General features: G+C 39.5%; 2 protein-coding genes and 1 long non-coding RNA gene across 3 annotated transcripts; 2 read left to right on the forward strand and 1 right to left on the reverse strand.

Annotated features, from left to right (window-relative positions):
- Positions 1-4,789: 4,789 nt before the first annotated feature.
- On the reverse strand, positions 4,790-9,646 carry LOC141564187 (uncharacterized). Its single transcript, XR_012488586.1, has 3 exons — positions 9,071-9,646; positions 7,332-7,391; positions 4,790-6,144 (listed from the first exon to the last, which is right to left on the reverse strand). It is a non-coding gene; the product is annotated as an uncharacterized LOC141564187 (long non-coding RNA).
- GPR157 (G protein-coupled receptor 157) lies at positions 8,481-55,156 on the forward strand. The gene is made up of 4 exons (XM_074306351.1): positions 8,481-9,423; positions 35,592-35,805; positions 52,041-52,235; positions 53,928-55,156. Exons 1-4 carry the CDS (start codon positions 9,029-9,031, stop codon positions 54,117-54,119), a joined length of 996 nt encoding a protein of 331 aa, XP_074162452.1. The 5' UTR covers positions 8,481-9,028; the 3' UTR covers positions 54,120-55,156.
- Positions 55,157-107,207: 52,051 nt separating this feature from the next.
- On the forward strand, positions 107,208-129,241 carry SLC2A5 (solute carrier family 2 member 5). Its single transcript, XM_074306352.1, has 12 exons — positions 107,208-107,353; positions 115,400-115,498; positions 116,713-116,873; positions 117,942-118,066; positions 121,853-122,005; positions 122,547-122,672; positions 123,348-123,535; positions 123,826-123,936; positions 126,027-126,128; positions 126,780-126,855; positions 127,282-127,409; positions 128,513-129,241. Exons 1-12 carry the CDS (start codon positions 107,321-107,323, stop codon positions 128,711-128,713), a joined length of 1,503 nt encoding a protein of 500 aa, XP_074162453.1. The 5' UTR covers positions 107,208-107,320; the 3' UTR covers positions 128,714-129,241.
- The last annotated feature ends 14,938 nt before the right edge of the window (positions 129,242-144,179 follow it).

Genomic DNA, 144,179 nt, shown 5'->3' on the forward strand with positions numbered 1-144,179 from the left:
TTTTGTCATATCTCTGTGTCACTGATTATGTGATTGATATAATATCTACCAAACAAATCCTCTGACAATTTCTGTCAAAATAGGTATCTTCTCTGCAATTTGGGCATCAACATTTCACTGCCTCCAGTGGTTCTTTCCATTTATATTAAATGATTATGTTTTCCTGGTTCCGCTTATTTCCCTTTGATTCATGTAAATATTCCCAGGTTTCTCCATAGTAGTGATTTTTATAATTTCTTACAGAAAATGAATGCAGCTTACCACTGCCTTCATGTATCACAGCTGGTTTAGCTATTCCCCACGTGGCTAAACATGGGCTATTTAGGTAGATCAGTGGATAGAGCAATAGACCCAGAATTAGAAGGATCCTCAAATCACAAGATTTAGCAAGTATTAGGTACACAGTAGGTGCTAGATAAATACTTCCTATCCCCTCTGTGATGTGGGGGAGGGGCCTTTCTCCTTTAGGTAAGCCCCTCCTAGGGCTTCCTTTTTGGGGGAGGGGCCCAGACTGGCCAATTTTCCTTCTCAGTCCTGGTCTTTTGACTTAACAGAGTAAATCCCCTCCTACCCCACTTCAGCTGTCATTATTGTTGCTTTAGAATGGAAGCACCTTGAGGAGAGGGGCTGTCTGAGCCTAGAACATTACAAAGGCCTATCTGGTGGGCCCAAGCCTAACTCTGGCTCTGTTCTCTCCTCCCTAAAGTGAGCCGCTTGCTCTGGATAACCGGGGAGCCCCTCCCCACTTCAGCTCTCAATCTGTGCTCTTAAGGCTGTCAGACCAAAGATACTGTTGTTATCTAGGGGACAGTGACATCTAGTGGCTGTTACGTCACATGCACGAAACGTTTCTCACCTGATGCTGTCAATGTGGACTAAGAACTGGTGGAAAACAGCTGGTCCAAATATAATGAATTCCACACTGATGTGCTTTAAGAGGCAGTATGAAATGGTCAAAAGACACCTAGCCTTGAAACTAGAACCGGCTCCCGCCACCTTCTGGCTGTGACCCTCTGAATACACTTAATTTCCCAGAGCTTTAGGCCACACAGATTATGATTTGCAGAGTAGGTGCTGACCTGCACTAAGAGAAGGGCCTTTGTCACCCTGGAGTTCCATATACCAACAAAATCACAAGTTCAGTTCTAGGCCCTACAAAGTGTCAGGCTCTGTCCTAGGTGCTGAGGATGCAAATAATGAAAGAGCCCCAGCCCTCAAGGAGCTTTGCAGAGTAGGTGCTGACCTGCACTAAGAGAAGGGCCTTTGTCACCCTGGAGTTCCATATACCAACAAAATCACAAGTTCAGTTCTAGGCCCTACAATGTGTCAGGCTCTGTCCTAGGTGCTGAGGATGCAAATAATGAAAGAGCTCCAGCCCTCAAGGAGCTTACAACCTATAATCCCTTTGGATCATATGTTGGTTATAATGGCTCTTTCATTTGCTACATGGCTCTTTGGCATTTAACACAGAGAACTCTGAGGCTTGCAAAGCCATACTATTTTATTTGAGCCTCACTACAGTTTTATGAAGGAAGTGCTACTGGTTTTATTCTCTGCATTGTACAAAAGAGCAGCTGGGGCTCATAGAAATCACAGTAAGTGTCAGACGCAGGATTTGAACTCAGGATTCCCTGTAAGACCAGCACACTTCCCACTATGCCATACAGATGAGTATTTTTAACTTCAGAAATCCCTTCTTCTCTAGATCCTAACCCAAAATAGCATGAGCTTGCCAGAAACTTGATGTAGGTTCTGCTTAGTACTAGGCGTGTTCACTAAAATGCAAGTTAAGTCAGCAGGGACTGTGCATTATTTATCTTTTCATTTCCTGCCTCTTGGAGGGTGCCTTGCACATAAAAAGCACTTACTAAAAGGTTTTAGAATTGGATTTATTGAATGTAATTTAGAGCATCTGCAAAAAATCATTCCTTTGTAAAGTTAGTTAGTGTGGACCTTAGAATTCTTCTAACCCAAGTGTCTCACTTTACAGATAAGGAAACTGAGGCTTACAGAGAAGAAGGAACTGGCCTAAGATCTCACAGGCCGTTAAATCCCAAAGCTAAGGATTCAAACTGAGATCCAAGGGCTATAAACCCAATACTCTTTTCATTGTATCATTTTGAGAAAATGCAGAGAAAAAAATTCATACTTTCTATTCTGATTCATTTAATTATATATACATGTCAGAATATATATACATGTATGTCTATCAGTATAGATATAGATATAGATGGATATACACATATGTATATCCATCTATATCTGTAGTTGTTGTCAAGTTCTGAAATAAACCAAAGTCATGAGTTGAGGAATAAAGCATTTTCAATTGAGATAACAGGGTGTTAAATGCCTCTACCTTGGGAGATGTCCCATTAGTGAAGAACACAGTGGATTTCCCAACACACAGACCCATGAAAAGTCTTTATGTTTTTAGGAGGAGAGGGGGAGAAGGTAGTTTGACATAGCAAAGCCTGATGATGAGGCCCTAGTGGCTCTTGGCAATCTGGGTAAGGAAAACCCCTTACGTTTTTGCCCTTCATACTATCAATCCCAACCAAAGAGGTCAAGGATATTAAAAGCTAATATCCAGCTTGAGCTGGATTCCTCTACAAGGCAGAATCTCAGGGTGGGACTCGGGTGTAGTTCATCTCTACCAGTAGATTTTATCTTAAATTTAGGAGTGGAAGGACTCTACTGGAATTCATAACATTGCTAGGGTAATGAAGGGATGGTGTCTGTTAACATTATATTTTGTATTAATTTGTTTTGTCTTTAATAGTGCTGGTTTCAAGTAAGGAAGGCCAAAGTTAGAGCCCTCTTTCTATGACTGCAGGCAAATCACTAAACAAATGTAAGCCACAGGTGACAACATGATTATGTTACAAACAGTTGTTGTCTGAGTTGGTGGAGGGAGTTCCCACAGCTCCAAATTCACAGCTGCTTCACATATTTAAATATTATTTTTGACACAGCAAACACATTCCAACAAACACCCAGACTGGTCCCTGCCCTCTTCTCTCTTGTTAAATGTCAGTTAAAGCATAATACAACATCTCTGTGTGATCCTTTGAGGAGGAAGTCAATAGCAAAAACTCCATCCCTTCCAACTCTGGCAGACATTTCTCTGAAATGATTACAGAGTGCCAAATCTTAACTAGCTATCAAGATAGATCTGCAAAACCTGGTTTTCTTTGAAGAGGGCTAAGAAAGTATTTGCAAACTGACTAGAAAGCATCATCTATAGTTTCTCTGAAGGGGAAGGCTAGAAAGAAAGACCCTTTTACAGGGTTTTCTTGTCAGGGCCACAACTTGGAAAATCTGAAATCAGAGGGCCTGTGTACTAGCTGTATGATCTAAGGCAAGTCCTCTTGGTCTTAGTTTCCTCATTTGTAAAATGTTGGGCTTTAACTAATACAACTTGAAAATCCCTTCCAGATAAAGGAGGGAAAGGGACCCACATGTACAAAAATGTTTGTGGCAGTCCTTTTTGTAGTGGCTAGAAACTGGAAACTGAGTGGATGCCCATCAGTTGGAGAATGACTAAATGAAATGTGGTATACAAATGTTATGGAATATTATTGTTCTCTAAGAAATGACCAACAGGATGATTTCAGAGAGGCTTGGAGAGACTTCCATCAACTGATGCTGCGTGAAATGAGCAGGACCAGGAGATCATTATATATGGCAACAACAAAATTACACAATGATCAATTCTGATGGATGTGGCTCTCTTCAACAGAGATGATTCAAACCAGTGCCAATTGTTCAGTAATGAAGTTCTCCCAGAAAGAGAACTATGGGAAATGAGTGTGGACCACAACATAGCATTTCCACTCTTTCTGTTAGTTTGCTTGCATTCTTGTTTTACTTCTCAGGTTTTTTGTGTGTTTTTTTTTTTTTTTACTTTCTAGATACAATTTATCTTGTGCAGCAAGATAACTGTATAAATATGTATACATATATTGAATTTAACATATACTTTAACATACTTTACATGTATTAAACTACCTGCCATCTAGGGGAGGGGGTGGGGCAAGGAGGGGAAAAGTTGGAACAGAAGGTTTTGCAAGGGTTGAAAAATTACCCATGCATAAAAAGCTATAATAATTTAAAAAAAAAAAAAAAAGAAAAGAAAGAAAAGAAAGAAAGAAAGTCCCTTCCAGATCTAAATCTATGAGCCTACACCTCTCAGGACTTACTTTTTTTATCTATCAAGTCAGGGAGTTGGAGGTCCATGAATTTTAGGAAATATTTTGATAACTGTTTTATTTTAATTGGTTTCCTTTGTAATCCATATCTTTTATTTTAGATATTTAGAAACATGATTCCAAGAAGGGGTCAATAAAAAAAGATCCATGATAAAAAAAAAAAAAAACAACAACAACAACAACAACAAAACCCTCTCTGGCCCAGATGACTTCTAAAAATTCTTTCTTGCTCTGTTATCATCTCTGAATTATGCTAAGCATAATTCTACTTCTGGGTGAAGAAACACATGATCCATCACTGGGCTAATGAAAGAAGGAAGCTAGTTCCAGAACTGAAGAAATCGGGTTCTTTCTTACCCTTCCCATCATAGATAACAGCCCAGCTGTGGCTCCAATCAGCCCCAGGGCTTGCTGAGGTCCATGAGAGAGTTTTCTCTCTCCTCCTCCGGAGAGGACGTCTGTTTATTTCACAACAAAACGCAAACAAGTTCTTTCAGAAAATTTGTTCCAGTTGAGCAGTTGTCCCAATTTGACTAGAGAGAACTTGCAATCTTGCACCAAGTACTGAGTTAGACACTAGAGAAAGTTTAATTTTTATTTAGAATTGGGAAGGGGAAAATGGAGGGTAGTGTTGGGACATCACAGGGACACATATATAATAATGCAGAGTCATTTTGAGAAGACTGAGGGAATCCCAGCAGGATCTTGTGTTAATGATAGATAGCTGGTGAACTGAGGAAATGATGGACATTGTGGTGAAGTAGATAGAGTGCTGAGCCTGGAGTCAGGATGTTTAATGGTTACATGTAATAGAAAAGCTCTGGACCTCAGTTTCCACATCTATTAAAAATGTAACCTGTGTGACTTTGAGCTCTCACTTCACTTCTGTTTCCTCTTAGCTTTCCCAACTGTCAAATGAGAACAATAATTATTATTATTAACACACAGGGTTGTTGTGAGAGGAAGGAAAGCCCATGAGAAATATACTTTACATATATGAGAAATATACATTACATATACTTTTCCTATTGCCTAGGAGCATGAGAGAATACATGACTTGTCCAAGGTCATCCCACTAGGAAGTGTCAGAAGCCTGGATTGAACACTGGTTCTCCTAACTCTGAAATCAGCTCTCTACCCCCAATATCACACTGTGGGGATCTCTTTGTAGTAGTACTAATGAATCAAGGCAAAACACCCAAAGAGGAAAATTGGACAAACCAGCTTCTCATTCCACCATTTTCCCCAGCCGCAGGGGAAGTCTTCATGGTTTATGTTTAAGAAAACACTGGAGTGGCCCTGTGAGAACAGGATGAGGGTCAGAGGTAGACTCAAAAATTGGAGAAGTCGCCAGGGAAATTTGTAGAATGCAGGACACTGTCCCTGATTGGACACTATCCCAATTGTGTTCCCAATGTTGTTGAGAACAGAGCTCTTTGTGAAGACTGGTACTGGGAGTGTGTAATTGTGTTTGTGTGTGTGTATATGTGTGTGCACAACACCCAAATGGGATGGATGCACATCCCATTTGCCACCAAGGTGGTGATATTAACAGGTTATGCCCTTGACTGTCCAGTCTGAAATGGAAGGACAGCTGAAAGGTGGGGCGCCTTTTTGTCATCAGCTGCTTTTGACATAAGACAGCAGAAGTAAGAGTGGAGTCTGTCGGGCACCAGAAAAATCCATCTGGCTTCCTGGGAATTCCCCCTAGAATGATGGAGTGCTAAGACTGTGAAAGAAGAGGTAGAAAGAATGTAGCTATTTAGATGGAATCCGACTTCAAAGGAAGCTGGAACTCCTGGAATGGCTGGGACTCTCTGGTGTCCCAGAGATCTTTTCCACATTCAATTTCATTCCGATCAAATGGGTCTAGTCGCTAGCAGTTCCCCAAACAGGACAATGCACTCCCTCTCCTGGGGTCTTTGCCTGAGTGGTCCTGGGTGCATTAGGAAAATCAGGCAGTTGGAATCTGCTTTGTGATCCAAGCTCTATTTAACTCACCTGGTGATTCATGACTGCACTCCAGCTTCAGTTTCCTCCTCTGAAAAATGAGGATGTTAGAAGCAGCTTCTAAGGTCCGTGTTTGGCTTTCAACCTGTGATCCTGACTGTACATCACCACACCCACTTTTAACTGAGACTCCTCAGCTTCCTCCAAAGCTCTTTTCAGGTGCTTCCTATAGGTTTCTTTTGATTGCATTTATTAACGAGCCCCCCACTCTTTGAAATGACTTTGTCTATTCTTTGCTTGAGAGTCTTTGTAACTTAGTGGATAAACAGCCCAAAGCCCAAGATTTGTGGTTCATCCCACCTCTGACATACACACAGGTTGTGTGACCCTGAGAAGTTTTCTCTAAGATGATAGCCCAGATTCCCTAAATCAATGAAACCAAAGACCCAGGCCTTCTTCCTCTATTATTCATATCTTTATGTACATGTTGAGTGTTGTCCCTTTCCACTCCCCATACTGTAAATTTCTCGGGGACAAGGACTGGTTAATTTTATTCCCAGTTGCCTCTCTATTCCTCTTTCCTGGACCACAGAAGATGAGAATAAATATTTTCTGAATTGAATTTCTGTGTGTGGAGTGTTTGTTGGGATCACTCCAGAGGGTGGCCTTTTCACCAGAGGAAATATGAATGGGATCTGAGGCCTGGATTCTGCGTATGGAAATCCTGGTCGTTTGCCCAAGATGCTTTGCTAGACAGAGTCTATCCATCATGGTTAAAGGAAACCTGTGGCTGTTCTGAGGCCACTTAATTCATAACTATCGCCAACGATATGTTGCTGGCCCTAACGTCACGGTGCCCTAACAATGGAAACCTGAATGTCCAGTATTTTTGCCTATAAAAATCAATAGTTGATTATTAGTTTCTTAAATTTCTTTGTAGGCTTTTAAAGTGAGAGAAGGTAATGATAAAACTTATGTGTTTCTTCCTATTTTTAAGAAGCAAGTATCCTACAGGCCCCTAGGTCAATAGGGTTCATTCGTCTTCTTAACTGGGCATGTCAAAGTGATTTCCAGCCCTTGTCAAAAAAAAAATTTGAGAGGAGGGAGGTACTCATCATATTATTGGATGTAATCCACCAGTCAGAGTCAGGCAGCCTAGAGTTCAAATCTCACCTCAGAAACTGTGTAGACTCAAGCAAACTCTCTTCCTCTTTGGGTCTCAGTTTCTTCCTCCTAAAATGAATCGACCAGATAGTGTTTAAAGGTGATTCAGACAGTCTTTAAAGGTGTTCTAAATCTAGGATCTTATTCTTATCTCTATATGGGGCATTCGCATTGTGGGCGAACCCTCCAACAATAAAGATCTGGAATCCTTTTTAAGTGATGACCTAGAGAGCCGCCTGAGGCCCCTGAGAGGTCCACGGTGGGCTAATGTCGGAAGCAGTTCTTGAACTCAGATCTTCAATCCGTCTCTCATTTAATAAGAGGGGAAAATACCTTCTGGTCGGAAGCGACAGTAATTTAAGGTGGGGGGGAGAAAGGGGCAGCTAGGTGGTGCAGTGGATAGAGCACCAGCCTTGAATTCAGGAGGAGCCGAGTTCGAATTTGGTCTCAGACACTTAACACTGCCTGCCTATGTGACCCTGGGCAAGTCACTTAACCCCAGCCTCAGGGGGGGGGGGGAAAGAGGGGGGAAAAAGCACCAAAAGAAAAATCAAATGAGCTCAACTGGTAAGTCGCTCGCAGGGCCTGGCCTAGTGGAGACGGCACCTAATGAGCTTGTTCCCCTCCCCCTTAAAGAAGTGGTCTCTGTCCCATCCGAGCCCAGGCGGGGTTGTCAGGGAAGAATTCTGTAAAACGAGGTGATGGATGATGGTCCGAGTTGCACTGGCTTCCACCCAGAGTGAGAGGGGGAGCTCCAGCCGCAGATGGGTGCGGGGCTGTCGGGCTCAGGAGGGGGGGGTCCTTAGGGGAATTCCAACCCATTCTAAGTGACTTGAACAGAAAGCACCTGCTTCTTGTTTCTCTGACCAACAAAGGACTAGGGGATCACAGCCAAGGCTTCCCTGCGGAGGGAAAAAAGGGAAAAGAAAGCGAAAGAATTCGTGTCCGAAATGTTAAGCCTTTTCAGAAAGGTTACGGGGGTCTTTTTATGGGGGGGGTCCTGGAGAAGACTGTGGGGGCTCGGGAGATGGCGGTTGATTATCCTCGGGACGCAGCAGCTGGAGCCAGCTGAGCCGGCCGGGCCGGGCCGGGCCGGGGGCGGGGAGGGGCCGGACAGGGGGCGGGGCCGGGCCACGATTGGGGCGGGGTCGAGCCGAGCTCTGGAGAGTCTGGGGCAAAGCCCGGGCCGCTGCTCCGGCTCACATGACGCCGCTGCCCCGCGGCGAGAGGGGGCGAACTGGCGGGTCCGGGTGCAAGGCTCCGGGACGGGAGCAGCTGGAGCAGCCGTCCCTCGGGACCCCCCAAGCAGCGCCCTCGGCTCCGGCCGCAGGCCACCCCGCCACCGCCGCCAGTGGGAACTTTCTGGGGCTGAAGTTGCCGGGTCCCTCTCCCGCTGCTTCCGCGCTGCCTCCCCCAGACTTCTCCCTCTCCGGGCTTGCGTCCTCCTCGTCGGGCCTCTTTGTTCAGCACCCCTTCTCCCTCGCGTCCCCCCTCTTCTCCAGCCCTTTCCACTTTTCCCTCTCTCCCCGAGACGTCCTAGCCCTTCCCCTGCACTTCCCAGTCTCACTTCTTTCCCTTCTTCGCCCGGCCCCACGACAGCATCTTTCCTGGGCCCCCCTCTCTCCTCCCTCTGAGACTTCCACGGTCTCCGCTCCTTCCCCGCCCTGGCTGGCCCAGGTTCCCTTCGCGCCTCCCTCTCCCTGGCCATGCTGCACCCCCCGAAGCCGGCGCCCTCCACCCTGGTCTACCCTTCGGAGAAGATCGTGGTCCTGCTGTCCTGCGTCCTGTCCTTCCTGGGCTCCAGCCTCCTCATAGGCACCCACGCCCTGTGGCCGGACCTGAGGAGCCGAGCCCGGCAGCTGCTCCTTTTTCTGTCCCTGGCCGACCTGCTGTCCGCCGCCTCCTACTTCTACGGGGTCCTCCAGGACTTCCAGGACACCACGTGGGACTGCGTGGTGCAGGGAGCCCTCTCCACCTTCGCCAACACCAGCTCCTTCTTCTGGACCGTCGCCATCGCCATCTATCTGTACCTCACCATCGTCCGCAGCGGCCAGGGCCCCTGGGCTGGGACGCGGCTCCTTTACTGCTTCCACATCATCAGGTGGGTCACGCTCCGGGACTGCTCGCCCAGAGAGCACCCCGCTGCCCTCCGCTGCCTCCCTGCCCGGGCTTTCAGGGGGTTGCGTGTTTGGTTTTTACAAAGTTGTCCCTCCAGGGTAAGCTCCTGGTGGACAGTCCCAGCTTCCCTCTAGTTAGGACACACTTGTAGCTTCAGGATTAACTGGGGGACACGGGAGGAGACACAGTCTTCACCTAGCGTAACTGACTGCGTTCAATGTTTCCAGCCTGTATTAGGGAGGAAAGAGTAGGCGTGTTCTCTCGGCTTGAAAGGACAAGTTGAAACAGAAGGAGGCTTACTTACCGGAAATAAACCTTCCAAGCAGATCCTCTCCCACCCTAGGGTGGCTGGATGAGACTGATGATACATGGATAAGACAGACGATAGGTGCATAGATAGATAAGTGGGTAGAGACGGACACAGATGATAGGCAGGTGGATAGATAGATAAATGCAGAGAGACAGATGATATAGATAGATAGATGGATAGATTGACAGATGGATAGATAGATAAATATATAGAGACAGGTGATAGATATAGACAAATTGGATAGGTGGATAGATAGATAAGTGGCAGACACAGGTGATAGGTAGGTAGATAGATAAATGCAGAAAAACAAACAGATGATAGATATAGATAGATGGATGGATAGATAGATAGATGCACTGAGACAGATGATAGATGGATGACAGACAGATAGGTGGATAGATAGATAAGTGGATAGAGATAGACACAGATGATAGACAGGTGGATAGATAGATAAATGCAGAGAGACAGGCGATAGATATAGACAAATTGGATAGGTGGATAGATGAATAGATAGATGGATAGATAGATAAGTGGCTAGAAACAGACAGACACCGGTGATAGGTGGGTAGATAAATGCAGAAAGACAAACAGATGATAGATATAGATAGATGGATGGATAGATAGATAGATGCATTGAGACAGATGATAGATGGATGACAGACGGATAGGTGGATACACTGATGATAGATAAATGGGTAGAGATAGACACAGATGATAGACAGGTGGATAGATAGATAAATGCAGAGAGACAGATGATATAGATAGATAGATGGATAGATTGACGGATGGATAGATAGATAATTACATAGAGACAGGCAATAGATATAGACATATTGGATAGGTGGATAGATGAATAGATAGATGGATGGATTGACGGATGGATAGATAGACAAATACATAGAGACAGGTGACAGATATAGACATATTGGATAGTTGGATAGATGAATAGATAGATGGATAGATAAATAAGTGGCTAGAAACAGACAGACACAGGTGATAGGTGGATAGATAAATGCAGAAAGACAAACAGATGATAGATATAGATAGATGGATAGATAGATAGATGCATTGAGACAGATGATAGATGGATGACAGACAGATAGGTGGATAGATAGATAAATGGGTAGAGATAAACAGATGATAGACAGGTGGATAGATAAATGCAGAGAGACAAATAGATGATAGATATAGATAGATGGATAGATTGACAGATGGATGGATAGATAGATGCATTGAGGCAGACAGATGATAAATATAGATAGATGGCTAGATTGAAGGATAGGTGGATAAATGGATAGATAAATGGACAGAGAGACACAGATGATAGGTGGATAGATGGATAGACGGGTGACTAGAGATACATAAGTGAGTAGAGACAAACATGATAGGGATAGATAAGTGGATAGAGACAGAGAGACATGTGAGAGAGAGAGATGGATACCTGATTGATTGATAGATGATATAGAGAGAGCATTTATTAAGGTCATTTGTTGTACCAAGTACTTTGTCAAGCAGAATGAGCAGCTAAGGGAGTTAATTGGATTAGAAAGAAGGTTCAAGCAAAGGCCATAGGCACACTTATAGGATAAATAGATTTTGAGCTACAAAGGACCTGAGTGGCCAATAGGGTCCAGCCCCTCATTTTCCAAAAAAGGCTTCAGAACTCTGAGGTGCCTTCCCTCTCTTAGATCTTGTGATTGGCTCAGTGTTGCACCTCCAAAAGCAGGTCACCTAATGAGCATAACCAAGGTTAGGTTGTCTGAAACATTAGTAGCATAGCCTGCCCTGACTTTTTCCATTTTAGGTGGGAAGAGGAAACAAGGGTGAGATTCTAGCTTTTGTAAGTTGAGTGGTTGCCTTCTTAATGATTTGTCCAGCTTGACTTTGTAGATGTGCTCCTCCCTTAAAGACCTTGAAAGAAAAGTAGGATAGGGTTAGTGCTAGAAGAGACCTTACTATCATCAAGTCCACCTCCTGCTTTTTACAGATGTGGAAACCAAGGAGCATAAAGGGGACCCCGTACCCCTGATGCTTCTGCTACCTCTGACTATCTGAGCAAGAAGACACTTCAGTGTCTTCTGCTAGAAAATGAGCCAGCAAAGTAGATAGCTTCTGAGTTCCCTTACAACTCTAGATCTGTGAAATTATGACTTCCCCAAGATTACATTTGTTAAAAGTGGAAAAGCTGGCATTTGAATCCAAGTCTCATTTCAAAATAAAGTGCTTTCTTGATTTCCTCCTGTTTTTCTCCTCTCTTCCTCCTCCTTCCTCCTTCTCCTCTCTTTTTCTCTTTCTGTTTCTCTCTCTCCCTTCCCCCCTCTCTCTGTCTCTGTCTCTCTCTCTTTTCCCCCTCCTTCCCTCCCTCCCTCCCTTCCTCCCTTTCTTCTTCTCCATCCTCTCTTTCTCTCTTTGCTCTGTCTCCCTCTATTCCCTCTCTTTTTTCTCTCTCCCTTCTTCTTTTTCTTCTCCTCTTCCTCTTCCTTTTTCTTTTCCTTCTCTCTGTCTCTGCCCTCACACTCCCTACTGAAAAATGGTTGACTTCTCACTAGTGACTCAGCTGAGTTGATTTTGTAAAGGGTTCATCACAGTAACTGGTTCAAAGGTACTTAACACATGCTGGTTCCTTTCCCCTTATTCTCAGCTTATCCAGCATGGTAGTCCCCTCCAGGGAAGGATTTATGGATGGAGGAGGGAGGGTTTAGCTGGGGGGTCCTGTTACCAGAGCTGGGAAACACATTGTATTTCTTTGATGTCTGACTTTTCCATTACTATCCTGTGCTACTCATCTCAATCAATCTAAGGAATCCATCAACCACCTGTGAAGGGAAAGGAACGTTGCTAATCTGTGCAAAAACAGTTGTTTTCAAGGCCAATGTCCCTGGGCAACAGAGTGAGGTATCCCAGTTCTCTCATTGCTTACCAGCTCTGAGTCTTTCTTCATCCATAAAATGGGAGAATAATCTCTGTACATCACTGGGCTGTTATAGAGAAAAATACTCTTGTCACTTTAAATCTCTACTGAAATATGAAATGGGAGTAGTGAGTATCAATCAGGCTGTCCAATCCATTGTTTATTACTAAATTTGGGGGAGATGAAGACAAAAAAATACAAAAATGATGCAATCTCTTCCATCAGAGAGCTTATATTTTCTCATATGAAACAACACGAATGTTTGAGAAATTTTTGAAGGACAACATATTGTCAGGTATCAAGGGTCTGAGTTTATACAGTTAGGAAAATCTAGATTGGAATCCATCCAGGGATGGGCTGGAGCCAGTTCAAACCAGGATGATTTCAATGTGAGCCTCTATATCTCAGAAATCAGCAAATTCTATAAATCAGATCTTGATTTAATGTTTTGTCCTTATCTGGATTTAAGAAAGTGATGGAGAAAATGTTAATAATGCAGATTAGACATAAAATACCTACTTTTTTACTTTTGGAAAGCTAGTTGTTAAACATTTGCCCTCACACCTCTGAATCCAAGACTTGACCTGTTAACCTTGGGACTTTGGTAACTCACTTAACCTTTGACTCCGAAGCAACTCCCCAAATCTTATGTAAACTTGTTTCATAAAAATGTTTTGTTTTTATACAGCCAATTAACTTTAAGGAGGATATGTGTTAAGGGTAGAATTGATCAAAGGAGGAATAGCAGGAAGTCCTTCATTAAGGTGGGAGATACTGCTATGAAAGACCCATGGAAGAACAGGAAAAAGAAACACAAGGGCAGGCAGTTGGTACAGTGTAAAGAATTCTGGGTGTTTAGGAATCGGGTTTGAATTATGAGTGATTTTTTTATATAGTTTTCTCATCATAAAATGAGATCTGAACATGGATAATCCCCAAGGCTTTTTCTAGTCCTAAATCTATAATCCTATGAAGCTGCTGGCCTGATATAGCTCCAGGAAGTCTTGAATTCAAACCCTATCTCATACACTTACTATCTGTGTGACTTTGGGCAAGTCACTTAACTAGTTCACCTCAGATCACTATCTATAAAATGAGGAAATAATAGTGTTTACCTTCTAGGGTTATTAGAATAAAATAAGGTGTTTGTACAAATGCTTTGTAAACGTTGCTATAGAAATGCTGGCTATTATTATTATTTCCAGTCTGGGAAAAATATCCTGTAGTCAGTTGGTAGGTAAATCACAGTGCTGGAAGCAGGAAATATGTTCCCTGGACACTTCTGTTCCTTTATTTTTTCTTTATTCCAATCACAATAGTCTTTCAGGGACTATCTTGTCTCACAATATCCTTCATTCAACAAATATTTGTTGGTAATTTACTAGTATTTTTGAGCACCTACTATATGCCAGGCATATACAATAAATGAAATAATACCTATGTAAAGAGTTTACATTCTAAAGTAGATAAGAAACTGTTTGAAGAGAGGCAGTATGTACTAAAAACTTCTAAGGGTAGTAGGGAAAATTTCCCCTTGGGTTCTGATTTGAGGGTACCTACCTATAAAGGAGTGCAGGATTCTAAAAGACAGAGGTGAAGAGGATCTGTATACTGCATGCAAGAGCATGGAGTCATGAAATGTGATTCTGAGAGAAGGAAGTAAGCTAGCCTGGCTACTAGGGAAATGTCAATAGTCAAGAAATATTTATTAAAGGGGAAGTTAGTTGGTGTAGTGGATAGAATACCAGCCCTGAAGTCAGGAGGACCTGAGTTCAAATGTGGCCTCAGACACTTAACATTTCCTGACTGTGTGACCTTGAAGTCACTTAACTCCAATTATTTCAGAAGAAAGGAAAGAAGGAAGGAAATGAAAGAAGGAGAAAAGGAAAGGAAGGGAAGAAAGAAGAAAAGGAAAGGAAAGGAAGAAGAAAAGAAAATGAAAGGAAAGGAAAAGAAGAAGAAAAGGAAAGGAAAGGAAGAAGAAAAGAAAAGGAAAGAAAGAAGAAAAGAAATACTTATTATGTGCCAGACATTTTGGTAATAATTGGGGAATACAGATGTGGGGTAGAAAAAACTTTTATAATTTAATGGAAAAAGGCAATGTACAGAAGAAAGCTGAAGGGATAGGGAGGCAGTGAGAGAAGGTGAAGAATATATTTATGAGGGTATAGTAGAAAAGAGAAGTCCAGAATGAGAGAGATGTCTCTCCTGTGCCCCTTCCTTAAAAGAAAGTTTAAGGTTCTACCCCCCAGGTAGAGGCTTAGGAGATCTTAATGAGGACCAAGGCTAATTGGATCTTGCAAGATGAGATTTTCCAATGGAGAGGTTCCTTCCTGGGAGCATGGTAGAGAAGTCCTAAATGAATGCAGCCAGGTAGAAAATGAAATGTTTGAGAAGATGAGTGTGTGAAAAGAAGGGAAGTAACATAAGGGGGGAAGAAAGAACGTGCTGGGAGGTTGTAACTGTAATATAAACTGTAATAAATATAATAATACAATAACTGTAATATAAATAATATAAAGGAAATCCTCCTTGAGAGACTTCAGAATTCTGATGAACAAAGTGAACGATCAGCACTCCATCAGAGGACTGATGACCAAATATGCTCCCATTGTTTTTCAGACAATGGAATAAGATATTCATTTTCTAACTTAACCAATATGTTCATTTGTTTTGCTTGACCAGACTTATTTGTTACCATGTAAATGGATTATTCTTAGGGTTTAGAGGAATTTAGTGGAGAGTGATAGGGATTTTTTTTCTTTTAACAAAAGGAAAATCAACAAAAAATTAAATATACAGAAGAAAAAAAAAAAAAAGACCAGGAGACAAATGGTAATTACTACGATGTTAAATTTGACATATACCTTTTGTTTTAGGGGGAAAAAAACCCAGAAGTTTATGGTTTTATGAATGATACTCTTTTTATTTCTTCTTGCCTTACTAAAATATTCATATTAGGTGATGGTTGTTAAGTTTATAGTTTAAAAAAAATTAAAAAACAAAAAAATAAGCAAAGTAGACTGGAGCTAGATTGTGAAAGGCTTTACACTTTATCCTTGGCATAAAGGGGGCCCTTGAAGGTTATGTAGAGAGACTTGATCAGACTTGTATGTCAGAATCCCTTTGACAGCTGTTCAGAGCATGATGGATAGGCTCCAGAAGTAGAGACCTATTAGGTGGCCACTGTGATAGTTCTCAGAAATGCTGTTGTCAGCATCACATTTATAATTATGGTTTTTTTTTACATCTGTGCTTGGATTTAAGTTAAGCTCTCTATGTTCCAAAGGGACCTCAAAGTTGTTCTTATTTTTTCTTTCCTCTATCCATAAGCTTCTAAGAAGTGAGGTTAATAGGAAGCTGAAAGGAAGACTAACCGCTTTTGTCTTGACAGAAGAGTTTCCATCTGCCTCTGAGGCTGCAGTGCCCACTAAAGCCTGTCACATTTGCCCCAGGTTAGGATCCCCAGACTTGACACTTAGATCAGATCATCCATCTTCAAGATATCCCAATAATCCTTTGGTGGTCGTCTGCTGTCTTAGTCCTTGCTGAGCTGAGCTTGGAGCTTGAAGGTGAAGCTTTGGATGACTGGTATTTTCTTCTTTTCTCATCACCACAGTTAAGTGCTCCAAGGAGCTTTTTTGCTCCTAATGATTAGGCCCTTTTTGTCCCAAACTTGAGACTCTCCAGGAGAGGAAATAAGACTTGATTAAGACATAGCTTCCAGCCCAACAGCTGTCTGAGGCTAAAGACAAGATGACAATATCTTATGTTAAGTTTTCTGGTATTTTTAAGCTTCCCAAGCAACACAGGAAGAAGCCCTGGGAAGGATAGATGTGACATTGTTATTCTTCTTGTATAAGTTAAAAAAAAAAAAAACAACCAAAGTTCCATTGAAAGAATACCTACAATAGAGTTAGAGGCTTGGTCTTAATGCCCTTCCTAACCTGGCGGCTCCTTACCCTTTTGGTCTTACACATACTCTGTGATTCACCCATACTGACCTTCTTGGTCTCTCTTTTCTCTGCCTGTTCCTCAAACCTGGGATACCCTCTCTCCTCATCTCCACCCCCTGGCTTCTTTCAAGTCCCAGCTAACATCCCACCTTGTACAGGAAGATCCCCTTTAATCTTAGTGCCATTCCCCTTTAGTATCTTTAATTTTTTTCCTATTTATGGGTTTGTTAGTACATAATTGTTTGTATGTCATTTCCCTCAATAAGCTCTGCGCTCCTTGTGGAGGTGATGTGATCTATGATGTGGAATTTGGCACCAAATGGTGGCAGGCACTAAAAGTTGGGTTCGGTTCTGTGAAAAATTCACATTGATTGCCTGTCATCTAGGGGAGGGGGTAGAGGGAGGGAGGGGAAAAATTCAGAAAAGAAGTGAGTACAAGAGATGATGTTGTAAAAAAAATTACCCATGTATATGTACTGTCAAAAAAATTATAATTATAAAATTAATTTTAAAAATAAAAGAAAAAAAAAGAAAAATTCACATTGGCCATTCTCTTTGGCAAAAAATAGTTTAGGGAAGAGATTACAGTCAAAATGAAGGAATATAATAGAACTGGGGATGGTAAATATGAAATAGAGTGGGGAGCATGAAAGACAAGTTCCTCAGGGGAACTCACGATTACCCAGTAGAAAGGCAGCACCCATGAGGCTGGGCCATGCCCTTAGGTGACAGTCCTGAATTCTTAGCACCCTAAGAATTAGTTAGCTGTAAGGAGGAGAAATGGGGTTGGGAAGTAGACTGGAGTTAAGGAAGATAGCATGTGGCATGAGGCAGAGTGCCATGGCCATGGAATGCCCCACAAGGAAATTTTATAGGGAAAATTTAATCTCAGGGACATAACTGGGATTTTTGACAGGGCCTGGCAAAGTGAGACTGCTCCAGACCTCTAGAGGGTGGCCCCTCTTGGTCCAAAACACCATTCAGGATCTCAACAGGACAACTATCTTTTACCTTTCTTTGAGTCTCCAGTGCTTAGCAGTGCCTGACACTTAAGTGCTTGTTGACTGGCTGACTAGGCTGAATGATCTTGCATTCTTTTCAGCTTTAAATCAAAGGTCCTAAGGTTTAGGAACTCTGTTCATCTGATTTCTCACTTAACCTCTACCCTTTCCCTACCTCCCCCATGCTTCCAGACATAAGGCAGTTTGGTCCCAAGGGGGAGAGAATAAGTATTTATATCATATATGTGCCAGGCACTTTGCAACTTACTTTACAGATATTATCTCATTTGATCAAGGGCTCTCAATGGCCCAAGCTTTAGCTTCAATCCCTTGAAAATCAATGGTAATTCACAATTTAACATTTTAAAGTGTGCTATTGCCAGAGAGGTAACTTATTTTTCTTTTCTTTCTTTTTTTTTTTTTTAAATTATAGCTTTTTATTGACAAAACATATACATGGGAAATTTTTCAACATTGACCCTTGCAAAAACTTCTGTTCTAACTTTTCCCCTCCTTCTCCCCACCTCCTCCCCTAGATAGCAGGCAGTCCCATACATATTAAACATGTTAAAGTATATGTAACTTATTTTTCTACATTTGTTTCCCTCATGCCCAGATTGGGCTGGGTTCAGAAACTCTTATTTCCCTGATCTGACTATTGCATGCATCACAATTGACTCATGGACCAAAAAAAGTAGGTGTGAGAATAGGGCCCCACCTTTGAAAATAGAACCCCTGCACATTAATCACTCCCTTTAGCCTCCTTTCCATCCAGTTTTAATTCAAACACTAAACTTTCCAATTCCTTGAACTTCCAGAAAAGTAAGGTCGGGGGAATTCTTGGATGGTAATAATTATACTAACAGGATTGTTTCAAGCTATAGGTTATTGAAAAAGGGAAGATAGAATTTTAAGGTTCGCAAAACTCTTTAAATATATCATCTCATTTGAGTTCTGAACACCCTATGAGTTAGGGCTGCTATCATCATTCCTATTTTATGGTTAAGGAGCCTCACAGAGGGATCAAATGACTTGTCCAAATGACTTCTGAGCAAGTAAGTAGCTGGTAAGTAACTTTAACCTTAGGTTTTTCTGACTCCAAGTCACCTTAGGACAATTTCATCACAGATTTAGAACTAGAAGGAATCTTAGGAGCTGTCTACTACAACCCATTAGAGAGGAGGAAGACGGAGCCACAGGTTGGTTAAATGACTTGTTTTTAAATCACTCAAATAGGAGTAAGTAACAGGTGCCTTTGACTCCAGGGGCTCTCTACTCACCATACCATGCTGCTTCTCATCATTGTCATTAGTCACAAATATTATTAAGTACCGACTCTGTCTAGGATGGTGTGATAAGCACTAGACAGGGAGAGAAGGCTTGGTCTCAGACTTCAAAGAGTTTCATTTTGACTTGAGTGACTCAGTACAAGTGTATTGGAGTCACCTCTGGGTTTTTTCTGGCATTGTCTTGGGAGGTTGGGCTACAGACATCCAATCCCTGCCCTCGAGGAGGTTATATTCTACTGAGTTATTCTGATCTATATCCCTTTTTTTATTATAGCTTTTTATTGACAAGATCTATGCATGGGTAATTTTTCATCATTGACCCTTGCAAAAACCTCTATTCCAACTTTTCTCCTCCTTCCCTCCACCCCCTCCCCTAGATGGCAAGTAGTTCGATACATTTTAAATATGTTAAAGTATATGTTAAATACAATATATGTGTACATATTTATATAGTTATCTTGTTGCACAAGAAAAATCAAATTTAGAAAGAAAGGAAAAATAATCTGGGAAGAAAAACAAAAATGCAAGCAAACAATAATAGAAAGAGTGGAAATGCTATGCTGTGGTCCACACTCATTTCCCAGTGTTCTTTTGCTGGATTCTGTTCATCACTGATCATTTGGAACTGATTTGGATCCTCGCATTGTTGAAGAGAACCACTTCCAACTGCTCTGTATCCCAATGGCTCTGGAGGGGAAAGTGAGGCAGGTGACCTTATCCAGCCCTCTCTCACTTCAATCCAATTCACTTGCGTATTACAGTATCACCTCCCAGATGACATGTTCCTCTTCAAAAATGGAGGATAAGCTACAAGAAGAAAAGTGACTTCTTTTCTGTCTTTCCCTCCTCCTGCTTTTCTTGCTTTTGATGGACTTTGGGATGAAATCATTAAAATGTCTGACTTGCCAGGTAGCAGGGGGTGAGAAGGAATAGCAATGGACCTGTGACATCACCTATTAAATATACACTTTTCATTTCGACATTAAAGCATCCAGGGAGATCCGCCGCAAGAGATTTGTTTCTAACTCTCTGGTAAGGCCATCGGAACAAAATACAAATTAAAAAAAAAACCAAACCCTGGTTTCAAGTGCTGTTGATATTTTTCCTCAGCAGGGACTCTCGAGGAATTTTTCCTGCTTGGGAGAATCTTTTAGAGGAATGAACAAAAAAAAAGAAAGAAAGAAAGGGGGAGGGAGAATATTCTACTGGCTTCCCTTTTCCCACTGAGAGATAAGCATATTGTCCAGCTTATCTGTTCAGTCTGATTAGAAACACACAAAACCCACTCTGCAGACTTGTACACTAAGTGACCTCTGCTTTCAACTGAGTTTGGCTGGGAAAATATATGCTATAATAAGTATTTTACGCTAGGGTTCCTTGTCAGCCCTTGGTTCCTTGATGTCTTGGAAAAGAGGACAGGAGAATTAAGGAAAAACCTGCTCAACAGGTTCCCTTCCCCATTGACATAGAGTCTCTCCTAGTCCATGGGTTGGTTGTTAAGAACTCCCCCCCACCGGGTCTTCTCTATAAGAGTGATAACATAATAATTGCTATTTCCATGATGCTTTTAGCTTTGTTTTCTGGAAAAGGGCCTCATTTGAAAGTCACAGTTACCCTGGGAAGTGGGATTCTGAAAAGGAGGCCCAGAGAGGTAGTGACTTTCTCAGGTTGCAGAAGTAATAAGTCAGGATTGGATTTGGAAGCTGTGACTTTGAGTTTGGTAGTCTCTCCTCTGGACCCCGCTGTCCTAGGCCACAGTTTCCTCATCTATGAAATGAGAAGGGGTGTAGACCATTAAATCCATCTTTGTTTATGAGTGCCTCAAGAGTGGCAACTCTCCTTTACCTTTTTTTTCTTTTTGTATCCCCAGTGCTTAGCACAGTACTGGGCAAACAGTAGGTTCTGCATAAATGTTTATTGATTAACTGGCTAGGTAGCCTCGGATCATCCTTCCATCTCCAACTCTGCTATCCTACTACTCTCCCAGACAGATGAGAATCAATATTATTGGAAGTCCCTGTTTCCTTTGTACCCCATCTGATAGTTTAGAAATGTTCCCTTTCACTAGATCCTTATTCTAAAACCTAAAATTAAAGCTCACCTATTCTACTTCTCAGCACACTACTTGGGACACAGTAGTTGCTTAATAAATGCATCATCTCCAAGGGTGTAATCTGTCGTAGCTGTTGTTCAGTCCTTTCAGTCATGTTCAAATTTTCCCGACTGCATGTGGGTTTGCCATTTCCTTTTCTAGCTCATTTTCTAGATGAGGAAACTGAGACAAAGGGGATGAAGGGTCCAGGGTCACACAGCTAGTGAGTGTCTGAGGCTGGATTTGAACTCAGCAATATGAGCTGTCCTGACTCCAGCTCTGGCTCTCCATCCTTTCTGGGGGTATCTAGCTGCCCAGTTTCCTCTGGGGGTTGTATGAAGATACTCCTTGCACTAGAAAGTGTGGATAATATATTGTCGTTGTTAATCTTTGTATCTCTGCCCCAGAAATGGCTCCAGATTGCTTCTCGGGTAGCATGTTATTACTATGAGCCCCCGGTCTTTGTCTGCCTGTGGCTGAAGGACATAGTAATGCTATTTGACCATTTCCTATTGGAGGAAATGCTGAGTTCAGCAAAGTTCCCATCTCTGAGTAAGGACTTTTTTCCTTGAAATCAGCTTCCCACAGGCCAGTTGGGTAGTGAGGGGTGGGAGGCAGCTCCCCGTCACCAGCAAAAGATGAGTTAACACTTAAAAAAAAAAGCAAATATTAGCGCACACAAAAACACTCTCCCAGTGTCCCCAAAATAAACTGTTCTTCTGTTTGAACGGTTCGATGGGGAGCAAGGTTCAAGTGTATTCATTTGTGAGCTGGCTTTTTAGCTGACATGCTTTGCTGTTTGTCATTTACTGGTGGTATTGCGGGGAATCAGCTGGAAATGGGACTGTTTCTTTCAGTGTCCAAGATTGAATTAACAGCTTGCTCGGGTCTGTCCTATTGGGCTTCTGAGGTTCCTGCCAACTTTAAGCTTCTCTGATTCTGAACAATTTGGCTACTGAATTAGCATTTTCCCAAAATGCCCCAAACTCATGGCTGCCTTTTATCATGTCTAAATATACCGCTTGCCCCAAATGGAATCCTCCTTCGTTATCAAAAAGAGTTAAGCAAAAATAAATATTGCATTGACCTCATTGCACGCTGCATGCTGCTGTGCCTCTCTGGAGCCATTTTTGTTTTATCAGTTACTCATAGTTTAGTGATCTATTTTAATGATCTAGTCATTTCCACAGTGACCTTTGTGCTCTGCTTCCTCTGTCCTTCCTCCATTTTTAGAAGTTTTGGGATGCTTCTCTGATTTCCTCATGTAGATTTCCTTCTGCACAATAATATTCCGTTCACATTCAGATAACACAGTTGGGTGTTTTCCCCAAAATTTAGTTTTCCAGATTTTTAGACCCATAGTCTTTGAGGTGAGGATGGGACAAAATTAAAAGTTGGGTTAAGATCATGGAGCATTCAAGATCATGGAGTCCAACATGGCCATTTTATAGATAAGGAAACTGAGACCCAGAGACAAGAAGTCATGAAACTCAGCAATGTAAGTGTACGGGAAGAGTGTAAAGTTCACCAGAAACCTGGATTGGAATCCTACTTCTCATTCTTACTAACTAGCTAACTAACCATAGACTAGATAGAATTGAAAAGCACCTTAAAGGTCATCCTGTTCAACTCTCCTCCTTTTATAACTGAGGAAATTGAGACCTAAACAAGTGACTCACTTAAGGTCATACAACTAATTAGAGGCAGGGTGGAGAGTTGAACTCAAATCTCGAGGTTCCAAGTTGAGCTCGCTGCCGGCTGCACTAACCTTTCACGTTTTGGATCCTCGGTTAGCTTATGAAATCCAGTCCAGTTTGGGTCAGGCTGTGAAAGAAGGATCCTGAGGTCTTTGGAGAAAAGTGCCCCAACGGGTGGGGCAGGCCCTGCTTGTCACTCTCATCTGGCAGGCCTCTAATTTTCTTATCCACTGCCCTGCCCATCTCTGAAGAGAGAGAGTAACTGTGAGAAATCTCCTTTGTCTCCCATAAATCCCTGTCTAAGGGTGAGTTGTAAAAATGAAGGAGAGAACTCGCCCTCTGCCATTGCTGGGGAAGCTGAAAGCTGTTCAGGACCTGAGGACATCAGGGTGGAGGCTCCTGCCCCTCTGCCCTTTACTGTGTGTGACAGGAGTCATTAGCATCCCTGGGGGAAATCTCCACCAGAGAAGTGAAAATACCAACTTGTAGCTTAGCCAGGGCCTCAGAGGCAGAATGTGTTTTGTTTTTAATTTATTAAATTATTTATTTTTAATTGAAGCTTTTTATTTTCAAGGATATTTATTGGCAAGGATAACTTTTCAACATTGAACCTTGCAAAACCTTGTGTTCAGTTTTCCTCCCTTTCCCCAACCCCCTCCCCTAGAGGGCAAAATAATCCAATATATGTTAAACATGGTGAAAATATATATAAATCCAACATATGCATACACATTTATGCAATCATCTTGCTGCACAAGAAAAATCAGATCAAAAAGGAAGGAAAATGAGAAAGAAAAAATGCAAACAAATAACAAAAAGAGTAAAAATGCTAAGTTGCTGTTGCCATGTACAATGATCTCCTGGTTCTACTCATTTCACTCAGCATCAGTTCCTCCAGCTGATCATTTCTTACGGAACAATAATATTCCACATTCATATACCTTAACTTACTCAGCCATTCTCCAATTGATGGGCATCCACTCAGTTTCCAGTTTCTGGCCACTACAAAAGAGCTGCCAAAACATTCTTGCACATACAGGTCCCTTTCCCTTCTTTAAGATCTCTGGGATATAAACCCAGTAGAAACACTGCTGGGTCAAAGGATATGCACAGTTTGGTACACTTTGGGTATAGGGCCAAATTGCTCTCCAGAATGGTTTGATCAGTTCACAACTCCACCAACAATGCATCAGTATCCCAGTTTTCCCAAATCCCCTCCAACATTTGTCATTATCTTTTCCTGTCATCTTAGTCTATCTGAGAGGTATATAGTAGTGCTATAGAGTTATCTTAATTTGCATTTCTCTGAGGCAAAATTTGAATCCAGCTTCTCAGATAAGATATCAGTGTATCTGTGGCAGTTATTTTGGAGAGGCAGCCCCCTAGGAGTTAAAAGGTCTGGATTTGAATCCTTAAAAGCCACATGGCCTTGGGCCTTTTTCTGTGCCTCAGTTTCCTCCATTGATAAAATGGGGACAAAAATACTACACCTAATTGACTCTTAAGAGCTGTGATATCAGGGGCAACTAGGTGGCGCAGTGGATAGGGCACCAGCCCTGAATTTAGGAGGACCCAAGTTCAAATATGATCTCAGACACTTAACACTTCCTAGCTGTGTGACCCTGGGCAAGTCACTTAACCCCAGCCTCAGAAAAAAAAAAGAAAAAAGAGCTGTGATATCATAGTCCCTCCTCCCTTTGTCCTTTCTTCCCTCCTTTTTTCCTCCCTTCCTTCCTTCTTCCTTTCCCCTGGGAAGACTGAGGCCCACATTGGTATAGTCAGGGCCTTTAGAGGCCCAGCCCCTTCATTTTAGAAGCAACATTAAACCTGCCCAGGGAAGGGGAGTATGTGTCCAGCAGCACACAGGCAGAAGTGGAAGACTCTGATATCTTTTTCAACTTTATAAATCCTTGCTTGTAAGAGTATTGCGATCTGCTCACACCCACTCCCGCCCTTTGGGCAATCCTATGGCCTTTGTTCTTTAGAGCTTTGGGCACCTTGACTCCCAGCTATGCAGCAATCTGAGAATATTGGTGTTGAAAGAGAGAAGCCTTTACTTCTGAGGGGGTTGTTCAAAGAATTATGGATCACTTCCCAGAAGCAAGCTGGCTGGATGTCCTTCCTCCTGCCCCCTGCGGGTTGTGGGATACCAGCTTGGTGTCCATTTTCAGTGTCTGACAAGGTGTGTGTGCAGGTAGGCAGGCTCTGGAAGTTGTCTCTCTGCCTTCGGGGGAATTTATTAAAAAATTACTTTTTTATAAATAAAAATTTAAAAATTCTTCCTGCTTGGAAGGTAGGGGATTCCTGCTGAGGCATGTTGGAAGAGGAGGGGAATCTTGGACAGTCTGAGAAAAAATGAGCAGTGCATTCTTGGGGGGTCCTAAGGGAGCCAAGAGACTATCTAGTCAATTAGCCTTAATTTTCAGAAAGGGAAACAGGCTCAGGAGTGAAAGGTCACATACATTTTGATGCCAGGATTATAGAATGAAAGAGGCAGCAGAGGAAAAGTAATTTATTTTATTTTTAATTTATTTTGTTTTGTTTTTTTGCTGAGGCAATTGGAGTTAAGTGACTTGTCCAGGGTCACACAGTTGAGCTTTGAACTCAGGTTCTCCTGACTTCAGGGCTGGTGCTCTACCCACTGCACCACTTAGCTACCCCATAATTCACACACACAAAGCCCCCCACACACATTGGACATCTGAGGGAACTGGAGCTTGGAGGTGATTTGGTTAAAGTTACACGGTTAGTCAGTGAGTGGCAGAGGTGAGATCTGAAGAATGTCCCCGACCTTAAATGCCCAACTCTCTGGGAGCCAGAGCGTGGAGGTGGACGTGCCCCAGTGGGGCTCTGAGAAGTCAGCCCTGACTGTGCCAGGATCCAGCCTGACAAGACACAGGCTCCTGAAGTGTCCCCGCCTTGGGGAAACATTCGCCCCAAGCTGTGAGATTTAACTTGACCAACAAGTACTTGTCAGATGTCCTCCAGCGGCCTGGCTGCTCACTGCTCTAAAAAACCAGGTTGTTTATCCAGGACAAGCTGAAATCCCAGGATGCTCTTGGCTCTGAGGCCTGCAGGAGAACTACTGGCCCCTCCTGGGCCTCCAGGATGGGAGGCTTGGCCAGCCTCTGCTCTCTCCAGCCCTTCCCCTCCAACTGCTGAATCTCCAGCCCAGGACTGACCTGATCACTCCTCTAGTCCAGAAGCCTTAGAGCTTCCTGTTGTGTCTGGGATGAGATACACACTCCTCTGTTTGGCGTTCCCTTGGCCAGTCTGCCCTGGCTGGCCCTTCCAGACTTAACTACACCTTTCTTCCATATCTTAGTGCTAGCCACCCCAACCTCCTTGCCTCTTCTTGCAAGATATTCTGCATGGGCCTCCAAGCACAGGGTTCACTCTTTCCCCCCTCACTCTCTGATAGATCTAGCTTCCTTCCAGGTTAGAGAGGCCTTTGGGGGCAGGTGGTTCAGTGGATAGAGCACCTGCCTTCAGGTGTGATCTCAAACATTTACTAGCTGTGTGACCCTGGGCAAGTCATTTCACTTTATTTGCTTTCTCATCTCTAAATTGAGCTGGAGAAGGAAATGGCAACGTGCTCCAGTATCTCTGCCAAGAAAGTCACAAATGGGGTCACAGAGACTCAGAAATGACTGAATAATGAAGAAGCTGTTCATGATCCCCGAGCTCAGTGTGTCCCCCCCAAAAGTTACTTTGTACCTTCTCTTACCTAGATTTTTATATGTCAGTTCATGTGTCTTTATTTGTGTTGTTACACCTAGCATTGTGCCTGGCACATAATTAGAACTTAATAAATGCTTTTTGATCTATTCTGTTTCCCCTACCTTCTCCCTCAGTAGACTGGAAACAGCTTGAGGGCAGGCTCTGTTGTTTTTTTTTTTTTTTTTTTTTTTTTTCTCAGTTCTCCCCATCTCTAGAATGGACATAATGGCACAAGGCTATTTATAAGGCTCAAATGAGATCCTGGGAATAAAACGCTTTACAAATCTGATAGAGCCATTTATTCGTTGTTGTAGTTGAATCATTACAGCTATGTGATGGCCACTCTTGGTGAACCCCATTTGGGATTTTCTTGGCAAAAATACTGAAGCAGTTTGTCATTTTCTTTTCTATCTCATTTTGCAGATGAGAAAACTGAGGCATACAGGGTTAAGTGACTTGCCCAGGGTCACACAGCTAATAGTCCAAGGCCAAGATTTGTGTGGTCCTCATGACTCCAGGGATGATGTTCTATCTAATGCACCACCTAGCTGCCCTCAAAGCACCATATAAATGTTGATGATGGTGACCATGATCCTAGTCTTTGTAATCCCAGTACCTGCCACCTAGTGGCAATTACTGATTATGAAATTGTATGACCACTTGTTGGAAATGTAAAGACAGAAGGAAGGAAGAAAGAAAAGAAGAAAAGGAACAAAGAAAGAAAAGAAAGAAGAAAGGAAGGAAAAAAGAAAAGAAAGGAATTAAAAGAAATGAAAGAAGTAATGTAAGAAAACAGGAAAGGAAGTAAAGAAGAAAGGGAAAGAGAAAGGAAGAAAAAGGAAGGAAGTAAAGAAAGGAAAAAAGAAAAAAGTAAAGAAGAAAGGGAAAGAGAAAGAAAGAAAAAGGAAGGAACTAAAGAAAGGGAAAAAAAGAAGAAAAGGAAGAAAACAAGAAGGAAAGAAGAGAAAAAGAAAGAACGGGAAGGAAGGGGGGAAAGGAAGGAGAGAAGAAAGGAAGAAAAAGAAATTTTATTAAACACCTACTATATACCAGGCACTGTGCTAAATGCTTTATAAATATTACCCCATTTGATTCCCATAAGAACCCTGGGAAGCAGGTGCTGTTATCATTCCCATTTTACTGATGAGGAAACAGACATTCAGAGTGATTCAGTGACTGGCCCAGGTCACACAGCTGGTGAGTGTAGGAGTCCAGATTTGCTCCCACATTTGCCACTGGATGATCTTTTATACTGCCTGTATCTTGCATATGGAGTTTGGAGGGGGGCCGATCTTCCTTATTAGAGCATACTCTTTTTGTGGGCAGGATCTCTGTTTTTCCTTTCACTGGGGCATCTTTATTGCTCAGTCAGCGTTTGTTGACTCTGACTCCCAAACCCAGCCCTGCCACTGGTCTGCCATGCTGGACTGTGTCTACTTGCCCTCTTTGCCCCTTATCCTTTCTCCATCTGAATTTTCACAAACTCTTTAGAAAACTCGCTCCTCTAATTCATCAGACTTCTGAAATCATCAGATTTTATGAAGGAAGCAACGAGGGACCCAGCAGATAGCAGAATCAGAATCAGAAAGGTTCGAGTTCAAATTCTGCATCTGTCACAATTGACCCCAGATGATTCATTTAACCTATTTGTGCCTCAGTTTCCTACTTTGTAAACTAGTCCCAGTAATAATACCTGTTTCTCCGAGTTGTTGGGAGGATAAAATAAGGTAATATTTATAAAAAGTTTTGTAAACCTTAAAATGCCATAAAATGCCAGCTGTTATTATTATTAATGTTAAATTTGAAGGTAACGGGATGATTTTTTTGCCCCTAGACTTAATTCCATTTAACAAAAGTCATTAAAAAAAAACTGTGTTTCCTCTTTGGAAAACTTTCTCCTTCTGGTTCTAAAGCCATGACTCTGTGTCCTCCCCCCACGAGGGGATCACTCCCTCCACTTCTCCCACATCCTGTGCCTCTTTCCCTCCCAGGGAACAATGAGGGCTTATTGTTCCCAGGGATGAAATCTGCAAAAGGAGAGCAGTGTGGCCGCCTTAGGATTAGCCAAGCATGTTCCTTCCCCTCCCCTCCCTGCTCCCACAGCATCCTTGTAAATGTGCTTCTTTGTGCAGCATTTGTGGGTTTCAGTAGCTCTGGGTTGGGGCAGATTTTCTGAGATGTCCAAAGTGTGCAAGATCCTCTAGAGGAAGATGATTCCCGTTTCCATCCTTCTGATAGCGACTAGCAGTCCTAGAAATGAGTACAGTGTAGGGGTGTGTGGGGGGGGGGGAATTAGGGATCATCTGAAAAGGGATAGCCTGTACTCCAAAGGTGGGATAAGGGTGTAAAGTTAAGATTTGGAGGGTCCTTGAACATGGATAGGGCAAAATTGCATCTTTATTTCAGCCTGATTACTTTCATATTTGATTTTATGTATTTAAAAATGTTATTATTGTGAGAAGAGGTCCAGAGGCTTTACCAGATTGCCAAAGGTGGGGTCTGATCCAAAGAGACTGAAGTCAGTCAACCCTAACCCTGGCCAACTTGCTTAACTTTTGCCTCAGTTTCCTTGTCTGTAAAATGGGGATAATATCACCTGCCTTCAAGATTGTTGTGAAGATCAAATGAAATGAGATATTTGTGCCCTTGCCTGCCATGTAATAGGCAGTATATAAATGCTAGTTGTTGTTATTATTATTTGCAGTGACTTGTGTTAAGCATCTGCTGTTTACTTAAGGGGATAGAAAGACAAAAAAGAAAATCCCAGATTTTAAGGAGCTTATTTTCTCCTGACAAAAGAAGGTTTGTACACAGAGAAGTATAAACATGTACACAAAGGAATGAACCAAGAAAGTGGGAGTGAGGGACAGAGGATTTGAATCCCAGCTCTGGAACATACCCTTTGGTCAGAGCCTTAACTGCTCTGGGCCTCAGTTTCCTCATCAATAGGAGGCTTCCATGGGCTCAACCAGATCTATAGTCCCCTCCCCAGACCTATTTCCTCAGGATGTTAAGTTAAGGACAGATGACCTCAGAGGTCTATGGTTAGCTCTGAACCTGTGATCCTATTATTCAAATTAACCAACACTTATTAAGCACCTACTATGTACCAGGCACTGTGCTAAGAGCTCAGGATATCAGAAATGGCACACGGGCATAAACACACACACACACACACACACACACACACACACACATACACACATACACACACATACACACCCAGTCCCCTCTGTCTAGGAGTTCACAGTCTGAATTTTACTTTATAAAGTAATTTCAAGAAAGAAAGATCACTTTGACCCCAGGGAAATCAGAAAAGGGTTTTGTAGGGGGTGATGCCCAGAATACTAAACCTTCTGAGGGGAGGAGAAGAAATAGGGAGGGAGGAAGTGGAAGACAGAAACAGAGAGAAAGGAGAAAAAATAGATGGGAGGAAGGGAAGTAGAGAAAAGATGGGAGAAATTGAGAGAGACAGAGACAGAGAGGGGAAAGAAACAGAGAAAAGATGGACGAAATCAAGAGGGAGAGACAGAGACAGAGAGAAAAGTCGATTGGAGGAGATGGAAACAGAAAAGATGGGAGAAATTGAAAGGAAGAGACAGAAAAAGAAGAGGAAAATAGATGGGAGAGGAGAGAAGTAGAGAAAATAGGAGAGAAAAAGAGGAGGAAGGAAGAGAAATAGACAGGAAAGAGATAGACAAGAGGCAGAGAGAGTCAGAGAAGAAGGAAACGAAGCAGCAGCAGCAGAAAAAGATGATGAAGATGAAGGAGGAAGAGGAGGGGGACAGAGTAAAGGTGGAGAAAGAGAGGTGGGGAGAGAAAGAAGGGAATGTTTGACTGGAGCTATGAGGGCTTGGGTTATGCTAACATACTCTTCCAGAATGAATGGATGAAAAAAAAAAAAAAAAAACATTTATTAGACACCTACTATAATAATAGTAACAATAACAATAATAATAATAACAATGTGTCCGGCATACTGCACTAAGCACCATAGTTATGAATTCAAGCTATACATATTCTTTTTTTTTTTAAATATTTTCCCTAGTTACATTTAAAACAATTTTTTTACATTAGTTTTTAAAACTTTGAGTTCTAGATTTTCTCCCTTATCCCCACTTCCAGCTCCCTTTAAGAAAGCACACATAGGGATGTGGGAAAACTGGGACACTGATGCATTGTTGGTGGAGTTGTGAAAGAATCCAACCATTCTGGAGAACAATCTGGAATTATGCCCAAAAAGTTATCAAACTGTGCATACCCTTTGATCCAGCAGTGCTACTACTGGGCTTATATCCCAAGGAAATACTAAAGAAGGGAAAGGGACCTGTATGTGCCAAAATGTTTGTGGCAGCCCTTTTTGTAGTGGCCAGAAACTGGAAACTGGGTGGATGTCCATCAATTGGAGAATGGTTGGGTAAATTATGGTATATGAATGTTATGGAATATTATTGCTCTGTAAGAAATGACCAGCAGGATGAATACAGAGAGGCCTGGAGAGACTTACATCAACTGATGCTGAGTGAAATGAGCAGGACCAGGAGATCGTTATACACTGCAACAATAATACTGTATGAAGATGTAGTCTGATGGAAGTGGATATCTTCGGCAAGGAGAAGATCTAATTCAGTTCCAATTGATCAGTGATGAACCAGCTACACCCAGAGAAGGAACACTGGGAAATGAGTGTAAACTGTTTGCATTTTTGTTTTTCTTCCCAGGTTATTTTTACCTTCTGAATCCAATTCTTCCTGTGCAACAAAAGAACCTGTACGGTTCTGCACATATAAATTGTATCTATAATATAATATAATATATTTAACATGTATGAGACTGCCTGCCATCTAGAAGAAGGGGTGGAGGGAAAGAGAGGAAGTGAGTGCAAGGGATAATGTTGTAAAAAATTACCCATGCATATGTACTGTCAAAAAAAAAGTTATAATTATAAAATTAATAAAAAGAGGGAAAAAGCTAATTTCCTCATCTATAAAATTAGGACATTGGACCAAATTATTTTAAGAAAGAAAGAAAGAAAGAAAGAAAGAAAGAAAGAAAGAAAGAAAGAAAGAAAGAAAGAAAGAAAGAAAGAAAGAAAGAAAGAAAGAAAGAAAGAAAGAAAGAAAGAAAGAAGGAACGCATAAAGTTATGCAAAAAACATTTCCCTAAAAATCATGTTGTAGAAGAAAACATAGATCTCCTTCCCTTTAAAAAGCCCTCAAGAAAAATAAAGTAAAAAAAGAGAAAACTTCAATCTGTATTCAGACACAATCAGTTCTTTCTCTATGTATGGATAGGATTTTTCATAAGTTCTTCAAAGAAGTCATGGATCATTGTATTGTTGAAAATAGCAAAGCTGGGACAGCCAAATGGCACAGTGGATGGAATATCAGCCCTCAAAACTAGCTTCAGATACAACATTAGATGTGTGACCCTAGGCAAGTCACTTAATCCCAATTGGCTTACAAAAACAAAAAAAAACAAAAAACAAAACAATCCTAATAATAATAAAAGAGAATAACAGTCATTCACAGCTGATCATAGCAGATCATTGTTGTTACTTTGTACACAGTATGTTTCATTTTGCTTGAATTCATGGAGGACTTTCCAGGTTTTTCTGAGAGCATCCTGCTCATCATTTCCCATAGAACAATAATGTCCCATCATACTCACATATGACAATTTATTCTTGTCATTCCCCACTTGACGGGCCACTCCTCAGTTTCCAATTTTTTGCTGTGAGAAGAGAGCTGATATAAATATTTTTGCACATATAGGTCCTTATCCATTTTTTAAAAATCTCTTTTGGGATTCATGCCTAGTAATGACATTGTTAGATTAAAGAATATGTGCATATTCTTAAAGGAGGAAAAGGACTGGAGCAAGAATTGGAAAGTAAAGCAAGAAGAATGCAGGTCAGGAGAGGGCAGTTATCTTGGAGATGGCCAGGCAGTTGCATAGTGGGCTCGGGACCAGGTAAGACAAGCTAGATGGTCTCACCACATGAAACCCAGGGATTCGGAGCCAGTGATTCAAGTTTGGGCTGGAGAAGTCTAGAGTGAGTTCAAAATCTAGCTTACCCAACCTATCTGAATCTCATCTGTAAATTTAGGAATTTGTACTAGAGAGGTGACCTGTGGGGCACCTTCCAGCTTTAAATCTAGGACCCAACAATTTCCATCTCTTCTCTATGTAATGCCGGAGAAACTGAGGCAAGGTAGAGATTAGAGAGTATTTAATATTTTATTTGAAAGGGAGAGATTTACTGAGACCAAATGGATCCATGATTTGGTTCCAGGGCTGAAAGAGACTATTTTTCAAGATATCCAAAAATCCAGCAGACAATGTGAGTTCTCAATGACATATATACATGTGGCTCAGACATTGGGGGGTAGGCTGAGGCCGGGGCAGAGTCAGTGTGCTGAGAGCAGAATGGAACTCTGACAGGGTGGGGTGAGTCACCAGAGATGGGGATGACATAATGGGGGAGGCACCCTGGAGATGGGGAGAGGCATCTTGATAAGATATTCTAATATTCTAATAGCTTGGGATGGGGAGAGGCATTCTGATATTCTAAAACATAAGATCTTTTATCCTTATCAAGTATTCTGATTAAGAGGGAGGGGTGGTTTTGCTGGACTGAGCAGAACAATTATAAACTGAGGCAGGACAATTAGGGAAACTGAGTCAGGACAATAAAAGAGAACTGTGGCATAACATCTACATCTCAAGCCTTTGGTGGGCTTGGAATCACTGGACCTATAATCTGATCCTTGCTCTAGCTATTTGCTTCCTGTGTGACCTTGGGCCAGACACTCAGGTTCTCGGAGGTGGGAAGAAAAGGGGGAGCTATCCTAAATAGCCTCTGATGATTGTTTTCAAATCATTTGCCCAAAACTGAGCTTATTATGTATTTAATGAAATAACATAAAATGTTTTTAAAAGAAAGTATTTAAAATCTAAAATAAATGTTAAAAATTTAAAACAAGTAAAAAAAATTTTTTTTGAAAGCAAACAAGCTGAGCTTATCTTTCTCATGCCCAATTCTTTTCTCTTCCCAGTTTTTCTATTATTGAGTTTACTGATTCTTATTGTTTTGTTTTGCTTTTTTTTTTTTTAAGAATTATTACTGGCCAATTGATAAATGGTCAAAGAATATGAACAGACAATTCTCAGATGAAGAAATTGAAACTATTTCTAGCCATATGAAACGATGCTCCAAGTCATTATTAATCAGAGAAATGCAAATTAAGACAACTCTGAGATACTACTATATACCTGTCAGATTGGCTAGAATGACAGGGAAAGATAATGCAGAATGTTGGAGGGGATGTGGGGAAACAGGGACACTGATACATCGTTGGTGGCATTGTGAATACATCCAACCATTCTGGAGAGCAATTTGGAACTATGCCCAAAGGGCTATCAAACTGTGCACACCTTTTGATCCAGCAGTGCTACTACTGGGCTTATATCCCAAAGAGATCTTAAAGGAAGGAAAGGGACCCACATGTGCAAAAATGTTTGTGGGGCCAGAAACTGGAAAATGAATGGATGCCCATCAATTGGAGATTGGCTGAATAAATTGTGGTATATTAATATTATGGAATATTATTGTTCTGTAAGAAATGGCCAACAGGATGATTTCTTAAAGGTCTGGAGAGACTTACAGGAACTGATGCTGAGTGAAATGAGCAGGACCAGGAGATCATTGTATATTTCAACAACAATACTGTATGATGATCAGTTCTGATGGACGTGGCCATTCTCAACAATGAGAGGAACCAAATCCAATAGAGCAGTAACGAACTGAACCAGCTACACCCAGCGAAAAAACTCTGGGAGATGACTATGAACCACTACATAGAATCCCCAATCACTCTATTTTTGTCCACCTGCATTTTGGATCCTTCATAGGCTAATTGTACACTATCTCAAAGTCCGATTCTTTTTGTACAGTAAAACAACTGTTTGGACATGCATATAGATATTGTATTTAATTTATACTTTAACATATTTAACATGTATTGGTCAACCTGCCATCTGGGGGGCAGGGAGGGAAGGAGGGGAAAAATGAGAACAAAAGGTTTGGCAATTGTCAATGTTGTAAAATTACCTATGCATATATCTGGTAAATAAAAACTAGTATTATTTTAAAAGAAAAGAAAAGAAAAGAAAAGAATTATTACTGGTTCCTATTACTTTCCAAATACCACCAGACTCCCAGTGGAATCTCAAAAATTCAGTATCATCCTGGATTCTTCATTCAACTCACCCTGCCTCTCCAATCTGGAGTCCCATCTTGTCTTTTCCACCTTCACTACTCCTCTCTTTGCCCCCCTCCTTTCATCATTCAGACAACCTTTGCCCTTGTGCAGACCCTTATCTCCTCACCTGGATTATTGATCTCCTTGCCTCAGGTCTCTCCCCACACCAATCCAGACTCCATGAAAGTGCCAAGCTGACTTTCCTAAGGAACGGTTCCTGCCATGTCTCCCTTTTTACTTAAGAGGTTCCCCTTTCCTTCCAGGAGCTAATAAAAATTCCAATTGGTATTTAGGACTCTTTAACCTGGCCTTTATTATGTGTGCATGTATCACCTCGTTATATGCATGTTGTCTCCAACATTAGAATGTAACCTTCTTAGATTTTTTTTTTTGCTGAGGTGATTGGGGTTAAATGACCTGCCCAGGGTCTCACAGCTAGGAAGTGTTAAGTGTCTGAGGTCAGATTTGAACTCAGGTCCTCCTGACTTCAGGGTTGGTGCTCTATCCATCTACTGTACCACCCAGCTGCCCTAGAACATAACCTTCTTGAAGGCAGGCATTGGTCTTGCCTTCCTTTGTATCGCCAGTATTTAGCACAGGGGATAGCACAATGAGTGCTTGGGTTTTTTTTTTTTTGTTGTTTGTTTGTTTTGTTTTTTTTGTTTTGTTTTAGGCTGGGGTTAAGTGACTTGCCTAGGGTCACAGCTAGGACATGTTAAGTGTCTGAGACCAGATTTGAACTCAGGTCCTCCTGAATTCAAGGCTGGTGCTCTATCCACTGCGCCCCCTAGCTGCCCCTCAAGGAGTGCTTGTTGACTGACTGAGTGACTTGAAGCCCTAAGTCAATGGTCAATGGTCCTGGCTTGCCTCCAATCCCTTACGTGCATTCGTTCCTATGTTTTCTTCCAAAGCTGGGGCATCCCACTGGCGATCACTGCAGCTGCTGTTGCTCTGAAGAAGATCGGCTATGACGCCTCCGACGTGTCCGTGGGCTGGTGCTGGATCAACATTGAGGTCGAAGACCGGTTGCTGTGGATGCTGCTGGCGGGAAAAGTCTGGGAGCTGCTGGCGTACCTGGTGCTCCCCATTCTCTACATCCTCATCAGGAAGCACATCAGCAGGGCGGTAGGTCCCTTGCACTGTCACTGAGCATCACTGATCAGGTGTACATATATTGGCTAAGATCATGTGTACTGGCTTGGTCTCTAGGGTTCAGTCTACCTGCTGTAGAAGGTGGCCATCTTGGATGGGATGTGTGGCTGTGGTTTTACAGGATGAAGGGATTGCAAAAGGTATTGGTAGTAAAGGCTGCAGTGAAGTCAAAAGTCAGTAGAATCCCACTGGGATGTCTGGGAAAGGCAAGTGAAATCCATTAACAGACAAAATTTATTATACTTACTGTTTTTTGTGAATTTTTTTTCTTTGTCTTTAGCATTTAGCACAGTGACTGGCTTACAGTAAGAGTTTAATAAATGCATCTCTTAGTCATCTGCTATTTTTGTTTTTTCTTTGTCCCCTTAGCAGTCACACACAGTGATTGGCTTACAGTAAGTGTTTAATAAATGAATTTCTTAGTCATCTGCTATTTTTGCTTTTTCTTTGTCCCCTTAGCACTCACACAAAGTGACTGGCTTACAGTGAGTGTTTAATAAATGCATTTTTTTTTTAGACATCTGCTATTTTTGCTTTTTCTTTGTCCCTTTATCACTCAGCACAGTGCTTGGCATACAATAAGTACTTAATAAATGCATTTCTTAGTCACAAGTTAGAAATGCTTTCTCTTTGTCTCTGGCATTTAGTACAGTGCCTAGTCTATGGAATAATTCATTACTAAGTGCTTGCTGATTGTCTCAGACACAAGAGATAGAGTAACAAAAATTGAACATCTCTCTATTGTTGTTCTGAAAAGGGAAATAACATATGCACATAGGAGTGAATTTGACAAGCAGATGGGGATAGGAAGGAGTGAAACAAGACAAGGCTCATTTCAGATCAACATACATTAAGCACCTACTGTATATATAAGGCCATGAGGAGCAGGAGTTATAAAAATGGAAAGACAGCCCAACCCCTCTTCAAAGAGCTTACAGTCTACTGAGAGAATGTGATAATAATATGTCCAGTTCATTGCAGACCTCAAAGCTCACTACAAATGGTGATTTATTGGTCTTGTTGTGACATGTCTGTAGACAAGTATGGTACAGTGTGGCTCGTGAAGAGCCACGAGAGAGTGAGACATCCCAGAGTTCTTCAGGAAGGAGATAGTACTTTCCTTAGGAGAGCTCCGGGCAGGCTTCCTTCACAAGGAAGCAACATCTGACTTGAGGCTAAAAGGAAAAAGATTTCAACAAGCAGAGACGAAACAAGGGTGTGTTCTAGGCCTGGGCGAGTGCCTCTGCGAGTGCCAGGTCGGTGGCGGGAGATGGCAGGGTGATATCAGAGAGTGATTATGAGGAATCTTGTTTGACTGGTTGAGAGTGTGAAGAGAAGTTATGTGAAATGAGGTGGAAAGGGAGAGCAGAGCCACACTATGTGGCTTTAAATGTCCAATTAAAGAGTTCTGTGTATTAACCTATAGGCAGTAGGGAGCTATAGAAGGTTTTTGAGCTAGAGAATGATTGGAGTATTAATTAGTAAGACTTACAGGAAGAAAAGACTGGTGAGGAAAGATTAGATAGGAAAAAATGTAAGATCTTCTGGGAAATACCTCCCAGGATTCAGCTCTAAAACTTTATAAGTGGTTGGTTTAAAAAAAAATTTTTTTTTCTATCATTAATCATGTTCCCTAGAAGATCTGTGAGCTTTTTTTTTTTTTTTTTTTAAAGCCATTGTGTTTTTCCAACCCCCCAGCCTTGCAATCCTGATGTCTGAATCTCAAATCCAGTTAAGCTCAAGCTGTGATAAGTGGAGGTTAAGACTCTGGCCTCTGTTCCCACAAGTTTACAAGCAATTGAACAAAGGTTTCCAAACCTGAAAGCTTATGAAATAATTTCCTGTAAGAGGCCCAACAAATCCTGGTGACTTGAGTTTGGAGTTCAGAATCCAATGGGAGGGGCAGCCAGGTGGTGCAATGGATAGAGCACTGGCCCCCGGAGTCGGGAAGATCTGAGTTTAAATATGGTCTCAAGACACTCACTAGTTATGTGATCCTGGGCAAGTCACTTAACCCCAATTGTCCCTCCCCCCAAATCCAACGAGTTTCCTACATCTATTTTAAATGTGGATGTTCTGCTTAATAAATTAATGGGGGATAAGAAACTAGGAGCAATAGGGCATTCACTGGAAACAGAATTGGGATTTCCCAACCCCAAAGAAAGTCTTCCAGGCTAGAGCAATGAGCTGAAGATTCAAATGTGAAATTTAATAGGGAGAAAGAATGTGAAGTCCTACATTAAAATAAAAAAAAAAAAAAATCAACGGAAAGATGTCAATGCACAGACTCAGTTAAATATTTAATAAGCACCTACTATGTGGAGGGCAGTTAGGTGGTGCCCTTGTGCCCAGAACACAGGCTTGAAGTCAGGTAGACTGATCTTCCTGAGTTTAGATCCAGCCTCAGACATTTGCTAACTGTGTGACCCTGGGCAAGTCACTTTATCCTGTTTGCCTCAGTTTCCTCATCTTTAAAACAAGCTGGAGAAGGAAATGGCAAACCACTCCCATATCTTTGATAAGAAAACCCCACAATGGCAATCAGACATGACTGAAAGAACTTGACATTAACAAGGACAAGGACTGTAATATTCCTATTGTCCATCAGGAGCCCTCTCTCTCTTAAGAAGCCTAGGATAAGGAGGAGAGGGAGAGAGACAGACAAAAGAGGAGAGGAAAGAGACACAGAATCAGTGATGGTGAGAAGAGATATACACACACAGAGACAGAGGGAGGGAGAGAAAGAGGGAGACAGAGTCAGAGACAGAATAAGGAGAGACAGAGGCAGAGAAAGATGAGAAGAAAGAAGAGGGAGAAAGAGAAGAGAGATAGAGAAGGAGAGAGACAGACAGAGAGAAGCAAGAAATTGAGAGAGGAGGAGAGGAGAGAAGAGAGAAGCACAAAAACCCTTTCTGGAAGGCTTCATTAAAATGATGACACTTGAACTAAACCTTGAAAGAAAAAAAAAGGATCTGAAAAGCAGAGGTGAGAAGAGGAGGCCTCCCAGTTTCCAGACCACCCCTCAGCACTTTGGCCCACTATCTGAGGCACTACCCTGCACTCTAGGGGATAGGGTCTCCCTTGGGGACTCTCGCTCTCTCTGTGCCAGTGGGATCAAACTGACATAGAAAAGGGAGCCACTAAACAATACGTAATGATTTCTGCCAGCTGCCTATTGACTTCTAAACAACATTTTTAACATGTCCTGTTTTCTGTGGTATCTTTATTTTGACAAATATTTCCCAATTATATTTCAATCTGGTTTGGGAGCCCCTGGGAGCTTTGCAGCTGGCAACATTGTGAGTGTTGGACAGCTCTTCCTATACCATTGAAACCACAGGCCAGTGCCAATGGTCTTGTGATGGAGAGAACCACCTGCAGCCAAAGAGAGTCTTATGAGGACTGAGTGTGGATCACAGCATAGCATTTTCACTCTTTTTGTTGTTGTTGTTTGCATTTTGTTTTCTCATTTTTTTCCTTTTTGATCTGATATTTCTTGTGCAGCATGATAAATGTGGAAATATATATAGAAGAATTGCACATGTTTAACATATATTGGATTATTTGCCGTCTAGAGAGAGGGCAGGAAAAAGGGAAGGAGAAAAATTTGGAACACAAGGTTCAATGTTGAAAACTATCTTTGTATGTATTTGGAAAATCAAAAGCTATTATCCAAAAAGGGAAAAAAAAAAAAAAAAAAAAAAAAGCTTCATCTGCAAAAAAAGAAAGCAATCATAGGCCAGCCAATGTTCCTTAATTACAATGAGGTCTTTATGTGCATGGTCCCAAGAATGAGGGTAAGAAAGGTCTCACTGCTTTACCATAGTCAGACCTCTGTACCTAGTTTTGGGGCAATCCAGGAGTTATGTCGATGGGCTAGAGTACATGAAGAGGACAAGAGGTCTGGGCTTGAAGTTAAAAAGAATTGGCTTCAGCCCCCATCCCTGATCTGTACTAGCTGCATGATCCTGGGTAACTCACCTCACTTCTATGACCCTCAATTATCTGTTTAAAAAAAAAAGGGGGGAATAAAACCAGCAGAGCCACTACTGAGTCTATATTCCAAGGAAATCTTAAAGGAGGAGAAAGGTTCCCCATGGGGAAAATGTTTGTAACAGTTCTTTTTGTGGTAGCAAAGAATTGGAAAATGAGCAGATGCCCACCAACTAGGGAACAAGTTGTAGTACATGAAGGTAATGGAATATTATTGTTCTGAAAAATGATGAACAAGCTGAGTTTAGAAAGGCCTGGGAAGATTTACATGAACTGATGCTGTGAGAAACGAGCAGAACCAGGAATACATTGTACACAATAACAGCAGAATGGGCCATGATCAATTAAGAAAGGGTTGGTTCTTCTCAGTGGTTCAGTGTCCAAAGCAATCCCAACAGACTTTGGACAGAAAATGCCATCTGCAGCCAGAAAAAGAACCAGGGAGACTGATTGTGAATCAACATGCTATGTTCACTTCTTTTTGCTGTTTTTGTATCTCTCCCATGTTTTTTTTTTCCCTTTTACTCTGATTTTTCTCTACCAACATGATTCATAAAGTAAGGTACATTAAAAATAAATCAATTTAGAAATTTTATTTTCTTATAAAATAGGGGGGCAGAAAAAGGGAAAAAGGGGGAATAAAAATAGCTTCAGTGTCTGATGGTTGTCAAACTTAAATGACATAATCATGGGATTATAGTATTATATTTATTAGACCTGAAAGGGGCCTCAGAGGCTACCTTATTTCACAGATAAGGAAACTGAAGCATGTAATGAATGCCTTTTGCAGAATTTAAAATGTTATGTAAATGTCAGTTGTGAAGAGGAAAAGGAGGAGGAGGAGAATTGAAGAAGAAAAAGAAATTGGAGAAAGAGAAGGAGGAGGAGGAGGAAGTGGGGATGGTTAGGGTAGATAAGAGAAGGCTTGGTGAGAACATAACTGTCTTCGAGCATGGGACGTTCTGTCATATGGGAGTGGGATTCCACTTGGTTTGCTTGGTGCTAGAGAGCAGAAATAGTAGCAACAGGTACAAATTGAAGATAGAAAATCCTCATTCAAACCAGGAGGCAATTCCTAACAACTGGCCCAGATTTGAATGGATTGTCTGGAGAGGTAGTTCAGTTCTCTGCCCAGGAGAAGACTGAACGATCGTGTATCAGCCAGGAACACTGTCCCAGAACCCTTGTTTCAGGTCAGAGTTGGGCCAGGTGACCTCTGAGATCTTGCCAGTTCTGTGGTTCTGAATACTCCAAGCTCAGCAGTCCTGTCTAAAGGAGAGGCCCGAGACTGTGCAGCTGTCAGTGGCCATCAGGAAGTTTGATCTGGGCCCAGTATTTCAGCCCAAAGTGTTCTGGGCTGTGCCCTGCTCCCTTTGAAAATTAAGACCCTTCGTTCTGCTTGTACATGGAAGTTGAGCTCACCTCACCAGGCCTTTTCTGCTGACGGCCAGGCACTAGCTTGCTTCAAGGGACACCTGGGATACAAGCCATTTATTCTATTTTTCTCCCTCTCCTAAATCTTTTCTTCTTAAAAAGAAACGGATTATAAAAAGATGATTGATATCATGAAGGTCTGAGTTCAAGGATCACCACTGGCTCATACTGGTTCTGTGGCCTTAGATACTGACCGAGGCCACTCTCTGGGAAAGAGTCAAAGCTGTCCATTAATATTATAAAAATATCTCAGAAAGACTTAAGAATTTCAATCAACACTTTAGGATCAACCATGATTCCAGAGGATCCCTGATAAAGAGCTTTGTAGAATGAGTTTGGAAGCATGGCCAATTTGGGAGATTTGTTTTGCTTAATTATTTTCATGTATTACAAGAGTTTTGACTTTTATTATTATTATTATTTTTTTTTTTTTATTTTTTTTTTGCTGAGGCAGTTGGGGTTAAGTGACTTGCTCAGGGTCACACAGCTGGCAAGTATTAAGTGTCTGAGATCGGATTTGAACTCGGGTCCTCCTGACTCTAGGATTGGTGCTCTATCCACTGCACCACCTACCTGCCCCTGGATTTATTTTTAATAGCATTTTATTTTTCCAAATACATGCAATGGTAGTTTTCACCATTCACCCTTGCAAAACTTTATGCTCCAAATTTTTCTCCCTCTCTTTTCCCTCCCCAAGATAGTAACTAATATGGATTATACATGAGCAATTCTTCTAAACATTTCCATGTTTGTCATTTGCACCCCAAAAAATCAGATTAAATGGCAAAAAAAAACTGAAAAAAGAAAAAAAAAGAACAAGCAAACAAAGAAACAACAACATCAACAATAAAAAGGTGAAAACACTATACTTTGATCCACATTCATTCCCCATAGCTCTCTCTCTGGATGCAGATGGCACTTCCCATCCTAAGTCTATTGGAATTGCCTTGAATTACCTCAATATTGAAAAGAATCACATCCATCACAATTGATCATCACATAATCTTGTTATTATGTACAATGTTCTCTTGATTCTGCTCACTTCACTTAACATCAGTTCATAAGTCTTTTCCAGGCTTTTCTGAAATTAGCCTCCTCGTCATTTCTTATAGAATAATAATATTCAATTATGTTCATATACCATAACTTATTTAGCCATTCCCCAATTTATGGGCATCTGCTCAATTTCCAATCCCTTGCCACAACAAAAAGGGCTGCTGTAAACATTTTTTTGCACATGTAAGCCCTTTTCCCTCTTTTATGATCCCTTTGGGACAAAGATTCAGAAGAGACATTACTGGATCAAAGGGTAAGTGCAGTTTTATAACCCTTTGGGAATAGTTTTTGGCTTTATTTTTATTTTTCTAATATCTCCAGGAGGAAATATATATATTTAAGTGCTTGTTTATTTGTTTGTTTGTTTTAAATAAAAATCTTAAAAAAAAAAAAAAAAAAAAGTAATTGTCATGGGCAGTTTTATCTATCCTTAAGAGTGGATATACCAAAAAAAAAAAAAAAAAATCCCAAGAATAGGACAAATCTAACCTTCTCCTTTACCAACCTACTCTGGGTCCCTATTGTGGCAAAGAGGGGATGGGGAATTCTCAAAGGCTGTGCCGACTGAGTGCATGCTCTCAAAACAAAAGTAGGGTCTTGAATGTGAACTTGGCAGTGGGATTGTGTTATGTATCTACAAGCTTGGCTGATTTTGGAGAGGTTTGTCAGTGCTGCCCAGAGGGTGGAAAGTTTTTCTAACCAAATGAACTGGAAATCTGTGATCCCATAATTTTCACGTTACCATGGCTGAAAAATCAACAGAAACATAGGCTCGTAGACATGAAATAAGAGGGGACTTTAATGCTCTTTAAGACCCTGGCACTCCCATTTTATAACTGAGAAAACTGAGGTCCCATAAAGAGGTACTGACTCCCCCAAGGTTAGGTGGGAAGAAGAGCCAGGATTCAAACTCAGGTCTTTCTACTACTAATCTCTTTCCTCTACACCATGGCTCCATGACCTCCTAGAGAGGACTAGCATTGGAGTCATGATTTATCTGGGTTCAGGCCTCCCCCTGATAAATACAAACCATGTAATCTTGGGTATGTCACTTGATATAAGTCTGTTTCTTCATTCATAAAGTGGGGATGTGTATGAAATAGAAAGTTGGGTCTGGAGTCATAAAGACCTAAGTTCAAATTCAGTATCAAACACTTATTAGTTATGTGATCCTGGGAAAATTACTTCTGCTTGCCTCAGTGTCCTCATCTATAAAATAGAGATAAGAGCATCCACCTCCCAGGGTTGTTGTGAAGAGATAATGAGATAATAGTTGTAAAGTACTTTGCAAACCTTAAAGCCTATATAAAATTTAGTTATTGTTGCTATTATTATTATTCTATCTAGTGGGCAAGTCAGTTAATTTATTATGCAGTTGTTTTCAGTTGCATCTGACTCTTTGAAATCCCATTTGGGGTTTTCTTAGCAGAGATACTGGAGTGTTTTGCCATTTCCTTTTCCAGCCCATTTTACATATGAGGAAACTGAGGAACACAGGATGAAGTGACTTGCCTAGAGTCACACAGCTAGTAAGTGAATGTGACCATATTTTAACTCATGAAGGTGAGTTTTTTTGACTCCAGGACTCTTGCACTCTGTCCATGGCTCCATCTAGCTGACTTTCCCCAATATTTAATTAACAGCCATTTATTTAAACACCCTTTAGTTACTAGACACTGTTTCAGGTGCTAAGAATAAAAACAACAGACAGAGAAACAGGGAGACAGACAAACAGGCTGAGAGAGAATCTGCAGGAATATTTCGGTGTCCTGAAAACTGTAAAACTCAAAGGTGGAAATAAATGGCCACATTGCATCATCAGGAGAAGGCATTTGTACACAGAAGTTCCCACACTGGTGAAACTATAGAACTGCAGTCCTATATACTAACTATGTATGTGTGTATATTTGTATAACTATATATGAAGTGGGAATCATGAAAACTATTATTTAGGGAAATGATCTCCGTCAATGAAGAAATCCACTCTAAATTCATTGATTTATTGCCTAGTGAAGAAGGCTTTTTTCTCAAAACTTTTGAATATGGTGTTTCCTTCTTCTCTTTTGGGGCTATCTGGTGTCCTTGTCCACAGCTTCCTGTTAAGCTCAGAGAGCTATTTACAAACTTTGTTTCAGGAGCTCTGATTGCTTTAATCAGGATATCTTCCATTTGGGAAGCAATTGCCATAAAGGGACTAAAATACCATATTTGAAATCAAGATTTGAGTTCTTTAGTACTTTTTAGCTGTGTTAATTATAGGCAAATCACTTGCTTCTCTGAACTGACAACATATTTTTGAAAGCACTGAAGAATTTTTTTCCATCTGTAAAATGGGAATAATTAATGGCACCTACTTATAGGAGTGAAGTGTGAGGATTAAATGAAATAACATACATAAATTGCTTTGTAAACATTAGAGTGCCATACATGTGTCCATTGTGCACTATTCATTATTGTTATCTCATTGACTTGGAAGTTCCTTACTTCCTATATAGTTCTCAATCTATCCATAGATATCCATCCTACATTTTAGTTGTGGTACTCATATCTTTCCATAAGGTCACCATGAAGGTTCCGCCCAACGTGAGGAGGACTTTCTCAGTTTCTCCAAAAGTTGTGAAGAACTGGATTCTGACTTCCTTTCCAAGCAGAGACAAATGGCTGCCAATGACAACCTCTCTTAAAGCCTTATGAACATGGATGACGGATGACTGTGAACAAATAATAAAGAAGAGAGAAGCAGTGGAAGCTCAAGTTAGTCTAAAAAAGAGTGTGGCAAAAATTACAGTTGAATAAAGTAATCCTGAGGACATTTAAGGATGAAAATGATGGGAGAGCAACAACTTTTCCAAGAAGGAAAATAGGATTGCCAACTACTTTTACTACCAAGAAGAGTGGAACTACTATACATGGACTCTACCTTTACTGGAAGAAGTACTTTCTGGTAGAAACGGCCCTGAAAAGTGGGGAAAATAACTGGAATAGGAAAAGTTTATATAGAAAAGATCTATGCTGAAGAAGACACAACTGTGAAGGTACTGAGGGACTGAAGAGAAAAAAATACCAATAGCATGGGGAAGATATTTCTGACATAGTTAATGCCACAAAAAAGGAGGGATAACCAAGAAAACACTAACTAGCTCTATATTTTACTCACCCAACTATGTAAAATCATTATGCTTGCCATACATATACAAACAGAAACACCCTCAGGGAGATCATTAATAGGGGACAAGCAAACTTTTGGAAACCATGTTCAGTGATGGGTCACAGCTTTACCATTTCACAATTGACCAAAAGGTATAGAAAATATGAACTCCTTTTGTGCCTGATGTTTGATTATGAAAAAATCTTTGATTCAGTAGAGAAAAATACTTTCTTAAATGTTCTTTTCCAATATTATCTATGTCGGTGTCATAGACCAAGAAGTTGCCACTTAGAGTTTCATAATGAAGAGGTCTTCCCTACAGTTAGTAAAGTCCTCTAGAGAATCCTCTTGGTGAAACCTTGAAGAAGAGGTCTGAAATTACTCAAAAAAAAATCTCTTCACACTGGAAAATCCACATGATTGAAGAGTGTCTATTGCCTAGATAGTGGATTATTAATTAGTTCCAAAAGATTAGAGAACTATTTTCCTCTTTTTCCATTCTTACAAAATCTTTAAGAATGATCTACATATGTATTTTTTGATAGATTTATCTAATTCTGAGAGGGGGAGATCAAGGTCCCCCATTAGTATAGTTTTGCTACAATTTCTTCCTGTAATTGACTTAATTTCTCTAAAAATCTGGATGCTGTACCATTTGGTACAAAAAATTTTGTCTTGATACTTCATTGTCTATGGTATCCTTTAACAAGTTTCCTTCCTGATCTCTTTTAATTAAATTTATTTTTGCTTTTGCTTTATCTGAGATCAGAATTCTACCCCTGATTTTTTCTTTGCTTCAGCTTAAGTGTAGTAAATTCTGCGCCAGCCTTTTACCTTTATTATGTATGTATCTCTATATCAAATGTGTTTCTTGTAAATAACATATTGTAGGATTCTGGAATCCACTCAGCTATCCATTTCAGTTTTATGGGAGAGTTAATCCCATTCACATTCACAGCTATGATTACTGTGTCTTTTTTCCTCCATCCTATTTTCTACTCAGTATATACTTTGGTTCTCTCTTTCCACCTTGTCCCTACTTATTAGTGTTTTGTTTCTGATCCATTCTGCCCTTAAACTGCCCTCCATTCTAACATCCCTCCTCTCTCCTCTTAGCCCTTTCTCCTAATGTTTCTGCTTACCCTTCTATCTAGTCCTTCCCTTTCCTTTCCCTTTCTCCTTCTACTTCCCTATAGGAAATGATAAATTTCTAAATTCTGGGCAGCTAGGTGGTGCAGTGGATAGAGCACCAGCCTTGAATTCAGGAGGCCCAAGTTCAAATCTGGTCTCAGACACTTAACACTTCCTAGCTGTGTGACTCTGGGCAAGTCACTTAACCCCAGCCTCAGGAAAAAAAAAAAAAAATTCTAAATTCAATGGGGTGTATATATTATTCCCTCTTTGAGCCAAAACTGATGAGATTAAGCTTCAGACAATGCTCATCCTTTTCCCTTCTTCCCCTCTATTGAAATAGGTCTTTTGTGTCTCTTCAAATGACATAATTTATCCCATTTTACCTCTCCTTTCCTTTTTCTATCCTTTAATGTCTTTAATATCATTACATCAGAATCAATTTACATCCACAGCCTCTGTCTATTTATGTTCCCCTCTAACTGCCCTAATAAAAGATAGAGTTCTCAAGAGTTATAGGTATCATTTCTTCCATCTAGAGTTATTAACAGTTAAACTTTACATAAATTTTTTTTCGTGTTTACCTTTCTATGCTTCTCTTGAGTCCTGTTTGAAGATCAAGTGTTCTGTTTAGTTCTGATCTTTTCCATAGAAATAATTGAAACTCTCTTACTTTATTAAAGATCCATCTCTTCCTCTGAAAGATGATGTTCAATCTCTGGGTAGTTGATTCTTGGTTGTAACCCCAGGTTCTTTGCCTTTTGGAATATGGTATTCAGTTGTGACTCCTTGATACAGGAATTCTTTTCTTGGCAGCTTGCAGTACTTTTTCCTTGAAATAATAATTCTGGAGTTCTACAACATTTTTTTTTTTTTGAGGGGGGGGGATCTCTTTCTAGAGATGATCAATGGATTCTTTCAATGACTATTTTGCCTTCTGGTTCTAGTATATCAGAACAGTTTTCCTTGATGATCTCTTGAAGAATGTTCTCCAGCCTGGGTTTTTTGTTGTTGTTGTTGTTGTTGTCTTCAGACAGACCAAAAAATTTTAAATTGTCTCTCCTGGATCTATTATCCAGGTTGATTGTTTTTCCAACGAGGTATTTTATATTTTTTCCTTGTTTTTTTTTTCATTCTTTTTCATTTTTTTTGACTGATTCTTGATGTTTCATAAAGTTATTAGCTTCTATTTGCCCAGTTCTAGTTTATAACATATAATTTTATTAGTTAGCTTCTGTATCTCTTTTTCCATTTGATTAACATTGTTTTCTTCAGTGGAATTTTTTTTTTTTTTTTTTTTTGCATTTGGCCAATTGTATTTTTTAAAGGGATTGCTTTCTTCAGTCAAATTCTTTCCTTTCTTTTACATGTTGTTGACTCTTTTGTATACCTCTCATTTCTAAACCAATTTTTCTTTTACCTCTCTTATTTCCTTTTTTAAATCCTTTATGAGCATTCCCAAGTAGTCTCTTTAGACTTGAGACCAATTTATATCACCCTTTGAGATTTGCCATGTGAACATCTTGTTCTCCTTTGAGATTTGCCATATAAGCATCTTGTTCTCTTCTGAGTTGGTGTTTTGGTCTTCCCTGTCACCATAATAACTTTTTATGGTTCCTCATTTTCTTCCTCTCTCTCTCTCCCTCCCTTCCTCCCCACCCCCCCTCTCTCTTCCTATTTTGTGACTTTAAGGTTAAATCCTGGTCCTGGGTCTATACTAAGCTTCTTGTGCAGATCTGAATCTTGGCTTTGAGCACAGGGGCCCTCTGGGTTTGGTGTCTTGTTCACAATAAGGGGTAATCCTACCTACTTTCTCCAGATAACACCCTAGTTTTCCTGGCTGTCAATTTGCCTTCTGTGCTGGGACTGGATGCTTTTCCACTGGTCTGCTCTGCTACTGAGCCAGAACTGAGAGTCTCAGTTGCTGATCTGCTGTGATTAAGACCATCTCACTGGCTTTCCTGGATACTCTCTGAATTAAGCTGAACATCCCTTTCACCCCAGTAAAACTGAATATACACCTGATTTTTAAAAAATATTTAAACATATATTGTTATAATATATATAAAATATATCTATATATATTTTTTAAAATCAATAATGAAAACAGAGCAAATTTTTTACAAACTGTCTTCAGTCATATAATTTGCAATTGACTGACAAGTTCAGAGAATACAAGATCACCCTATATTTATTATTTACTGATGGTTAAAAGAAACATTTTACTCAGTTGAGTCAAGTTAAGGCTGTTATTGGAACCAAATGAAATAATATGTGGAAAAGTGATTTGCAAATTTTATAAAACATATGTAAAGCATATTAGCCATCGTGGCTAATAATAATGATAATAAATGCAAGCATGTAATAACAACAAAGATCACCTATTTCAGTTGTGTCTGACTCTTCATAATTCCATTTGGGGCTTTCTTGGCAAAGATATTGGGATGGTTTGCTGTTTCCTTTAACTCATTTTACAGATTAGGAAATTGAGGGAAATAGGGTAAAGTGACTTATCCAGGGTCACAAAACTAAGAAGCATCTGAGACCCTATTTGAATCCAGATCTTCCTGACTGCATATCCAGCATTTTATCTACTGAACTATCTAGCTCTTCCCCAACCATAATAACAGCTAATGTTGAAAGATTTACAAAGTACTTTGCATATATTATCTCATTTGATCCTCACAAAAACCCTGGGAAGTATCTCTAAGTTACAGATGAGGAAACTGAGGCAAGAAGTGATTAAGTGACTTGCCTGAGAAGTGTTTGAGACCAGATTTGAACTTGAATCTTCCTGATTCCAGGCCCAGAATTCTATCCATTGCATAAACTAGCTGTCTTGCATCATAGTTGGATGCAAACCCAGCTATAGATGACATATATTTGTATGTGCTTATTTGCATATATATTATTCTTTCTGTTCTCGTCCATTGATAGAACATATGGTAGTATAAGCACTATTTAATTTCTGTCATTATAGCCCTGTGTTTAATATAGTGCCTAATAAATAGTAATCAATAGTAAAAAAAAAAAAAAAAAAAAAAATGCTTGACCCTCTAGAGTCAAGTCCAGTATAAAATGTAAGCTCCTAGAGACAGCATTTGTTTCATTTTCCCCACTCCTTACCAAGGGCTTGGCACAGTGTAGATACTTCTGAAATATTTGCTGCTTTCAATAGAGTCAAGTACAGATTCTTTTCCATCAATGGGGCTCCCATATTTTAAGCTCATACAAGATTCAGTCACAGTTAATGACATGAGAGAACTTCACTCAGCAATTTATTCGTTATCAATATCGTGACACTCAAAACAAAAAGAAATCTGCTCCCCAAAGGTGGCTCCATCATCACCGTGAAGCTCTGGCACTGAGTCCAAAGGGAATGGGGATGTCCCCAAGATGGTGAGGTCTTCCCATAATTCTTGTTTGTGAATGACCTTGTGCTGGTTTTCCAGGAAATAGTATAAAAATTTTATAATTCAGGAATTATATGATGGGAGAAACATGGAGAGCTAAGAATAGCTCTCAGCTTAGCAGAGTTTATAGAGAAATGTGTCTGATATGTTTTATTGGAGCCTCAGTAGGTCTTTTTGAAGTCATGTGATCAGAACTATCTGAGGATGAGAGGCACTAGTGTGCTTCAGTCTGGCCTCTCATAGGAAATACCCACCTGGAAACCATGGGAATAGTCAGCAGAACAATCCATAGGCAGATCTTCATTTGAATCAATGCTATAACTCTGGGGGAAGTTCAAACCACAAAACTCCTACCCCTACAAGGTAGGGGGAAGAGGGCTGAGGTATTAAAAGGCTTGTTTGGTATCACACAGCCAGGTATGTGGCAGATGCTGGGTCTTCCTGACTGAGCTAGGGCAAAGCGCTTACAAACAAAGGTCCTGGGCACAAGAATATGTTTTGCATGGGAATCTAGTGCATTCTGAAGATCTGCCCAGGTCATTTGTTCTGATTCCTCAGTTGGAGCTCCTTTGTTGAGGGTGAGCTCCTTTGCAGAGGAGAAAATGATTTTCATCCCCTGAGAATGGCTGAGCTGAGATAGCTGTCAAGAGAGCCAGGGATAGGGTTAAAGTTAGGGTCCTAGATTTAGAAGCAAAAAGAAGTCATCTAGTTCAAACAGAGATCTTCTAATTATAGAGAGAGGAAGTAGACTTAAATCCAGACTTTGCAGAGGTCTTAATAGGTCCAAGTTAGAATGGGTCCTAACTTCCTCTCAAGTGATGTGATTTGCCTTAGTCGAAGAGTCTCAAAATCAAGATTTGAACTCGGGTCCTCTGACTGCAGATGCAGCTGTACCAAGCTGCCTCCTCTCAGTAGCTGATCTAGGAATCAATCAAAAGACATTAAGTATCTACTATGTGCTAATTAATAAGACCCAGGCTGGAGGTACTAGATAATTGGCTCCAAAGCTTTAACATGTTTTGATTTTTACTCGTCTGTTGATTGGTTCATGCAGCCTGGCAGCCTATCCTTCCCACAGGGGATCCCCATATTGGTGCTAGACTTGATTTAGACATCTGCTTGGCTTAACCTTAGAGAAGCTCAGGACTCTAGGACTGAAGCAATCTAGTCCAGCCTTTCCCAGGAGCTAAGGGGACTGCAGTCTGTCACCATCCTGCCTGGTTCTACCCAAGTCTTCAGTGATTTCCTATGTGCCAGATCCTGAGAATAGAAAAACAAAACAAAACAAAAAGAAAAGAGTCCTAGCTTTCAGAGAGCTTATGTTCTCTCCTCCCCTCCAGCTAACTTCCAACAGGTTCCAAGCTAACAGGTACATCTTTTTTTTTAATTTTAAAATATTTCAAAATTATTTTATTTTTCTAATTACATGTGAAAATAGTTTTCAACATTCATTTTTAAAAGATTTTTGAGTTACAATTTTGCTTCTCTCTTCTTCCCTCATCTCCCCCTTTCCCAAGACATCAAGAAATATGGAATAGGTTAAACATGTACAATCATTTTAAACATATTTTTATATTAGTCATAATAGATGCATCTTGATTGTTTTCCTCCATGGCTGTTGGTGGGGGCTGTCCCTCGGTTCCTTGTTCCTTAAGGTTGGGGCTTGGCAAATGGTATTCCACAGATATGGCTGCTTTTCCACCTACCCCAATTTTCTAGGGGGCCAGTGGGGAAGGCCACCAGATGCCTTATGCACTATATGAAAGTGAAAGTATTATTAGAAATTTCTCTTGTTTCTCTTTAATTCAATTTGGCAAGTCTTGATCGAGTGATGGGCACTAAAACTACAAGCACCAAAAATGAAACAGCCCTGATTTCAAAGAGTTTCCGTTCTTATATGTATACGGTTAAGTAAATATCAAATTTGTGCCATCTCATTTTAAGAGAGAGAAGATGATAACATGGGTATTGGGGTACGGGAGAGCGGGAAGAGTCTTTGTAACCAGGAACATGCTTCTCTTTGCTGCCCACAGCATGCTGCACTCTCCGAGTACCGACCCCTCTTGGCTGAGACTCACGCTTGTCAGCACCGGACCTCGGTAGCCGATAAGAAGCTCATTCTCATCCCTCTCATCTTCATCTGCTTGCGGGTCTGGAGTACGGTTCGATTTATCCTGACTCTCTGTAACTCCCCTGCTGTACAGACCCCTGTGCTGGTGGTCTTACACGTAAGTTGGGGGTCTTGCCTCTGATATGTTGACTGAACAAGTTCCTCTCTTCCCTCCTTTTCTCTCCTTTCTGTCTCTTCCTCTTTTCCTCCTTCTTTTCTCCCTCACTCCCCCTCTAGCAATCACTTAGATTCCAACTGAGGCATGGAGTATAGATCTACCACTAATTGATCACCATTAATTGATCTACTAAACATCTACTATTCTATACCTATACCTGTTCTGAAGCTGTACTCAGAGGAGTATAAAATGAGGGACTACAAAAATGAGGGAGGCAGATCTTTCTCTCAAACAGAGCTACATTCGACTGGGGAAGGAAAGATAAACCAGTATGTATCTGATAATCGAAGGAAAAAGTGGCAAAATTTGGGGAATAATAGGTATAAAAGTAGAACACTGAGCAAGGAGTCAGGAATATCCGAGTTTGAATCTTGCCCCAGATACTTCCCAGTTGTATGGCTCTAAACAGGTCATTTAACCTCTATTTGTCTTAATTTCTTCATCTATAAAAGGGGGTATTAATGCCATCTACTTTTCAGGGTTGTTTACAGGGATCAAATGAAATAAAATGCAAACTTCTTCCCAAAGTTTAGAGAGCAATAGAATTGTGAGCTGTTATTATCATTGGTAGCTAGTATCATTAAATGACATGTGTAATGTAAGTGTACCCAAAATAAATGCAGGATAATTTGGGCAGCTGGAGGAGGGGAAGGATCAGGAAAACTTTCTCCTAGAAAGTGGTACTTCAGCTGGCCTTTGAAGGAAAGGAGGGATTCTAAGACATGGCAGTCAGGAGAGAGAGCATTTCAGGAACCAAACAGCCTGGGCAAAGTTGCAGAAGTGGAATGTCATGTATAAAGGACAATGACAAGGAAACTTTGGCTGGACAGTGAGTTGCTCAAGGGAAAATAATGAATAATAAGCATACAAAGGTAGGACCTGGGCCTAGGAAGGCCTAATGACCTTGGGCAAATTACTCAGTTTACTCATCTGTAAAACAGGAATAATAACAGCACCTCCTTTACTGGGTTGCTATGAGGATGAAATGAAAGGACTTATCTAAAGTGCTTTGCAGACCTTAAAGATACAGAAATATTAGTGGTGGTGATAATGATGATGATGGTGATGAAGATATATGCTGGTGAGAGGAAGAGCTTGTTTTTAGAGAGGATTAATCTAATCTTCAGATATTTCTGAATTAGAAATCCCTGGGGAAATCATTGTAAACAGATTTAGGGCTATTCAGGGACTAGGGGGTTGAAGATGGAAAGGACCATAGGATTCCTCAGAGGCCATTTAGTTCAACCCTTTCACTTTGCAGGGCTGTCATGGTGCAGTAGGCAGAGCAACAGACCTGAAGTCAGAAGGTTCTGAGTTCAAATATGGCCTCAGACATTTATTAGCTATATGACTCTGGACAACTCACTTTACTCTGTTTGCTTTGGTTTCTTCGTCTATTAAATGAGCCGGAAAATGGCAAATCATTCCAGTATCTCTGCCCAGAAAACCCAATTCAAAAGCAAAACAACAATAACCAGCTCATTTTTACAGTTAGAGGGCCCAGGAACAGCCAACTTTCTGTGAGGTGGGGAGGTGGGGGGAAGGAAAGAACAAACAGGTCTTGGTCTTTCCACATCTAGAAGGGCACCTTCCAACCTTCAGGTGAATACTTTTCCTCTTCTGCCCTGGCAGGGAATCGGGAACACATTCCAAGGAGGTGCCAACTGCATCATGTTCGTTCTCTGTACCCAAGCCGTCCGAGTCCGGCTCTTCTCTCTCTGCTGCTGCTGCTGCCAACGCTTGTCACCTTCTCTGGAGGATCCTGACAGCAATTACAGGGACCCCTTGCCCTCAAGAACAGGAGAGTCCCAGCATTCTAAATAGGCACCAGCTAGCCCGCCATCACCTGAGTTTCTGGCCCTGGCCCTCTTCTTGCCTTAATCTTTGGGTGGCTTCTGGTTTCCAGGAACACCCCTCCCCCTTGAGCAGTGAATCCCTGCTGGGGGAGGTGACTTTGGGCAGAGGATTGGGTTGCACATTGAGTGTGTTTTTGCTGCTCATAGGTCATCCGTCTGTGTTCCCGAGCATGGGGGTGGAGGCTGTATGCTCCAGTTCCACTGTGTCCTGGGACTCTTGGGCAATGCTTTCCCATGTGACCTGCCCCATGGGAGGTCAGAGAGTTTTTGCCTGCCGAATACAGACTGGAGCACACACAGAGCTCAGTAGGTGGAGAAGAGGAAGCCAAATCTCAGGGTCTCGCCAGTCTGATATTCTGTATTAGTGCTCTTAAAGGGTCGCACAGGGTTTATTCATCTTTCTGAAGCTGTGTGCTTTCCTCTGTCTGAGAGCATGGTGGGGGAGAAGTTGGTGGTATATGGAGTCCCCCCCCCCAATCAGATAATATCGACCTTCCACTCTATGCCAGGAAACTTGGAAGAAACCTAATTTTCTCAGTCTCAATTTACACAAAGTGTTCACCATTCTAGGAATTAGCAGGGAGATTTCTAGGAAGCTTCTGGGTGACTAATTGCAGCAAAACCCAAGCTGAGAATGTCTGATAAGGAACATTCCAACTGATAGCAGGAGTTGTTTGCTACCATAACCTGCACTGATAATCCCCTTGGGGGTCAGGGGGTAGGGATCTTCTCTGGGTCTCTAAGAGACCCCTGAATCTCCTGATGCACTTAGCACCCTCTATGGGTTACTTCTGGCACCTGTACTTGCTTCACACCCCTGTTTACTGATCAGAGCTAGACAAAGAAGAGGTGTTTGACTCTTTTCATGTCAGGAACTCCTGTGGCAGCTTGGGAAAGCTTATGGACCTCTTTTCCAGCAAATGTTTTCTAAGTAATTGCAGGCAATGCTAAAGTTCAATAAGAGGTTAAGTACAAATAAAGATGTGATTTTTTTTTTCCTTCTCCAAATTCATAGACATCTCCCCAATACACTGCCAAAATTTATCCACAGACTGGAGTCTGGCTTAAGGAGCCCTTGTCTAGAGGCCTCATCATCCCTTTTTATGAGAATAGTATTACAAGAAAATACTTGGGGGCAGCTAGGTGGTGCAGGGGATAGAGCACCAGCCTTGAATTCAGGAGGACCTGAGTTCAAATCTGGTCTCAGACACTTAACATTTCCTAGATGTGTGACCCTGGGCAAGTCACTTAACCCCAACTGCCTCAGGGGGGGAAAAAAAAGAAAATACTTGAAAAGTAAAGTGACTTTTTTGTGGGCAATGGAGATCTAGTTCATTAAGCCTTCTTATGTATGTATTTTGTTTTGTTTGCTAACTCATACTGTTTGTTTGTTTGTTTTTTTTTTTGGTGGAAAAAGACATCCAGAAGGCAGAGGAATGAATGACCTGCTAATTCTCTGTGTCCTTTCCTCCCATCTCCTAATAAATACTGCAGGATGTGGAGGGACAGGCAAGCTGAAAGTTGAAGATAGAGTTGCTGGCTTGGCGCATTTGGGGAGGAAGTGATGACATGGGCCCCAGGGCCAGCCTCTGAAGTTTCTGGGGACAAAAAGATCTGGAATAAGCTTCTCTGGATGTTACCACTTAACTCAACTTCCTCTTCTTTTTTTTTTTTTTTTTTTTTTAAATTCCGGAAAATAATTACTTCCCACCTTCCCCTCCACCAACTGCTATGGCCTCTTTTCACTCTCTCTCTCCCAGTTATCTTAACGGAAATCCAGTTTTCCGACATCGTGGCCACCAAGCAGCCAGCTTGGGCCTAAGTCTGTACTACCTTCCCAGAGAAATGGGATCAACTCCAGCAAATACCAGGTTGGGCGACGTTCTGTTCTGTGGGACATGGCTAATAATAGCTTGTCAAAGTTTGTAAAGCACTCTGTGTTCATGGTCTCATTTGCTCCTATGATTTAATTGCTATTATTACCCCCTGTTTTTCAGATGGGATAGCTGAGGCTTAGAGAGAAGTGACTTGCATAGGGTCATAAAGAGTTGACGTGGGATTTCTGACTCTAAAACTGCTTGGATATTCTAGCTGGATGCTGCTGGGAGGGAAGGGATTGTGGGACTGGCAACTTCCCACAGGGAAGCAGGCTGGCAAAGGGAACCTGAAGACTTGTCGTCTGTGGTTTCTTACTCAGGTGACTGGGCACTACAGAAAGGAAGCTGAAACGTTACTGCTCCCCTTCCTGACACTCAGAATTAAAACCATAGTCTCACTTAATTTTGATTCCTGTTTTGCTGATAAGGACCTTTTTTCAGAAAGAGGAGGAGACCTGTGAGTTGAGAAAAATAATGATATTTTTGGTTCCTTTTGTAAACAGTTCCCTTTATGAAAGTGAACAGGGATTTGAATTTTTACCTTTGGCAGGGAAGGAAAAAAAAAAAAAGAAACCAAAATCCTAAATTTATTTAAAAAAAAATTTATTAAATAACTTTATGTGCCAGATACTGTGCTAAGTACATTACAAATATTAGCGTAGGGCAGCTAGAAGATCGCAGTGGTTAGAGCACCAGCCCTGAATTCAGGACCTGAGTTCAAATGAAGGCTCAGACACTTAACATTTCCATGCTGTACAACTCTAAGGAAGTAACTTTTTGCCTATTTGCTGCAGCAAAAAAAAAAAAAAAAAAATTAACTCATTTAATCTTCACCAAAAAGTCTCGGTAGGTAGATACTATTATTACCTCCATTTTACAGATGAGGAAAATGAGGCAGAGGAGAAAACCAAGGTCATGCTGGGAAGTGTCTGAAGCAGGATTTGAACTCTTACTGACTCTAGTTCTGTGTGCTATGGTGCCACCTAGTGGCGTATATGACCTCTGCACTCTCAGAGTTCTAAATGTGGGATCCCGTAGGTTTTGTTTTGTGAGGCAATTGGGTCACACAGCTAGGAAATGTTATGTGTCTGGGGTCCAATTTGAAATCCTGACTCCAGTGCTCTACCTATTGCATCATCTGGCTACCCCCCCCAGCCTGTAGAATTCTTAATCTCTGCAAAATGAGAGACATCCTGACTTAGTGTGGATAGGAGAGCTCTTCCCTCTGACATTTGCCAGGCTTGTTATTTTAATCTCTCCGTGCCTCAGTTTCCTCTTCTGTAAAATGGGCAGATGATTGGACTAAATAGATACTAAGGTACCTTCTAGCTCTACTCTGTAAGAAATCTGTGTAGAAATCTCTGTTCTTGTGACATTCATCTTGTTTGGAGAAATAGAAAGTCAGGAAGTCCTGATTTCGAATCCTGCCTCAGATGCTGTGTGATCCTGAGTGACTTCACTTCTGTTTCCCTCAGTTTCCTCATCTATAAAATGGATATAAAATAATCACATCTATCTCTCAGAATTATTGTAAGGACTGAGATAATTTTATTTTTTTTTTTAATTCTTTTTTCTTTTCTTTTCTTTTTTTTTTTTTTTTTTTTTTTGGCTGAGGTAATTGGGGTTAAGTGACTTGCCCAGGGTCACTCAGCTAGGAAGTGTTAACTGTTTGTTACATTTGAACTCAGGTCCTCCTGACTTTAGGGCAGATGCTCTATCATACACTGCGCCACCTAGCTGCCCAGAGATGATAATTTTTAAAACTCTTTGGCGGGTAGTAAGTGCTATAAAAATCTAAGCTATTATTTTTATTGTTACGATTATCTTCCATTTTTCTCAAAAGATAAGACTTTGAAAAGAATCTTGCAGATGGAGTCAGAGGCTCAGGAGCCTCCCTCAAAGAGCCAATCCCCCTGGGGAAGAAGGGAGGGAGATTTTATCCTCACCTATCCTTTCTCTCGTTGCAGCTCCTTCCCAGAGGTCCTCAGCAATTGCTCATTGGACCCCCTCCCCCTTTAGTGCCCTTTGTTCCAGATCCCTTTTCCCACCAAACCCACAGTTAGAATTCTTTTTCTCCAGGTGTCCATGCTGGTGTCAATTGCCAAGCCCAGGGCAGACTGGCAGGAAATCTCAGCCCTGGCCCTACCCTTGGTGCTGCGCTGTAGGCAAGCTGGGAGGACAGCAGTTGTTCAGAATCTGCCCTGTGGCCCTTTTCCCTTGGCGAATATAATAGCATTTAATTTAAAATATAATTCTCTTTTAAGCAAAATTAAAAAAAAAAAAAAAACCAACCACAAATTTCTAGAATAAATAATATGCCTTTACTACTTGCACTAGTGCCCCAGGTTCTGGGTGGGGTCTGCACCTTGGAGTTACCCTTCTTCCTTTCCTGAGGTCAGAACAGCCATGAAGAGTACCCTGATGTCCCCAGTGCTATGGGGCTAAGCTTTGGGCCACCCCTCCCCCTCCAAGTGAATTTTACTGTCTTCTCCAAAGTGCTCTTAATTGTGTTCAGATGGAACACAAATTTTGGAGGGTATTTCGGGATCTTTCTTGGGATGTTAGTCTGATCCTTTCTCATTTTCTAACCCAATTTCCTATTTCTTTGTGGGGAATGGTTTTTGTAAAGAAATGATTTTTATTTCAGCATGGACAGAGTCCTCTTGTCCACTACAGGGAAAAAATACATTTTTATAAAGTCCTTGTTGTAACTTAATAAATTGCTATGTGTTCATGGGAGTTTTTGTATGTATAGAGAACATTCCCAAGGCTTGCTGTATTTATTGGTGAAACAGCCACACTGATTCCAGGTATGAAGGGAGATCAGGAAACACAGAGAATTGGGGGTTTGGAAGCAGATTTCAGGGAGGAATTTAGTTCTCCGTGTAGCTGCTACAGAGAGCAACCCACCACTGAGTAGTCTCTTACTCACTTCAAGCCTGTGAAAGTTAGAGAGAATAAAGGGAAGGGAAGGAGAAGGAAGAAAAAAACTAACTTCATTTTACAGAAAAGGGAAACTGAGGACTCAGCGGTAAACTGACTTTTTTAACGGATTCAAACCTAGATCCTTTCCCCTAAAGAAGAGATGTTAAGCACCAAACTAAAATATAATTGGGAAATATTTAACAAAATAAATAAAAATATAATAGATAATACTGACCCATCTGGGTTTTACAAAGTGGATCTCTACTTAAAGTGATTTTTACTTAATATGAATTTGCCCTTGCTCACCCACTTCGCTTAGCCTACAGAGTTGTTGAACTGTGTCTTGACTCTTTGTGACCCCTTTTGGGATTTTTTTTTTGGCAGAGATAGTGGAATAATTTGTCATTTCCTTCTCTAGCTCATTTTATAGCCTATAAACCAAAGGTATATCCAAAAAATACTTTTATGCAAGACTTAAGATGGACTTAAATGTAGACATGTTAAATGCTATACCATGATAATAAGCAAAACTATGAAATGAAAGTTAAAGTTAACGATAAAATATGCTGTAAAGTTAACCTAGGTTACAGTCTGTTGCCCCTTCCTCATCCAGAGCACATCAATTTTATTAGTGGCAGTTGCCTGTGCAACTTTTTTTTTTTTTTTTTTTTTTTTTTTTTTTTTTTTTTAAGAAGCCATTGAGAGATGTTGGGAAAGCATCTTTCTTTATTTCTCAAACAATAATATCCTCATCTAGTCTTTGAATTTTTAAAAATCTTGAAGTATTTGGAGCTATCTTTTCAATACAAGGAAAAAAATTAACTCAAATGATGAAATGTTTTTCTACCATTTTGTTGTGGACCTTTATTGATTTAAGAACACCACATGTTAACATTATCTGTGTTCTATTGTTTGTTTTTATTTTGTTCATTTTGTTGTTTGTTTATTAGCTTTATTTTGTTAAGTATTTCCCAATTACATTTGCAGAGGGTTCTGATACAAGCCTTTTCTTCCTTCTCCTTCCTTTCCCTTTGTTCTCTCTAATTTGCTCAGATTGGAAGTGAATGAAAAGACTACTCAATGCTATATTCCTCAATGATGGCAGATAAGTGGAGAATTGGATAGCTCCCTAGTCCTGAAATCAGAAGTAGTCAAGTTCAAATCCAGCCTCTGACACTTACTAGCTGAGTGATCCTGGGCAAGTCACTTTACCCTGTTTGCCTCAGTTTCCTGATTTGTAAAATAGGGATAATAGTCCCTTTCTCACAGGATTTTTTTAAGGATAAAATAAAACATTTGAAGACCTTTATGAAAACATAATCATACAGTTAGTCCCTTTCTCACAGGATTTTTTTAAGGATAAAATAAAACATTTGAAAACCTTTAAATGATATATTAATATTAGCTGTTATTACCATTACTATCATTGTCAGAATAGGTGATTATTCTGTTCCTGACTTGATGCCCCACTCTGCTCTCCAGCTGCTTACCATATTAATGTAGAAGCTAATGTGGACTCTAGATGGGCTTAGCCTACTGAAACTCAGAACTAAGCACGAGATCCATCACCCCCAGCTCCTCCTTCTGGGATTACGAGGCTATCCAGCCTAAACTCAGTCTTCTTGCCACCCCTACTTTCTGCCATATTCTTCCCCCCCCCTCATCTCCCCAAAATGAAGCTGTTTTGGTAAGTTCTGTTCGCAGAATCATAGATTTACAGTTTATTTTACAAGAAAAGACACTGGGATCTGGGGTTCTGTGACTAAATTTAAATCCATGTCCTCTGCAGTCTGAATTTGCCCTTTCCACTCTTCTGTGTTCCAAGCAAGGGAAACAAAGGCTTAACCATACGAGATGGGACAACAGAAAGCTCTTCCCATGGGGTGTGCAGCATTATTTGTGGGGACATGGGGCTCAAGTGCTCAGCCCCTCTGCTGGGAGCTCTTCCCAGGTGTCTCCATAGAGCACATGTGGTACAGATGTGGAACCAGCACAGCTTTCTCTCCAGAGAACATCAGAGCTGGATAGGGCCTTTCCACAGAAGGGTCACAGACATGTGGCTTCCACAAGACCACTCACATCCACATAAGAGCAAGCAAATGCACACATACCCATACACACAACCAGCTTGGCTTGTTTCTCCTGAATAAAGTGATCACTGGTCCCACACTGTGAGCAGTGCAGGAGAGATGGGAGCAAAGATGGAGCCCCACAGAATTTTGGGGAGAGCTCACACTGCACTTGGGTCTCTCCTGGCTCCCAGTCTAGTTCTGTCTCCACTATATAAAACTATTTCTCCTCATATTGCTTTCTCCTTAAGTTTCGTTTTGGGTTACTAAAACCATTTTGGGTACCTCATAGGTTTATGGGCAACTAAGGGGTACCACACTGCATAGAGCATTGGGCCTGGCAAGACTCATCTTGCTGAGTTCAAATCCAGCCTCAGACACTTCCTTAGACCCTGGGCAAGGCCCTTTGCCTCTGTTTCCCCATCTGTAAAAATAAACTGCAGAAGGAAATGGCCAACCACTCCAGTATCTCTGCTAAGCAACCTCCAAGTGGGATCTTGAAAAGTTAGACAGATAGACTTTAAAAATCAATGACTTAAAAACTTGTGATTCATTCATTTGTGGGTGGCAGATTCAGGACTTAATTTCAGACCTTCCTGACTGCAGATCCAGCTCTATCCAATATACTCTACTGAGGATGCCAGAACAAAAGAGTCCCATAAAAAAAGAGTGCCAGATGTGGCAAGATAGATCTGAGTTCAAGTCCTGCTGCTACTTATTATTTAATGAACTTAGGAAAATCATTTGACTTCTCTGGATCCGAGTTTCTTCTTCTGTAAAATGAATGATGTTTTAAAACCCCTCCTAGCTATAAATCCTATTCAATTCTCTGAACATTTACTAATATTTATTAATTTATTATTACAGACACATTAGTCAATCAGCCAGCACTGATTAAGTAGTTACTATGTGCCGTGCTAAATAGGCACTAAGGTTATAAAATAAAATAGTTCCTATCCCCAAGGAGCCTACAAAACATCAAGTGTTGTTGTTCGTCCTTCATTTTGGGGGAGGATCAGTGATATCATAGGGTGATGTCTTGACTCATGCATGAATTAGATTTAATTGATCCACCTCACTCTCTTATAGAATTATCAGAATTCAGGGACAGGACAAAAGTCCTGGAAAAGTGCCCAAGATGCAGGGCATGACTTTGAACTCTTGGATGTCCCCGCAAGGTCAAAGTGCTCCACGGTGCCCGCTTCAGCCTCCTTCAAACAAACCATTCTCATGTGCCCATTCTGCCAGGGGATGTCCTCACCTGCTCAGGACAGGCACCCCCCTAACTCACCTATAGGTTGGAGGTGTGTCAGTTACCCTCGACCTGGTTTTTAGCCTGTATACTGGTAGAGTTTTACCAGAGTATGGCTGGCCACTGTGCATGTTGCAGCTTCTTGGACCTCAGTCTCTTGTTCTGTGTGTTTGCACAGGTTATTGCTCATCCCTGAAACGTATGGGGAGGTACAAGGTACAGGGTGTCCCAAAACTCTCTGTGCAGTTTTAAACTTTGATAGCTTGTACACAATATGTATGCTCAAGGGTATGAAGGGCAGTTTGTTGGGTGTAGAACAGGAGATTCTAGAGGTCAGGAAGAGCAGCATGAGAACACACAAGGTTTGGGGCTGTCACTGATGGGTTTGAGGAAGCAGAAAATGGAAGGTACCTCAGAGGAGTTCCTTGGGCCTAGGCAGCTTCCTGGGTGGAACCACAGGGCTGCAGACTGGCAGACTTGGCAGAAGCAGGCCTAATGTGTCTTCAGTTATCACTGCCAAGCAAGTGGAGAAAAGCTTTGGCAAAGATGATGCCCAGTCACTGGTCCTTCCTAATGGTCAGGGAAGGGAATGTCCTGGAGCTTGGCTGGGTATGGGAAGGCTGAGGCATGTCTAAAGCACTCACCCTCAAGGCCCAGGGCTCCTTCCAAAGTTGAAGGAGGCCCAAAAAGGCCTTTGTTCTGGGGCCAGTGACCAGTGTAGATTAGGAGGGGCAGCAGGGCAGATGTCCAACAGATGTGCCTTCTGAGCTCAGGGCATGGGGAAGCTGAGGGAAATCTTGAACTTTACATCTGCACAGAGAAGATCCACTCCAGCAAAATCATTCCTTCTTTGAGTTTATATAAATACTTTTAAAAGTCCTTTATCACCATCTGAGACACTGCATTCTTGGCTTTCATAAAAATCTGTTGTTATTGTACATACTCCCTCTCTCCCTCCTTTCATTTCTTTCTATCCCTTTCCCTCTCTCTTTTCCTTTTCCCCTTTCCCTTTCTCCCCTATTTTTCTCTTCTCTTGCCCCTCTTTCCTTCCTTCCTTCCTCCCCCCCCCATCTCTCTCTCTCTCTCTTTCTCTCTCTCTCTCTCTCTCTCTCTCCCCCCCCTCGGTTTTTTTCTTTTTCTTTGTCTCTGTCTCTCTCTGTGTCTCTGTCTCTGTCCCTCTCCTTTGGTCTTTTTCTTTTTCTCTACCTCTTTCTCTCTCTCTCCCTCCCTCCCTTTTCTCCTTCTTCCTTTCCTCTCCCTCTGTCTCATCTCCCTCCTCTCCTCTTTCTCTTCTCTCTTCCCCTCCTCACCCTCTCCTTTTTTTCCCTGTCCCTTCCCCCACTTCAAAAAAGAAATTAAAGTTGAATTAACTAGTAGAGAAAAAATAGCTTGTCCAAAAAAGAAACCCTTCTTATGAAAGAAGAATAAGCCATCTATTACTTGGGCCCAGGAACAATGGTTAAGAGCAGCAGACTGGCTAATGCAGACCCAAAAATCTTCCTAGCCACTAAGAGCAGAGGGTTGTGGGTTCTAGAGCTTGGAGTCCAAGCTGTCTCACAGTGGAAGCTCTGCAGAAGTGGAGTCCTCAGGCTGGAAGCTTAGTAAGGAAAGACAAGACAACCACTAGAGGACACTGTTGTAAAGAGAATCCTTCTGAGATCTGGGGGGACTCCAAGGTCAGAAATTCAGTAAAAATGGGCAGCAACCATTTGTGGGGAATTCAGTGTTTATTGAACTGAATGGAAGAGAGGTTTCTGATGAAAGGGAGGAAATAGTCACTAAGCACTTTGTAAGTTAATTTGTATTGTGCTATGTTATATTACCTTATAGTCTATACCATACTACACATCTTCTTAACTACATTATATTATACTATATACTATATATATACTATATTATAGTATATATATACTACATTATTCTATACTATATTTTATGATATTAATCAATTATATTAATTAACATAATAATAAAATATAATTTTTTACTATACTATTTAGTATACTATACTATAGTACTATACTATACTACATTATATTATATTTAGTATACTATGTTATACTACATTGTGCTATGTTATACTACCATACTATATTTTACTATACCAAAGAATACTATATTATACTATACTGTGTTATACCACATTATACATTATATTATACTATCCTACATTATACTGTACTATATTGTACAACATTATACTATACTATACTACATCATATTATATTATAATATACTACATTATACTACATTGTACTATGCTATACTACATTATATTTTGTAGTATACATTATACTATATTATACCACACTATACTACACTATATTATATACTACATTGTACTATACTATACTACATTATACTTTGTAGTATACATTATACTATATTATACCACACTATACTACATTGTACTATGCTATATTATACTACCATATTATATTTTATTATATTATGCTACTATATAATACTGTATTATATTATACTATACTATTTCATGCCATATCATATTATTTCATTGGAGCCTCACAAAAACCTTGCCAGGATAGGTGCTGTTAATATTGCCATTTTACAATTGAGGAAACTGAGGCCGACAGATTAAGTCTAAATGTCTGTGACTAGATTTGAACTTAGATCTTGCTGCATGCCACGCACTGTGACACTGGCTGAGGGTACAAAGGAAGGCAAAGACAGTCCCTGCTCTCTTGGAGCAAGACGACAGGCAACACAACCAGTAAATTGGAGGTAAATGCAGAGGGAAAGCACCAGCATTAAGGAGGCCTGGGAAAGGCTCTTGCAGAAGGTAGGATTTTAGCTGGGACTTAAAGGAAGATGGAGGTGAGGGAAGAGAACATTTCAGTCATGGCGGATAGACAATGAAGCTGCAGAGAGTCAGAGAGCCTTCTCTGAGGAGCAGTCTAAAGGTCAGTGTCCCTGATGCAGAATGCAGAGTGGGAGTGGGAGGGTGGGGAATGAAGTGTGACAAGACTGGAAAGGGAGGAGGAAAGGACTTTAAAAACTTCCAAAGACCCAGCTAAAATCTCATTTTCTGCTGCCTTCCCTAAGCCCTCTGAATTCTAGCGCTTTCCCTCTATTTTCCTTTCCTATATTGTTTGTTTGTACACATCTGTTTGCATGTTGTCTCATTCATTACCTACTTGATACCTTTCATTGTTCATTCATTCAATTATATCCAACTCTTTGTGACCCCATGGCCCCTCCCATGCCAGGCCCTTCTATCCTCCACTATCTTTCAAAGTCTGTTCAAGCTCAGGTTCTCTGCTTCCATGACACCATCTCTGCATCTCATCCTTTGTTGTCCCTTTTCCTTTTGCCTTCAATATTTCCCAACATCAAGGACTTCCCAACTTCAGTATTTGATCTTCCAGTAAATAGCCTGAATTCATTTCTTTAAGTTTTGATTAGTTTGATCTTGCTGGCCAGGAACTCTCAGAAGTCTCCAGAATCACAATTCAGGGGCAGCTAGGTGATGCACCTGGTGATAGAGCACCAGCCCTGAATTCAGAAGGACCCAAGTTCAAATCTGGTCTCAGACACTTAACACTTCCCAGCTGTGTGACCCTGGGCAAGTCACTTAACCTCAGCCTCAGAAAAAAAAAAAAAGAACCACAATTCAGTCAGTTCTATGGTGCTCATTTTTCCTTATAGTACAATTCTCACAACCATATGTTGCTACTGGAAAAACCACAGCTTTAACTATATGGACCTTTGACAGCAAAGTGATATCTCTGCTTTTTAATAGACTGTCCAGATGAGCCAGAGATTTCCTTTCAGGGAGCAATGTCTTTTAATTTCGTAGCTGCAGTTTCCATTTGCAATGATCTTTCAGCCCAAGAATATAAAATCTGACACTGCTTTCATTTCCTCTCCCACTGTTTGCCAGGAAGTAATGGAACCGTTGTCAAGATCTCAGTTTTTTGGATGTTAATCTTCAAACCAGCTTTTAAGCTCTCCCCTTTTACCCTCTCCTCTTTTACCCTTATCAAGAAGCTTCTTAATTCCTCTTCACTTTCTGCCCTTAGAGTGTATTATTTGTATTATTTGCATATCTGAGATATTGGTATTTCTCCTGGAAATCTTAATTCTGGCTTTGGATTCATCAGTCTGGCATTTTCCAGCATGTATTCTATACATATAAGTTAAATATATAAGTTAATATAATTAAGCTAAATAATTAAAGTGACAATATACAGCCTTCATATTCACTTCCCAAACTTAAACCAAGCAGTTGTTCAATGTTTCCTTCTAACTGTTGCTTCTTGGCCCACATATAGTTTCCTCAGGAGGCAAGTTAAGATGTTTGGGAACTCCCATCTCCTTGAGGACTTGGCCCATTTTGTTGTGATCCACACAGCTAAAGGCTTTAGCGTAGTTAATGAAGCAGAACTAAACGATCTCCTGGAACTCCTTTGCTTTTTCCATAATCCAACAAATGTTGGCAATGTGCTCTCTAATTCCTCTGCCTCTTTGATAACCAGCCTAATTTTGTGAGAAATCTCAGATCACACAACGCTGAATCCTCGCTTGCACAATCTTAAACATAACTTTGTTGGCGTGTAAAATGAATGAAAAATTGTTCAATAATTTGAACATTTTATGGTATTGTCCTTTTATAGGATTAGGACATGAATGGATCTTTTCCAATCAAGTAACCACTGTTGAGTTTCCCAAATTTGCTGGCATATTGAGTGCAACACTTTAGCAGCAAAATCTTTCAGGGTTTTAAATAGCTTCACTGGAATTTCACCATCTCCATTAGCCTTATTGTTAGCATTGTTTCCTAAGGACTTAACTCCCCAGGATGTCTCACTCTAGATCAGTAATTACTCCATCATGCTTATCAGTAATGTTAAATTCTTTCTTGCCCAGTTCTTTTGTGTATTCTGATCACCTCTTCTTAATCTTTTCTAGGAGAGTTAAATCTATTGTTTTGCCTTTTTCATGACCATTGTTTGTGGAGGGTCATAGATAGTGGGACACCCTGGTGCGAGGTATAAGACCTTTTAGTCCAGTAAAAAGAACCCTGCTATTGTGGCTGGTTTGGCTCCCCATCCCCCCTAAGTTTATCTCAACCCTGAGAAGTCAGGGGGTGTGACAAGCTGTGTTGTAATTAAAGCAGTTATATTATTCTTTTTTATTAATTTTATAATTCTAAATTTTTTTTACAGTATATATGCATGAGTAATTTTTTTTTATAACATTATCCCTTGTATTCATTTTTCCAAATTTTCCCCTCCCTCCCTCTACTCCCTCCCCTAGATGACAGGCAATCCCATACATTTTACATGTGTTACAGTATAACCTAGATACAATATATGTGTGTAAATCTCATTTTCTTGTTGTACAGTAAGAATTGGATTCCAAAGATATAAGTAACCTGGGTAGATAGACAGTAGTGCTCACAATTTACACTCATTTCCCAGTGTTCCTTCTCTGGATGTAGCTGTTTCTGTCTATCATTGATCAACTGGAAGTGAGTTGGATCTTCTTTATGTTGAAGATACCCACTTCCATCAGAATACATCCTCATACAGTATCGTTGTTGAAGTGTATAGTGCCAAGCAAGTGTGTGACTCAGTACACATTTAGTCTAAGACCAGCCTTTTGACCAGGAAGTAGGGAACCAGGAGGAGAGACAATCTAAAATTGGGAAAAATGGGTCCTGGTCCAATTTTGGCTAGATTTTTTAGACGAATGCTGGGTATTCTTATGTCCTCATTATGTAAACGGAATCAGTCTCAAATTAAGAGACTACTAGCCTCAAATAATTAATAATATTTAGTAAGTGTCAGGTATTTATTGAGACAAAAAGGCAAAACCACAGTTTCTGTCCCTTGGGAGCTTAAACTATGAAAAAGGGAAGAAATTAGGAAACACAGTATGTATATAACTGATTGGTTTAAGATTGGAAAAGGAACACAGAAGATTACATGTTGTCACTTTATCTGTTAGGATTACTAGGTGAGAACTCAGGTTGTCTGGATAGTGACAAGGTGAGAATTCACCTAGTAATCCTAACATTTATCTATTTAACTTATATGCAAAACACATCATGGAAAATGCTAGGCTGAATAAATTCAAAGCCAAAATTAAAGTTGCCAGGAGAAATATCAACAATCTCAAATATGTAGAGAATATCACTCTATGGCAGAGAGTTATGAGGGTAAAAGAGGAGAGTATAAAAGCTGGCTTGAAGTTTAACATCCAAAAAACTAAGATCTTGGGAACTGGTCCCATCACTTCCTGGCAAAAAGAAGAAAAAGAAATGGAAGCTGTATCAAATTTTATATTCTTGGGCTCAAAGATCCCTGCAGATGGTTACTACAACATGAAATTAAAGGACACTTGCTCCTTGGAAGGAAAGTGGTATCATCTGGACAGCTTACTAAAAAGTAGAGACATCACTCTGCCAATAAAGATCCATATAATCAAATCTACGTTTTCCCACTAGCAATTACAGCTGAGAGAATTGGATTACAAGAAAAGGTAACACCACAGAATTGGGGTGCTGGAAAAGACTTTTGAGAGTCCCTTGGTTAGCAAGGAGATCAAATCAGTCAATATTTAAAGAAATTAATTTAGGCTATTCACTGAAAGGTCAAATACTGAAGCTGAATACTGGCCTATAATGAGAAGAAGGGACTTATTGGAAAAGACTTTGATATTGGGAAAGATTAAAGGCAAAAAGGAAAGGGGGACAGAGGAGGATGAGAGGGATAGATAGTATTATGGAATCAATGAACATGAACTTGGATTTTGAGAGACAATGGAGGAATGGAAATATGTTTAAAAGGACTGCACACATTTAACTTATATCAGATTGCTTGCTGTTTTGGGGAGGGAAGAGTTAAAGGAGGGAGGGAGGAAAAATTTGGAACACAAAGTCTTAAAAAATAAATGTTGAAGATTATCTTCACATGTATTTGAAAAAATAAAATACTACTGACAAATAGTAGAAGATAGAAGGGCATGTGTGTTATGGTCCACAAGCTCACAAAGAGAGTCAGAAAGCACTGAACAATGACATGATAATAAAGCAAACCTTGAATTTGCCCAAGACTGTCACACTGAAAACTTAGCAAATGATTTATGTTGATACAAATTGGCTCCAAATTGGATTTTTAAAAAAGATAATGGTGGGGCTAGATGGTATACTAAATAGAACATTAGTTCTGGAATCAGGAGGACCTGAACTCAAATTTGGTCCCAGGTACTTAACACTTCCTAGTTGTGTAGTCACTTAACTCCAATTGTTTTGTTTTGTTTTTTTTAATATCATTGGTGCAGCTAGGTGGCACAGTAATTAGAGCACCAGCCCTGAAGACAGGAAGACCTGAGTTCTAGTCTGGCCTCAGACATTTAACACTACCTAGCTGTGTGAGTGACCTTGGGCAAGTCACTTAATGCCAATTGCCCCAGCCAAAAAAAAAAAATTATTAATAAAAAATAATGGTGGAGTAGATAGAGAACATTGGAACCTTTGAATTCCACCTCTGACACATGTTGTATGACATTGGGCAAAACACTAAACTCTGGGTGCCTCAGTTTCCTCATCTGTCAAATAAGCTGGAGAAGGAAATGGCTGGATTTCCATCCAGCATCTTTGCCAAGAAAATACCAAGCAGGGTCACCAAGAGTCAGACATGACTGAACAACAGCAATAACCAAATGAAGGAGTTGGTCAACATGGTCTAAAATCTATGATCTATGAACAATACCAAGGGGAAGGTCCAATGTTATATAGGACAGACACATGGTATAAGTCTCTAGTCAGAAAAAAAAATTCTTAAAATTAATTAAAATATCTTCCATTCTAATTCCAAGCTCTTTCCCATTTGCAAAATGCTTTACATATATGATTTTTCTTGATTTTCACAATCTTGGGAGGGAGGTACCATTTCCTCTTCCCCTCCATTTTGCAGCTGAGGATACTGAGGCAGACAAAAGTCAAGTGACTTGACCAGTGTAACACAGTTAGTGGGTGTCTAAAGCTGAATTTGAACTCATTTCTTCCTGATTCCAGCTCAATGCTCTCTCCATGTACAATCTAGCTGTCCAAAGACTCAGGACTAATTGGAATAGATCATAGAAACAATCTAGAACAACTGCAGCAACCTATAATGAAGAAACTGAGACCAGAAAAGGGGAAGGGTTAGCCCAGATCACATACCTCATTAGATCTGAATTTAGTCCCTCAGTCTCTTAGTTCTCACTTGTACTTCTAATCTGTATTAAATGGAGTTAATTGCACCCAAATAGAAATTTGGCCACATTTGGAGTAAGCTAACATCTCAGCTGGGGAATTCTGAAAAGGAAAGAAAAGGCAAAAAGCTGGATGAGGTAGTGTGGGTAGTGATAGAGCTCAGGCATCAGGAAGGTCCCATTTCAAATCCTCCCTTACCAGCGCTGTCATCCTCAGGAAATCACTTCTCTAAATCTCAATCTGCTCTTTTGTAAAATGGGATGGTTGAACTTAATGACTCCTGAGATCTGCTTCAGATCTAATAACCCTTATTAACATTCCTTATGAATGTGAAGGAGAGATGATGAATAGATTTAAGGGATTAGGTCTGCTAAATGAAATGCCTAAAAAACTATGGACAGAGGTTGACAATATTGTAACAGGAAGTAGCAACAAAAAAAAAAAAAAAAAAAAACATTTCAAAGAAAAAGACAGACAAAAAAACAACATGGTTGCCTGATGACGCTTTATAAACAGTTGAAGAAAGTAGCAAAGGGAAAGGAGAAAGGGAAAGTTATACCCAACTGAATGGAAGGGAACAGCAAGGAGATATAAGGTTTTCTTAAATGAGCAATTCAAAGAAATAAAAGAAAACAATAGGATGGGGAACACAGATATCTTCAAGAAAATTGGAGATATCAAGTGAATGTTTCATATAAAAATTGTCCGGATCTGCTCACTAAAGGATTTTGGTACTAGCCCGAATCCTGATTATGGGTGAGATGTGAAAGGGGCGGAAGTCTTGAAGATGGTCAACCAGAAGTCCATTTATTAAAAAATTTCTCAGCCTTATATACCCTAATACACTTACATAACTATAGCACACTGCATATGTGCTAACTATAGGATACTCCATGTGGGACCACATAAACAACTTGCTATCATATGCAGATGTTTCCTTGCTGCTTTAATATAACTCTGCTTTGGATAAATTTAGAGAGGTTTGGAGAGATTTACATGAACTGATGCTGAGTGAAATGAGCAGAACTAGGTGGGGTTTAGCCCACCAGGAAAGGCAGCTCTGAAAACCAGAGATGTTAACACTTAAAAACAAAGTACAGTCTGGAGACCCTAAGTTTTACCTCTGCCTAGAGAGAAAGTTCCTTTCTCTTTCACTCTAGAAAAGATCCCAGGAAGATAAGGGAAGTGGCACCTAGATTGAGTCGATCCTAACTGTTCCCTCCAGAGGTTAGACCCCCTCAGCTGAGGATTTCGGAGCTGTGCCTCCTGGTGCCTCCTGGTGCCAGGCTCTTCTCCCTGCTCTCCCTGAAAGTCCAGCAAGATCCAAGATGTGTACGAGCAAAGTTCCCAGCCATACTGAAGCTCTAGCTCCAGGGCTGAGTATGGGACCTAAATGGCTCCATTCTCTGCCTTCATTCATCCTATCCCAGTATATTTCCAGTAGAAAGGAGGCTGAATTTGGAATCTCAAACTCTGGGTTCAAATTCTACCCCTGGCTCTTAGCTATTTGACCTTAAATAGGCCATATAACTTGCCTCAGTTTTCAAACCATTAAAATAAAATGGGTGGTCTGAAGTCCCTTCCAGTTATAGAGCAAAGTTTGTACACCTTTCTTTACCCCCAAACAGTATGACTTCCTTTCCCCACCTCACTTAAAACTTACCAGCCAGTTCTGATCTATTATTCACCAGTCTTTTTTTTTCTGTTCCCTTTATGGGAAGTACCATATCTCCTGTCTCCAGGCCAGCTTAGGCCCACATGCATGGATTGTGCTCTGTTTTTCTGATAATACAATCATGTTCATTTCAAAATGGATTCTACTTTTTGGTTTACTGTAGAAACTGAAAATTGAAGAAAACTTTTTTCTATAGGGCAGTTAGATGGTTTAGTGGGTAGAGCACCTGCCCTGAAGTCAGGAGGACTTGGATTCAAATCTGGACTCCAACCTCAGATACTCACTAGCTATATGCTCCTGGACAAAGCACTTAACCCCAATTCATACACATACACACACACACACACACACACACACACACACACACACACACACACAAAAGAAAAAGAAAAAAAATGATTTCTAACCTTCTGCCAAGTTTAATTCAAGTGAATTCTCAGCTTATGCTCCCAGTCCCCTTTGTTCTCTTTCTTGGAAATGGATGTGAGTGATGTAGACACCAAATGTTGGCAGGTAGTAAAAGTTGGGGTTCAGTCGTGTGAAGAATTCACAATGTTCATTCTCTTTGGCAACAGGTAGGGAAGAGGTTACAGACAAATGAAGGGATACAATAGACATAGGGAATGGTAAATACGAAATAGAGTTGGGAAAGCGTAGAAAGACAAGTTCATCAGGAAAACTCATGACTACCCAGTAGAAAGAGAGCACCCCATGAGGTTGGGGCATGTCCTTAGCTGGTAGACTAAATCCTGAAAGGAACTTAGCTCCCTAAAAGAGTTAACTAGCTTTAAGGAGGGGAACCCCCAGTTATGATGGGGTTAGGAGAGAACACATGGTTTGGAGAAGGGGGAAGGGTAAAGACATCCCTGGATAGGGTGCCAGGGCTGACTAACCCAAAGAAAGGCTTGTTGAATGAGATCATACCTCGCTTAGGTTTGCCTCGATCTTTACAGAGCAATAATGGGCCAGCCTTTATCTCTCAGGTAACCCAAGCTGTAGCCAAAGCCCTTAAAATCACTTATCATCTCCACTCCACCTGGCAGCCTTGGGGAAGATGGAGAAAATGAACCATACCCTCAATACCCTCAAGTCCTCACTAAATTCTGCTTGGAGACTCTGAGGACTGGATAAGAAATCTCCCATTAGGACTTTTTAGGGTTAGAATTACCCCTCAAGAGACTATCAAGATAAGCTCTTGTATGGGAGGCTTTTTTCTAACCATTGATATCCTTGTTGACTCAGAAGAACATCTGGTCACTCTGTTTGCTACACAGCTTGGTGCAGTTCAGAAGGCCCTTTCCAAATATGCAAATGAGCATCTCCCTAAACCCACAGATGTTCCTGTTCAGGTTGACTCCCCTGTAAATCCCAGGGAAATGGTGTATTTAAACACCTGGAAGCCCCAGGGAACTGACCCCCTAAGTGTAAAGTGGAAAGGCCCACATAAGGTCATTCTAACCACTCCAACTGCAGTTAAACTGGAAGGGTCCCCCAGCTGGACTCATATTTCTGGGATTAAAAATGCTGCTTCTGTTTCAGACTACCACAGTGTATTCCTGTGAACCCATAGAGGACCTGACTTTTCTCTTTCACAAGACTTCTGGAAAAATGCTGGAGAAAGATGGTTCTCACGCTAGATCTCCTTACTTCCTCATTATGAGGACTCTACTCCTGATACCTTCCAGCTTTTCTGGTCTTACTCTGTAGGCCCTCAACAATGGGGTGACAACTTCCTGTTCAGACTAGGGAACTCTGCGGGGAATGGGGGTGTCCAGGATTGCTGGGTGTGCCATCACCACCCCCAAGGTGGCCCACAGATGCGGCCTAATGCATTCTTTGCAAAGGTTCCATTCCCACAGGCCACCAGCTCCTCAGTAGACACCATCCCTTTTGTACTGGCCAACCCCCAGGGGAATTACTCTGACCCAACTGTTCCCTGCTTTCTGGCTGGGAAGGATCTCATATCTACCCATCACCACACCACAGAGACAGTGGTTGTCACCGTGCCCCCTAATGGCCATGTTCAAATCCCTGATGTGGGGATATTGACCTGTACCATCAATACTGTGGGTGCCAGCGAGTATGACTCCTCTCAAGCCTGCCTCAATTTCACCTCGGCGACTTGCACTAGCTGCAAAGGTGGGACACAGGCCAGGTGCACTTATGATGATGCACCCCCCAAAAAAAAGTTGACTATAGGAAACCCATTCAGGAATTATCCTGGCAAGCTCACCCACAGTGCTTCTACAACACCTTCTTGGAAGCTCCTTCATAACCTCCTCAAAACTAACATTTCAATTGATTGGATGTGATTCTATCACAATCATCCGTGGGGACAAGTTTCTATCCATCACTGATCAACTGGAATTGAGTTGGAACTTCTTTATGTTGAAGATTTCCACTTCCATCAGAATACATCCTCATACAGCATTGTTGTTGAAGTGTATAGTGATCTTCTGGTTCTGCTCATTTCACTCAGCAACAGTTGATTTAAGTCTCTCCAGGCCTCTCTGTATTCCTCCTGCTGGTCATTTCTTACAGAGCAGTAATACTCCATAACCTTCATATACCACAATTTACCCAACCATTCTCCAATTGATGGACATCCATTCAACTTCCAGTTTCTAGCTACAACAAAAAGAGCTGCCACAAACATTTTGGCACATACAGGTCCCTTTCCACTCTTTAGTATTTCTTTGGGATATAATCCCAATAACAGCAATGCTGGGTCAAAGGGTATGCACAGTTTGACAACTTTTTGGGCATAGTTCCAAATTGCTCTCCAGAATGGCTGGATTCTTTCACAATTCCACCAACAATGTATCAGTGTCCCAGTTTTCCCACATCCCCTCCAACATTCATCATTATTTGTTCCTGTCATTTTAGCCAATCTGACAGGTGTGTAGTGGTATCTCAGAGTTGTCTTAATTTGCATTTCTCTGATCAGTAGTGATTTGGAACACTCTTTCATATGAGTGGATATAGTTTCAATTTCTTCCTCTGAGAATTGTCTGTTCATATCCTTTGACCATTTATCAATTGGAGAATGGTTTGGTTTCCTATAAATCAGGGTCAGTTCTCTATATATTTTGGAAATGAGACCTTTGTCAGAACCTTTACTTTTAAAAATATTTTCCCAATTTGTTACTTCCCTTCTAATCTTGTTTGCATTAGTATTGTTTGTACAGAAACTTTTTAGTTTGATGTAATCAAAATCTTCTATTTTGTGATCAATAATGATCTCTAATTCTGTTCTGGTCATAAATTCCTTCCTCCTCCACAGGTATGAGAGGTAGACTATTCTCTGTTCCTCTAATCTATTTATGATCTCATTCTTTATGCCTAAATCATGGACCCATTTTGATCTTATCCTGGTATGTGGTGTTAAGTGTGGGTCCATATCTAATTTCTGCCATACTAATTTCCAGTTTTCCCAACAGTTTCTTCCGAATAATGAATTTTTGTCCCTAATGTTGGTATCTTTGGGTTTGTCAAAGATTAGATTGCTATCGATGTACACTTTTTTGTCCTTTGTATCTAATCTGTTCCACTGATCTACCGTTCTATTTCTTAGCCAGTACCAAATGGTTTTGGTGACTGCTGCTATATAATATAGCTTTAGATCAGGTACACTTAGACCACCTTCCTCTGACTTTTTTTTCATTAGTTCCCTTGCAATTCTCGACCTTTTATTCTTCCATATGAATTTTGTTGTTATTTTTTCTAGGTCATTAAAATAGTTTCTTGGGAGTCTGATTGGTATAGCACTAAATAAATAGATTAGTTTGGGGAGTATTGTCATCTTTATTCTATTCGCTTGGCCTATCGAAGAGCACTGAATGTCTTTCCAATTATTTAAATCTGACTTTATTTTTGTGGCAAGTGTTTTGTAATTTTTCTCATATAATTCCTGACTCTCCTTTGGTAGATATATTCCCAAATATTTTATACTATCGACTGTTATTTTGAATGGAATTTCTCTTTGTATCTCTTGCTGTTGGATTGTGTTGGTAATGTATAAAAATCCTGAGGATTTATGTGGATTTATTTTGTATCCTGTGACTTTGCTAAAATTCTGAATTATTTCTAATAGCTTTTTAGCAGAGTCTTTGGGGTTCTCTAAGTATACCATCATGTCATCTGCAAAGAGTGATAGTTTGATTTCCTCATTTCCTACTCTAATTCCTTGAATCTCTTTCTCGGCTCTTATTGCCGAGGCTAGCGTTTCTAGTACTATATTGAATAGTAATGGTGATAGTGGGCAACCTTGTTTCACTCCTGATCTTACTGGGAAAGGTTGCAGTTGATTTCTATTGCATATTATGCTTACTGAAGGTCTTAAATATATGCTCCTGATTATTCTAAGTAATAATCCATTTATTCCTATACTCTCAAGAGTTTTTAGTAGGAATGGATGTTGGATTTTGTCAAATGCTTTTTCTGCATCTATTGAGATGATCATATGGTTTTTATTAATTTGATTATTAATATGGTCAATTATACTAATAGTTTTCCTAATATTAAACCAGCCCTGCATTCCTGGTATGAATCCTACTTGATCATAGTGTATTATCCTGGGGATGATTTTCTGAAGTCTTTTTGCTAATATCTTATTTAAGATTTTAGCATCAATATTCATTAAGGAAATTGGTCTATAATTTTCTTTCTCAGTTTTCGATCGACCTGGTTTAGGTATCAGTACCATGTCTGTGTCATAAAAGGAGTTTGGTAGGACTCCTTCATTCCCTATTTTTTCAAATAGTTTATATAGCATTGGGGCTAATTGTTCTTTAAATGTTTGGTAGAATTCACATGTAAATCCATCTGGTCCAGGGGATTTTTTCCTGGGGAGTTGATTAATAGCTTGTTCTTATTTCTTTTTCTGAAATGGGACTATTTAAGCAATTTATTTCCTCCTCTGTTAATCTAGGAAGCCTATATTTTTGGAGGAAGTCATCCATTTCACTTAAGTTATCAAATTTATTGGCATAAAGTTGGACAAAGTAACTCCTTATTATTTCTCTAATTTCCTCTTCATTGGTGGAAAGATCCCCCTTTTCATTTGTAAGACTAACAATTTGATTTTCCTCTTTCTTTTTTCTGATCAGATTTACCAAAGGTTTATCTATTTTATTGGCTTTTTCATAAAACCAACTCTTGGTTTTATTGAGATCATTATATATTTCAACAACAATATTATATAATGATCAATTCTGATGGATGTGGCCCTCTTCAACAATGAGATGAACCAAGTCAGTTCCAATAGAGCAGTAATGAACTGAACCAGCTACACCCAGCGAAAGAACTCTGAGAGATGACTACGAACCACTACATAGAATTCCCAATACCCCTATTTTTGTCCACCTGCATTTTTTATTTCCTTCACAAGCTAATTGTACACTATTTCAAAGTCCTATTCTTTTTGTGCAGCAAAATAACTATTTGGACATGTATACATGTATTGTATATAATTTATACTTTAACATATGTAACATGTATTGGTCAACCTGCATCTGGGGAAGGGGGTGGGGAGAAGGAGGGGAAAAATTGGAACAAAAGGCAATTGTCAGTGATATAAAATTACCCATGCATATATCTTGTAAATAAAAAGCTATAATTTAAAAAGAAAAGAAAATAGGTGAGGGTAAAGAGAAGATGGTATTGGAGAAGAGTATTCCAGTGGGCAGAAAGATCTTGGCTGTAAAGGGCACTGCCAAGGTCCATCTGCAAAAGCCGCAATTGATGGAAGCTCATTATATTGCTTGTCTTGATGGGAATTAGGAAGCCTGAGCAGATCTTCAGAATGGGAACAGGGATGGGCCCAAGTTGGCTCAGATCTGGTGGGGGAATCTCCTACTGGAATTCAAAGGGGTTCTTTTATCAGGATTTGTGAATCAAAGACCCTAGCTTCCTGGATGATAATGCATCAGCCAGGAAAGGCTGAGAATCAGAAAGGAATCACAAATCAATCTGAAAGGAATCACAAATGTAGTTTCTTAAAGGGACCAGGACCTGCTTCACTTTTCACATCTAAAAGTAGTATATAATATAGAAATAATATATATAATATACAAATAGATAACACTTATAAATAGATAATTATATTTATATATTTTATATAAAATATATATACATGTCAAATAATAAATATAAAATAGTATCAGCTAATCAATAATTCAAAAGCTTATTAAAGGGGGTAATTAATTAATTTTGTTAGCGATCTCCATAATAATAAATAAATATAAAATAGTATCAGTTTCAATAATTCAAAAGCTTGTTAAAGGGGGCAATTAAGGGAAACTAAATTACCTAGGAGATATTCGTATTAAGCCTGACTTTTAAGAATTCTGGCTTGATGCCATTCTCAATTGATAAATGGTCAAAAGATATGAAAAGACAATTTTCAGATGATGAAATTGAAACTATTTCTACTCATATGAAAAAGTGTTCCAAATCACTACTGATCAGAGAAATGCAAATTAAGACAACTCTGAGATAGCACTATACACCTGTCAGATTAGCTAAAATGACAGGAAAAGATAGTGATAAATGTTGGAGGGGTTGTGGGGAAACTGGGACACTGATGCATTGTTGGTGGAGTTGTGAAAGAATCCAACCATTCTGGAGGGCAATTTGGAACTATACTCAAAAAGTTATCAAACTGTGCATATCTTTTGATCCAGCAGTGTTACTACTGGGCTTATATCCCAGATAAAAATCTTAAATCTTAGATCCCAGAAAGAGATCTTAAAGAAGGGAAAGGGACCCACATGTGCAAAAATGTTTGTGGCAGCCCTCTTTATAGTGACTAGAAACTGGAAATTGAGTGGATGCCCATCAATTGGAGAATGGCTGAATAAATCGTGGTATATGAATGTTATGGAATATTATTGCTCTGTAAGAAATGACCAACCAGATGATTTCAGAAAGGCCTGGAGAGACTTACATGAACTGATGCTGTGTGAAATGAGCAAGACCAGAAGATCATTATATACTTCAACAACAATACTGTATGAGGATGTATTCTGATAAACATGGATATCTTCAACAATGAGAGGATTCAAATCAATTCCAATTGATAAATAACGAAAAGATCCAGCTACACCCAGTGAAAGAACATTGGGAAATGAGTGTGAGCCACAATATAGCATTTATACTTTTTCTGTTATTGTCTGCTTGTTGAAAAATTACCCGTGCAGATGTTTTATCAATAAAAAGATATAATAAAAAAAGAATTCTGGCTTGATGTCAATTCACAACAAACTTGGGGAAACAACTGATGGTTGTATTATTAGCAGAACTTGGGAAAAACTAGATTGATTGAATGAATGAATGAAAAAAGCATTTATTAGTAATTCACCACCAGCCAGATTGTGTCACTGGAAACATATACAAAAGTAAAAGCAGGTACTGCCCAATCCTGGGCAAGTCACTTAATTTCCCTGAGTCTTAATTTTCTCATCTGTAAAATAGGTATAGTACAAATAGCAATTACCTCACAGAGTTATGATGCTCAAGTAAAATAATACTTAAGGAAGTATTTTTCAAAATTTAAAGCCTTAGTAGCAGTAGTCATAGTACACACCCAGGAGGCAAAAATTAAAAGCAATACAGGCCTTGCACTTAAGGAACTTGTGGAAGTTGAGAATGCGGAAGGAGTTAGAACATACACACATATGTACATAAATATAATACAAGGTATATTGTTGTGAGAAATGCTGAAAAGTTGGGTTTCCAGAGTGTTGCAAGCTTTGAAGTAGTATGGGATAATGGGTACCATTGACCAAGAGGTTTTCACAGATTAGGATTCACAGAACAATTAAGTGATCAATAAAAGCCTAGAGCAAACAAGAAAATGGGGAGCTAGGAAGGCACAGCTGGATTCAGCTAATCAGAAATACTCCAGTGGTTTTGAGATGGGCTAAGATAATAGCCCATCTGGCCCAAACTAGTTGGGATCAATGACCTGACTTGACCAAATCACTACAGTGCCTTCTTAATAGGCTAATTGAATATTAAACAAAACACCCCAAAGGAGTTTTCTATCACTTTTGAACATGGGATGTATGATGAGGGGGAGGCATATTTTATACATATTAAGGGGAAACATGTAGTGGGCATATTAGAAAGACTGTAACCCAGATAAAACAAACCAATTCCTTCTCTGAAGGGAAGAGCTGCATCACAGGTCCCCCCATTTCTGTACTCAGTGCTCCCTCTTCCCAAAGAGGAGTGGGGCCAGCTTCCAGCCACAAACATTAAGACAAGTCCTTAAGATTCTTCTTTAATAAATTTTCCTTGATATCTGATTTTCAGTGTCAAGAGTGTTATTTCTAACATTATCCTAAGATGTCCCTCAATTGGAGAATGGTTGGGTAAATTATGGTATATGAAGGCTATGGAATATTATTACTCTGTAAGAAATGACCAGCAGGATGAATTTAGAAAGGCTTGGAGAGACTGACATGAACTGATGCTGAGTGAAATGAGCAGGACCAGAAGATCACTGTACACTTCAACAACAATACTGTATGGGGATGTATTCTGATGGAAGTGGATATCTTCAACATAAAGAAGATCCAACTAATTTCCAGCTGATCAATGATGGACAGAAACAACTACACCCAGAGAAGGAACACTGGGAAGTGAATGTAAACTGTTAGCACTACTGTCTATCTACCCAGGTTACTTATACCTTCAGAATCCAATACTTAATGTGCAACAAGAAAATTGGATTTACACACATCTATTGTATCTAGGTTATACTGTTACACATGTAAAATATATGGGATTGCCTGTCATCTAGGGGAAGAAGTAGAGGGAGGGAGGGGAAAATCTGGAAAAATGAATACAAGGGATATTATAAAAAAATTACTCATGCATATATACTGTCAAAAATGTATAATTATAAAATTAATTTTTAAAAAATATCCTAAGAAAGGGAGGGAGAAAGGAGCAAGTATTTAATTAGCACCTATAAACTTTACTTCATTTGATCCTCACAATAAGCTGGGGATATAAATGCCATTACTATCACCAATTTACAGTGAAGGAAACTGAGGCAGATTACATAACTTGTCCAGGGTCACATAGCTAGGCAATATTTGAGACTGAATTTGAACTCTGATATTCCTGACTCCAGGTCTAGCACTCTAGTCTTTGTACCACCTAATTACCTATGAAATTGACAGAAAAGCTAATGGCAGCACGGTACCATAGAAAAAATATTGGCTTTGGAGTCAGAGGGTCTGGCTTCAAATTCTTCCCCAGATTGCTTACTCCTTGAACAACTTCTGTTTCCTTATCTAAAATGTAAAGAGAATTTTTATTTTTATTTATTTATTTTATTTATAATTTTTTTCACAGTATATATGCATGAGTAATTTTTTTTATATAATATTATCCCTTTTATTCATTTTTCCAAATTATCCCCTCCTTCCCTCTACTCCCTCCCCCCCATGACAGGCAATCCCATACATTTTATATGTGTTACAATATAACCTTGATACAATATATGTATGTAAATACCATTTTCTTGTTGCACATTAAGCATTAGATTCCGAAGGTATAAGTAACCTGGGTAGATAGACAGTAGTGCTAACAATTTACATTCACTTCCCAGTGTTCCTTCTCTGGGTGTAGCTATTTCTGTCCATCATTGATCAACTGGAAGTGAGTTGGATCTTCTTTATGTTGAAGATATCCTAAAATGTAAAGAGAATTTTGACTGAATGTCCTCTGGGGTTTCCTTCTTGCTCTAGGTCAGTGACCAATCCTGCAGGGAATAAAGAGGAAATGGTCCTTAAAATGTATTGATTTTTGTTTTCTTTCTCATTTTTTTCCTTTTTCATCTTATTTTTCTTGTGCCACATGAAAATTATGATAAAATATATAGAAGAATTGCACGTTTAACACATTGGATTACTTGCTATCTAAGGGACAGGAGAGAAAGGTAGAAAAGAGGAAAAAAATATTTGGAATCCAGGTTTTAAATGTATTTTAGATGAGGCAGCAATAAGAAAGGCTGGGATGGGAGTAGCCCCCCACCCCCACCCCTGGGGAAAGATATAAAGAGAAGACTAAGTAATTGTAACATCTTTGATGGAAAAAAAAATTTAGGGAAGTGAATATCTTTCCCATTTCTAAAAACAAGCCAAAGAATGGAATTCAATTCAGTTCAGGGCTTATCTGGCTGCTGGAATGCAAAGGCAAAAAGCCACCCACTGACTCAGTCCCCAAAGTGTTTCCATTATACTGGGAGAGTGAATGTGTACAAGGATACATACAAAAGGATAAATCAATGCAATATACATAAAAAGGGATGTTAATACAATGTATACACAAAAAGCATAAGTCAATACAATGTATACACAAAAGGATATAAATACAATGTATACACAAAAGGCTAAATCAATGCAATATACATACAAAGGGATATTAATACAATGTATAACCAAAAGTATAAGTCAATACAATGTATACACAAAAGGATGTAAATACAATGTATATACAAAGAGATCTCAATACAATGTATATAAAATAATTAGAGGAGGAGCAATGTGAAAAAGTCTCCTGTAGAAGGGGACCTTGAACTGAAATACTGAAGGCACTTCAAGAGGGAAAAAGAGAAAGGGAGAGTTTTTTCAGGCTTGGAGGTGGGAGATGGGGATACTGTGTAGAGGAAACAACATTAGGCTAGGCTGGCTGAATCTTACCTCTGGTGAAGGGGAATGAAGTAAAATCAGCCTGGAGAGACAGCTTAGAGAGAGACAGGAATGGGCTTTTAGCCCAGATGGGGAGTGGCTTGATCTCACATGTGCTTCACCACGTGCCTACATGCCCCCTGGGCCAGTACTTTTACCTTCTTCCTTGGGCTACATCTTTGTGGATGTGGTTTCTTGCCTGCCTTGCCTTCTTCTCCATGATAAAAGCTAGCTGTAGGTACACCAGCTAATGTGTAACCAATGAGCACTGCTCCCTTGGCCTGGACTGAGCACCCATGAGGTGCCTCACTCCTCCAGACTGTGATTCCTCCTAACACACCCTTTCCTTACAGATTCACTGCCTGATAGTGAGGTCAAACTCTGTGCCTGTCGGAAAAGGCTGTTGGGCATTTAATGGCCTTTGAGGATTTACACAGCAGGTGTGGCGTCCCATGGCTAGTGCCTCCTTTATTGGGCGGCAGTGGTATAGTGACAAGAATCTTGGGTTTGGAATCAGAAAACCAAGATTCAAATCCTGCTTCTGCTTTTACCATTGTGTGTGTGTGTGTGTGTGTGTGTGTGTGTGTGTGAGAGAGAGAGAGAGAGAGAGAGAGAGAGAGAGAGAGAGCGCATGGGTTAGTCATTTCAGCTCTTAGGACCTCATTTCAACATCTGCAAAATGGGATAAATTGGACCAGAATCTATGAGATCCCTTCTGGTTCTAAATCTATGAAAGAAACTCTTTTATTGCTCTCAACTGCTCCCTTCTTCCAAAGTTTCCTATTTCTGTTGAGGACATCACCATACTCTTAGTCATCCTAGAAATCATATCTCTTTGTCTCTCTGTCTCTATTTCTATCTCTCTGTCTCTCTTCTATGTCTCCTCCCTCTTTCACTCTCTTATTCCCTCTTCTTCCCTCCCTCCCTCCCTCTCTCTCTCTTCTCTCCCCCCTCTTTGCCCCTCTCCCTCTCTTTCCTCCCTTTTCTTTTCCTCACTTACTCCCTTCTCCCTCTCTCTGTGTCTCTGTTTCTCTCTCTTTCTCTCCTTTCCTCCCTCTCTCTTTCCCTCCTGTGTATAAGTTGCCTGTTTATGGTTATTTGCATGTTGTCTCCCCTATTAGAATTCATGCTCCTTGAAAGCAGGAATTATATTTTTGCCTTTCCTTCTTTCCCCAGCACTATTCCTGTCACATAATAAGAGCTTAATGAATGTTTGTTCATTGAATGGCTGAAGAATTTCCTGGCTTCTGATACTACATCATGCAAGTCCTCCCTTGTGATCAGTCTAATCTCCTTCCCAAGTTCCAGCATCTTCCAAAAAAATTCTGTTCTTGGCTTTCTCTCTTGCCCCATCCCCTACCCACATGATCTCATCTAATCCTACAATGATCACCCCCCTCCCTCCCAAAAAAAGATCTTGCTAATCAACCAACCAGTATCGATAAAGCTCCCACTGTGTGCCAAGCACTGAAAGTACAAAAATAAAATTGAGATCCTGCCCTCAAAGGTCTTATAATCTATTGAGGAGAGTTAATAGGTTGGTGAAGGGTGGGGATGGGGTACAGGATCTAAGGGCTCTGGAAAAGGCTTCATCACACTTACACTGAGTCTTCAATTAAATCAGGGATTCTCCAATTTAAAAGTGAGGAGGGAGGGAGTTCTAGGCACAGGCACAGCCAGTGCAAAGGTGCAGAGGTGAGAGGTGACCTATTCTATTGGAGGAGCAGCAGCAGGTTGATTAGGCCGGATGGTTTAGTGCTTGAAGGAGAGTAATCTGAAATCACTCTGAAAAGATAAATTAGAGCCAGATTATGGAGGACCTTACATTCCCAGCAGAGCAGTTTCTGTTTTATCCAAACTACCAAGGACATAAAAATCAGGTGGAAAGAAGAGAGGTCAATTGCAATCACGTTTCTGCCTCCCTCCCTATTCCCCTTTCCACTTAGCGCTGAACAGTGAGTGACCTTGAGGCTTCAGCACCTAATCAGTCTGGGTATTGATAGTTCTAATAAGACATACTTTTGGTTTTCCTTATTTGTGTGTTGTGTATCTACACACCCTCTGCTCCCAAGTAGGAAAAGAAGACTGTTTAGAGTCGGGGACGTGGTTTCAAATTCTCCCTTTGCTTCTTGCCATGTGGTGACCTTGGGCAAGTTTGGTCTCAGTTTCCTCATCTGTAAAATGAGATTATTTCTAAGGTTCATTTCAACTCTAAATCTCTGATCATAATTTTAATTAATAGGAATTAAAAAGACTTCCGGCCAAGATGGCAGCGTGGAGGCAGACAGCTGCTTGAGCTCCTCGTTTTCTCTCAGAACTTACTTCATGACAAGCCTCTGACTTAATGCTTGACCCAGAAAGAAATCCACAAATTATCACCAAGAGAAGACATCCTTGAAAGTCGCCAGAAAAGGTCTGTGTTTGTTCGGGGGAGGGTCAATCAGACTGGGTGCAGACTGAGGGCAGACAGCCAGAGCAAGACAGGCAGCTCACACAGCTCAGACCGGAGGGGGAGGGGTGTGATCTCTGCCGTTTCTGTGAAAGGGCTTTTGCCCCAGTGTGGATGCTCCGTCTTGGCAGCAAGCCAGGAGCGGTGGAGAGGGTGTAAACACCGGAGGTGAAGATTAAAACCCCAGAAAGCCAGCGTCTCTCAGAGCCCGGCCACCCCCAACCCCCACCTGGACTGACTCTGTGCGTTCTCAGAGCCTCAGAGCACAGACTCAGTACAGTTATTGCTGTTCTGTTAGTGGCTCTCTGCTGCCCTACCCCCAGTCTGTAGAGGAAGCCCATTAATACCATCCAGCCCTATCCCCCGCAAAACAGACCAATTATTTCTCTTGTCAGTTTGTTTTCTTTGATTCCTACTCTGACAAAATGAACAAAAAATTCAAAAGGGCTCTAACCATTGACAGCTTCTGTGTGGAGAGGGAGCAGACTTCAAATGCTGAGGAGACTAGGAACAGACTGTCCCCAGATGTATCCCCTGGGAGGGATATAAGCTGCTCCTTAATACAAAAGAACCTTATAGAGGAAATCAAAAAGGCTCTCACAAGAGAGCTGGAAGAGAAATGGGAAAAGGAAAGGGAAGCTTGGCAAGAGAGCCTGGAGAAGTCATCCCATGCATTCAAAGACAGAGTGGATAAAGAAATCAAATCATTGAGAAACAAGATTAGTGAGCTGGAAAAGGTAAACAACTCCAAGGAAAACAGGATTAGAGAGCTGGAAAAAGAAATCAGCTCTCTAAAAAATAAAATGGATAAAATGGAAAAAAATTCCATAGAAGATAAAAACTCAATTGGACAATTACAAAGAGATATAAAAAAAGTGAGTGAAGAAAATACATCATTGAAAATTAGACTGGAACAAGTAGAAATGAATGACTCAAGGAGAAACCAAGAGGGAGTCAAGCAAAACCAGAGAAATGAAACAATTGAAAAGACTGTCAAGTACCTTACCAGAAAGACAACAGACCTGGAAAACAGATCCAGGAGAGACAATTTGAGAATAATCGGACTCCCTGAAAAATGGGAGGAAAAAAAGAGCTTGGACACCATTTTCGAGGAAATTATCAAAGAGAACTGCCCAGACGTTTTGGAAACAGAGGGTAAAATAGACATTGAAAAAATTCATCGATCACCTACTGAAAGGGACCCTAAAATCAAAACGCCAAGAAATATAGTGGCCAAGTTCAAGAACCATCAGACAAAGGAAAAGATATTGGAAGCTGCTAGAAAAAAACAATTCAGATATAGAGGATCCACAATAAGGATAACACAGGATCTAGCAGCATCCACATTAAAAGAACGCAGGGCCTGGAACATGATATTCCGAAAGGCTAAGGAACTTGGTATGCAGCCAAGAATAACTTACCCAGCAAGAATGAGCATCGTTTTCCAGGGAAGAAGATGGACATTTAACGAAATAAATGAATTCCATCTATTTTTGATGAAAAAACCAGACCTACATAAAAGGTTTGATCTTCAAATACAGAATTCAAGAGACTTCTAAAAAAGGTAAAAAGAAATCTTGAGAACTATACTTCTGTCAAAAAAATATGTAAAGAACATATGTACAATTTGTCTTAGAAACTAGAGGTGGAAAGGAGATTATATCATAAAAAAGTATAAAATGGTGGTACTACATCTCATGAAGAGGCAAAGGTAACCTATTATATCTGAGAGAAAGAAAGGAGGGAGATGAACATAGCGTGTATCAATAGACATATTCGATTTATGGTGAAACTTCTTCCACTTCATTGAAAAGTGAAAGGGAAGGAGTAAGCTAAGGGGAAGGGAATACAGTAATTTCGAGGAAAAAGGGTAAAATAAGGGGAGGATCTTTAAGGTGGGGGAGGGATCCTAAAAAGGGAGGGCTGTGAAAAGCAAGTGGTGTTTACCAGTTTAATACTGGATAGGAGGGTAAAAGGGAAGGAAAGGGGAAAAGCATAAGCAGGGGTTAATAGGATGGCAAGCAATATAGAATTAGTCCTTCTAACCATAAATGTGAATGGGGCAAACTGCCTCATAAAGAGGAAGCAGTTAGCAGACTGGATTAAAAGTCAGAATCCTACTATATGTTGTTTACAGGAAACACACCTGAAACAGGATGAGACATTCAAACTAAAAGTAAAAGGGTGGAGCAGAATCTATTATGCTTCAGGCAAAACCAAAAAAGCAGGAGTAGCCATCCTCATCTCAGATCAAGCAAAAACAAAAATTGATCTAATTAAAAGAGATAAGGAAGGGCATTATATCCTGCTAAAGGGAAGCATCAATAGTGAAGCAGTATCAATATTAAACATGTATGCACCAAGTGGTGCAGCATCTAAATTCTTAAAAGAGAAATTAAGAGAGCTGCAAGAGGAAATAGATAGCAAAACTATAATAACGGGAGATCTCAACCTTGCACTATCAGAATTAGATAAATCAAACCACAAAATAAATAAGAAAGAAGTCAAAGAGGTAAATAGACTACTAGAAAAGTTTGATATGATAGATCTTTGGCGAAAGCTAAATGGAGACAGAAAGGAATATACTTTCTTCTCAGCAGTTCATGGAACCTATGCAAAAATTGATCATATACTAGGGCATAAAAACCTCAAAATCAAATGCAGTAAGGCAGAAATAGTAAATGCATCCTTTCCAGACCATAATGCAATCAAAATAATATTTAATAAAAAGCCAGGGGAAAATAGACCAAAAAATAATTGGAAACTAAATAATCTTATACTAAAGAATGATTGGGTAAAACAGCAAATCATAGACATAATTAATAACTTCACCCAAGAAAATGACAATAATGAGACATCATACCAAAATGTGTGGGATACAGCCAAAGCAGTAATTAGGGGAAGTTTTATATCTCTACAGGCCTACTTGCATAAAATAGAGAAAGAGAGGGCCAACGAATTGGGCTTACAACTAAAATTGCTAGAAAAGGAACAAATTAAAAAACCCCCAGACAAACACAAAACTTGAAATTCAAAAAATAAAAGGTGAGATTAATAAAACTGAAAGTAAAAAAAACTATTGAATTAATTAATAAAACTAAGAGTTGGTTTTATGAAAAAACCAACAAAATAGACAAACCCTTAGTAAACCTGATTAAAAAAAGGAAAGAGAAAAAGCAAATTGATAGTCTTGAAAATGAAAAGGGTGAACTCACCACTAATGAAGAGGAAATTAGAACAATAGTTAGGAGCTACTTTGCTCAACTTTATGCCGATAAATTCGATAACTTAAATGAAATGGAAGAATACCTTCAAAAATATAGCTTGCCCAGATTAACAGAGGAAGAAGTAAGTAGTCTAAATAGTCCCATCTCAGAAAAAGAAATAGACCAAGCTATTAACCAACTTCCTAAGAAAAAGTCCCCAGGACCAGATGGATTTACAGGTGAATTCTACCAAACATTTAAAGAACAACTAACTCCAATGCTATGTAAACTATTTGAAAAAATAGGGATTGAAGGAGTCCTACCAAATTCCTTCTATGACACAGACATGGTACTGATACCTAAACCAGGTAGATCGAAAACTGAGAAAGAAAACTATAGACCAATTTCCTTAATGAATATTGATGCTAAAATCTTAAATAAGATATTAGCAAATAGACTTCAGAAAATCATCCCCAGGATAATACACTATGACCAAGTGGGATTTATACCAGGAAGGCAGGGCTGGTTTAATATTAGGAAAACTATTAGTATAATTGACCATATTAATAATCAAATTAATAAAAACCATATGATCATCTCAATAGATGCAGAAAAGGCATTTGATAAAATCCAACATCCATTCCTACTAAAAACGCTTGAGAGTATAGGAATAAATGGACTATTCCTTAAAATAATAAGGAGCATATATTTAAAACCTTCAGTAAACATCATATGTAATGGTGATAAACTAGAACCTTTCCCTGTAAGATCAGGAGTGAAACAAGGTTGCCCACTATCACCATTACTATTCAATATAGTAATAGAAACTCTAGCCTTGGCAATAAGAGCCGAGAAAGAGATCCAAGGAATTAGAGTAGGAAATGAAGAAATCAAATTGTCACTTTTCACAGATGACATGATGGTATACTTAGAGAACCCCAAAGACTCTGCTAAAAAGCTATTAGAAATAATTCAGAATTTTAGCAAAGTCGCAGGATACAAAATAAATCCACATAAATCCTCAGGATTTTTATACATTACCAACACAATCCAACAGCAAGAGATACAAAGAGAAATTCCATTCAAAATAACAGTCGATAGTATAAAATATTTGGGAATATATCTACCAAAGGAGAGTCAGGAATTATATGAGCAAAATTACAAAACACTTGCCACAAAAATAAAGTCAGATTTAAATAATTGGAAAGACATTCAGTGTTCTTGGATAGGCCGAGCGAATAGAATAAAGATGACAATACTCCCCAAACTAATCTATTTATTTAGTGCTATACCAATCAGACTCCCAAGAAACTATTTTAATGACCTAGAAAAAATAACAACAAAATTCATATGGAAGAATAAAAGGTCGAGAATTGCAAGGGAACTAATGAAAAAAAAGTCAGAGGAAGGTGGTCTAAGTGTACCTGATTTAAAGCTATATTATAAAGCAACAGTCACCAAAACCATTTGGTATTGGCTAAGAAATAGACTAGTTGATCAGTGGCATAGGTTAGGTTCACAGGGCAAGATAGTGAATAAAAATAGCAATCTAATCTTTGACAAACCCAAAGATCCCAAATTTTGGGATAAGAATTCATTATTTGACAAAAACTGCTGGGAAAACTGGAAATTAGTATGGCAGAAACTAGGCATGGACCCACATTTAACACCACATACTAAGATTAGATCAAAATGGGTCCAAGATTTAAGCATAAAGAACGAAATCATAAATAAATTGGAGGAACATGGGATGGTTTACCTCTCAGACTTGTGGAGGAGGAAGTTGTTTGTGTCCAAGGGAGAACTAGAGACCATTATTGATCACAAAATAGAACATTTTGATTACACCAAATTAAAAAGTTTCTGCACAAACAAAACTAATGCAAACAAGATTAGAAGGGAAGTAACAAATTGGGAAAAAATTTTTACAGTTAAAGGTTCTGATAAAGGCCTCATCTCCAAAATATACAGAGAATTGACTTTAATTTATAAGAAATCAAGCCATTCTCCAATTGATAAATGGTCAAAGGATATGAACAGACAATTTTCAGATGATGAAATTAAAACTATTTCCACTTATATGAAAGAGTGTTCCAAATCACTATTGATCAGAGAAATGCAAATTAAGACAACTCTGAGGTATCATTACACACCTGCCAGATTGCCTAAGATGACAGGAACAAATAACGATGAATGTTGGAGGGGCTGTGGGAAAACTGGGACACTGATGCATTGTTGGTGGAGTTGTGAAAGAATCCAACCATTCTGGAGAGCAATCTGGAATTATGCCCAAAAAGTTATCAAAATGTGCATACCCTTTGACCCAGCCATACTACTACTGGGCTTATACCCCAAGGAACTACTAGAGAAGGGAAAGGGTCCTGTATGTGCCAAAATGTTTGTGGCAGCCCTTTTCATAGTGGCTAGAAGCTGGAAGATGAATGGATGTCCATCAATTGGAGAATGGTTGGGTAAACTATGGTATATGAATGTTATGGAATATTATTGTTCTATAAGAAATGACCAACAGGAGAAATACAGAGAGGCTTGGAGAGACTTACATCAACTGATGCTGAGTGAAACGAGCAGAACCAGAAGATCATTATACACTTCAACAATGATACTGTACGAGGATGTATGCTGATGGAAGTGGATTTCTTCAACATAGAGAAGAGCTAATCCAATTCCAATTGATTAATGATGGACAGAACCAGCTACATCCAGAAAAGGAACACTGGGAAATGAATGTAAACTGTTATTTTTACCTTCTGAATCCAATTCTTCCTGTGCAACAAAAAATTCGGTTCTACACACATATATTGTATCTAAATTATACTGTAATATATTTAACATATATAAGACTGCTTGCCATCTGGGGGAGGGGGTTGGGGGAGGAAGGGAAAAAATCTGAATAGAAGTAAGTGCAAGGGATAATGTTGTAAAAAATTACCCATGCATATGTACTGTCAAAAAATGTTATAATTATAAAATAAAATAAAAAATTAAAAAAAAAATAGGAATTAAAAAAAATTAAACACTACTATTGAGGCAGCCAGGTTGCACAGTGGTTAGAAATAATACTTGAAAAACAGTTAGTGCCTGGTACATAGTAGATGCTATATAAATGCTTATTTCCTCCCCCACTTATTTCCCACCTTAATTTCCTAATCTGAAAAATGGGGATAATAATAGCACTTACCCCCCAATAGTATTGTGAGGATCAGATGTTCTAATACCTATCAAGTGCTTTATAAACCTTAAAACATTCTGTAGAAATGCTAGATATTATTATTGTTGTTATTAATATTATTTAGCCTATGACTAGTTATATAGCGAACGGACAATGAACCTATAACCTATATATTGGAGTCTTAAAATAGGCAACTTTTATATAGAACTCAAAACTTTGCAAAGTGCTTTACAAATAATATCTCATTATATTCTCAAAGCAACCCTGGGAGGCAGCTGCTATCATTACTCTTCTTTACAAATGAGGAAACTGAGGCAGGCAGGATTGAACTCAGGTGTTCCTGACTCCATTTTATCACCCATCTGCTCCTTCTGATTTGAGATCAAGTATTCTTTTTTACTATCCCACTCCCCCCAGTGTTACCACTGGGTTCACTGACTAGAAGGAGGGAGCTCTGTGTGTATTTTTCCTAGCAACAGAAAAGAATGAAGGATGGCTGTCGTGTTAATGTTTACAAGTCTCACCTTGGGGTGAGACAGTAACTTGTCTGTCTTCCTTTCTTAAGAGTGTATTATCTATTGACCTGAGCTTTGCCCATTTTGTGTTTTGGTCTAGCTTGGAAATAAATAACTGCTCCTAGGGATGACTTTGCTCTGAAAAATCAGTATTTATTTGCTACATACCCTGAGCAAGTTGGAGCTATAAAGTCTTTGAGGTGAGAAAGAACAACTTCCAGCTGTTTGCAAGATGCCCTGATCAAAAGGCAACAGTGTGATGCTGTGGTGAGAAATGAGGAATTGGGAAGCCAAGGATCTGGGTTTGAATCCTACAGTGCCTAACTGTGTGGCTCTGAGACAAGTTGCATTATGGGAATTCCCCATCATGGGCCTCGATTTCTCATAGAATCTCAGAAATGGAAGGCACTTAACAGGCTTTTTGCTCTAAGCTTTCAGGATTGTATATGATTTGCCAAATCTGTAAGATGACTCTTACATTGGATTCATTGAGCTTTAAAGTTCCTTCTAGCTCTGAATCACTCCGAAGGGATTTTGAAGGCCAGGTTGGTCCAACCTGTACCTGATTAAGAATCCCTCTGTAACTTCAGGAATTGCTTGGGGAGCTTTGAAAGAGTTCAGCTATTCTGGAAAATAATTTAGAATTATAAAGGTGAAAGTGACTAAAATGACTACACCAGAAATCCTACTTTGAAGAGGTCAATGGCAAAAAGAAAGACCCTGTGGTCTTCAAGAACATTTATGGCTGGGGTAGCTAGGTAACAGTAAATAGAGGCCTGACCCTGGAGGATCTGGATTCAAATCTGACCTTAGATTACTAGCCAGGTGCCCCTCAGTAAGTCATTTGCTCCTCACCCTAAAACAATAACAAAAAAAGGATATTTGTGGTAGCAGTTTTATAGTAGTAAAGAACAGAAAACAAAAGTAGGTGTCTACAAGTGGGGGGAATGAATAAACAAATGAGTAGCGTGTAAATGTAATCGGATATTACTGTACTATAAAAAAAAATCTTAATAGCCAGAATTTGTACTTTAAAGTACACAAAACATATATTATCTCATTTGATCCTCACAACAACCCTGTGAAGTAGGCATTTTTATTCCCATTTTACATATGAAGAAATTGAGACTGAAAGAGTTTAAGGTTAAGGGACTTGATCAGTGTCACATAGCTAATGTGTGAGGATTTAAACTCAGGTTTTCTTGACTCAGTCCAGTGTTCTATCTACTATACCACTTAGTGGTCATAAAAATACAAATATGAATGGGGGAGGGAAGGAGGGAGAAAAGGAAATAATCTGGAACTCAAAGGTTTTTAAAATGAATGTTAAATAGTCTTGTGATGGAAAGAGCCATCAGCATCCAGAGAGAGGACTGTGGGAATTGAGTGTGGATCACAACAAAGTATTTTCTTTTGTTGTTGTTGTTGTTGTTTGCCCTTTTGATCAGATTTTTCTTATGCAGCATACTAATTGTGGCAATATCTATAGAATTGCACATGTTTAACATATATTGGTGCCTGGGGGAGGGGGTGGGGGAAAGGAGGGAAAAAAAATCTGAAACACAAGGTTTTCTAAGGGTAAATGTTGAAAACTGTGCATATATTTTGAAAATAAAAAGCTAAAAAAGGAATATTTTAAATTGTGTTTACTTGTAATTGAGGGGAAATAAAGATACTAAAGAAAAAAGTTTTCTTTACAAATATGAACTATGAACATGAAAAATAAAAAAAAGAAGCTAGGAAGGATTTATAGGAACTCTTAATTCCAGTGCCTTCCCTCTGTTCATTATTTCCTATTTACCAGATATATCTATATAAAATAATCTTGCTTTGTAATGGATAGTTTTCTCCTTCCCAGTCCTATTAGATTGTTAGCTCCTTGAGGGTAAAAGCTGTCTTTTGCCTCTTTTTGCATCCCCACCAATTAGCACAGTATCTGACACATGGTAGGTACTTCATAAATGGTTTTTTGAATTGAAGCAGGGAGGAGGGGAAAAAACCAAACCTGAATTCAAATCCCAACTCTGTTCCTTCCTTGCTGTGTGCCAGTATATTTAAAAAAAAAAAAAATTTCAGTGAACAAAAATATAATTTTCCCTCCTTCCCACTTATTGTAAGAAATCAAATTAAGGCAAATTATTTGATTTCTCTAAGGTTTACTTTTCCCCTATAATTGAAGGGGTTAGGCTGGATAACCTCCAAGGGCTCTGCTCATTCTAAATCTAGGATTCTATGATGTCAAAACCTGAATAAAGATTCAGGCATTTTTCCAGTGTTAGCTAAGTTTTACTAATTTGGGCTTCTGTTCAAAGGAAAAGGGAAGGAAACGGGAAGGAGCAGAGGGACCTTTGGAAATTATGAGGTCAAGCCAGCCTGGATCTTCTGCTAACATTTTCCAAGCAAATCTGTGCTCTGGAAATCTGTAAGAAGGCAGAATCCTTGTCTCCAATTCCTTTTACAGCCCTGAAAAGGACCAATGAATTTTGCATAGCTGTGATTTGGATGAAATTGGAAAAGATTCTTGGAAAAGATCCTCAACCTGGAACTTCTCTATTCTATAATCCTGGCAAAACCTTCCCCTCATTTAAAAGCAGCCAAGTCTTTGAGGTGGAGAAGACAGAGGGGGTCTGATTAAAACTTTACCAGAAAATATTCTTTTTTTGAAATGAACCAATTTTCAATATGTTTTCTCTGTACTTAGTCCAATAGCCCTGAGAGAAGGGGAGGATGAGAGAGAGCAACCTGGATCTCTCTTGTGGTTTTCCTAAAAAAATTGACCCACTAGGTAAATACTTGGCAACCCAGCCCAGAGCTGAGTGTTTCAAAACTGGCCCATTTCTTGGAAATACCAAGCTGGACTACATGCCCCGACTCTCTGTCTACAATTACTCTTGAGTGAATTAGTGTTGATTTATTACTATTATATAGAGTGGTTTGGGTCCTCCTTCCTCCAAGCCTCCTGCCTTCCGAAATCTTGGTGAAAATAGAAAGGCTCAAATTCCTTGACCTTCCTTCCAGTTAAACTTGATAAACTTGGCTAATTTGGCCCAGTGAAAGTAAGATTGGGACAGGGCTGGGGCTAGGAAGGATGAGGCCAATTCCTAATGAAGACTTTACTTTTTATGATTTAATAAACAACAAACTTGTAGCAATTATTTATTGAGGTGAGTGATCCAAGGGTTAAAAAGTTAAAATGAAAACTCCCAGCTGCTGTTTTTATATTGTCCTATAAAGAAAATCCCTAATGATCCTGGCCCTGGATTTTCTCCATTTTTCAAATAATCAGGTTTCTTACCCACCTTGGGAGAGCTTTGGAAGCACACCACTGGGCTGATCAACTTCCTGACAAAGAATCCTTCCTGGGTACCATCTAATTTTATTTTTGTTCTTAAAGGATTTTCTTTGTTTTGATTTTTTTCTTTTTGTTTTCAAAATATATGCTTATGTAATTTTCAGCATTTACCACTGCAAAACCTTATCCTCCAAATTTTTTTCTCCTTCTCTTTTCTCCCTTTCCCTCCTGTCCCTTGGACACAATCCAATGTGTTAAATGTGCAATTCTATATATTTTATCACAATTTTCATGCTACACAAGAAAAATAAGATGAAAAAAAATGAGAAAGAAAACAACAATCAAGCAAACAACAAAAAAAAGGTGAAAATACTATCTTGTGGTCCATATTCAGTTCCCCCAGTCCTCTCTTTGAATGTAGATGCTCTCACCATCACAAGTCTATTGGAACTAGTCTGAATTATCTCATTGTTGAAGAGATCCACTTCCATCAGAACTGATCTTTACATAATCTTCTAGTTACTGTAAACAATTGATGTGGGCTTTGCTCCCTTTAAGAAATTAATCCTTTCAGATCTGTTTATTTTTTATTCCCAGCCCCTCCTAGCTGATTATCAATTCAAGAAGCTTTGATTTACTTTTGATTTACAAATCCTGTCAAAAGTACCCTTTTGAATTCCAATAGGAGACCCAGGCTCTCACAACTCCCTCCCTCCCCCCTCAGATCAGAGCCAACTTGGGACTGTACTCACAGGAGCCTTTGGCTAAATCTCTCATTATAAAAGAGCCAGGCTGGAGCTCTCTCTTTGCAGAGGTCCTAACATGGCAGCCTTACACCTGGCATGCCAAGTGTCCCTGCCCATTGGAATCCTGTTTCCGGTGCCCTCTTCTCTTAACACCTTTTACTAACTAGACTTTAACCTTACTTCCAAACCCCATAATAAATCTCTTTTATCCATCTAGATTTTCAGGTCTGTAAATTCCTTTACAGGGGACTCTGAGATACCATTAGACCTCATTTAACTCCATATCCTTGTGCGGAATCCAAAGGAGTTGCAGGGGAGCTCTATTTGACTTCCTCTACCCAGAACCTGCCACTAGACCTCTATTAAACCCTAATTTCATTTAGGTACCCCAATTCTAGACCTCATCACAATGTTCTCTTGGTTCTATTCACTTCGCTCAGCATCTATTCTTCTAAGTCTCTCCAAGCCTCTCCCCTTCTAATTTTAATTATCCATTTCTTGTTCTGTGCCTCTCATCTCCCTTATTAGAATGTAAGCTTCTTATCAAACCATTCTCCAATTGATAAATGGTCAAAGGATATGAACAGACAATTCTCAGATGATGAAATTGAAACTATATCCACTCATATGAAAGAGTGTTCCAAATCACTACTGATTAGAGAAATGCAAATTAAGACAACTCTGAGATACCACTACACACCTATCAGATTGGCTAAGATGACAGGAACAAATAATGATGAATGTTGGAGGGATGTGGGAAAACTGGGACACTGATACATTGTTGGTGGAGTTGTGAAAGAATCCAGCCATTCTGGAGAGCAATTTGGAACTATGCCCAAAAAGTTATCAAACTGTGCATACCCTTTGAACCAGCATTGCTGCTATTGGGATTATATCCCAAAGAAATACTAAAGAGCGGAAAGGGACCTGTATGTGCCAAAATGTTTGTGGCAGCAATTTTTGTTGTAGCTAGAAACTGGAAATTGAATGGATGTCCATCAATTGGAAAATGGTTGGGTAAATTATGGTATATGAAGATTATGGAATATTATTGCTCTGTAAGAAATGACCAGCAGGAGGAATACAGAGAGGCCTGGAATGACTTACATAAACTGATGCTGAGTGAAATGAATAGAACCAGAAGATCGCTGTACACTTCAATGCTGTATGAAGATGTATTCTGATGGAAGTGGATATTTTCAACATAAAGAAGATCCAACTCACTTCCAGTTGATCAATGATGGACAGAAACAACTACACCCAGAGAAGGAACACTGGGAAGTGAATGTAAATTGTTAGCACTACTGTCTATCTACCCAGGTTACTTATACCTTCGGAAGCTAATTATTAATGTGCAACAAGAAAATGGTATTTACACACATATATTGTATCTAGGTTATATTGTAACACATGTAAAATGTATGGGATTGCCTGTCCTAAAGGGGAGGGAGTGGAGGGAGGGGGGCATAATTTGGAAAAATGAATACAAGGGATAATATTATTTTTAAAAAATTACTCATGCATATATACTGTGGGAAAAAAATTCTAAATAAAATAAAATTTTAAAAAAAAGTAAGCTTCTTGAGGGTAGGAAAAATGTTTTTGTGTTTCTTTATATTCCCAGTGTATAATACAATACCTGGCACATAGCAGGTGCTTAAGTAGGTGCTTACTGACCACTCTTGAGTGCAACTTGCTACTTATGTGATCTTGGGTAAATCATTAAAGATTTTTTGATCTATGTTGATTATTTCTAATTTAACCTGTCTAAAGCTTGTTTGTACATAGTTGTTTGCATCTTACTCCTTCCCCTATGGAATAAAATTAAAAAGTTTTCCCAACCTCCCCCCCCCCTTTTGAGCCTCTTAAGGACTTTTCCCCTTTTTTGCATCCCCATGGCTTTGAATGATGTCTGGCACATAAGAAGCAATGAAGAACTGACTGACTCATCTGTAAAATGGGAATTAAACTAGATTAATAATTTCTTCTCCTTTCAATTCTTTAACTATGACTCTATAATTCTATAATCCTAAAGTTATATGCCTCTGTGTTCTTTATCCATCTGATCATCAGGAAAAGATGGTATATGAGGACAAAGCAATTGCTGGTCTAAATCTGGTTCAATTCTCTTACCATGTGCAAGGAATTGGGCTAAAGCCTAACACTACCAAAGAAGGGTTAGCAGCACAGGGAAAGAACATGGCTGCTGCTGCTGCTGATGATGATGATGATGATGTATGTATGTGTATGGGAAAGAGAGAGAAGGTCCTTTGTCCCTTCCTATCAGCCAATCTAGCATTAGGACTATGGATTGGAGAGCACCACTTGCTAGCCTAAGGGATACCACTGGATGATGTCCATAGTTCCTCCCCACTTTACTATCTTTCTTGGGCTAGACTGGGGACAACTTTTTAATCATTTTTTTTTTCTCTCTTCCTGGATCATCCCACTTTTTTTTCTCGGCATGAGTTAAGGATCTGGAAAATTTGTGAATACCAGTTACATACATGGATTTTGTTTTATTGATTGATTTAAATAAATTTCATTGATGCCTTTCCTCCAATGTTATTTCTAATATGCTCCTCCTACCCCATTTCTATCAATGGAAATGAGCCCTCCATTATAAAAAACATAATTTAAAGAACAAAACAAAACACCAATGCAGGGATTCCATCCAGCAATGTATATTGGGAAGAGGAGTTTATTTCATTATGTGTCTGGGGGCCATTATTGGTTTTTCAGTCTCCTAGGTTTTAGGTTTCTAAATGAAGTCTTTCCCAAACACTCCCACTCTATGGGTGCCTTCCCCTCAAAAAACTGCCTGTATTTATTTTCTATTCTGTGTACACAATTTATTGTCTTTCCTGTCAGAATGTAAGAGGGTATTGCTTTACCTTTGTACCTCAAGTGCCCAGATACATTGTTTTGTGGTGCTTATTGTTCAGTTATTTTTAATTGTGTCTATTTCCCTGCTCTATCCCTCTGCACTGGGTGGCTTCCATGCCTGGAATTATTTGCTCCCTTACCTCTGCTCCTGAAAATCCTCGGTTTCCTTCAAACCATCTTCTATCTTACTCCTTTGCCCAGCCCTCCATCCCCAAAATTACTTTGTCTTCCTTTTGTATGTATTCTGTATATTTTGGTTGTTGAACTGTTTTTCAGTTGCATTCAATTCTTTGTGACTTCACTGGAGTTTTCTTGGCAAAGATACTGGAGTGGTTTGTCATTTCCTTCTCCAGCTCATTTCACAGATGAGGAAATTGAGGCAAACAGGATGAAGTCACTCAGCTAGTGAGCATCTGAGACCAGATTTGAACTCAGAAAACATAGTCTTCCTGACTTCAGACTCACAGCTGCTTATATTTAATACATACTTATTTAATGTTGGATATAAAAACCTTGTTTATAGAAAACAGCAAATAGGTCAGTTTGACACGAAGGGAATCAGGAAAGATAGACTGGATGGCTATGAAGAAGCCAGAGAAGAATTTGTGTTTTAGCTTAGCCTTTCTTGAAAAAGAGGAGTTACTTAGAAACACCCATGAATTGGGGTTATCAATTTGACAGCTATGGGGAATATAGAATGGTCATATAAAAAAATCCCCAGTCCGGTCCCTCCCAGATTGTCCATCTAATTTTGGGGGAATGTAGTTTCCCAATTCTTGGTATAGTGGAAAGAACATGGCTTTGGGATCATGTGACCCATGTGACCAACATCAAGTCATTCCTCAATTTCCTCCAAGGGCTTTTCCAGCCTAATGTCAAATCATTTCTCATATTTATTCAGCACCTACTATGTTCCAGGCTCTAAGCTAAGTGCTAGGAATACAAAGAATGGCAAAAATAGACCTGTTTTTAAGGGGCTCACATGCAATAGAGACAGAACCATTCAAATATCTGTGTCCTTACAAGAAATGTACAGTGTGGAATGTAAATAATCTCAGAGAGAAGCCACTACAAGGCATTGCTTTATTATTGGAAATTGCTAAGAAGTTATCTGGTACATCAAGTATAAATGCTGTTGTTCAGTCATTTCAGTCATGTCCAACTCTCAATCTTATTTGGGGTTTTCTTGGCAAAGATACTAGAGTGTTTGCCATTACTTCTCCAATTCACTTACAGATGAGGAAACAGAGGCAAAGTCACACAGCTAGTAAATGTTTGAAGATTTGAACTCAGATTTTCCTGACTTTACTCCAGGATATTATCCACTATGCCCACTAATTAGTTGTGAAGGTATGAAAAAGACCTCCTGAGAAGTTTTGGTCCTTAATTTTTTCCCTCTATCTATACATATTTTTATATATGTGTATATATAGACTAGCCCCAGTTGCCTTAGGGGAAAGTACTAAAGTACCTGAGATCAGATTTGAATATTATAATAGTAATGAAAGTCAGGGTGGGTAAACAGGATTACAGAGAAGCTAAGCTATTTACCCAAGATCACAAGACAGTTAAATGATAGTCACTTCTCTGGAGTGAGAGTGATTTGGGTTGGGACAAATGTAATTGGCTAGATGACTGGCTGAGGGCTTACCAGGACTTTGCCCTAGGGGCCAGCTCCTTGACCTAGTGCTTTCAGCAGCTGTCCACGTGCAAAGCAGGGGCCCCTGATATAATCTTGGACTTGGCCATGCTTCCTCTGCTATTGGCTCAAGGTGGCAGCTGTGACTCACTTTTCCTATCTATCAATAAAAGAATGTGGCATTTACTAAAGATTGCCTTTGGGTTAAACTCAATAGATAATGACTCTAAGCTGTTTTGAACTTGGAGAACAGTGAATGTTGGGAACCACCTGAGGTGGTAGCTAGAACTTTGGACCTGAATTTGGAAGAGATGAGTTCAAATCTATTTGAAACTTTCTAAGATTGTGACTTTGAGCCACACCTAAGTGATCACAATGTGTAGAGTCTGGAAAAAGTGAGTTAAAGTATGTCTGTGTTATCCTGGATAAGTTTTTTTGTCCTCAGTTTTCTCATCTGTAAAATGGGAATAATAATAACTCTTATTTTCCAGTGTAATTGGGATGGAAAAAAAAAAGTGAAGACCTTAAAATAAAACATTAAATAAGATAACCTTAAATGCTATGTAAATGCTATTATTATATTATTTAAATGTCTTTATGTCCATTCCATTATCATTAGGTATTGCCCAGATCCTTTTGAGATCAGGACTATTGCCCACCTTCCCACCTGATCTTTTCCTGAGGCCTCAGCTACAAGTGCCTATCCTGCCCAAATTACTTTGTATTTCATATACATTCTCTCCATCTTTCTCTCTCTACACACACACACACACACACACACACACACACACACACACACACACACACAAACACATGTCCCTTCCTCTCCCATTAGAATGTAAACTCCTAATTTTAATAATTGCTTTTTAATAATTGCTTTTTTGGAAAAAGCACTAGATTTGGAGGCAGACAACCTTCCTTCAAATTCTAGCCTTGCAACTTACTATTTGTGATACCTTGAAATAACCATTTCATCTTTCTGGGCCTCTGTTTTCTAGGAAGGAAGGAAGGAAAGAAAGAAGGAAGGAAAGAAGGAAGGAAGGAAAGAAGGAAGGAAGGAAGGAAGAAAGAAGGAAGGAAGGAAGGAAGGGTGTGGTATGGAAATGGTGAGGGAACACGATTTAATAAAAAAAAAAAAAAGCTGGAGAGAGCTCTAGAGAAAAGCAAAGTTTATTGTACATTCTCTGGAGAAGGGCGTCCCACCCTTGGAGTAGACATTGAAGAGAGGAAGCACCTTTAATCCGTAACGCAAAACGCCCCCTCCCACCACTGACCCTCATCCTCATTGGCTGAGAGTCTTACATTCTAAACTTGAGATCTACCCATGAAATTGAACTTGACCAATAAGTACATAGTTGGCTTTTTTGCTGAGGTAGTGGGTTAAGTAACTTGCTTAGGGTCACACACCTAGGAAGTGTTAAGTGTCTGAGGTCAAATTTGAACTCAGGTCCTTCTGACTTCAAGGCTAGTGCTCCATCCTCTGTGCCATCTCTGTGCCCATAATTTCTATTTTTAAAATCACCTTAATAGAGCTTTGTACTATATCTCTTCCCAACCTTCCAGAAAGTAATCCATCATAATATTCTTAAAAGAGGAAGAAAGGAAAATAAACTAATTAACTTAAATAATCTAAATTAATTAGCAAAATTGATTTATTGAAAAAAATCTAATGTTATGCTACCTTCCAACTTGTGGCCCTCCACCTTTGCAAAGAATAAGGAAGAAGTATCTTCTCACATCTCTTCTTTGGCGCCAATGTGGTCATTATAATTTTGTTGTTATTCTTTGTCTCTCTATTGCCTATTGTTTTTCTGGTTCTGCTGATTTTCCTTTGTATCAGTTCATATAAGTCTTCCTACACTCCCCAGAATTTCTTGTGTTCATATTTCTTAAAGAACAATGATATCCCATTATCTTTGCCACCACAATTTGTCTGGATATTTTCCAGTTGAGAGACATCTACTTTGTTTGCCTTTTTTTGCTTTCACAAAAAGAGCAGCAATAAATATGTAAGTATATAATGGGACCATTCTGTTTTATTGTTGACTTACTTGGCTTATATGACTAACTGTGGGATCCCTGGGTCAAAGGGCACAACTATTTTAATCAGTTTCTTTTGCATATTTCTAAATCCTTTCCAGAATGGTCACACCAATTCCCAGTTAGACCAGCAGTGTATTAATCTTTCCAGCTTTCCACAACTTCCCCAACACTGACTACTTCTAATTTTGTCTTTGAGGATTTACTAGGTGTGGAGATACAACTTCAGGATTATTTTGCTTTTCATTTATCTGATTAGTGAGTTGGAACATTCTTGCATATGGTTAATAAATTGCATTGTTCTTGAGGCTTGATTATCCCTATCTTTTAAACATTTAGCTATTGAGGGATAGCTTTTGATCTTATAGATTTCTGTCATCTGCATATCTTGATATGAGACAAGTTATAAGAGACATGTGATGCTAAGATTTTTTTTTTAGTCAACCATATTCCCTCTTATCTTAATTGCAATGATTTTGCTCATTCAAAACCTTTTCAATTTCATGGAATCAGAATTAACCTTTATCCTTTGGCTAAGATTCATCCATTACCCAAAGCTATGAAAGCTATATAATAGTATTGTATAAATTTTTTCCACCTATAATAGATATGAACAGTTTCTTATTTTCATTGTATAATTCCGTATTTAATTCCAACCATTTTCCTTGCTTTTAGCTGCTCTATTGATTTGTAACATTACTGATCACTTCTCTGTAAGTCTTTCCTTGTCACATAATAGAGCCCTCCATTGTAACAAATACATCGTAATGTTCTTTTCTCTAAATTGTAACCATTCTCTTGTAGCAGATTTCTTGGAGAGCTTCTGGAGGCAGCCTTCCTTTCAGTTCAGTTCAATAGTCCCAAAATGCAGCCAGGAGTTAGAGTTAAAGTCCAGATTTTTTATTGTCTCTTCCAAAATCTTATCTCCTTCAATTGGGGCTCAGCTAGTTTTCTGGAGGCCTTCCTCTCTCCTTAATTCATTCTGTCCAAATGTCTCCAGCCAGCACAAAGCTGGATGTGGTAATGAATCTTCTCCTTGGCGCTCTCCCAAAGCTCCCTGAAGTTCTGAGAGCTTCTTGCTTATATGGTGCATACTGAATACACACCAATCATTTAATTACTAGGAAATCATTATTTGTTGTAGGATTAAATCAGTGCTAAACTAGATTTAACCTCAATTCCACTAAGTACTTTGTTTCAAGTTCTGCCTCTTAACATCTCCTTGTAGCATTAGATTTATCATACCGAATTAGATAATTGTTGTCTCTATTCATTCCAGTGACTTAGCACCTAGTAAGAATCCTAACAATACATAGTCGAGAAAAACAAATCATATCTGTCCAATCACATCTGAGTCATTCCATTCCTGTGGTTCATTACCTCTTTGCCAATGGATGAAAGACATCTTTTGCCATCCGTTACCTAATAATGAGATTGAACAGAGTTCTAAAGTGTTTTGGTGTCAAAATTTTATTATTTTAAAGTAATTATATTTATTTATTTATTATATATCACTGTTAATGACCATACCTAGGTGAAAGGGCAGGTCAATTCTCTGAGAGTTTCCACAGCTGTGAATCATAAACTTGAAGGTGTTGCAAAGCAGATGTTCCTTGTGGATAGAAAATGAAATAAATTGGAGGCAAAAAGGAAGAGGAGAGAGATCAGACAACATAACTGCCTCTCAGTTTCCTTGTATCATCATCATTAATCATCAATCATCATCTCACATGAAGAGATCCATTTTACTGGTCTGAGTTAGATCTCCAGCAGCCACTGGTAGGTGGCTCCTGTATCACAATATATTATACCTATATAACTTACATATATTATATATTATAACATGCATATATTATGTTATTTCTTTATTATTAGTTATTATAGTTATCATGTGAATTATTGATCTGATTTTATCATCTTAGTTTCTCTGAATACTTCCCTTTTATCATTTCATGTTATATATTGATAATTAATCATTTAATATTCCATGCATTACTAGTGACAATCTGTTTGGTCATCTACCAACTAATGTTCTTGCTACAGTAAATGTTGGGGCAGCTAAAGCCCTGTGTTGGAGTTCAAAAAATCAATGGTAGGGACAGCTAGGTGGTACAGTGGATAGAACATCTGCCCTGGAGTTAGGAGGACTTGAGTTCAAATATGGCCTCAACCCTTACTAGCTGGGCAAGTCACTTAATCCCAATTGCCTCCAAAAAATAAAAATTAAGAAAAACAAATTTTAAACTTAAAAAGCAATGGGAAGATTGAGTCCATATATCACTATTAAATATTTGCTAAGCACCTACTATGTATAAGGCAACTAGATAGCTCAATGAATAGTGTTTGATCTAGAGTCAGAAAAACTCATTTTTCCGAGTTCAAATCCAGTCTCAGACACTTAATAACTGTGTGACCCTGGGCAAGTCACTTAACCCTGTTTGCCTCAGTTTCCTCATCTGTAAAATGAGCCGTAAAAGGAAAATGGCGAACTATATCAGTATTTTTGCCAAGAAAACTCCATTAGGATCACAATCAGAACCTGAAAAACAACTGCACAGCAACAGTAGTAAAAATTGCTGCTATCAATATTTTTATATCCATGGGATTTTTTTTTCTCTGTCTTTAAGCTCCTATGCCTAGAGATGGTACTGCAGAGTCAGCCTGAAGGTTCCCATTAGCGACTGTTTATAGAATAATTCCAAATTGCTTTGGGTGGATCATTTCCTATCTCCAACAACGAGTTCACATGCCTATCCTTCCATAATCCTATTGAAGTAACCTTGCTTCTAGGGGAGACAGCCATGATTTTTGTGGTCTCCAGACCTTCAGTTCTAAATAATTCAATAATTCTAAATCTTCTGGCTCGGGAGTCTACCTCAAAGAACTCCCACATCCAATCTATGAATAACAATCTGTCTGATTCTGATATCTCCTGGCCTCGGGACAGTCAGGAGGACCAGATTCCAGAGGCAATAGCTAAGAGACCACTCCTCAGTTGTATCTGGTAATCTGTTGGTCAGTGATAGCCAAATTCCAGAGACCACTCCTCACTCCTACCTTTGGGCCATAAAATTAACAGTCTATAACATGCTAATTAATCATCCTAGATAAGACCTCACTTGCCTGCCTTGGGGGCAGTTTTGGGGAACCCATCCCACAAATTCATTTTCATTATGGCCAAATATCCGAGACTGAGAATGGCTGGCTCCTGGGTTCTCTGGAGGCTCATGGAGAGCTTCTCCTGACCATTGCCCCTATATTACCTAGTGTCCCTTAGGGTACAGTGACAGTTGCAAATGACCCCTGATAAAAAATGTCTCTTTGCTTCTATTTCTCTGCTAAATTCTCTTGGAATTTAGATTACAATAAACTTTGTCCCTTGACCAGGAAAAGGGGTCAAGCCTGCCAATTCTTTTGAGACACCACATAACACCAGTCTGTGACCCCAAACTTTTGGGGTCCCTTCCCAACCTCACCACCAGCCTTTGTCAATTTTGCCATCCTGATGGTTGTGAGGTTAAAAACTCAGTCTTGTTTAAATTAGTCTCATTAATCATTGGCAAACTCTTGATGAGCTCTAGAATTGAGGTATCTAAATGAAAATAGGGTTTAATTGAGGTCTAGTGTCAGGTTCAGGGTACAGGGAGTCCCAAGTTGGCTCAGATCCGATGGGGGCTGGGAGGATGGGATCTTCTATTGGAATTCAAAGAGGTGCTTCTGACCAGAGTTTGGGAATCAAAGGTCCTAGCTTCTTGAATTGTAATGCATCAGCTAGGAGGAAGGAGCTGGGAATCAGAAAGGAATAAATCCATCTGAAAAGATTTCTTAAAGGGACCACAACCCACATCATTCTCATTTCCTATCTTTTAATCGGAACACCTTTGGTTTCTGAAGCAGTAGTGCACCTGGGAACATTTTGCTGTTATTGATGCTTTATTTTTATCCATTTCCTTTGAATTTTGATGTCCTAGATAAAACCTCTCTAGCCTGCCTTGGTTAGAGCAGTTTTGGGGAGCCATAGTTATCCTATTCCATGTATTCATTTTCATTATGGCAGAATATCCAGGACAGAGAATGGCTGCCTGGCTCCTGAGCTCTTTGGAGGATCATGGAGAGCTTCTCCTGACCATTGCCCCCATATTATCTAGTGTCCCTTAGGGGCCAGTGACAGCTGCACCTGATAAAAATAACCCCTAAGAGTTGCCCCATCTCTGGGATAGAAATGCAACACTCTCCCCATCTCAACCTGGCCAGAGGAGGGCGCACACGGGAAAGAATGGGCCGGGGCTCCTTTAAACCTTAGTTTGGCCATTAATTTCAAGAATGAATGAAAGGAGGGCAGGGTTAAGCAGGCCAGGGTGGGGCTGTAAAAATACCATTGGCTGTTCCCTAGCACGTCCAAAGTGCAGCCCACATGTCTTCCCTTCCCATCCACTACACTGGTTAAAAGAGAGCCAGAAGTGTGTTCTTCTCCTGGAAGAACCATGGAAAGTTCTGAACAATCCAAGACTCAAGGGGTAAGTCAATGCCTAAACCCGGCACACTCATTGGGATTAACAGGCCTGAGCAGAGGTGGGCAAAGAAAAGGGGAAGGATTTCTCCAGGAGGAAGAGAAGAATGCCATAGATGGGTTCCCTGAGCTGTTGGAGCCCAGGGTTATGGAAAGGAGCTCAGAAGAGACATGCTCCCCATCTCCACCCATGTGACTTATCTTTGGCTAGCTGGCCCTTTTACAGATGCAATACTGTAAACTCCTTGAGGACAGAGCCTATTGCTTCTTAACTTGTATTTCCAGAGCTTAGTACCTAGCACAAAGTAGGCACTTTATATAGAATAGAATTGATTTGAATCCTATCCCCTGCCTGGTTTTATTAAGAGACAGGATAGGTTAGAAAAGGGGATGGAGGAGAAAGGGAGCAAGGAAGCTGGAACCATCATGCAGGAAAAGGACTAAAAAGAATAGAACTATAATGCCAGAGAAACTGAGGCAAGATAGAGATTAGAGAGATTTTAATATTTTATTGATTGGAGAGCGTAATTGACTGAACCGGACTCTCGTCTCAAAGTGTCCAGTGTTGAATGGGAGAATCCCAAATCCTTTTATGCCTTTCAAAAAGAGAAAAAGAGCGCGAAGGATTTTTACAGAAACATTTGGTTGTGCCTGGATGGGGGGAGGCTATAAGCTCTTACTAAAAGCCAGAGTCAGGATGTTTGAATAAGTGAAGATCTCAAAGAGATCAGGGTAGTCTTATCTTATTTTAGAGGGGTAGTGTCAAATTCTTTGAGGAGCCAGGAAGTCTGCTCCTCATCCCATTGACAATGTATAACCTTAGAACAAATGGTCCTCAGTCTTAATGAACCAGAGGGGGTTTTACAACTTAAGGATTGAGGCAGAACAGTTAAGGAAACTGAGATAGAACAATTCAAGGAAACTCAGGATAATAAGGGAAAACTGGTGCAAGGGAGACTGAGGTTAGAACAGCTCAAGGAGACTGGCATAATAATCACTAAAGCTTAGAGATAATTTGGTTTGCAAAGTCATATGTATATATGTGTGTATGTATAAATATATCTGCATAAAAACATGTGTATGAATCTATGGATATGTATATAAATATATCTGTGTGTATATGCATAGATGTATATGTTGATTTTTACTCTCACAGCAAGCTTTCCTGATAGGTACTATAGGTTATCCCCATTTAACAGATGAGAAAAACTGAAATTCATAGATTGAGCTATAGTGTCTGAAGCAGGCCTCAAACTTAGGACTTCCTCACTTGAAGGCTACTGCATTTCCTCTCATGTGAAAATCAGAGTTAAATTTATGGGTTCCTTACCCAAATGAGACCTTTGAGAAATGGGTTTATGAAGCCAACAGATGTTGGTTATAGAAATATTCGTTGTAATTATTTGGATACTGGGAGGTTTTTTTTTTTGTTTGTTTGTTTCGTTTTGTTTTGTTTTGCTTTTAAATTAATCAGATCTTTGCAAATTTTTTTTCTCTTTCTGTCTTTGTCTCTCTGTCTCTTTATTCATTTTCTGTTTTTCTCTTCCAAGTATTCCTTAGGAGAACAGACTTTTGACAGATAAATCTATTAAGTATGTAAATATAGTGGTAATAATATATGTAACTATAGTGATAGTTTATATTTATGTATTTAAATGTTGCAGTAATAATAATAATCATACTACACATTTATAAAGTACTTTCCTCAATGCAGCCCTAAGAGGTAGATAATTCTATCATTATGATTATTAAGCCATTTGGCAGAAAAAGAAGAGTCACAGAGGGGTTAAATAGCTTGCCTAGAGTCATGCAACTAGTTAGTGTCTGACAAAGCCTTTACAGCTAAGTCTATTGAATTCCACCCCTACTCCCAGCCCTCCTTTCCCCTCCCCCACCTCCCCCCCTCCCCACCCCCCTACTCTTTCTCCTTTTACCTAATCATGTGCTTAAGTGCCTACAGAAAGGAAGGGGCATCCCAGAGTCCTGGACCCGGACTCTGAAAGTGTAGTCTTGGGCAAGCTGCTTATCCTTTCTTACCCTAAAAAAGGTATTATGATGTATGCTATGCCTACTCCGCTCCAGGTAGCCTAAATAGATCATATAATCAAAGTGTTTGCAATACTATAAATGTTAGTTATTATTAACCTCAGTTTCCTCATCTGTAAAATGAGGGAGACTGAGTGTCTAAGACTCTGAGTTCTAACCCTGTGATTCAGCTCAGATGTGAAAGCCTTGCCTGCCTCATGGTTGGCATTGTGCTGAGCTGCAGTGCCCGCTGGGTCCCCAGGTCAGGTATCCCGTTGTTGTGTGATGAAGGAGTCCAATTTGTCCCCATGGGGTCATCTGTAATGCAGTCACCCTGCTCCTATAGCCCTGACCTTCCTGGTCCAGCCCAGGAAGCAGGCAGGTAGACATGGAATGGCTTTAGGGAAAGAAATAACCATCTACTCCCAAGGATCTAGGAAATCATTAGCTGAAGGGAAGGTGGCAGCCCCCTCCCTCCCCTCAAGGTGCCAAGTCCTCTTGGGACTGGCATGGCTCTGCCAGTTTGCCACACCCCTGGGTTCAGGATTCCAGGAGTGGGGTATCAGAGAGTCGGGGCTGGAGGGAGACTTAGATGCTATTCAATCCAAACCCCTCATTTCAGAAACTGAGTCTCAGAAAGATATAGAAAATTGTCCACAAAGTAGAAGAGTCAGGATCTGAACTCTGGTCTCAGGACCCCCTGCTTCAGTTAGATGTTCATCCTCTTTCCAGTGTCAGCATCCCTGCCCTATCTGCTCTGGCTCCCCAGTCTGTTCCCTTAGAACTACTTTACCCCCATCCCCCACACTCCCAAGCTGCTTAGGACTCCATTCTTTCCTGAAATTTTCCCTGCATCCTTCCCCAAATTTGTGTCCCAACTCTGTCCCCATTCTAATCTGCTGGAGTTCAGCTCCAGTGAATATTGAGAGTGTGAATCTGAAATGAATATCCAAGGCCAGAGGGAAGATAATGCTTTGCAATCTCCATTTATCAATCTAGGGAACTGGGGTTTATATTATCTTTAAGCTAATGTTACATTAGTACTAGCTACCTCCATGTTAATAGCATTAACCCATATAGGGCCAGCCCAGTTTGTGGGTGCTCTACCCAGGGGGCCAGGAAAAAAAAGGCAAATTACAGAACATATTTGATGCCCAGCTAACTATCTTACAGCTCCAAGTGAGGCACAGCATGTGGAAATGAGATAGGAGGCAGAATCTCATGCATGGTAGGAATGTGAGGGAAAGAAACTTGTAACCATATATAAATAGAGATTAGAGCCAGATTCAAAAGGGCTTAAAATGCTAAACTTTAAATTTTTTTAAATTTAAATTTCTTCCTACAGGCAACAGGGAACATGAAGTTTCTTTTTTTTCCTTTTTTTAAAATTAATTTTATAATTATTTTTTTTGACAGTACATATGCATGGGTAGTTTTTTTACATTATCCCTTGTATTCATTTTTCCAGATTTTCCCCTCCTTCCCTCTACCCCCTCCCCTAGATGACAGGCAATCCCATACATGTTAAATGTGTTACAGTATATCCTAGATACAATATATGTGAAACACGAAGTTTCTTGAGCCAAGGGAGTGACATGCTCAACCTTGTACTTTAGGAATATCTATTTGGCAGCTCTGGAAATTAACAGAGAGGCTGAGTATTGGGAGACCAACTGAAGGACCACTTCCAGGCAAGGAGTGATTAGACTGGCTTAGTGGAGATGTGGTATAAAAGGGACAGAGGTGGAGGCAGAATTGACAAAATTTGGCAAGTAGCTGGATATGGTGTGATGCAAGTAGAAAATCTGGGCTGATTTCTAGGGTGCAAACCTAGGGCATTAGAATGGCAGAGTCTTCAGCAGAAAAAGGAAAATTGGAAAGAAGAGATTTAGGACTAAGTGCTGTGTTGGATCTATTGGGTTTGTGATTCCTGTAGGACCTTCAGGGGGAGTTGGAACGTTGCAATTAGGTCTAGAGCTTGGGGAAAGGTGAGAGCTGTGGAGATTTGAAGGTTATCTGCAAGGTGATCAAAATTGAACCCAGGAGAGCCTAAGAGATCACCTTATAGACACAATTGGGGTGAGACATGAATGGTGGCCCATCAGATGGCTCCCAGTCACAATTGCTGCTTTTCCAGTCCTAGTTCAGAAGAGGTAATGTGGCAGAGAGAAAAGACAAGACCATTTTTATCCCTTCTGGACACAGTTCTAAAGAACTAAAAAATCATTCCCTACTTGTTTACCTGCTATTTCTATGCTATTTGAACTGTTTGTGATAAAAACTCAATGACTGTCCACTTAGACTTGCTTGCTTTTTGGATGCATGGATCAAAGCTTGGAGAGTAGCTAAAGCCAGAGCCATGACATGGGAAGCTTCCAGCTCTAAGAGATGTAGCCTCCGACACATGCTGCCCCAGTTACTGAGCCTGTTTCTGAACTGTGGATCTCAGTGTACTCATCTGTGAAATGGAGAGCTTGCCCCAATGACCTCTACAATCCCTTCCACCTCTCACTGTGTGATCCTATGAAAATCACACTCTTTTCTATAGCTCTGATTTTACCACTCAGCTCTGCAGAGGGGCAGGACCATATTTTTCTCATTAAGTAATGCAGTTCACCCCTTCTAAGTCGAGTTCTGGTTCTTCTCTCTCTTCTCCATATCTTAAATAATCAAGAAAGTCCAGGTGGATTACCATCCCCTTCCCTTTTAATAGCAATGGTTTAAATAGCACATGGAAGCAGAAACTGGAAAAAGGAATCAGAAGAATTTGCCCAAAGCTGACTTCTTGAAGCTGTAAGATTAAGAAGGGAAAATAAACTTTTCTCCCTTCTGATCTTGTGAATAGGGGTGGAGCAGTGAAGAGGGAGGGAGGAGGGGAGGGAAAGGGAACAGGAGAGAGAAAAAGAAAAAGCCAGAAAGAGAAGATACAAAAAGAGACAGAGACAGTTATATAGCATATAGTAGGCTTTTAATAGATGCTTATTGATTGCCCAACCCCCATTGCTAGCACTTCCTTTATCTCAATTAAATCATAGATCAGCCCAGAAATTTTATTTCTATTTATTATTATTATTATTTTATTTTATATATATACCATTTATTTTATTTTTTATTTTATTATATTTCTACTTATTACTATTGGAGGCAACTAGATGGTGAGGTATATGGCATTCTGTGGACCTGGAATCAGGAAGGCCTGAATTTGAATTCTGCTTCAAGCACTTAATATTTCTGTGTGACCCTGGATAAATTCTTCAGTGTTCTTAGCAATAAAATGGGGATAACAGTGGAACCTCTACTTACTAGGATTGTTAGGATGGAGCTAATCTTAGGCCACTGTGTCCAATCTAGCTGATTTCATTATTATTGGACTGGATCCATTTCGTCTCTAAGCTCTGAAAAGCTGTTCTCAGGCAGAATCCTCCTGCTGTCTTCAGCATTTGTTGCTAATTTGATTATTCACCCTGACAAAAGCTGGCTTGGCCAGCTGGAATATGCTTCCTCTCATTAGTAGAATCCCTGCCCCTATCTCACTCCTGCCCCACTGGGCCCTTCAGAACCAAGAGCAGGTTTAATTTGCTTTTCCAGCTGCCTTTCCTGGTTCCCTCTGTGATCTCATTTTCCTCCTAGAACTTCCAGGTCAACAGAGGGAGAATGTGCCTGTCCATCTCCACCCTCAGGAAAGAGAATGGTTGTATTTTATATTTCAGTTAGGAACTCTGTGCAGCCACCCAATACACACCCTCACCCAAGCATACCAAGCACATACATATACCATATACACAAAACCCCACAAAATTTATAAACACACCCCATATCCCTCTTTTAAACACATACTACACACACATCCTACTTATATACAAACCACACACACCACATACACAAAACCCCATACAATACATATACCCTCCCTGATGAGATCTAGATAAGGGGTAAGTAACTAAATGAAATTAGGGTTAATTGAGGTCTAGTGGCAGGTTCAGGGCACAGGAAGTCAAATGGAGCTCCCCTGCTACTCCTGTGGGTTCAGTGCAAGGATATAGCGGATACAGGCCCGAAAACCTAGATTGATAAAAGGTTTATTATGGGGTTTGGAAGTAAGGTTAAAGTCTGGTTAGTAAAAGGTGTTAGGAAGTTCCCTCTTTGACAGTGAGTCTGGTGCAAAACATGGTGCCAGCATGTTTTGACCTTCTGCAAAGAGATGATTCCACTTGGCTCTTTTGTAAGGAGAGATTTGGCTAAAGGGGCTATGCCAACCAGGTTGGTTCCTTGCTGGGTTTTCTCAAGGGCTAGAATTTGCTAGGTGGGGGTTGGGAAATCTGAGCAGATCATTAGAATGGGCTCAGATCCCTTGGGGGCTGGGAAAGCCCAGATATCTCCATTGAAATTCAAAAGGGTGTTTTCCACCGGGATTTGTGAATCAAAGGTCCTAGACTCTCCAGCTGTGAGGAGTTGGGAATCAAAGAATCTTAAAGGGAACCCAACCCACATCCCTTCTATAAACACACACACAAACTACATACATAATACCCCATAATATAAATACATACCACACATCTCTGCTATAAATGGGGATCCAGTTTCTCCATCAGCTAAGTGACAACCATAACCAGGATGATGTTTATTTTAGCAATCCTCAAGCAAAATCTTACAAGAAATACACAACCCATACTCCCTCAGCATGATCCCTGGTGCTTTCTCTCTAGAGGAAAGAGCCAAAAATGACCTTAGAGCCGAGTTTGGATGATGATCCTTCCACTCAGTAGACAAGGACTTATTTCCCTCTGAGGGTTAGTTTCTGTATTGGGAGAACCCAAAGCATCCCTTAGAATCTTAGAGCTAGGAGGTATCTTAGACTTCCCCCCTCATTTTACAGATGAGGAAATGGAGAAGGATGAAGTAATTTTCAAAAGTTCAAACTGTAAGGATCATAGATTTAGCCCCAAAAGGGACCTTGGGCACCCTGAAGTCCAACACCCTCACTCTACAGATCCAGAGAGGCTAATCAGAAATGGAGTCCCAGTTTTCTCTGAATTCTGTGCCCTTCCTGCTATACCAATAATCAAAAAGAAAACCAGTGATAAGATTGTTTGCTTTTTCCTTTTTGTTAAGCTTCAAGAACCTTTGTGCTTGAAATTTAAATCTCATTATTGACAGTAAGCAGATATTTAAGTAGTCATTCAGATTATCAGTTTGCTTTTTCCTTTTTGTTTAGCTTCTGGAACCTTTGTGCTTGAGATTTAAATCTCATTATTGACTGTAAGCAGAGATTTAAGTAGCCATTCAGATTGTTTATCAGTTTGCTTTTTCCTTTTTGTTAAGCTTCATGAACCTTTGAGCTTGAGATTTAAATCTCATTGACTGTAAGCAGAGATTTAAGTAGTCTTTAAGTAGGCAACGGTGACTACCTCAGAGTAGGTGCCTAATAAATGATGAGGTGTGAGGGCAGCTAGGTGGCGCAATGGATAGAGCACCAGCCCTGAATTCAGGAGGACCCAAGTTCAAATCTGGTCTCAGACACTTAACACTTCCTAACTGTGTGACCCTGGGCAAGCCACTTAACCCCAGCCTCAGGGGGAAAAAAATTGAGGTGTGATCTGGGGCAGAGATGGGATCTATGCTCCTTCTCTCCAAAGCTGTAATGAAAAGCTTTATTGGTTAGGAAAGACTTGGCGGGCAATATCAACTTCAAGAGAAGTGATATTGCAAAGAGACATTTTTCTAAAGGCCTATTTTATATAGAAACAGAACAATAGTACACAATTGCATCCAAAAAGGTAACATTCTTGAGAGAATCTTTTCTCCTGCTTCCTGAGGGTATGGGGTATGGGGTAAAGTTTGCTTACATCACTTTGCAGGGCTATCCACCCTCATCAATAGATGCTTATTGATTGATCAATTAACTTAAGTCATTTTCCAATGCTAGGTCTTTTGGCCTCAAGGTAGCAAATTTCCCAGAAGCACCAATGACTTTTGTTTAACTTCTCAGTACCTGCTCCCTGAATCTAAAATGCCCTTTCTCCCACAGAGGCTCACGCTCCTATTGGGGCTAGCCACATTGGTGGCTGCCTTTGGATCATCTTTCCAGTATGGGTACAATGTTGCTGTTATCAACTCTCCCTCTGAGGTAAGTCGGGGAAATGGAGTCATTCATTCTTTCAACAAATATTTCCTGCTGTGTATGAGATTGCCCCCAAGAGAAGAGGATTTCCTGCCCAAAAAAAGTACATGACATCTTCAAGAATCCCTCAGTGTTTGAAGGGAACTTGGCTCAGCCTGGCCACAGAAGCCAAAACAAGGAGCAGTGGGTGGAAGGTATAGGGAGGCAGATTTGGACCCCATGGAAAGAAAACCTTCCTAACAATTGAACCCATTCCAAAATGAAATGGGCTTCCTCTAATTATCTTCAAAGGAAAGTCAGAAGACCACTTGTCAGGGTTACTGTAGAGGAGATTCCCATTGAGGTCTGGGTTGGACTAGGTCCCTTTCAGCCCTGAGTTTTTGTCAGCCAGAGAATATGAATAAGCTGAGAACAGAGGATGTAACAGTCTTTGTTCAGATATTCTGACTGGTCCAGGGTTCTGCATACAATAGATGCTCAATAAAGATAGTTGTACTGAATGATGACTCTGACAGCTGCCTGACCTTTTTTAAATTCATATTGGCAAAGCCAGGTTACAACATCAGCTATTCTTTGAAGGAAACTTTGTGTCCAGACATCCTTTCCTTCTACTCAATCTTGCTGTTTGTGTCTGAGGTTTACTAAGAAATGGGATGGGTAAGTGCTTAAGCTTCAATGACTTTTCCTGCTGGCCCAACCTAGAACCCCAGAATTGGGTTCATTTAGTGGTCATTTAGGCCAACTCACAGTGACAATTTACTCTGCCCCATCCCCAACAAGTGGTCACCCAGCCTCTACTTGAAGACTTTCAGTGAGGGAGAACCCTAGTCAGCCATTTCACATTTGGACAGCTCCCAATATTAGGAAGGTTTTCCTGACATCAATCAGTGAAACTGGCTTCTCTCTTCACATTTCCTACCCACATTTTACTCCTTTCATCTAAGTCCTGGCAGAACAAGGCTGGTCCCTCTTCCATGTAACTTTTTCTAATTCTTAAACTATTCACATGACCCTTTCTTATTTATTTTGTCAAATATTTGCCAAATGCACACAATTTTTGCAAATACATTAAACATTTTTTGTTTCAAATTCTCTTTCTTACTCCTTGAGAAAGTGAGAAATATGATACTGAATATATATGTATATATAACCCTTTCTGCCCTAAATTTTCTCTTAATCCAGGTAAAGCCAAATTCTTTCTTATTAAAATTTATTTCCAGATCATGCAAGACTTTTACAACCAAACTTACTATAAAAGGACTTCGGAATATATGGGCAGTACAGTCTTGACTCTGCTGTGGTCTATCTCTGTGTCCATGTTTCCTCTAGGAGGTTTACTTGGGTCACTCATGGTTGCCCCGATGGTGAATAAATGTGGTAGGTAAGTGAGAAAAGTTCTCCAATCCATCAATAGATGATGGTCCAATCTTCAACATTTAAGATTAAAACCTCAGCCTGTGTCCTTGACCAGGGTGGCACAGTGGATAGATTTGTGGGTTCAAATTACACTTTTATGACTATAGACAATTCACTTAGTCTCAGTTTTTCTTCAATCAAATGAAGATAAGTATAATGACGATGAGCCCAAAACTCTGCCCAATGCTTTAAATATCTTATTTAATCCTCCCAATAACCTTGAAATATGGAAGATATTTTTATTCCCATTTTTACAGATGAGTAAACTAAGGTGAAGTGACTTGTCCACAATCACACAGCTAGTAAATGTCTAAAACTGGATTTGAATTCAGATTTTCCTGAATTCAGGCCTTAAACCACTGAACTATTCAGCTATCTCGCATTGATATAAATGCTAATGAGAAAATATATATATTGCTTTGTAAACATTAACTGAAACACGTCTACACAAATAAGCAAATATTAGAATATAAAATAAGCATTCATAAGATTTGGAGCTAAAAGAGAACCAAAAATCCATCAGAAGGGATCTCATTCTGTCCCTAAACAAGAACCCACCACTTCAGTAATTATGGTTAGTATTTGCAAAACACTTTATAAATGTAATCCCATTTGTTCCTCCCAGTGAATCTGGGAAGAGTGTGCCATATTAGTCCCATTTTTATGGATGAGTAAACTAGGATGTTTGTCCTGCTAGTAAATGTCTGAGGCTGGATTGGAAGGGACATCTTGAATCCAAGGCCAGTCCTATGCCTATGTTTCTGACCATTGGTTATCCCTTTTCCTGGAAGATTTCTAGCAAGGAAATAGATCTAGAGCAAAATAGGTCCTTAGAGAATCCAAAGCCCTCATTTTACAGCCAAAGACAACAGAGTTATAGTTTGTAATTGCTTTATTTAGGAAGGATTTGCATTCAGGTCTTGCTGACTGTGGATTGAAGGTTCTCTAGCCACTGCGCCCTCTAGAAGCCACAAATGTTACTGCATGTCTCTGTTCTCAAGAGAAGGGACTTAATTCCTTTTTTCCTCTGTAGAAAGGGAACCTTGCTGATCAACAACATATTTTCTATCGTCCCTGCGATTTTGATGGGATGCAGCAAAGTGGCCCAGTCCTATGAGCTGATCATCTTTTCCCGAATTGTGGTGGGAATATGTGCAGGTAAATATAAGGATGGAGCTTTGTTATAGCCAAGACTTTTTGGAAAAACTTTAAAGTTTATCAAATGTTTTTAATTATTTTTATTCTCAATAGACAGTTTCCATTTCACAGAGAAAGAAACTGAGGCTCCAAGAAGTTAAGCAATAACTTAACCAAGGTCACAAAATTTGCAAGGGTCAAAGGCAAAATTGGAGACTTCCTGACTTTGGGTCCAGTACTCCATCCAACATATCACAAGGAGTCCCAGGCATTGTCCTGGTGAGACCACTTAGTTATGTTTTATAATGGAGATGGTTTGCTCACTCTGCTATCCCTCTAGGTACCATGGCCCAATGGGGAGAAGAGAGCTCTAGGTCTAGAATCAGGGTCTGAATCCCAATTCTGTGAATAAAAATACAAATTCCTTAAGCCTAAGAATCTTAAACAAGATCCTAGATCCAGAACAGGAAAGGATCCCTTGTCTTTTGGGTGACTGGACAAGTGTCGTGTAGAGTACCTCTTGCCAAGTGGTCATCCACCTTTGCTTAAAGGCCTGGTGTTATGTCCTGTTTTCTAGAACCCCCACACTGGGATGATAAGTGATAAGGTGGGACTCCTGAGGATGAGGGAAAAATGGAATCCATTTATTTCAAGGTCTTTCCACTTTTTATACCGTCATACTCAATTATACAAGAAAACACTGGGCATGTGCCTAGTATATACTGTGCTCATGGGACCACATAAACAACTTGCTATTGTATGTAGTTTGCCACCTGATATCACTCTTCCACCTGTTATTATTTTGCTTCAATCAAGTTATCACCACCTCCTAATCAGGAAGGCTATAGCCCCTTGGGGGAAATTGGGAGGGGGTTCCAAGCAGAGATTGTCAGCAGGTTCCCTCTGAAGGGTCTTATACCTCACCCAGAGTTTCCCCACTGTCTGATCCTCTACAACCTGGCCCCCAGTTAGAGAGAGCCCACCCTTTCCTGAAGCAGAACCTTCCCTTCTGGGGTCCCTCTAATTCTTGGGTTGTTGTTCCTTCCATGGATCCTCAGTGAGCATCCCTGCAATGCCCAACCAGCATCTTCCAGATCTGCTCTCTAGGGCCAAGTTCAGTACTGGACACATACTGTCGGTGCTTAATAAATGCTTGGTGGCTGAGTGACTCACTGATCCTAGCAGAACAGACCCAATTCTCTTCCTTTGTCATGATAGCCATAGCCCCTCCTCCAACCCCTTTTTCTTGTTTCTAAACTAAAGATGACTACTTCCTTCCCCATCATCAGATGACAAGACAGTGTGTACTAGATTTAAGGTTAGAAAGTTCTGAGACTCACCACAGTCACAGTTCTGTTCCTTAAAAAGCCATCTGTGTCTTCACTGTTAGTGTTTTAATCAAGTTAAGTGGTTTTTATGATGGAGGAGTTCCTAACACTTCTTTTAAGCATCTGTAAGAAGTAGGTGCTAATTGGAACATCATCCCAGGCTCCCTTTCTAAAGCTGCAGCTGCTGCTACTCCCTCCTCCCCTCACTCCCAGCTTCCTCTCCTTCCTGAATTGAAGCCCAAAGGACCTATAATGAGTTTTTCCTTAGGGTGAGGAAATCCCTGTAGTTCACAGCCCATCTGTGCCTTAATAGATAAATAAGTCCTGAAGTTCAGAGACATTAAGTGAAATTAGGAGAATCAGAGCCAGGCTTTAGATCTGCTTCCCTTATTATGTTACCACACTGTAACAATGAAGCTGAGATGTGGCTTCTTTGTTCTCCTATCTCCCTTTTGTTGGCTCACCCCATTCCTAAGATCCCAGAATTCTCCTTCTACCTGGTTTTCCAATGATCTCCTCCATGGTGGTGTGCCACCCAGTGAGGAAACAATCTGAGGAAAAGCAATGTATAGCTAGACGGTCATAATAAATGGATCAGTGGACAACCCAAATAATCCAAAGACCCTGAAAATGATACAAACGAAAATACAAAATTAGGTAATCTGATTTCTAAGTGCAGAGAAGATTAGTGGCTTTCCTATTTGGTAGAGGGGAAAATTCTACTCCCAGAATGGAGGGATGCACATGAATTGTATCCATCTAAATTTAGGGAGCAGTAGATGACTTATATCATCTAATTTCTCATGGATAATCTATAGAAAAACAAAATGGAGGAGAATAGATGGGGCGGTACAACATGTTCATGAAGTAGAATCCTATTGATTCTCTTGATTCCCCTGCTGACTCAATTCCATTTTGTAACTGATCTTCACTCTATCTCCTCATAGGAAAGGCAGTGTGCCCCCAAGCCCATGCCCTCTCATCCAACAAAATTTCCCCAGCTTGTTCTCCTTCCAGAAATCTTACTGCATGTAGAGCATAACACCCCCTTCCTCCCAGGATTTTGTGAGGATCAAATAATAGGAGTAAGATACTTAGCGTAGTACCTGGCACACAGTAGGTGCTTAAATAAATGTTAGCTCCTTTTATTATGTTAGTCAATGGGCTAATGGAGAGAGAGCTGGTTTCAGGGTCAGGGAGACTTCAAATACTGGGAGAGTTCAAAATACTGCCTCTTTTACATATTGACTATGACTGAACAAATAGTTGTACCAATAGTTGCCAGTTTGTATTAGATGATGTTTCCTTATTCAAATTCCCTATACCAATAAAACCACAGGTTTGTAATCAAAAAAGGAGTAAGTTAAAGAGTCAGAGAGAAGGATTTCTCCTCCACACATTGAAATTTCTGAGATTACTTCTATTGCCCCAAAGAGGAAAGAAAAAAATCCTATATATACAACTATATTTATAGCAGTTTTTAATGGTGGCAAAGAATTAGCAACCAAAGGGATGCTTTGGGAATGGCTGAACTTTTTCAGTTAAAATGAATAACTTTTTCAGTTATGGTGTAAGAATATAATGGATGTGTTGTAATAAAATAAACGATGAAAGGGGATGGTTTCAAATTAATCTGGGAAGACTGATACAGAAGTGAAGTGAACAGAGCCAGGAGAACAGTTTACACAGTAATAGCAATATTTTAAAAATTCAACTGTGAAATACTTAGGAACTCTGAGCAATTCAATAACTCGCCACGGTTCCAAAGGACTCATGATAAGAGATACTGCTTAGCTCTGAAGAGCTGATGGATCAGGGTACAGATTGAGATATGTTATTTTTTTTTTGATATTGCTAATGTGGGAATTTGTTTTACTATCATAATTGTTAGGAGAGCTTTGCCAAATAGGAAGAGAAAAAGTAGGAGGGAAAGAAGGCACTTTGGTTAGTTGAAAAAAATTTTATATATATATACATATATATATATATATATATATATATATATATATATATATATATATATATATATATATATATATATATATATATATATACACACACACACACACACACAAACATACATGCTTCATCTGGGTTGGAATGTGCACAAAAGACCCATTTAGCAAGGATACCATTCTGGAGGCAACAACTTCTGTCCATGAGATTCTCTAACTAGTTATTTCTGCTCCTAACTAGCTATTTTCAGATCCTCTAAAATTATAAACCTTTCTTTCTGGTGAAGTCTACTACAATAGAAGGTTTTCATTACAAATTCATATAGTATTTCATTTCCTAGATTCTCTTCACTTGTAACTTTGAGGAAACAAGAGTCCAATTAGTTAGATGGCACAGTGGCCCTGGAGTCAGGAGGAGACAGGCTGGGCTTATTATGTAAATGCTGAGATGGAAGAATTGTACATGAATGGACTCCCACTAAGAATAAAGGATCTTAATTTGTTCTTTGCTTTATCCATATCAGGTCTGTCCTCCAATGTGGTCCCCATGTACTTGGGAGAGTTGGCTCCCAAAAACCTGAGAGGCGCCATTGGTGTGATCCCGCAGCTATTCATTACCATTGGAATCCTTGTAGCCCAGATCTTTGGTATTCGAAGCATCCTCGCCAGTGAAAAGGGTATGTATGATATGTTAGGTTAATAGTTAGGAAGTTACTCATTTTCTTATCAGGCATTGAAGGAAGGAAGTATGGAAGGGAGGGGGTACCAGCAGCTGCAGGGCTGGTCTACCGAGATTGAAAGATGAAGAGAGTATCTCTCTCTCTTTCTTTTTCTTTCACTGAGGCAATTGGGGTTAAGTGCCCAGGATCACACAGCTCTATCCACTCTATCCACTGTGCCACCTAGCTGCCCCAAAGAGTATATTTCAAGCTAACAAAAGCACATATTTGGAAGTTGGGATGTAATGTATAAAGAATAGGAAGTTGGCTGGTTTGACTGAATTGTAGTACTTTGGGGGAAAGTTCTAATGGACTGGAAAGAATCAATGACTTGGGCACAAATCTTAGCTTTATTACATAGTACCTGTGTGAGATTAGACAAATCACTTGTTCTCTCTGGACCTGGGTTTCCTTATTTGCAAAATGAGGCAATTGGGTTTGATGGCCTCTGAGATCCATTTCTCTGCTATTCTGATTGTGTTCCTATGATCCCTTATAGGATGGCCGATTCTTCTCGGGTTGACTGGGATCCCTGCAGCTATGCAACTGCTCTTGCTGCCCTTCTTCCCAGAGAGTCCCCGGTACACCTTGATTCAGAAAGGAGATGAAGAAGGAGCCCGAAAAGGTTTGGCTTCCATGGCATATATCAGGAGTACAGGATGCTTTGGGGTTGAGGAGGATTGGACCTGGAGATTCCTTCTGACTTTTGCTCTCAAGGCTGGGGTTGGTCTACCAAAAGTCAAAAGGACAGTTTTTGTTCAATCAGAAGAGCAGATATGGTTGAATGTCTCAGAAAGAAGAAATTTTATGTTTTAATATGTTAGTTTCAGTGATCTGAACAGAGGAAGAAGTCTCAGCAAAATAAATCAATATATCAAAAAAATCTGGGGAAAAAATCTCCCCCCTCTTCAACAGAGTGGGCGAAGGTCTCCTGATTGTCTCTTGTTGGGGATTAAGATGATTTGTTGTAATTTTGTAAGGTTTGTCTTTTCACACTTACATTGTTGTAGTTGTATGTTTTCTTGGTTCTGCTGATTTCAGGCTACATCAGTTCACAGTTGTTTTTATGCTTTTCTGCATTCATCTCTTTTTCTAACACTACTCTAACATCCATGGACCACGATGTCTTTGACAGTCCCCCAGGTGATGGGTGCCTACTTTGTTTCCAGTTTTTAAATGCTTTTTGTATATATGAGGCCTACCTTTTCATCACTTACCTCCTTGAGGAATAAGCCTTAGCAATGGAATCTGAGTGAAAGAATAAGTTGCATAATTCCAAATTTCCTATCTCCTCATTTAGCTTTAAAGAAACTGAGAGACTCTGATAATGTTGAAGCTGAGATAGAAGAGATCCATATGGAGGATGAGATGGAGAAGGCCGCAGGCAGAGTATCGGTGCTGAAACTCTTCACCATAAAGTCACTCAGATGGCAGCTCATTTCCATTATCATCCTAATGGCAGGACAGCAACTCTCAGGAGTCAATGCGGTGGGTAAAGCAATGGAAGGGAGAATGCTGAGCTTTGGAGGGAATCAGGAATCTGTTCTATATATGTAGGAGAATTTTAAGGCCCAGTTGGGAGTCGGGAATCAACATGTAGGTGTTGGTAGAAACCTCAGTTTGGAGCCTTGTAGACAGTACTGTGGGGGCAGAGAAGACTTCTTCCTGTTCTTGCAAACATCCCCTGAAATGCATTAGGAGCTCTGAAGGCCTGTACCCCTTTATTTGCTGTCTCTTACTCTGATACCTGCTAATATGTCCTGGGCCATGCTTTCTAGGTTTACTACTATGCAGACCAGATCTACAGGGAAGCAGGAGTGGCTGTAAATGATGTTCAATATGTCACAGTGGGGACAGGTGCAGTCAACGTGGTGATGACCATCTTAGCTGTAAGTATACTCCATATGACTTTTCTTTACATTCTGAAATTAGCATCTTTGAAAGAGAACCTCCAAGAGAATGGTGGGAATAGTGACTTCAGGAGTATGGTGTGCACAGAAAAACTTTCTAGGTGTCTCAAATGGCCATGAAATTCTCCCTCTTTGCTCACACTCCGTCCTTTCTCCCAAATTTACATTCAGTTATCATTCAGTGGCACTCCTATATATATATATATATATATATATATATATAAAATCTTCCCTGTGAGACCAACTATCCTCAGAGTCCTACATCCCTAGATTTTCCCAACCCCTCTCTATTCCTATATTTCCCTATATCTCTTAAGACTGCAGTGCTAATGAGTAGCTAGGTGGTGCCATAGTGCATGGAGTCAAATAGATCTCTTCCTGAGTTCAAATCTGACACTTATTAACTATGTGATCCTGAGCAAGTCACTTAACTCTGTCTACCTCAAACTTTCTCATCTGTAAAATAAACTGGAGAAAGAAATGACAGGATGTACCACATCTCTTAGACCGTCTAGTCAATTCTAGGCTTCCTAACCCTGTAAGATCCATTTTAGGCATGGTTCTCTAGGAATAGATCAGTCAGTCAGCAGTTATTAAAACTCTTTGGTGGGCACTGATGATTCAAAGCAAAGCTGGAATAGTCCCTCCCCCCAAGGAGTATATATTATATTGGGAGACAACATGTCTGTCCCAGCATGTATAAGACCGACAGATCTATCTATATAGATATATATCTAAATAGATACATATATCTATCTCTAGATACCTATATCTAGAGATAGATAGGTAGATGGATGATAGATATAGATTTAAAAAATGGATACAAAATACCAGTCACTGAGTTTGCTGCTAGGGAAACAAAAATGACAATGGAATACTCCTTCCCTCAAGGAGCTTCCAGTCCATCACAGAAGACAACATGATCATATGTACTCAAACCAATTCTTGCTACATTTGCTGAAGCTACTTAGTCAGTAAACATTTATTAAGCACCTAGTATATGTTGAGACGCTGTATTAACTGCTAGGGATACAAAGAAAGACAAAAACAGTCTGCTGCCGGGCAGCTAGGTGGTGCAGTGGATAGAGCACCAGCCTTGAATTCAGGAGGACCAGAGTTCAAATCTAGTCTCAGACACTTAATACTTCCTAGCTGTGTGACCCTGGGCAAGTCACTTAACCCCAGCCTCAGGAAAAAAAGTCTGCTGCCCTCAAAGGTGCTGACATTCTATTGGGAGAGACAGCATACAAATAACTTTATCCACATAAGATATGCATGGTATGAATTAACAGAGCACAGCAAATGATCTCAACATCCATTAAATTCAGTACCTTTTAAATACTGGATTTTGAAATAAATCCTCAACCGATCAGCCCTATTATTATTATATAATGTTATTATTATTTGATCCATGAATTGCCATGCATCTAGAAGCAGGATGCCTCCAGTTCGTCCAGCATTATGGTGGTTAGTAGCCATGGTGAAGTTTTTGTTAGGGGCTAAAAAAAAAAAAATGATCATTAGCTAACCTGGTATTTCTAGTTTTCAGGATTTCAATGTCTAGTAGAGATGGAAACATTTTGAATCACATTGGTGACGCTGTGATCTTGTGCTTGGGAGGTGGTCCCATCTCTTTCTTTTGGAGACTTGGTCTCTATCTCAGCCAGGCTGGAAGTGTGGCATCCACTCCTAGGCCTGATAGCATTGTTGACTGGCCTGGAATACTCCACCTGCTCTGTTTCTGACCTGGGCTAATTTCTACTTTAAAAGACTGCCCACTCTCATAATGGTACCAGATTTTGTGTGGGCACCCTCTCAGCTTTAGTCCCACTACATGTAGCTCAGAGCTTCCCATTAGCAGGATTTCAAGCACCAGCCTCCCTCTAGTTCTTATGTGGCCCTTTTTCCTGGACCTCTCTCTTGGTTTCTCTTCCCACTGTGAGAGAAGTGTCAGGTGGACATGACATTTCTTGAGTTGCTATATCCTGCTGATCCTGACCTGGTACTGACCTGCAGGCCAGCCCAGGGCTGAATGTTCAGCTTCTTAACTGTGATCTTCCTCCCTTCAGGTGTTCATTGTGGAGCTCCTAGGGAGGAGGTTGCTCATCCTGATTGGCTTCAGTGTCTGCTGCCTGGCATGCATCGTGTTAACAATAGCCCTTTCACTTCAGGTAGGGGATCAAAAAGTGCTGGGTTTGTTTTTGTCTTGTAGAATGGGGCAAGGATACTAATCTGTCCAGGAAAATGTCACTCTTGTCTCCCTCCTTCCCCTCCAATTTTCCATATTAGCTGTGTGATCATGGGCAAGGCTTTTTACCACTATGGACCTCAGTACATATGAACTGTAAAATTAAGGAATTGGACTCTATAGTCCCTTCCAACATATGATCCTATGAAATTGAGCCCTAATTTCCTCATTTGTAAAAAATATTTTCAAGTCCTTAACTCCGCTAATCTGTATTCTAATGATCCTCCCCTTTCTGACATTCTATGTTATATGAATTTTATGAGTGCCCTCCCAGTCCCAGTTTTAAGGATTTTTCCTGATCTAAATCTACAATCCTAAAATATGCTGGAAGAAGGATAAACTCTGTTATTTAAAGAAAATTTGAACCATCTAGGTCCTACCCCAATTATTCAGATATTATAGACATATATTATATATTAACATAGATATTATAGACAGATTATTTTTTAAATACTTAAATAAAATTTTAGGCTTCCTCTGGAGCCTCTTTCATCCCCCATCCTCTCTCCATTCCCATTCACTTTTTGGATACCTGTTCTGCCATGTACTTGATGATGGTATTTTTCTCCCATAGAACACTGTGACTGGTATGCCTTATGTCAGCATTGCTTGTGTGATCACCTATGTTGTGGGTCATGCTATTGGGCCTAGTAAGTATCCTTGTTATCGTTGCCCCTCCCCCCCATTAAAGTAACACACTGGATCCATTTGATGCAATTTTTATTCCAACTATAGAAACAGTGGCAGCAGTGAGCCCACTGAGTAAAGAGGGATCTGTTATACATTATAGAGGGCCCCATTGTGAATGTGGTAGAGGATCCATTGAGAATATTAGAGGGCCCCACTGAAAATGTTAGAGGGATCCACTGAGAAAATTCCAGAAAGCCTACCATCTTTTAATTTATCAATTTTGTAGTTTACTATTTGGCTACCATCTTATAGTGTCCAGCCTTTTAAAAAGTCATCTTCAAAGAAAAAAAAATGTCAGTTTGACTCACTTGGGGGAGGGCTTTTACCTGTTTGTGCCAATGTTCTAAAGTCTTCTCCCTTCACTCATTTCATCTTTTCCTTTCAAGGTCCCATTCCTTCATTGATTATCACTGAAATCTTCCTGCAGTCCTCCCGGCCAGCTGCATTCATGGTCGGAGGCACTGTCCATTGGCTCTCCAACTTCCTCGTGGGACTGATCTTTCCATTCATTCAGGTAAGATGATGAGTTCTTAGACAAATTTCAGCTGTCTACTGGACATTCCACTCAAAATATCTGAGAGATATGCAAGTCAAGATCAGCAGAATGATTGGGACAGGAAAGTTAAATTTGAGAATCATCAGCATAGAGATGATAATTAAATCTGTGGGAGCTGATGAGATCACCAAATGAAGGAGTAATAGAGGGAGAAAAGGGCCGGGAAGACAAACCCGAGGGCCACCTACAGTTAGAAGGCAAAGAAAGAGTTGTCAGGTAGCAGGATATCTGGGAGAGCATGGCCAAAAAACCTAGAGAGAAGAGAATATCTGGGAGAAAGACTGAGGCTACAGAGAGGGCAAGGAGAAATAATACTGATAATTGTTAAATCCAAAGAATTTTTTATCAATATTAATTTTAATTAATAAAAATAAAAAATATTAAGAGCAGTTTCAATGGAATAAGGTCAGATTGTGAGGAGGAGAAGGAAAAAGTTGGAGGCCCCTGTTGGAGATGGCCTTTTTTGAGGAGTTAAGGTATAAAGGCCTGAAAAGAAATGGATGGAAGGACCAAATGAGGGTTTTTTTCTCAGTGTAAGGGATACGTGATCATATTTGTAGGCAATAGAAAATGAATAGAGCACGAGAGATTGAAAATTAGTGAAAAAATGACAATGACGAGGGCCATCTTTTGGAGGAGATGGAATTAAGAGGTATCCCTTGAACAAGTAGAGAGAGGGCTTAGCCTGGTAGGAACTAATGCCTCTTTGTCATGTGAGATGGGGCTGAGAGGCGGCTAGGTGGCACAGTGGATAGAGAATCAGCCCTGAAGTGAACGGGTAAAAGTACAGCCAATACTGGAAAAGGTTGGGTTGTCAAGGGAAAACCAGGTTCAGTAAGAATTAGTAGTTGGAAGGAGTAGGATGAAGGGAAATAAGGGAAGTAAGATGAAAGGAAGGTGATTGCCTATTGAACAAAGATTCCAGAAGCCACCATGGATGGGCTGGATGGAGTTAGGAGAGTTGGGGAGGGAGTAAGGAATTAGATAAAGTATGGATCTATTGGAGATGTGAAAGAGCGATATGCCAAGAAACTTGACTGACTTGACTTCTGTGTCCACAGGCGGGTCTTGGGGCCTACAGCTTCATCATCTTTGCCGTGATATGTCTCCTTACCACAATTTATTCATACTTCATCGTCCCAGAGACCAAGGCTAAGACATTTATGGAAATCAACCAAATTTTTGCCAAGATTAATAAGGTATCAGAAGTTCAGGCAGAGAAACATGAACTCAAGGATGTGAAGTCTTCTGCTCTTCTGTAGGAATGCCTGGCTTACACCTTTCACTTTTCCAGCTCAGAATTGGGCCTAACCAGAAACAGGAAAAGGTACTAAACAGACTGGCCCTACACTCCAGACTCCTGGGAAACAGAATATCCACTGAACTCTTGGGTGGAGATTCTGAAAGAATCAAGATCTTTCTATGGGTCATCTAGTCTAAGCCAGCACCCATAACTGTCTTGAGCAGCAGCTCCTTTGTGACTTATCATATGAACTTTTGTATTGACAACAATCACTCATCGAGTTTGGGGACCTTCGGGGATGTGTGGGCAACCCTGGTCAAACTGATTTCTTCATTCCTACCACTATTCTGCCTTGGAGATGTTATTCTTAGGAAAATATCATGTTAGAAACACAGTCACATCAAGACAAAGAGACAGTTATGGATGGTTCCGCTAAGTAGGAGTATGGAGGAAGGTTCAAGAAGAACTCATTCTAAGCTTAATCCTAAATACTATTTGTTAAGGATTGTTTCTATGTATTCATTAAAGTAGATTTGTTAATTTTTCATTGAGATGACTTTCTTTCTAGTAAATAGTAATTGGTTATACTGTGATTTTCCAATGTTCTGTGAATCTCATTGATCCTTGAAGTGTTCCATTGATCCTTACTACCCCACCCAAGTAGACTTGTGAGATTCTCATCTGTGTTCTTTACTGTCAAGGGTCAACCTAACATTGGGTACCATCTTCCTATTGTCTTTATATGAATCTGACCTTTCATTTCACAATTGAGAGAAAGGCAGACTTAAGAGAGGGTTATGGAGTTAGGCTATAAAAATCATTGGCTATTCTTAGCATGTCCAAAGTACAGTCCACATGTCTTCCCTTCCCATCTACTACACTGATCAGTCTGTTTAAAAGGGAACCATAAGTATGAAGTTCTCCTTTTTGAACAATGTAAAAGTCTAAGCCTTCCTCAGAAGGGGTAAGTCTTCAAGACTGGACAGGAGCCTAAGAAAGGCAAACTCTTGGATGACCAACAAATATGAACAAGAATTGGAGAATGGACAAAAAAAAAAAAAATGGAGAAAATTTCTCCAGAAGAAAAAGGGGGGATACCATATATATTCACTGCTAAAAAGCCTTTGGAGATCAGAGCTATGGAAGGGAATTCAATGAAGAGCACAACCCCTATCCTTGCTTATATGACACATAGAAGATAGTTGGTCTTGACTACCTACCCCCCCTCCCCCCCAAAAAAAAGAATGTAATCTCCTTGAGGGCAACTCCTTGTTTTGTTTTGTTTTGTTTGTTTTGGTTTTTTTGTTTTGTTTTTTTTGTCTTGTTAGTTTTGTATTCTTCCCAGCCTTGACAGATGCTGAATTGAACTGAACTGAATTTTGTCCCCAGCCTGCCCTAATTTAAAGATCACAATAAGTTAGGAAAAAAGGGACTGGAAGAGAAAGGGAGGATGGGAGGAGAGAAAGGAGGAAGACTGAAAATGAAATTGTTTTTAAAATCATCACACAGGATAAGGATTAAAAATAATGCCACTAATACTTAAGAGGTCATTTGAGGTTTGCCTAGTGCTTTACATGTTATGCTATGCTATCCTCACAAAACTTTTCCAAGTGAGTAATACTGATGTTTTACATATAAGGAAAATGAGGGTCAGAAGTCTTTTTCTTTATATCAGATTGGTTTTATTACTACTTTGTAAAACACTAGACTTCTTTTGATATTCTTGATCTCCTTTTCTTTGAGATCAATTTTGTTTATTTTTAGATCTATAAAATCTATAGTAGTTTAATTGGTATGGCATTAATGAGCAAATTAAAGTAGAATTATCATTTTATTTTTATTGATTTCACCTACCCATGAGCAATTAATGACTGTTAAGCTCTATTTGTGTGAAAAATATTTCATAATTGTGTTCATATAGTTTCTAGGTTTGTCTTGATAGGTAGATTCTCAAGTATTTTATATGGTCTGAATTTTTTTTTTTTTAAATTGAACTTTTTCTTTCTCCCTATTGAGTTTTGTTAGTAATACATAAATTATTTTTGGGTTTTTGTGGGTTTTATTTTATATTTTTATATTTTTATTTTATTTATTTTTTATATTTTTTATTTTATATTTTTATATTTTTATTTATATTTTTATATTTTATATATAATTTATATTTTATATCTTTTTTTTTTTACTTTTTTAAAAATTTTAAAATTAATTTTATAGTTATAACTTTTTGATAGTACATATGCATAGGTAATTTTTTTACATTATCCCTTGCACTCACTTCTGTTCTGAATTTTTCGTCTCCCTCCCTCCACCCCCTCCCCTAGATGGCAGGCAGTCCTATACATGTTAAATATGGTATATCCTAAATACAATATATGTGTGCAGAAATTAATTTCTTGTTGCGCAAGAAGAATTGGATTCAGAAGGTAAAAATAACCTGGGAAGAAAAACAAAAATGCAAACAGTTTACACTCATTTCCCAGTGTTCCTTCTCTGGGTGTACCTGATTCTGTCCATCACTGATCAATTGGAACTGAATTAGATCTTGTCTTTGAAGATATCCACTTCCATCAGAATACATCCTCATATAGTATTGTTGAAGTGTATAATGATCTCCTGGTTCTGCTCATTTCACTCAGCATCAATTCATGTAAGTCTGTCCAAGCCTGTCTGTATTCATCCTGCTGGTCATTTCTTAAAGAACAATAATATTCCATAGCATTCATATACCATAATTTACCCACCATTCTCCAATTGATGGGCATCCATTCATTTTCCAGTTTCTAGCCACTACAAAAAGGGCTGCCACAAACGTTTTGGCACATACAGGTCCCTTTCCCTTTTTTAGTATTTCTTTGGGATATAAGCCCAGTAGTAGCACACTGTATGCACAGTTTGACAACTTTTTGGGCATAATTCCAGATTGCTCTCCAGAATGGTTGGATTCTTTCACAACTCCACCAACAATGTATCAATGTCCCAGTTTTCCCATAGTCTCTCCAACATTCATCATTTTTTCCTGTATTCTTAGCCAATCTGACAGGTATATAGTGGTATCTCAGAGTTGTCTTAATTTGCATTTTCTCTGATCAATAGTGATTTGGAACAGTTTCATATGATTGGAAATAGTATCAATTTCATCATCTGAAAATTGTTCATATTCTTTGACCATTTATCAATTAGAGAATGGCTTGATTTTTCAATTTTGATACTTAATTGGGAATTTTACATTTGTTCTGATAGTTTCTTTTTTAGTTGCAATTCATTGATTTTCTCATTCTCTATTTTCGCTTTGGTTATATCCCACAAATATTGGTATGTTGTCTTTAATTATTGCCATTTTTTTTTTTTAATGAAGTAGATTGTTTTTGCGATTTGTTCTTTGACCCACTCATTCTTTGGGACTAGATTATTTAGTTTCCAATTCTTAATCTCTCTTTCCATGGTCCTTTATTGAGTAATCTTTATTGCATTATGATTCAAAAAGTTTTTTTAGGCCCTAATATATGGTCAATACTTGTGAAGGTTACATGTACAGTTCAGAAAAATATATATTCTTTTCTACTGCCATTCAGTTTTCTCAAGTTTATCATATCTAAATTTTCTAAAATTCTCTTCATTTTCTTAACTTATTTATTTTATGATTGGATTTATCTGTCTCTGAGAAGGGGAAGTTGAGGTCCCCTACTAGTATAATTTTAATGCCAATTTCCTTCTGTAATTCATTTAACTTTTCCTTTGAAAATTTGGATTGTATACCATTTGGTGCATACCATTTGGTGTTATTCATTATTTATGGTACCTTTTTGCAAAATGTGGATTCTTGATCATCTTCCTCAAATAGATCTATTTTTGCTCTTGCTTTATCTGGGATCATAATTGCTTGTTTGAGTTTTTGAACTTTGGCCAAAGCATAATAGACTTTTGAAGTCAGGGACTGTTCTGGGGGTATTTTTGCATATTCAGTTGCTATTGGAGCAGTGTGACATTGTGAGTAGAGGTGCTGTCCAAGAACCAGGCAGACTGGATACCTCTCTTATAAGCTATGTGACTGGAAAAAGTCACTCATCCTTGCTGAGTTTCAGTTTCAGGTAATTTCTCCTGCCCCACAGTTATTCTAAGGATCAAATAAGATGATGGAAAAACCTAGAGCCAGGCTTCTTAAACTTTTTCCACTTATGACTCCTTTTCACCTGAGAAATTTTTGTGACCCATTATATATAGGTATATAAAATATGCAAACAGATCAAACATTTGCTGATAATAAATCATAATTTCACAACCCCCACATTCAGTTACACAACCCCATATAGGATTGCAACCCACAGTTTAAAAAGCTTTGACCATCTATCTACAGCTTATAATTGCTATCATTATTCTTGACACCTCTTTGGTATGTCATCTAAAAACTGTCTTCTAAGTCAGGAAGACCTGGAAGACTTGATATATAATTGGTGTGTATCCTTGGATGAATCTCTTAATCTCTCAGTGCCCTTAGGAAATTCTTTAAGAATATAAATTGCCAAATATCCGGCCTTCCATTTCTAGTTGCCTATTAGATATTTAGAACTGAATGTTCCATAGATAATTTAAACTCAAAGTGTCCAAAACTGAACTCATGTTGTTGTTGGGTAGTTTATAGAGCACTATCTTCCCAGGTGCCTAGGCTAGAAATCCAAAGGTCATTCTCTTTCTCTTCCTTTCCATATCCAATCTATTGCCAAAACTTGTTGATTTTGTTAGGTTACTATCTGTTATCTATTGTTACTATCTGTTCAAATACCCTATTTCTCCTTGCAGACCCTCATAATCTTTCATCTAAACTCTTACAATAGCCTACTGGTAGGTCTTCTGCCTTCAATCTCTCCCTCACTCCAGTCAAGTTATTAAAGTGAAAGTGATTTTTTCATCCCCACTCACATCTTCAATAAATTCGAGTTGCTTTCCAAATGTAAAGTTTGGTGTTTGGTCTTCAAAAATCTCCATGACCTGCCTTCCCATTCCCCAGCTATACTTCCAGGTGTTTTGTTTTGTGCAGGATGTTTAATGGTGCAGGCTTCTTTGCTGTTATTAAATAAGACTACATCTTTCAGATGGGCCATTTTCTTTGACTTTCCCCATCCCTGGAAGATCATTCCTTTTCATCTCTACCTTTTAATTTTCTGGCTTCCTTTAAGTCCCAGATAAAATCTCTCCTTCTGTAAGAAGCTTTTATCAATCCCTCTTGATTCTCATGCTTTCCTTTTGTTAATTATTTTCAATTTTTCTTCTGCATATAGCTTATTTATACATAGTTGTTTATGTGTTATCTGACTTTATCTTTCTATTCCCAGAGTTAACACAATACCTAGTATATGGCAGGTGTTCAAAAATGCTTTTTAAGGGCCTGATACACATTAATAGAGAAATTTCCTATAACAATTACTGAAATTTTAAAATTATTATTTATAAGAAGCTAGATGCTACTAGGTATAGCTTTTAGCATTTGGAGTCAGGAAAATTTGAATTAGAATCATAATTTAGATGTGACCCTGGAAAAGTCACTCAATCACTTTCAGACTCCATTTCTCCATCTGAAAAATGGGGATAATAATAGTACCTCTCTCCCAGAATTGTTGTGAGGATCAAATGAGATAACATTTCTATTTACCAAATGAGATAAGGTTTTCAAATTGTTTTGCCAACTAAAGTTCCAAATAAGTGTTATTTATCATTAGAATCAAATAAGCTAATGTGTGAAAAACCTTAGGGCACTGTATCCATTCTAGCTATTTTGTACCAGATCCAATTTCTCTCCTTGTTAAGAATAGCTTTTCTCCAGCAGAATCCTCTTGAAATCTGCAGTATTTGTTGTTAATTTGATTATTCATCCTATTGAAAACTGGCTTGGCCAGCTGGAATATGCTTTCTCTCATTAGTGGAATCTCTGCCTCCATCACCATTCCTGCTCCACAGGGTTTTTCAGGATCAAGAGCAGGGTTAATTTGCATTTCTAGTGACCTTTCTGTTTTCCTTTTGTGCCCTTACTTCATTCCCAGAATCTTGATAATGTTATGGAGTATGTGGAGGCTGCTCACCCAGCCAGGACAGAGAATGATTGTATTTTCTTTCAGTTATTAACTCTTGATTGCTCATGTACACATGACAACACTTGCACGCACACGCAAATACACATACTTCACATGCATATGCACACACTACACAATGTACGTATACACACCACATACACACATATATCAAGCATATGCACAAGTATATATGTATACAATACAGATATGTACACCACATTCTGTGCTCCAACATACACATAAATATGTGTATACACACACATACAGAGATTTTTCTTATCCCAACTGTTGTTCCCTCCCTGATTGATATGAAGTCTTTTTCCCTCCCTCTCTTCATTCCTTTCTTGTTATTTTATTCATATTCTATAATAACAACAGCTATTATTTATATGGCATTTTAAAGTTTACATAGCATTTTACAAATATTACCTCATTTGATCCTCACAACCACCCTGGGAGGTAAGTGCTTTTATTATATTGGTTTTACAAATGAGGAAACTGAGGTAGACAGAGGTTAAGAGAGTGGCCCATGGTCACTAAGTGTCTATATATATTTATGTGGGCATGTTGTCTTGTCATTGAATGTAAACTCTTTGAGGGCAAGGACCACTTCCTTTTTGTCTTTGTATCACCTACACCTGCCACAAAACCCTAGCACGTTAAAGGAGCTTAATAAATTCTTGTTGGAGCAGCTAGATGGCACAGTGTTTAGAGTGCTGGCCCTGAAGTCAGGAGGATCTGAATTCAAATGTGGTCTCAGACAAACACTTCCTAGCTGTGTGACCTTGGGCAAGTCACTTAACCCCAATCGCCTTAGCAAATAAATGAAAGAATGAATTCTTGTTGATGCTCCTCCCCAAAATGTCCTCAGGAGGCATTGAAAACAAAAGGGCATTCTCTCCTAATTTCCTTTCTAGGGTTTTTGGCAAAGGAAGCTGAAGATTTTGTTTGCCTGTGTTTGATTTGCTCAGTTTTCTGGTTTTCCCATTGCAGAAGTTGGATCCAATATGATATTGAGGGGAACATAGTAGGGGAAAAGAGGGATCTAAGAGGTTAGTATTCTTCTACCTATCCTGTTACAAAGAGGCTCAGAAGAGCACCACCAACCAATAGACCTCTCCACAAAATTCCTGGAAGTGAGTTACCAACTGTCTCCTATGTTCTTCCATTTATCTGCAAAGGTCTACTAACTGCACCTCTTCACTGAGATTTCATTTATTGCCACAGCCTCTCAAAATAAGTAACCCAAAATCACATAAATAAATAGAAAAAAATTTTGCTGAGTTTCCTTAGTTGTGATGAAATTACTGATTCATTCAGCTAGCACTTGTGACATAGCTGCTATGTTCAGCTTGGCCACAAAAATTCGGAGATTCATCATGAAAACAGCAGCTCAACTTGCCCCAGCTAGAGAGATTTGCTAGGAGAGGAAGAAGTAAGAACATGATTATAACAATATTAATATGAGGTCCAAGGACACAGAATAACTTAGTGCTTGAATAATAGGATTAAGATCCTGTCCATTTGATTTCAGGTAATAATAGCATAAGCATCCAAGTATATGTCAGGATTACTACAACCAGATGCAGAATTGTCCAGATGGGAACATGTCTTGTATGGGAAACTGAGTCAAGAGGGTTTTACTTTATTGTTTTCAAGATCACCCTCCCAACTCTTTCTCCAGGGATTGTTATTCACTAACTAAAGATCAAAGACATCACTCTCATTGCTTCAAGCATTTTCCTTGAGGGTGGTAAAACATTGGATCAAGTATATAACAAAGCTGAAAAGAAAACTTTTTACCTGTTTCACCTCAAACAACAAAGTTTCACTAATCACAGTAAGGCTGGATACAGTTGATATCAATACTCTCAAGTGGCTGCAATAAGTTAGCTAGTAGATAAAAAGTACTAAGCTTTAAAAAAAACAAAAACACCTAATTTTACATATTCTTTTCTTGTGTAGATCACTTTCTCAAATATATCTTAAAATTCATCTTCCTGTAAAAGGCAATTATTAGAATTTAATGAAACAATCACATGTAAATTCACATAGTGAATATATGGTGATTTATACCAAAAATAGTGTCAGAAAAACTGACAGCAACTTGTAGACTAACAAATAATCCACTCATGATATTTACCCCTAAAACAAAAAAAAATTTCTAAGACTAAGATTTATTGAAATAAGTTTGGTTAAAAATGTAGTATCATTACAGACTATTCCAAGTATAACTTTAATAATTTTCATAAGCACAAATATATAACTGTTCCATAAACATAATTTAAATTTTTTCTTCCCTTATTCAAAAAATATTTATAGTACGGGAGGAAATTTCCCAAATTAACCAGATCACTAATTTATAACCTTGCTTGAAGCTGGCAGATTTACAAAAAAAAAATTGCATGCAAGGTCTTCCATTTCATTATTTTTTTCTTAAAAATAAACAATTGCTTTTTTCTTTTAAAAATATTCCCAATATTATTGTTCTATAAGAAATGATCAACAGGATGATTTCAGAGAGGCCTGAAGAAGCTTACAGGAACTGATGCTAAATAAAAAGCAGAACCAGGAGATCACTATACATATCAACAAGATTAGATGAAGATCAATTCTGATGGATGTGACTCTTTTCAACAATGAGATGATTCAGGCCAGTTCCAATGATCTTGTGATGAAGAGAGCCATCTAAACCTAGAGAGAGGACTATGGGTACTGAGTGTAAATCACAACATAGCATTTTTACTCTTTCTTGTTGTTGTTTGCTTGCATTTTGTTTGCTTTCTCATTTTTTTCCTTTTTGATCTGATTTTTCTTGTGCAGCACAATAATTGTATAAAAATGTATACATCTATTGAATTTAAAAATATTTTTAACATGTTTAACATATATTGGATTACTTGCTTTCTAGGGGAAGGGGTGGGGTGAATAAGGGGAAATTTGGAACACTAGGTTTCGCAAGGGTCAATGTTGAGAAATTATCCATGCATATACTTTGAAAATTAACAGTTTTAATGAAAAAAGAAAAAAAAATTCTCTTTTTTATATTTTTTAAAAATTTTATAATTATAAAGTTTTTTTGACAGTATATATGCATGAGTAATTTTTTAAATACCATTATCCCTTGTATTCATTTTTCCAAATTTCCCCCTCACTCCCTCTACTTCCTCCCCTAGATGACAGGCAATCTCATACATTTTACATGTGTTACAGTATAACCTAGATATAATATATGTGTGTAAATCCAATTTTCTTGTTGCACATTAAGTATTGGATTCCGAAGGTATAAGTAACCTGGGTAGAAAGACAGTAGTGCTAACAGTTTACATTCAATTCCCAGTGTTCCTTCTCTGGGTGTAGTTGTTTCTGTCCATAATTGATCAACTGGAAGTGAGTTGGATCTTCTTTATGTTGAAGATATCCACTTCCATCAGAATACATCTTCATATAACATTGAAGTGTACAGTGATCTTCTGGTTCTGCTCATTTCACTCAGCATCAGTTCATGTAAGTCTCTCCAAGCCTCTCTGTATTCCTCCTATTGGTCATTTCTTACAGAGCAGTAATACTCCATAACCTTCATATGCCATAATTTACCCAACCATTCTCCAATTGATGGACATCCATTCATCTTCCAGTTTCTAGCCACTATGAAAAGAGCTGCCACAAATGTTTTGGCACATACAGGTCCCTTTCCACTCTTTAGTATTTCTTTGGGATATAAGCCCAATAACAGCATTGCTGGATCAAAGGGTATGCACAGTTTGATAACTTTGTGGGCATAGTTCCAAATTGCTCTCCAGAATGGCCGGATTTTTTCACAGCTCCACCAACAATGTATGTATTAGTGTCCCAGTTTTCCCACATGCCCTCCAACATTCATCATTATTTGTTCCTGTCATCTTAGCCAATCTGACAGGTGTGTAGTGGTATCTCAGAGTTGTCTTAATTTGCATTTCTCTGATCAGTAGTAATTTGGAACACTCTTTCATATGAGTGGATATAGTTTCAATTTCTTCATCTGAGAATTGTCTGTTCATATCCTTTGACCATTTATCAATTGGAGAATGGTTTGATTTCTTATAAATTAGGGTCAATTCTCTATATATTTTGGAAATGAGACCTTTGTCAGAACCTTTAACTGTAAAAATATTTTCCCAATTTGTTACTTCCCTTCTAATCTTGTTTGCATTAGTATTGTTTGTACAGAAACTTTTTAGTTTGATGTAATCAAAATCTTCTGTTTTGTGATCAATAATGATCTCTAGTTCTCCTCTGGTCATAAATTCCTTCCTCCTCCACAGGTCTGAGAGGTAGACTATTCTCTGTTCCTCTAATCTATTTATGATCACATTCTTTATGCCTAAATCATGGACCCATTTTGATCTTATCTTGGTATATGGTGTTAAGTGTGGATCCATATCTAATTTCTGCCATACTAATTTCCAGTTTTCCCAACAGTTTTTTTCAAATAATAAATTTTTATCCTAAATGTTGGTATCTTTGGGTTTATCAAACACTAGATTGCTATAGTTGTACCCTTTTTTGTCTTTTGTTCCTAATCTGTTCCACTGATCGACTGGTCTATTTCTTAGCCAATACCAAATGGTTTTGGTGATTGCTGCTATATAATGTAGCTTTAGATCAGGTACACCTAGACCACCTTCATCTGATGTCTGCTGGTTTTGAAGTTCTGCAACAGTCTTATCAACAATTTTTTATCTCATGAAATCCAATGATCCTATGGGTTTTGAAGTTCTTGTAACAGTCTCATCAGCTATGCTCTTTCAGTGTCAGATGTTTTTTAGGTCTCCTTTGTTTCAAATGTCCTAATATATGGTCAATTTTTGTATAGGTTCCATGAACTACTGAGAAGAAAGTATATTCCTTTCTATCACTATTCAGTTTTCTCCAAAGGTCTATCATACCTAGTTTTTCTAATGTTCTATTTACCTTTTTAATTTCTTTCTTATTTGTTTTGTGGTTTGATTTGTCTAAATCTGAGAGTGCAAGGTTGAGATTTTCCACTATTATAGTTTTGCTGTCTATTTCTTCTTACAACTCTCTTAACTTTTCCTTTAGAAAGTTAGATGCTATACCACTTGGTGTATATATGTTTAGTATTGATATGGCTTCATTGTTTATGCTACCTTTTAGCAGGATATAGTTCCCTTCCTTATCTCTTTTAATTAGATCAGTTTCTGCTTTTGCTTGATCTGAGATAAGGATGGCAACCCCTGCTTTTTTGGCTTTACCTGAAGCATAATAGATTCTGCTCCAACCTTTTACCTTTACTCTATATGTATCTCCCTGCTTTAAGTGTGTTTCCTGTAAACAACATATTGTAGGGTTCTGACTTTTGATCCAGTGTGCTATCCGTTTCCGTTTGATGGAAGAGTTCATCCCATTCACATTTACAGTTAAAATTACTAATTCTGTATTTCCTGCCATCATATTATCCCCAGATTATGCTTTTTTCCCCCTTGACCCCCCTAAACCCCTTCCCCAATATTTAATTATAGACCCCACTTGTGACACACAGCCCTCCCTTTTTAGTATCCCTCCCCCCTCCTTTTAAATCCCTTCCCTTTTCTTGTACCCTTCCCTTATTCCCCTTTTCCTTATCCCTTTTCCTCTCCCTCCTTTTAATGAGGTGAGAGAGAATTCTTTGAAAAACAAATATTTCAATTATTTACTCTTTGAGCCTACTCTGATAAGAGTAAGATTCATACAATGTTTCTCCCCCTCTCTAAATTCCCTCAGATGTAGTAGATTTTCTATGCCTCTTTCTGGGATGTAGTTTCCCTCTTTTTATCACTCCTTCCCCTTTTTTTGATACTACCCCCTTCCCTTTACTACTCCCCTTTTTTTTTAATATTATATCAGCAAAATCAAATTATCCATGCGGACTTTCTGTATATCCACAACAATTACAGTTCTCAAGAGTTCTTTTTACCTTTTTCTGCTTCTCTTCAGTCTTGTGGATGTAGATCAAATTTTTTGTTTAAGTCTGATTTTTTTCTTAGAAACAAATGGAATTCCTCTGTTTCATTAAATGACCATCTTCTTCCATGGAAGAAAATGCTAAACTTAGCTGGGTAGTTTATTCTTGGTTGCAATCCTTGATCTTTTGCCTTTTGGAATATCAGGTTCCAGGCCCTTAGATCTTTTAATATGGAGGCAGCCAGATCCTGAGTGATCCTTATTGTGGCACCTTGATATTTAAATTGTTTTTTTTTTTCTAGCTGCTTGCAATATTTTTTTCCTTTGTTTGGTAGTTCTGCAGCTTAGTCACAATGTTCCGTGGAGTTCTTTTTTTAGGGTTTTTTTTCAGAAGGTGTTCGATGAATTCTTTCAACGCCCATTTTCCCTTCTGTTTCTATTATTCCTGTAACATAGAATCTAGGCTCTTTTTTTGATCATAGATTTCGGGAAGTCCAATGATCCTCAGATTATCTCTCCTAGATCTATTTTCCAGGTTTATAGATTTTCCCAGTAAGTATTTGATGTTATTCTCTGGTTTTTCATTTTTGTTTTGTTTTGTTTTGTTTGACTGATTCTTGGGTTCTCAATGAATCATTCATTTCTGTTTGTTCCATCCTGATTTTTAATGAGTTATTTTCTTCATTCACATTTTTTAGTTCTTTTTGTATATGCCCAATAGAGTTTTTAAATGAATTATTTTGCTCTATTGAATTTTTTTTTCCATTTCCCTAATTTTTTTTTAGTGAGTTATTTTCTTTTTCCAATTCAGAAATCCTACTTTCCTGTGATTTTTTAAACCTTTTCTAATTCACAAATTTTGTTTCCCTGCACCTCCTGTGAATTCTTTATTTTTTCCAACTCAAATTTCAGGATGTTGTTGTTCTCTATCATAGCTTCTCTTTCCTTTCCCCATTTTTCTTCAAACTCTCTTAACTTTTTAAAGTCTCTTCTAGGAGAGAGTTATGTGATGGGAGGCAGGTATCATTCCCTTTAGGTTGTTATCTGCTGACTTTCTGAGGTTAACTTCCTCAGGGTTGGATACCCGCTCTTTTTCTGTGTAGAAGGTATCAATCCTTCTCTTCAGCTTCTTACTCATTGTTAAAAATCTGTTGGGGTCTGCCCTTGGGGTAAGAAGTTCATTTATTTATTTGTTTACCAGCTTCCTTCCAGACCACATGGATGCAGCTAGTCCTGAGCCTAAGCTAAGAGAGAGCTCTGGGAGAGAGTTCCCCTCCCCCCTCTAGGAAATGCCTCAGAGGTGTTTAGCACAGCTGCAGCTTCAAGGTGTGCCCAGTGAAGGGCCCTGCTGTGTGGCCTAGCAACTGCCTTGAGGTTTAAGGCTGAACAGTGAAGTCACTAACCCCAGCCAATGGGTCCCGTGGGGTGTGGATATCAGCAGCTGAAGTGAAAAGCCCCTGTGCTCAGACTGGAAGTGTTTGCCCAGAAACCAAGGTCCCTATTTCAAAGGTTCCGCTTCTCTGGGAATTCTGAGGCTGCTAGAATTCCTCAGGCTGAGCCTGGCACTATGTGGATTAGGTGTTGCCTCAGGCTGTGTCCCCCATTGTTCAGGCTCTTAACTATGCCAAGGAGAAGCCCTGGGCAGCAGAAGGCGGCTTCACAGCAGTGCCGAGATCTATTAGGTCACTTCCGGTTTGGGGTGGATTTAGGATCTGGCTTTATTTTTTAAAGTGGCTTGATTTCTCTTCTAAACTGCTGTTTTATAAGTAGAGAAGAGCTAACAGCCTGTGTCCAATTCCTCTATCTCAGTGGCTTCTCTGATCCCAGAGTTCTCCCAAGCCTGATCCGCACACGGAACCGACCTTTTCTGTTGAAATTCCAGATTCTCTTCAGCTGGTAAGTTGTGCTTCTAATCCTTGTGGTTTTTATCAGTCCAGTGTTATTTTTGAGGCTGATTTAACTAATTGGTAATGAGGGAAGAAGGGAGCTTACAAATTTGCGTGTATCATCTCTGCCATCTGGGCTCTGCTCCCCCCCCAAAAGAGATTTTTTAAAAAGAGAAAAGAACCTATATGAACAAAAATATTTATATCAGCTCTTTTCTGGGGCCAAAGGATTGGAATTTGAGGGTATGTACATCAGATATTGTGGAATGGTCGAACAAATTGTGGCATATGATTATGTTGGAATATTGTTGTGGTGTAAGAAATGAACAGGATGCTTTCAGAAAAAGAATTATATGAGTTGATAGAAAGATAAATATACTATATACAAAGTAATAGCAATATTATAAGATAACCAGATGTGAATAACTGCTATTCTCAGCAATACAGTGATCCAAGACAACTCTGAAAGGACTTATGCTGAAAAATATTATTCATATTCAGAGAAAGAATTTATGTTCTAAATGAAGATTGAAGTATACTTTATTTTTCTTTTGATCTATATTCTTTTTCACAATATGAATATTATGGAAATGTTTTGCATAACTACATATGTATAACATGCATTTAATTGCTTGCATTCTCAATGAGGTAGGGGTGAGAAGAGAGAAAGGAAGAGAATTTGGAACTCAGTTTTAAAAATGAATTTTAGAAATTGTTTTAATATGTAACTTGGGGAAAGTTAAATTCTAAACAATTAGCATGGGAAATAAATCACAGTCAAAATCATTTATTGCATTTCCAAATAAACAGTTTCAAATGTTTTATGTCATTCTTTTAACAATTGGCTCTATAACCGTTTCATCAATATCCTGAAAGATATCAGATTTTAAAAGAATTTACCACTTTACCAATTTTTCTAACACAATGAATACTGCCAAGTATCTGCTTAGATTTTTCTAATAAAACTATTTATCTGATAAAGACAAACTTTTCTCTTTTCCATGAACTGGGAAAGAATTAATATTTCAAATTTGAGCTTCACCCCCCTCCTTTTTAAACCTTTACTGATACTTTTTCCCCCCCTGGGGCAATTGGGGCTAAGTGACTTGCCCAGGGTCATACAGCTAGGAAATGTTAAATGTCTGAAAGCAGATTTGAACTTAGATCCTTCTGATTCAGGGATAGTGCTCTATCCACTGCATCACCTAGCTGCCCATTTACTGTTACTTCTTACAGCTCCCTCTCTAATCAGAAAACTGAACTTTCTTTCCTGGCTATAAAACAATAAATTTGTTATTATGGGATGAGAAAGGGAGAGAAGGAAATACTCCTATTTCTCTTAAATTCTAAAGACTATTAACTTAACATATTCTAGAATATTTCCAAATTTATAAACACATTTAAAGCACAATTTAGGGGTTCACGCACGAGAACTTTCATTTCAGTCATAAATTTATTCTCAAATTTGCTCAAAACACCATAAATCAAAAGCTCCTCATTATCTTTTCTCTCTAATCTGTCTCCCAAACTTTGGCTGGATTCCAGACAGGAGAGATTCTTAAGAAAAGAAATCTTTCATCCGGCCATTCTG

This window comes from Sminthopsis crassicaudata, chromosome 3, assembly GCF_048593235.1.
Source record: "Sminthopsis crassicaudata isolate SCR6 chromosome 3, ASM4859323v1, whole genome shotgun sequence".
NCBI classification, from domain to species: Eukaryota; Metazoa; Chordata; class Mammalia; order Dasyuromorphia; family Dasyuridae; genus Sminthopsis; species Sminthopsis crassicaudata.

Coding starts and splice junctions, on each gene's coding strand:
- SLC2A5 (XM_074306352.1), top strand. CDS start 107,321: ATGGAAAGTTCTGAACAATCCAAGACTCAAGGG. Junction 122,673..123,347: donor TGAAGAAGGAGCCCGAAAAG/GTTTGGCTTCCA, acceptor CTCCTCATTTAG/CTTTAAAGAAACTGAGAGAC. Junction 123,937..126,026: donor TGGTGATGACCATCTTAGCT/GTAAGTATACTC, acceptor TCCTCCCTTCAG/GTGTTCATTGTGGAGCTCCT.
- GPR157 (XM_074306351.1), top strand. CDS start 9,029: ATGCTGCACCCCCCGAAGCCGGCGCCCTCCACCCTGGTCTACCCTTCG. Junction 9,424..35,591: donor TACTGCTTCCACATCATCAG/GTGGGTCACGCT, acceptor TTTCTTCCAAAG/CTGGGGCATCCCACTGGCGA. Junction 52,236..53,927: donor CTGTGCTGGTGGTCTTACAC/GTAAGTTGGGGG, acceptor CTGCCCTGGCAG/GGAATCGGGAACACATTCCA.